The 109,118-nt window shown below is 38.4% G+C and overlaps 4 protein-coding genes and 2 long non-coding RNA genes across 9 annotated transcripts in view; 1 reads left to right on the plus strand and 5 right to left on the minus strand.

The window, feature by feature from the left end:
• The window catches only part of LOC148156316 (uncharacterized), an 11,897-nt gene extending 9,029 nt beyond the window's left edge, over positions 1-2,868 (minus strand). Inside the window, exon 1 of the mRNA XM_088010667.1 lies at positions 2,800-2,868. Coding sequence (XP_087866793.1) covers positions 2,800-2,868 — 69 coding nt within the window. The remainder of the gene's footprint in view (positions 1-2,799) is intronic.
• Positions 2,869-8,925: 6,057 nt separating this feature from the next.
• On the minus strand, positions 8,926-18,102 carry LOC148156317 (uncharacterized). Of its 2 annotated transcripts, XR_015764945.1 has the most exons (3): positions 13,723-18,102; positions 13,265-13,377; positions 8,926-12,628 (listed from the first exon to the last, which is right to left on the minus strand). It is a non-coding gene; the product is annotated as an uncharacterized LOC148156317 (long non-coding RNA). The 2 variants fall into 2 exon arrangements; XR_015764944.1 differs by lacking the exon at positions 13,723-18,102 and having other exon boundaries at positions 13,265-13,712.
• A 4,880-nt stretch (positions 18,103-22,982) lies between these two features.
• Positions 22,983-48,816, minus strand: auh (AU RNA binding methylglutaconyl-CoA hydratase). 2 transcript variants are annotated; one of them, XM_088011306.1, is made up of 10 exons: positions 48,545-48,813; positions 45,650-45,717; positions 44,910-44,997; positions 44,640-44,726; positions 35,846-35,938; positions 35,683-35,739; positions 35,352-35,539; positions 35,201-35,251; positions 26,596-26,643; positions 22,983-23,991 (listed from the first exon to the last, which is right to left on the minus strand). In XM_088011306.1, exons 1-10 carry the CDS (start codon positions 48,735-48,737, stop codon positions 23,914-23,916), a joined length of 951 nt encoding a protein of 316 aa, XP_087867432.1. In that variant the 5' UTR covers positions 48,738-48,813; the 3' UTR covers positions 22,983-23,913. The 2 variants fall into 2 exon arrangements, with proteins under 2 accessions (XP_087867432.1, XP_087867434.1); XM_088011308.1 differs by lacking the exon at positions 22,983-23,991 and adding an exon at positions 24,066-25,546 and having other exon boundaries at positions 48,545-48,816.
• A 3,530-nt stretch (positions 48,817-52,346) lies between these two features.
• On the minus strand, positions 52,347-60,118 carry nfil3 (nuclear factor, interleukin 3 regulated). 2 transcript variants are annotated; one of them, XM_088011309.1, is made up of 2 exons: positions 59,970-60,118; positions 52,347-53,965 (listed from the first exon to the last, which is right to left on the minus strand). In XM_088011309.1, the coding sequence occupies exon 2, from the start codon at positions 53,888-53,890 to the stop codon at positions 52,730-52,732; it is 1,161 nt and encodes a 386-aa protein (XP_087867435.1). In that variant the 5' UTR covers positions 53,891-53,965; positions 59,970-60,118; the 3' UTR covers positions 52,347-52,729. The 2 variants fall into 2 exon arrangements, with proteins under 2 accessions (XP_087867435.1, XP_014833234.1); XM_014977748.2 differs by having other exon boundaries at positions 59,961-60,115.
• Positions 60,119-71,500: 11,382 nt separating this feature from the next.
• On the minus strand, positions 71,501-98,671 carry sptlc1 (serine palmitoyltransferase, long chain base subunit 1). Its single transcript, XM_088011311.1, has 15 exons — positions 98,562-98,671; positions 96,678-96,785; positions 96,497-96,591; positions 95,803-95,896; positions 95,659-95,731; positions 94,328-94,460; positions 94,091-94,220; positions 93,831-93,920; positions 82,680-82,787; positions 82,014-82,109; positions 80,878-80,974; positions 80,651-80,705; positions 78,649-78,766; positions 75,526-75,599; positions 71,501-73,739 (listed from the first exon to the last, which is right to left on the minus strand). The coding sequence occupies exons 1-15, from the start codon at positions 98,613-98,615 to the stop codon at positions 73,646-73,648; spliced, it is 1,419 nt and encodes a 472-aa protein (XP_087867437.1). The 5' UTR covers positions 98,616-98,671; the 3' UTR covers positions 71,501-73,645.
• Positions 87,931-89,203, plus strand: LOC148156318 (uncharacterized). The gene is made up of 2 exons (XR_015764946.1): positions 87,931-88,270; positions 88,907-89,203. It is a non-coding gene; the product is annotated as an uncharacterized LOC148156318 (long non-coding RNA).
• Positions 98,672-109,118: the final 10,447 nt, after the last annotated feature.

Raw genomic sequence — 109,118 nt, forward strand, 5'->3', positions numbered from 1 at the left:
CTGCTTTGCAAGGGCATTTTAGCAGCTGCTCTCTTAATCCGATGAATTTGTACAACAGAAACCTTCCTCATTGTGCCTTTATCTGCATAAACCCATCTTTGTTCTGAATCAGCCACAAATCTCTTCACAGTACGATAACATTTCAGTTTTTATTAAATATCTAATGTTTTCATACCTTGTCATATGGCACTACACTACCTGATGATTTTTGTCAGCAGAGAGATCCTTTCCCTTTCAAAGATTCCTTGAAACCTGTAGCCTGCTTAATATGGAACATCCTTCTTAAATAGATTTCCTTTAATTGAGCTCACCAGACAAACTAATCAACCCAGGTCTCTGAAATTAATTATAGTGATTCAAAGAGCCCTGACACACAATACCGTCTATAAATTTAATAGCACAACAAAAAATTGAATCTTTATGACACTTAAATCCAAATTGCATAATAATTTGGAACACTGTATAGACACATTACCTTATGTGTCTGTATACCTTCTCAATAAATTTAGTCATCTGACAGTTTTTGTCAATATTTTCTCAGCAGCATTTCGAATGATCAAATAGATCTGAAATATTTAAATTACTGTCATTATAATACAGTTTGCAGGGAAAGAGCTATGTAGCATTTGACAGCACTGCATCTTTGTGGGTACACAAAGATACCCACAGTTGTGACAGAAATTATTTTTTAGGTTTTGGCTGATTTAAAATGAGGGACTTAGTTCTAAATTGTTGTGACAACATTAGCAGAAAGTACACATATGTGCCTGAAAACAGGCAGTTGAGGCCCTGGCCAGCTGCCGTTCACACGTCTGCACTGTGGCTTCATGCTGCTGTTGCAGAAAGCTTAACATGAGAATCTTTATCCCCACTGTGGCTGGCCTCTTTCCGGCAGATGTCCCATTTCTAAGCCGGGGGGAATCCGACCACAAGTAAAAGTTGCGTAAAGATTGACAGGTTTCCCATTGCTGGAGGCCTGGACCCCAGTCGTTTCTCATGGGAAATGTATCAAGTGTAACCTTAATCGCATCCTTCACTTAAAAAAAAGTATCTATATATGTTAACTAGGAACGGTTTGTCACCGCAAAACTGTCTTCCTCTCTTAACATGCACAAGAGCTGTTTGTGTTTCAGACAATTCTCAACAGGCAGTTAAGGACCTCAGAGGTGGAAAACTGATTTCACTGTGCTTTAAACAACCTTTTAATGTTCAACTAAGGCAGAATACATAACAATGGTAATAAATTGGAATTGGAAATTACCTTTGATTAGGGAACAATATTTTTTTCATATATACTTTAGTTCATAAAACCAAACACCCTTGCTACCCCTGAATAACACAGTGGTGTTCTTTTTGTTATTAAACAAATATGAAGCCATAATGAAAATGGAGAAAAGCTAAGTACAGTACACCCCCAACACACCATATGTATGAAATAGTAAAACCCTAGAATTTTGTGGTAAAAGAATTTCAATAAAAATATCTCTGATAGACCCAATGTGGCTGCCGCACTCCTCCTGCCTGTCTCATGCCACTATGTCTGACACTACTTGTATCTCATCAAATAGTGCAAAAGGAGACAAGAAACCAGAGCCTGGAAAGGGAGAAAAACGGAGAAGATACAAGTGTTTTCTCAAGAGCATTTCAAATGATCAAATGGATCTGAAATATTAAAATTACTGGGTCATTATAATACAGTTTGAAGGGAAAGAGTTATGTAGCAATTCATAGCATTCCAGCATCTTTGTGGGTACATATAACAATCGTGAGTGAAATTATTTTTTTAGGTTTTGGCTGATTTAAAATGAGGCACTTAGTACTAAATTGTTATGACAACATTAACAGAAAGTACACATATGTTCTCTCAAGTTTTGAATTACACTTGTCTTGACATCTATCATTTGGAAAGATGTTTTACTTTTAGCAGTCCAATCAGTTTACAAATAGTGTACAAATGATGTTTAATGAAACTTTAATTTCATCAAAGGGATAGAGGATCCCTAAAAAGACATCTTCATATCTAACCCAGACAGTTTTTTTCTGCTCAATGTGGAATTCAAAATACTAACCAAAAATATTATCTTGGCTTCTTTAAAAGGTATTAACAGCTATCATACATGTTAATTAAGCAGGCATTATGAAGAATAGATCTTCTGGTAAAATGAAAAATAGAATTAATTTAATGTGGATAGCAAAATCTGAACACCAATACCTTGATGCCGAGAAAGCCTTTTGTATTTGGTCCTGTTTTCACGGAATGGGTAAAGATACTATATAAAAGCAGCAGTAGTGACCAACTGGGTTATATCACCCATTCTTTTGTCCTTTGGGTTCCTCTATTCCTCTATTCTAGGAATCATGGGTTCCATGATTCCTAGAATAGAGGAATCATTGCATTACAAAGTTGGAGTTAGGAGCCCAAGATGTTATTATTTGCAGACAAATATTGTTGCTATGTATTGCTATTGTAACAGACCATGAGACATCACTGCCACACTTAATTAAAAAAATGTATCCCAGTTGTAACTGGAATAAATTGCATAAATTGCAACAAATCTGAATGACATCAATGTGTCATGCCTCCATTGTTTGAAAATGTTTAATTTGAGTGGGTCCCTAAAAGCATGAAGTATTGATATTGAGTCTAAACTTTGCTATGTATCTATGATGTTACCAATTATTGTCATATCCACTATATTTTTTTTTTGAAAAAAAGTTTTATCAGCTCTAGTGGCCTTCATTTGACAAGAAAGTAGGCAATGAGAGAAGGGGAAGACTTCCCCTTCTCTCATTGCCTACTTTCTTGGCAAATGTTGCCAGGCCGGGAATCGAACCTGTGACGGCCACGTCCAGGACCGAGGCCTCCATATGTGGACTGTGCTTATCCCCTGTGCCACCACAGCACACCCTTACCCACTATTTTTAAAGATATGACGATTTGATAAACAGGCAAGAATCTGCTTCTCTAAGGAAGGAGGAGGACTCATATTACACCTAAGGCTATGTAGATTGAAATAATACTGGAAATAATCAGATAAAAGACGAGATTGGATAGATATTGAGAGTGAGCTGTGTTTACCATTAAGTCCAAGGGAAACCTCTGTCTAAAATTACTTGAAACTACAACAAAGGGAGTGTACAGCTTTGTATTAATGGTATAAACTAGGACAAAGCACGATTGTGGAATTATGGCCTTGTTTAAGAAATACTTTTCATTAACAAAAAGAAAAGCATTTTTTTTAACCAATTCTTTTTTTCTTATACCCATTTCATTAATTCTGTGTGCTAGTGTCATTGCTGAGTGGTATCGATTTCAGCACCTGCGTGGGGTTGAGGGAAAAGGTATAAACCCATAATCAAGGTATTCAATCGAGTACTGACAGCATTTCGTCTGGTTCTGAGCAGTTTTCGAGTACGCCTCTTGCTAGTCTCGCAAAAACAACTGAAAATGCCGCGCAAAAGTAGGACAAATGTATCACTTTTGCGCAGGCCACATATAGTTACTAACAATATAACAGAATTAACAACAGGCTTTTCAGTTCATGGAGTTTGCTTTGACATTGCTTTGTGCTGTTTTAGATTAATAAATCTATTTTGTGTTCCATGATTTGTGCTTTCGCATTGTATTTTATTCAATGTATCAAAGATTGTAACTGAGGTTAAGACTTTAAATTTCACAACACAAATTCATAGAGCCACAAAGAAAAGTCGCAGTGGTCAGCTAATATCGGCCCAGTGTTGCCCCGTCAAGGTCCGTTGATGTAATCCACTTGTCAGGGCGTACATTTCTGGTTTTATAATATGTCATGGTCTATTTTTGTTTTGTGTTCATATGCTTTGGAAATGCAGCACCACAGTCATATCAAAAAAGCATCTTGTGCTGAAGTGTTTTAATGTGCGCCTGGATGCTTGAAAGCTCAAGGGAAGTCTGAAAACAGAATATCACTCTTGGAAAAGAGGTTTTTAATCTCAATTAGTTATTTTTCCCTGGTTAAATAAAGGATACATACATGGAAATATTTAACCACTGTAATAACAATTTGCTCACCTTGTATCCTTGATAAATTTTAACCAATTTAAGAGAATCATTTTTTCAAGGGTAATACCACTAAAGAGAGAAATTTTATGAATGATACTCTGATGTCCCGCTTTCCTGAAGGCCGCACAGAGCTGCGCTACAGCTGAGAGAAACAGAAAACAACGGTCAATATAGCTACAATTCCTTGTCAGTTTTAATGTTTCAGACCACAGTTTTTTTTGCAAATTGTTCAAAGTTTAAACTGGTATTATTTTGGATCTTTGGTGTAAACTTTACCTTCAAGCAAGCACCCCCCAAAAGAATGTCTCAGCGCCCCTATTTGTAAATATTGCCGCCAGCGCTCCACATCATCCTCTCAACGTCCCTTGGGGGGCGGTGCAGCCCCCGTTGAGAAATGCCGGACTAGCTGAATCGCAGCAGAGGGAATTGCCTTATCGTTCTAGAATTTAATTTTATTACATTTAAATGTGTATTTTTCAATAAAATTATTTTGCTCAGTATACACCTAGTCGTATCAAAACACATTTGAACAGTCAAATATACGGTGGCCCTGAGGTGCAAAACACTACAAAATTAACGAAGCACGATTACAAATACAAAAACACTTCAACATTACGGAAAACACAACAACATTTAGGAAAACACAACACATTAAGAAAACGGAAAAGGTAGGTCCCAGTGGGAGACATATGAGTTCGCTGATTGGACTACGGCTCGTTTTACTTTTGAACCGGAAGTTATTCTGGCGTGCTCAGTTTGAGTGAGAAGCAAAGCGGGAATACCGTATCATATGTCTCCCACTGGGACCTACCTTTTCCGTTTTCTTAATGTGTTGTGTTTTTCTTAATGTGTTGTGTTTTCCTAAATGTTGTTGTGTTTTCCGTAATGTTGAAGTGTTTTTGTATTTGTAATTGTGCTTCGTTAATGTTGTAGTGTTTTGCACCTCAGGGCCACCGTACAAATATCTTCTGCAATGACAATGGACAGCAAAATACCGAAACTGACGTTAGGTATTTAAAAATGTATAGCTTGTCGTATTAGCAGTATAAATGCCAGAATAACGATAGTCCCACCATTTTGAATTTTGCCATTATGATGCAGAGCCGCAAGTTGATGAAGAAACCCGTACTGTTCCAATCGTCACCTGCACATCCGAACCCTTATGTGAATTTTGACTGAGTACACACTTCATACAGGGATGTAGGGTGTATTATTGAGCCTGGGCCAAAGCCTTAGTATTGTCAATGTTCAGAGGGTGGGGCAGTGAACCACAAGATAAGGCTTCTGCATGTTGGTGTTCCCACTAAAGCCTGAATAAACCCAGTTTGGGTTGTCTTGGCCCTGTGGGGTTTTCCCTGACTGGCTTGTAATGTGGGACTCACCTACCAGTCTGGGATAAACACATTCTTCTGTCTCTTCTCTGGGCCTTTCCCCCTTTGCAAAGAAACTTTCCAAAGACATCTGATCCATTTCTTACTCATTTTGCTGCTTGTGGGCTCAGTGTTGGCGTGCAAGTAACCGAGAGAATCCAGTTAAAGGATTTTCAAAATAAAAGATGCTCCAGACTCAAATAATACATAAAACGGAAATATTTAATTATTTCTTGCGCGGCCCGGTACCAATTGGTCCATGGACCGGTACCGATCCGCGGCTCGGGGGTTGGGGACCACTGCTCTAGAGGTCTAAAAATCAACATTTGTATTACTGAGTAAGAGCAAGTACATATGGCACACAGTGCAAAAACTAAAATTAATAAATTCTAATGTAATACATTATGTAATGTGTTTTTTCCTTAAAAGCATGCACTGGAAACCCAGAAGCTCTAGCAATCCACAATACAGGTTCTGACCACTTACTGGACCAAATTTCATTCCAAAAAAATGAAGCACAGACATTTTGGAAAGGTATTAGTTGACAAAATTCCAGGCAAACATTCCAAATGTGCCACTTTTGGAGATTTTGGCACCATGTGTGCGATAATAAATTTCTCTCTTTTTTTGTTTTTTTTTTGTTTTTTTTACCCCAACTTATGTCTTCCTATAAATATTCTTTACCATTAATAACAATGGTTTTGAAACTATGTAAGAGTGAAGTGCTACTAAAATGCACAGTCCAGGGCGCTCTGGTTATTCTCATTGAGCATTGAGTTGGAAAGCCAAACCTACAGGGCAGATTTTCTGCAGCCCATTGGTTGATTTGGGTGAATGACACATCTAATAGTCAATAGAATCAGGGGAGATGACAAAATCCGAAAGCATCATCATTCACCAATCACAACAAGCAAAAATGCATTTGCGTAAATGGAAAGCTGCTGCTGCCACAGTTGCGCGCTAAAGTGAAGGAAGTCTTTATAGGCGGTATCCATGGAGACAGAAAAGTTGAAAATAGTGAGGAATCACATCAGTGTGACACAAGGACAATGGATTACAAGACCTGGGTGGAAATATTTACTCTACCATGGATTATGAAGATGACACAGCAAAAGTAGAACTGAATTTATGTTTTTAGCTTTGTGAAATTAGCTGTGTTTTTTTTTTATTTTATTTTTTTATCTTCTTTGGCTGCTGGTTCAGTGAGTTTTGCACATAGCATGTTGATTCTGGTATTGTTGGAAACAGCAGAGCTTGGGCTTCAATCTGATTGGTAGTTTGTGTGGGTAGGATAGTGTTGAGATAAGATCTGGCAGCTTATCCTGCTCTCTCTCATCCTTACTGATAACTTTGCCTGTGAGTTATTGTTAAAGTCACAGTTTTTATAGTTATATTTACATTATTGACATCATAACTGGATTACTTCAAACCTAAGGACTGGGGGATTTTCTTATGTTTATTTTAACCTTTCTTTTGTTCACCTCCAAGTTGAACCAAGGCAAAATGCCTCTGTCCGACCCCACGGACATTAGCAGTATTATACAACGACTTCAGTCTATAGAAATGAAGATTCAACGGCTGGAGGTGAACTTTGAGATCAACACTACCTGTGGGGAAATGAAACAGCTCTTCCTCAAATCAACGGAGAGTTTCGTACGCCCCACACCAAGCAGCTCATATTGGAACGCTCAGGGTGCCAAGCCGAAACATGTTAGTCCCATGAGACGACTAACAGGGAGAACCCCTCACCTGGATGAGTCACCGTGGCCGGCTCTGATCCAAAACCCACCTTCAACTTCAACACCGACCCTGCTCTCAAGAACAAAGCGACCAGCCCAAGCCTCAAAACATTCTGACTCCGTGGGAATCCCACTGAAAAACAGATTTTCTGCACTTCAGCCTCTGAGTGAAACCTCGCCATCAAATATCAACAATGAGGCTAGACAAACACATCCACCCCCCAAAGCTCCAAAGGACAAAGCGACCACCAGGAAAACGAAAGGTATGCCAAAAGTGCTTATTGTTGGAGATGAGGCAGTAAATGGAATCAGTCACGTTTGTAATCCCAAGAAAACAAGTGGTTTCTTTTCTTGGTGACACTGTATCTGATTTACTCTCTCTAACCACTGATCAGCCAAATATTGAGACTTTAGTCGTGTATGTTGGAACCAACAATCTGGCAAAGCAAAAATCTGAGATTCTGAAAAAGGACTTTAATAATCTTCTGAACACTATGGGAACATTAAAAATTAAGTTATTTTTTAGTGGTCCAATTCCATCACCTCAATGGGGAGACGAAAAGCACTCCAGGCTGGATATGAAACAAATGGCTGATTAAAGCCTGCTCTGCCAGCTCAGGGACCTTCATCAAAAACTTCTGGATCTATTGGCAGTGCTTTCACCTCTTTGGAAGAGGTGAATGCAATCCTAATAAACATGGGATAAAGCTACTCGTTGCAAACCTTTTTCATTTTACCAACAAGGACAACAATGTGATCATCGCTTCAGAAGAACAGGCTCAAGAATGTCTGAGTAGGATGGAACCCTCCGTGTTGATACACGGAGGGTTCCATCCTACTCAGACAGAGCAAACTATTCCAAAACAAGCTGATAAAACATCGACTGGAGACAGAGCAACTGGTTCCCCTCCGCCTCCCCCCCTCCCTCTCTGCTCCTCCACTCATTCACTGCATTCACAAGATATCTATGAAGAAATGTCTTCTGGACCAGAGTTTCTCAAATTTACAGATGGAATGGATCAACAGGTTCGTCTCGGCACTTCTCTCCTCAGTGCTCACATAGCAAACCTCACTTCATTTAAGCCACCTGCCTCTGACTTCCCAGAGGCAAGCTATGGAGCTAAAACTGTCTCATAATTCACAAATGCACAGACTAAGATCCACAAATGCACAGGACGAGATTCACACTTACGAGCTCCTTCTTGCCTGTGTGAATTTTGAGACTCCCCTGTCGTCTCAAAATTCAGTGTTTTTTTTTTTTTTAATAAATGATCTATCTGATTGGGTGATCAGGAACCAACAAGATAGCTTCCTTATTTCAGCCTATCATATGAATGGATCCCCACGCTGGGGTAAACTATTTTTCAGCCAATCACATTAACCCATTCCAGCAGCGCTGTAGCCATGACGAAGCACCAGTTTAGACCTCAGCCTGGCTTCTGGCACTTACAGAGGAGCGGTAAGTGAAATATCTATCTAATGCAAGGGTCTCAAACTCTAATTACCCGGGGGCGCTGGGGGCACAGTCTGGGTGAGGCTGGGCCGCATAAAGTATTCCACAAAAAACATTTTAAAAATATCCTCAAATGTCATCAACATTTAATTATTTCTCCAATACATGAACTGTATGGAGGACCAAAACCGACATAATAAGAAATAAAAGCATAAATATATATTTAGTTTTTCATTTTCCTTACACATAAGTTTCCGTCAAGTAATGTATATATTTTATGATTATATATTTTTTTATTTTGCTTCGTCTTTTTTTGCTTCTCCCTTTTCTGGGTATGCACCTCTTCTAATCAGCTTTCGTGTGCCAACCTGTTATTTCCGACTAATACTGCTGTTGTTGACTGCCTTTTTGTCTTCATTTAGAATGCTGTGGAATTCGGTAATCCAGGAGGTGTCTGAGTGAGTACCTGAACATCTTACGAAAGAAAAAATGTCTTCCAACGTATGGGAGCACTAGGGGTTGAACCAATTAGTCGACTAGTCGACTAGTCGACTCTAGGACGTCTCGCGAGTTTTTACATTTCATGTCGACTAGTCGCAGTCATGTGATTGCCGGTGGTGACAGCCTGTGCTGATCTGACAGCACAGTATACGTCACAAGACACAAGAAAAATAAGTTAATACATTAGTTTAAATGATATGTAGATGGATGCATATTTGTGGTTTTACAGTGTTTTTAAAAGGAGATGGAGTTGCAGCTGCAGTCGACTACAAAACACGAGCCGTCTAAAACTCGCCCCCTTCCCGCTAAGGATGTCACTTAGCCGTCTCGCGAGTGTCTTTGTCACGACATCTAACTAATACATTATGATGTTATGTTGCTGATCAAATAAAGATCTGTGGTAATGACAGCTGCTGATTAAATAAAAGCCTGTAGTTGGTAATGACAGTGTATACTTGTCTGACATATATATAGCCGTGAGTTCGTGCTAAGAATGACACTTTGTGCTTAGAAGTGTCATCAGATCAGCTGTCAGAAGTGTATGACACTGACAGCAGATCTGACAGAACAGTGACTACAAAATGGCGTCTTCAAAACAGATCGAGGACAAGCCCGCATCTTGTCAAACAGGTAGAAATTCGTCAACAGTGTGGAAATATTTCACTAAAGATGACTCTTCTGGTTTAACTACCGTAACATGCAAAATTTGCAAAGCTGTGCTGAAGTACAACAAAAGTACGACTGCGATGCACAGTCATTTGAAAAGGCATCCGATCCGTAATGCTAGCTCCTGAACAACCGGCTCGATCCAGTCAGTTGTCAGTAACTTCATTCATGAAACGCCCAGCTGTGACAGGACACCGGCGGCAGCAAATCACAAATTTGCTTGTGAATTTCATTGTCAAAGACATGAGACCACTAGCTGCTGTCCACGGAGAAGGATTTAGAGATTTGCTACAGTTTTTCGAACCTAGCTATGACGTTCCGTCTTACAACACTCTGTGGAGCGCTATTAAACACCAGTATGACAACCTCCGTGAAAGAATCAATAAAGAAATGAAAGATCAGAGTGTGTCACTGACAACAGATCTGTGGACATCTTCCACTATGGAGCCGTATATTACAACAACAGCTCATTACATCACTGAGTCATGGGAGCTGAAAGCCCCATGACTCAGTGATGTCAGTGATGTCATACTCCAGACTCCATGTCTGGAGTATGTCTTTCTCCTATGCCCGAAAGACATACCGCTTCCAACAACGCCGATCGTCTGTCTAGCATAATCCATGAATGGGGAATAAATGTGTTTTGCACTGTCCATGATAATGCAAGCAACATGAATCTAGCCATGGAGCTCTGCAAAATTTTTCCTAACGATCTGGGTTGGACTGGCACACTCTCCAGCTGGCAATAAAAGCTGGATTAATTTTACCTGATGTTGTGAAAGCTGTAGATGCGGCACGGAGAGTTGTCAGCCACTTTCGTCATTTATCAGTAGCAGCCTGCGCTCTGAAGAAACGGCAGGAACAACTCGGAATTAAATTCAACAAACTCCAGACTGACTGTCCAGTTCGTTGGAATTCCACTGTCGTCATGCTCCAGCGGCTGTTCGAGCAGAGGATTGCGGTGCAGTCTGTACTTGGTGATGAAAACGTCACCAAGCCAAATGTCCAGAAGTCACTTGCAATGAGAGCATCACAGTGGGAGGTAATAGAACAGCTGATCCCGGTACTTCAACCACTGGCAAAGGCTACTGAAGTGATGTGCGGAGAGTTACATGTTGGGCTCTCCTTCATCTACCCGGTGATTTTCAACATGATCAGCACCACTCTGCGAGTTGAAGCATCTGATCTGGGAGTTTTGCGCTCATTTAAAAACACCGTCCGCAAACAGCTGGAAACACGCTTTCAGCTGCATTCCGACAATCTGACGGAGTCTATCCCTCTCATTGCCTGCATGTTAGATCCTCGCTTTAAACATCTACACTACATCTCGCAGAGCCAGAGAGAGGCCGCACAGAGTCACCTGAGCAGCCTGCTGCGCGACTTGGGAGAGTCGTCTGGAGCAACAGGTGGGTCCAATGGATTTTAATGTATTGTAAACGGTTCAGCATTTAGGTTGAACCCAGATAGCACAGAATCATTGAAACAACATTGAATCAATGTCAGCCAGAAACATTGAATCAACGTTGAACGCTGACATTGAAACAACATTGAAAGTGGTCGGTGACTTGTATGTTGAATCAACGTTAGGGTTTCAACCATAACTGACATTATATCAATGTTGATTCAACCATCATCTGTATGTCAACTTGTATGCATATTTGTGTTGATAGTACATTGAATCAGTTATGAATCAATGTTGATTCTACATTATATCAATGTTGAGTCAACCATCATCTGAACGTGGATCTGCATCCGGATTTCGGTTGATTCTACATTGAATCAATGTTGATTCAACACTCATTTGACTGTGGATCTGCATGCAGATTTGTGTTGATTCTACATTGAATCAATGTTGATTCAACACTCATTTGACTGTGGATCTGCATGCAGATTTGTGTTGATTCTACATTGAATAAGTTAGGAATCAATGGTGATTCAACCATCATCTGAACGTGGATCTGCATGCAGATTTGTGTTGATTCTACCTTGAATCAATGTTGATTCAACACTCATTTGACTGTGGATCTGCATGCATATTTGTGTTGATTCTACATTGAATCAATGTTGATTCAACACTCATTTGACTGTGGATCTGCATGCAGATTTGTGTTGATTCTACATTGAATAAGTTAGGAATCAATGGTGATTCAACCATCATCTGAACGTGGATCTGCATGCATATTTGTGTTGATTCTACATTGAATCAATGTTGATTCAACACTCATTTGACTATGGATCTGCATGCATATCTGTGTTGATTCTACATTGAATCAGTTAGGAATCAACGTTCATTCAACCATCAGCTGAACGTGGATCTGCATGCAGATTTGTGTTAATTCTACATTGAATCAATGTTGATTCAACACTCATTTGACTGTGGATGTACATGCAGATTTGGGTTGTTTTTATATTGAATGAAAGCTAAGGATTTATGTACATTTTACGTCTGATAGGTCTACATCATAACATGCCACTAAAAGTTTCTTCACTGGTGTTAAACACTGTATTATTGGCAGATGATGCGTAAACTGTGTACAAAAGTTTATAAATGACAACATGGGTTTGATTTAACATTTTATTTAAGAAAAGAGGGACAGATCTTTAAACATATTTGATTCCTTTTTGACTGTCAAAACAACAGTATGTTGTCCACAGAAGAACAGAGTCCATGAAGTTAAGCTTTGTACTGTATGAAGTAGGGAAACAGTACAAGTTGTGGTAACCCCAGTTTGACTCTGGTTGGCGTCACTTTGATTCCTTGCGATGTCTTCCTCTCATTCTGGCGCATAATGAAGCCACTTCTTGACAATTTTGCTGCAGTCCTCAAGAGTCAGCTTTCGGTCAAACTGCAGAGCAACAGCTGAAAAAAATAAAAGTGAGGAAGGTGCCAGTTAGAAATATGATAAACATTTGAAAAGTTCTGAAACACAATGAAAGATTAAACAGTGTACTGGTTACAGGTCTGAGAACAAATACAAACCATATAGTTCCCCATGTACACTCACTGTTAAATTAATATCTTAATCTTTCATTAATATTTATCTTAATGTTTACATATACAACTGCATTTACCCATCAAGCTGCAGTATAGTGTAGGATTTATGATATTGATATTAAATCAATATTTAAAATAAAGGGCTGTTTATCAGAAAACCTAACAATAAAACTCAGGGAGGATCAGGTTTATTTAACACACCAGAGACAAATAAATCGAACAAAAGGTGATTTATAGTGTAGTTGGAAAAATGATAATTTATACAGAATAAACTTCGATCAAATAGCTGGTTCAATCTTCCAACTACAAATATTTCCAAATAAGTTGATTAAATTCCTTAAAAAGTGTCTATATGCTAATAAAGATCCCACACAAGTAACAATAGTCCAGTTCAATTTAACCAGGTACCAATCCAAGGATCAACAGACTGAATCAGTCATTAGCAGGTTTAGTTCAGTGTTTCACCTGCCTTACATGTTAAATGTTTCCCTTCTGCCTCACCTGGATTGAATCTGTGGATGATTAACAACCTTCTGCACTTCTTGATGGCTGCAGACGGTCATGTAATCATCCAACTCAGCTGTTCTGGTACAGAGGCTCATTTAAGCACGTCCCTAAGCACATCATAATAAAAAGTTAAAAACAAGTGATTACTATCACAACAATTTAAAGCCCACCTGGACCAGCCAGCCTTACACTTCCTTCTCCACCACATGTTCTCCCAGACCAAACAATAGGCCCCGCCCTATTTTAAAACTCAAATCCCACAAAATCTCGCAGGATTTCATACTTAGGCCTGGAGTGGTGGGTAGGATGAAAATAATACAAAAGGAGACATGACCTCAATTATTAAAAATATCCATTTTGCCCCAAAATAACCAGGATTACTATGGGCACAAAACAATGCCCTTATTTTTCAATAAACACATTTAAGATCAAAGTAATATTGAAAAACTTACCATAAAAGTGCTCAGCGGAGAATTCAATTCAGAAGCCGGTAGCAAACAAGCCAGCAGCAAAGTGGCTTTTTGGTTGGGACAAACCACAAGTGTAAAATTGGGGAGGTGGACTGTACAACTCCTAGTACAGACTTGTAGATGTTTTTGTGTCAACACATTATGCACAGTCAGTAATGCTATTTACAGACAAGTAAGAAAATGTACAGAAAGGAATCACAACCCACTGTTCTCAACATGTAGTGCTTAATTTGAAACATGATTAACCCCCACCTAGTAATAAAATGTTCTGACCCAGAGCTCAAGGAGGGGGAGGGAAGAAGGGATGAGAGGGGGTAAAGAGGAGAAGGTTGGGAGGAGCGGCTGGGTGGGGGAGGTTTGGGAGGGAGTAGGGGGAGATGAGGAGGTGATGAGGGATCCAACAAACTGCTCAGATTGCACACAATGGTAAATCAACATTGAATTATAGTCAGAATGGTTGATTTTTGGTTGAGGTCAACAACTGATGGTTGATCAACCATCAAACAACCATCCACCTCCAGCCAAGTAACCAATGTTGAAACTGTCATTGAGTCAATGTTGTTTTGTGGTTGAAATCTAATGAATGAAATGCTAATGTCTGATCAACGACTGACCAATGTTGAATCAATGTTGAATCAATGTCAGCTCTTTTGCCACACCCCTTCCCCTCCTCTCCTCCTCATCAGAGCTCTGGGTCAGAGCATTTTATTAGTGAGTGGGGGGTATTACTTTCTAAATTAACCTCTGTAAAGGATAGTGGGTGAAGATTCATTTCTGTACATTTTCTTTCTTTTTCATAAAAAAGTCCTACTGACCATTTGTGTGTGATATATTGACACAAAAACATCTACAACTTACTACAAGGAGTGGAGCGGTCCACCCCCGCCATTTACATGAGTGGGGGTGGCGGGTGGAGGGAAGGGGGTTGGGCGTTTGAATGGCAGGCGGTGGTGAGGGGTGCAAAAAACACCTGAACACTTTGATTACTAGTTTTTCCCCAAACCTTATCCTCAAGGCAAACTGACCTGCATGCTTTCAGTTCAGCAAAACCTTGTTAATCAAATGTTAATTAAAATCATGTGTGCTGAATTAGGGAAATGGCTAAAACTTGCAGGGCAGTGTGCCTGGTGCCAGTGCTGAAAAACACTGGATTCGATGTGGCATTTCAATCAATGAATGTTAATTGGCTAGAATTGAATGGTTGTTTGATGGTTGATCCAGCTTCTGTCGTTGACCTGAACCATACATGCAGCCTTTGTGATCATAATTCAACATTAAATTAACATCGTGTGCTATCTGGGTAGTTCTTCCCCAAACCTTGACGTCAATCAAACTGACCTGCGTTTTTTTAGTTCAGCAAAACCCCGTTAATCAGACTTCAATTAATATCATGTGTGTTGAATTAGGGAAATGCCTAAAACTTGTAGGGCCTGGAGGACCAGTGCTGAAACACACTGGATTCGACGTTGGCATTTCATTTATTTGATGTCAACCACAAAACAACATTGATTCAATGACACAGTTTCAACGTTAGTTAATTGGCTAGAATTGAATGGTTGTTTTATAGTTGATCCACCATCAGTTGTCGACCTCAACCAAACATGCAACCTTTGTGATGATAATTCAACATTGAATTAACATATTTTCCAACAAGCCAACAGCAAAGCAGCTGTGTGTTTGGGACATCCCACTCATGTAAACGGTGGGGGTGGACCCCTCCACTCCTTGTAGTAAGTTGTAGATGTTTTTGTGTCAATATATCACACACACACAGTCAGTGAGAATTGTTATGAACAAGTAAGAAAATGTACAGAAAGGAATCACCACCCACTATCCTCTGCAGTGGTTAATTTAAATGTGATAACCCCCGCTCAGTAATAAAATGCTCTGACCCAGAGCGCTGATGAGGAGGAGAGGAGGGGAAGGGGAGCGGCAATACATCTGACATTGATTCAATATTGATCAGATGTTGATCCGACATCAGCATTTCAGTCATTAGATTTCAACCACAAAACAACATTGATTCAATGACACAGTTTCAACATCGGTTACTTGGCTAGAGGTGGATGGTTGTTTGATGGTTGATCCACCGTCATTTGTCGTCTTCAACCAAAAATCAACCATTAATCAGACTTCGGCATTTCAGTGATCAGATTTCAACCACAAAACAACGTTGATTCAATGTCACAGTTTCAACGGTTTGATTGGATGGTTGTTTGATGGTTGATCCACCGTCATTTGTCGACTTCAACCAAAAATCAACGATTCTAACTATTTTTCAACGTTGATTTAACATCATGTGCTATCTGGGAACAGTTTACGATAACTTTAGTCTATAATGTCCAAATGAAGTCAAAATGTATGAACTTAGCGTTATTTATTTTATTTATAGGTGTAGGAGAGGAAGGGGAGGAGGTGGAGGACGTGCCCGATCAGAGCGAGCCGGTGACCGGGAAAAAAGTCAGACGTGAAGAAGATTTTTTGCAACTTTTTGGGCCACATTACCAGAGTTACAGGGGATCAGCAGCACACAGCACCACTGCTGCCGAAGAAATCCTTGATTTTTTTTCGCTACCGCAGATCCCCACCATGGCGAACCCGCTGCAGTGGTGGGCCAGCAACCAGAGTAGATTTCCCCGTCTGGCAAACCTCAGCAGAAAATATTTAGCTGTTCCGGCAACTAGCACTCCCAGCGAGAGGATTTTCTCTCGCTGGGAATACCATTACGAGAAAGCGGGCAAGCCTTCATCCGGCTCATGTTGATGCCCTTGTTTTCCTACATGTCAACCAAGAAAAAACCCCAACAACTCTTAGCGAAGAGAATATTGACAGCGAGTGAACTTTATTTACCCCTCCCCCCGCGCCACCTCTTTTTATTGTTTTTACATGCCATCTAAAAGATGTGCGTTTCCATTTGAATGTTGGTTTCCCAGCAACTTATTTATCATAAACTATCCCGATGTTTTGTTGTTTCACTTGTTGCTGTTCTGTGTAAATGCCGTATTTTTCCGTGAAAACGGGTAATAAAGCCTGTACGTTACTCCAAAGCTTTGCGTCTTGCGTTGCTATGACGTCACAACGACTCGACATCGACTCGACTTTTATCATGTTGACGTTGACTAGAAAATATCTTAAATCGTTCAATCTGCTGAGTCAGCAGAGCTTCCTGCCGCGCATCGGGCGGAGGAGAAGCAGGTGGTTTCGTTGAATTCAGCTGTAACCAAACGGGATCCGTTCATAACAAGTTTGGCTTGTGATGTTCCAAAAGCACCATGTAGTCAGTGTGATAATTTGACTCCTATAGTAACTATCCAGAGATCATCAGCATCAGCCGGTGTTTAGAAAAAAAAAGTCAGACCCGACTTTGTGCAACAAACTTTTTAACAGGTCTGTTAATTATTACATAATTAACAGACCTATTCTACCTCACATTCAGTGCTGACCTTACTAAACACCGGACTTTACAACAAATGCGTTGCGTGATAGATATCTAACTTATGGGTCCACTCACTGTACTTACAGCCGACGTAGCGAAATAACTTCTAATGTCTGTCCTTTTCTTTTTTTGGTGGCGACATGGTCTCAGAGACTCAGAAGGAGACGCGTGTGCCCAGCTAGCCGCCGCCTTTTGCAGCTAATCAAAGAACGTCCGACGATTCAACTGACTCCCCTCCCCCCACGCCCCCGACAGCACCGTTCCGACACGGTCTCGGAGGCTCATAATAAATGTCAAACTAAGAAGCTTCCGTTCCGCGCACCGCCTGTTGCTGCTAATCAAAGATCGTAGATCCACGTTCTTTGAGCCAATATGGCAAAAATTGGTCGGGACTTTTTCATATCCCGTGAATATTGGTCGGGACATGTCCCTACCGTCCCTACCCAAACCTACGCCCATGCTATGACGTCACCGCGACTAGTCGACATCGACTCGACTATTATCATGATGTAGTCGACCTTAAAAAATATGTAGTCGTTCAACCCCTAGGGAGCACATGCTACTAGTTCCATTAGCACCGAGAACGAGCTAGCGTCGGAGAACATAAATGGAAGGGTGTCAGTGTAAACTGAACGCTGGAGCAACCTTGAAGACGAAAGTTTCCCTCCTCTACCGCTTACCACTCGCCTGCTCAAAAAACTGATAGAAAGTCTGAAAAGTTAATGGTGAAATCATCATAGAAACCCTTTCCAAGCTTATCAACGAGAGAGCTGATGGTCTGGAATTGAAGTTGGGGTGTTACGTCAATCTGCGTTTCCCCATCAGATATGGTTCCCCCTGCGTCTTCTTGCTGCTCCGCCCCGCCCACGTTGCAAAATACGCGCGTGCTCGTTATGAGCACCGAGAAAGCACGCGCTTGTTCAGTGCGCTTGTCTGGGAAACTACGGATACAGTGAAAGCTTAAAAAACATGTTTCGGCAAAGTTGTCACTTTCTTCACGTTTTGAAACTAATAGTAATAATACTAATAATAATAATAATAATAAATACTTATATATGTCACATACATATTTTTTATATATATGTGTGTATGTTTATATATATATATATATATATATATATATATATATATATATATATATATATATATATATATATATATATATATATAAGAGTCTCAGGTATGAAAAACTGGACAGCACCAGGACCTGACATGATCCATGCCTACTGGCTAAAGAAACTCACTGCCCTCCATGAGCGACTGGCAGCTCAACTGAACCAGCTGCTACAAAATGGGACTCACCCTGAATGGTTAACTGAAGGGCGCACAATCCTGATCCAGAAGGATCCCTCAAAGGGTTCAGTCCCATCCAACTATCGGCCGATAACCTGTCTCTCTACAACATGGAAGCTCATATCAGGCATCGTAGCGGCTAAGATAAGCGGACACATGGATAAATACATGAGCACGGCACAGAAGGGCATCGGCATAAACAGCAGAGGAGCCAAACACCAACTCCTTGTAGACCACAGAGTTGCCCGAGACTGCAAAACCCGACACACCAACCTGTGCACCGCTTCGATTGATTACAAGAAAGCCTATGACTCAATGCCACACACTTGGATCATTGAATGCTTAGAGATGTACAACATCAATAGGATTCTAAGAGCCTTCATTGCAAACTCGATGGGGCTGTGGAAAACCACCCTTGAAGCCAACTGCAAACCAAGTGTCCATCAAATGTGGCATATACCAAGGAGATGCTCTGTCCCCACTGCTGTTCTGCATAGGCCTGAACCCCCTCAGCCAAATCATCAACAAGACTGGCTACAGACACCGACTCAAGAATGGGGGCACAATCAGTCACCTCCTCTACATGGATGACATCAAGCTGTACGCCAAGAGCGAGCGAGACATCGACTCACTGATCCACACCACCAGGATCTACAGCACTGACATTGGGATGTCATTCGGACTAGAGAAGTGTGGCCGGATGGTTACAAAGAGAGGGAAAGTCGTCCGCAAAGAAGGGGTCTCACTCCCAGAAGGAACAATAGCCATTGAGGACAGTTGCAAGTACCTGGGAATACCACAAGTAAATGGCAACCTCGATGAGGTCACAAGGAAAGGAGCCACAGCCAAATACCTCCAACGAATAAGGCAAGTCCTGAGAACCCAGCTCAATGGCAAGAACAAGATCCGTGCAATAAACAGCTATGCCTTACCAGTAATCAGATACCCTGCAGGAATAATTAGCTGGCCAATGGAAGAGATAAAGGCCACAGATGTTAAGACTCGGAATCTACTAACTATGCATGGAGGGTTCCACCCCAAATCCAGCACCCTGAGACTGTACACAAGCCGTAAGGAAGGAGGCAGAGGACTAGTGAGTGTGAGAGCCACTGTCCAGGATGAAACATCCAAGATCCATAAATACATCAAGGACAAAGCCTCAACGGACGATGTGCTCAGCAAATGTCTGAGACAATGGGGAACAGAGGATGAGGTGCTGGAGGTACCAGCATGGGAGGACTAGCCCCTACATGGGATGTACCACCGACAAATAACTGAAGTGGCTGATATCAGGAAATCCTACCAATGGCTGGAGAAAGCTGGACTCAAGGACAGCACAGATGCCCTCATCCTGGCTGCACAGGAACAGGCCCTAAACACCAGAGCAATAGAGGCTCAGATCTACCACACCAGACAAGACCCAAGGTATAGGTTGTGCAAGGAGGCCCCTGAGACATTCCAGCACATAACACAGGGTTTAAGATGCTGGCAGGGAAAGCATACATGGAACGACATAACCAAGTGGCAGGCATAGTGTACAGAAACATCTGTGCAGAATACGGACTGGAAGCCCCGAGATCAAAGTGGGGAACACCCCCAAAGGTGGTGGAGATGACCGAGCTAAGAACCTGTGGGACTTCCAGATCCAGACAGACAAGATGGTAATGGCGAACCAACCGGACATTGTGGTGGTGGATAAAGAACAGAGGAAAGTCGTTGTGGTGGATGTAGCAATACCAAGTGACCACAACATCAGGAAAAAGGAGGACGAGAAACTGGAGAAATACCAGGGCCTCAGAGAGGAACTGGAGAAGGCCTGGAAGGTGAAGACCACAGTGGTGCCTGTGGTCATCGGGGCCCTCAGGGCAGTCACCCCCAAACTGGAGCAGTGGCTAAAACAGATCCCAGGAACAACATCAGACATCTCAGTCCAGAAATGTGCAGTTCTAGGCACAGCCAGTATCTTTACTGGAGGAGAACCTCAAGCTACCAGGCCTCTGGTAGAGGACCCGAGCTCAGAGGATGAAAGAGACCACCCGCGGAGGGTGAGAAGGGAATTATATATATATATATATATATATATATATATATATATATATATATATACACATACACACACACATACACATACATACATACATACATATAGCTAAATATATATTTATAATTATAATATATGTGACATATATATGTATTTATTATTATTAGCATTATTATTATTATTATTATTAGTAGTAGTATTATTACTATTAGTTTCACGCAAAAACGTGAAGAAAGTGTGACAACTTTGCCGAAACATGTTGTTTGAGCTTTCACGGTGTCCGTAGTTCCCCAGACAAGTGCTCGCTTAAGTAAAAGTACAAATACACAGACAAACTCAAGAAAAAGTACCACATTAACATTTTACTTCAGTAAAAGTAAAATAGTAATGACTTTTTTTGTTCTTATTTTCTTCAATGTTACTATTACCATTATGAATACATTATTATCTTACCATCATTATTATCTTTGTCTTTACATTGACAAGGAGTTGGTAATTATTATGCCCCGTTATTTACAATTGTCATTATTACTATTATTATGAGACAGTAAATTTTTTGTAATGAGAGTTGGTTTATAATCATTTTATGTAATATAATTTATTTGCTGGTTCTTTAGTACAGTTTATTAAACATACCTATGAATACCATAACATGGTTTTAATTACAAATTTCTGATGGAGTCGGTAAGTAATATATTTTATTAAATTGAGATAAGGGGTAGGTTTAAGTAACGTAAGAGTCCACCTTTTCTTACTCCTTTTCAAACAGAAAAGTAGTAGTAATTATTTTGTTCTTGGTTATGCATGCACTTTCTCTCTTGTCCTGCTGATTGCTTGTTTTCAAAAAACGGTTTGAAATAAAAATATACAATAAAAATAAAAAACTCAACATTGATATTTGTATACATGTTCTTGTATACAAATATACAAGAACATGTATATGTAATGAATCTGTGGGACAATAAGATAATTCTAGAGCAATAATTTGGCACAGATTAAATGAAATATAGCAATATGATTTTGAAAAGACAAAAAGCTAAATTTCACCACTGTTTTCAACATGTTGGAGAATTTTATGTCCCAAAAACCTCTGACATTCTAGATTAGTTGGTGATTAAATTATAGAGATGTGCCGATCAGGTTTTTTCCTGCCGATACCGATCAACCATGAGGGCCGATCACCGATACCGATCAACGATACCGATCACATAATAATTATTATTATTTTTTCATCATAAACACTACCGGTTACATTATGTGGAAAAAGGAACCATGAATTCACCTTAATTTAGACAAAAACTTGTTTTTAATAACTTTTTCCAAGAAAACTAAACAAAACAGGCATTGTGCGAATTGTACTGCTATTGATAATACTATCTTTAACAGACTGATAACATATGGAGGCTCTGAAGAGGCTAAATAGTGCAAAGAGCCAAAATAAAACATTCAAAGGCAAAAACAGGTTCCATTAGAATAAACAATCCAGAGTTACTGAATGAAAACTTCCTGATAGCATGGCGGCTAGCTGATTACTGCTAGCTCTGATTGGCTGTTTCTGACTGAGCGGAGTAATTATGCAGAACAGGGAGGAGATCGATTATTTTTTTTAGAGATTATCTGTCTCATGTTAGGACAACTAAAGTTTTAATACGTATGTAAAATTTATTTAAGCTAGACGTTGCAGCTTTAAGCAGAGGTTCGGTGTGAGAGTCACTACCAGGTGGAGCAGAAGCGAAGCTCCATCTGTCAAATATTACTACCTGTAGCGTAGCAGCGGTTCAACAGGAGAGCAGAACCAGCGACTGACATCGCAGCTCGAAGGTTTAAATAATTTCGTGGGTTATTTGTTTAGCTTTCTGACCGTCATGCTAATCCGGGTGAGTGTTTGTAGCTGTGCGCTGCTTTACCTGCTATCTGATCCTCCGTATGTCTTTTTTACTGCAGTGAGCCTCGATATAGCCAAACTCCGTCAAGTATGGCAGTTTTTATGTCGTATTAGCTTCGTTGATGCATTTTGACTGCTTCAATTTTCCGCCGCAACACGCAAACTTCCCCATTCACTCAGTGCATTATAGTTCCACATCGCTTAGGATTTGTTGCTACGTGTTTGCGCAGAGTGAAGGAAAGAGGAGACCAGCTGCACAGGCAGGTTGGAAATGAGAAGCAGGTGATCGGTATCGGCAACAAGAGCCAATGATCGCCGATCATACACTTTTTCACGAAAATCGGCCCGATTATGATCGGTGACCGATCGATCGGCACACCTCTATTAAATTATATAAGCAATGTTAGGAACTTGGTAAGGAAATTCTGCAGTGATGGTCACCAAACGATGTCTTCCTAGACTATGAAGATTTTAATATTTCAGTGAAAAGTCTCGGATATAAACTACACAATAATCTCATCATAAGGAGACCACACATTTAAACGAATTGTTTCTTTGTAACAAAAAAGTGAAAGCAGCAAAAAGGATCAGGCATTTCTATTAGACTTTATTGCAGCTGCTATACATGGCCAGTCTTCACCTGGTATGTGACTCATTAATTCAAAAGTTTACCAAAAGCAGTTTGAAACTAAAACAACAAAAAACAATACCAAGGAATAATGGAAAAGAAAAACAAAAGTTCTAAATCACCTGGGTTGTTTCATGACAATCACCCACAACCTCTACTATTACATTAGGTGTTTTCAAAACACAATCTTGAAAATGTGGTTATTATATGGCATTATAGTTTTGGCACTAAATAGGAGAGACAGTTTAGTTATATTCAAATAATTTCCAGCAAACTGAAGCAACAGCTTTACTTGAAACACCCAACATGTACACACATATATGGTTCATACATAAAGAAAATAATGAAACCTTGTGAGCTGTAAAAACAACATAAGCCTCATGCATTAATACAGTCATGGAAAACGGAAGGTCCAGCATTTATCAGTTCCAGCATTACAATACATAAATAATCTGGTCTTTGCCAGGTTCTAAACAATTCATATCTAACCTAAAATGTACAAAACTGAACTCCAAATGGCAGCTTATCAGTTTTGTGAAAAACCATGTACTAAGTTTGCAATAAAAATTTACACATCAAAGACATGTACTTTCTATTTACCATTTCTGTAAGCCATGAGTTCCCAATTGTCTAAAAGTAGACGTGTAATTTGTTGAAGGAAAACACATATCAAATTCTATTTTTTTAATAACGTACTAGATGTTTCCAAGAAAATTAAATAAGGTACACACCTTTACTTGAAAGTACAATGGCATGTGTTGTGATTAAAAAAAAAGTCTTTACCGCACTCTTTCAAGTCAAAGTCTTTGCAGTGAAATAGTTTGGTTGTTCAAAGCTGTGGGAATACATTAACTTTTGGAGCAGAAATTCTTGAAATGAATCGCAAGACCTCACTCCCCCTTGAAACGAGGACGCCTCTTCTCCTTAAAAGCAGCCAAACCTTCCAATCGATCTTTTGTTGGGATCACCTATAAAATCATAAGTACAAGAAGCAATTTGCACTTCTGAGGTTTGTCTCACATCTGGTTTTACAGTGTAAATATTTGTATATGGTCAGTTGTATAGCTTAAAATACCTGTATTTGTTTTTGCCTGTGTATGAGCAAGGCCTAAGAAAACAAAAAGGGGTGGAAGCTAATAGCTAGTCATATGAATGCAGACTTCAGTTGTGTGCTGTTTTGTTTAGTCGAATAATGATCATGTCCTTATGTGAAGTTGCAATGATTGAGCACACTGACTGTATCAATCCACCAGATCCAACTCGTTAGTTGACTCTGCTAAGAATGGAGTAAACTTTTGAATTTCGTGCCAGTTGTAAAGTACCACTGAAGATGGTACACTATGTTGCCAAAAATGTTCGCTCACCTGCCTTGACTCACATACAAGCTTAAGTGACATCCCATTCCTAACCCACAGGGTTTAATTTGACGTCGATCCTCCTTTTGCAGCTAAAACAGTTTTAAATCTTCTGGAAAGGCTGTCCACAAGGTGGACAGTGTTTATGGGGATTTTTGACCATTCTTCCAGGAGCACATTTGTGAGGTCACATAGTGATGTTGGACAAGAAGGCCTGGCTCTATTGGGCTGAAGTCAGGACTCTGTGCAGGCCAGTCAAGTTCATCCACACCAGACTCTACTATCCATGCACATTGCAGTCAGACAAGTACCGTTGTCCTGGCAACCGCTGAACTCATCCGTCAGATTGCCAGACAGAGAAGCGTGATTCGTCACTGGAGAGAATGCGCCTCCACTGCTCTAGAGCAGTGTTTTTCAACCACTGTTCCGCGGCACACTAGTGTGCCGTGAGTGATCGTCAGGTGTGCCGTGGAAATTATTCAATTTCACCTAAGGTACCGTATTTTCCGGACTATAAGCTGCTACTTTTTTCCTAAACTTTGAACCATGCGGATTGTAGCCCGGTGCAGCTTTTCTGTGTATTTTTCTTCAACCACCAGGGGGCTCTCTAGCAGGAAGTGAATCATTAGAAGTCAAAATTGTAAATCAAAGAAGAACGCGTTAATTTTCAATTAGAACAACCACATGCTAGCAGCAGGCACGATGGAGAAATGTTTTCAAACTCATATGATGCAGCTTTTAAGTTGAGGACTGTCGATCTGGTACTACAGGAGGGAAATAAAGCCGCTGCACTTAAGCTCGGTGTGAACGAAACCATGGTTAGTAGTGACTAGCGGCGTAATCATGTAATTTTCTTACCACTAGATGGCAGTAGGTACAGAGCATTTTACATTAAAACAAGAGAATTAGTGATGCATGAATGTTACAGGTAGCGGTGAGAGCATCGTACCTAGACGACTGTGATGGAAAAGACGGTGAAGCTCAACAGTAGTTGGAAAGAACATGGGTCCATTTCCCACAACATGTCTGTGTGAAGTGAGCTTCTCAAGCCTGGATACTATAAAAACTGAAACCAGAGAGACTGAGAGCTGTTGAGGAAGAGCTTTGTCTTTCTTCAATTTCTGCCAGGAAATCAGCTGCTTTCATCCAAACATGCACAGGTTTCACACTAGATGGGTAAAATATACAGATATTGACATTTTGTACATGAAAATCTTCATATTGTAACAGTGAAATCTTTCCCAAATATTATTGCTTCTTTCAGAATAAGAATTATTTTCTATATTCCGGCTATAAGAATGCTTGTGGATTAGGTTGTAAAACACTTTGAAGTTTTCTACAACTTCTTTAAAGTTAACACCACAGTGTTTTGGTACTGTTCAGGTGTATTTTTTGAAGTGGACATGTAACGTGCAATTTGAAATAAATGTAAAATATGGTAAAAATACATTTTTGTGTTTATTTGATTCCCATTCAAGACACTTTGATAAGAATGACTATATATGTAATATAGGCGACTACAGAGTATCTTTGTTTACATTTTTGGTTGGTGGTGTGCCTCGAGATTTTTTCAATTAAAACGGTGTACCTAGGCTCAAAAAAGGTTGAAAAACACTGCTCTAGAGTCCAGTGTCGGCAGTTTTACAAAACAGCATCTGACGCTTTGCATTGCACTTGGTGATGTATGGCTTGGATGCAGCTGGTTACCATGGAAACCCATTCCATGAAGCTCCTCCCTTCACACTGTTCTTGAGCTAATCTGAAGGCCACATGAAGTTTGGAGGTCTGTAGTGATTGACTCTGCAGAAAGTCATACTATGCGCTTCAGCATCCACTGACCCCGCTTTCTCAGTTTACGTGGCCTACCACTTCATGGCTGAGTTGCTGTCAATCCCAAATACTTCTCGTTTTTTATAATATCGCCGACAGTTGACTGTGGAATATTTAAGAGCAAGGAAATCTCAAGACTGGATTGCGATTGCGATAATTTGGATGGATGGCCAAATACTTTGGCAATAGTGTATGCTCCTGTGCTCTGCAGGGCCTTGTTTCAGAAAGCAAGGTTAACAAGTAGAAGGCACTCTATTTGAATAAACCTACCTTGCCCCCCATCACCAGGTTTAGTAAGTTTTCTGGGGGAACCACTTTTCTAGAAAGCTCACAATATCACATACTACATTTAAGGGAACTACAGAAACTCAATTATCCAACACTCACCTGAGCATAGCATGCCTCTTCGATTGCCAAACCTGTAGATAAATCCACCTGAAAGTGAATAAGGCATTTGTCAGTGAAGTACACAAGAAACTTGAAACCATTTTGCTTCAAATGTTGTCCTGGGTTGATGTCAGGACAAATACTACAACGATGTACGGCAGAGTCTAAACAATCTCTTTGGACACACAATAACCTGATGTGACTCCTCTTAAGGAGTTCCTTGACCTAACAATCCCTTGACTATAAAATGATGAAAGGATATTCTATTTCAACTGATACCAATATATTGTTTAAATTTGACACCTGTTCTGGGTAAATTCAATACATTTTGTCAAATTTAACTCCCTATTAAAGTTCTAGATAAAAAAAATGATCAAAAAACATGTGGCGTGTTTCCTCTGTAGTATGAAGTTTGAATGACATATTTTGGGTTGTGTTCATTCTAATTAAGTTTAGTATGCATGCATCTTAGTCATTCATCTATCCAACCATCATCTGCTTATCCGGGGACGGGTTGCGGGGGTAGCAGCCTAAGAAGGGAGGCCCAGAATTCCTTCTCCCCAGCCATAACCATAGATGAGGTAGGAACATACATCGACTCGTAAATCAAGAACTTTGCTTTTTGACTCAGCTGTCTTCACCTCAACAGACTGGTACAGTGCCCGGTTGACTGCAGACGCTGCACCAATCCATCTGTTGAGCTCCCGCTCCCTTTTTCCCATCATTCGTGAATAAGATCCTGAGATTAATTTCTAACCCAACAAAGTTAAAACACACTACTTTATCATAACGATAAAGTTTGTAATAATCTTCACTTCTGCTTTGCATTGCGAACTGGTTGTTTGAATAAATGACAAGTCAAGAAGTCAAGACTTGTTCTTCCAATACCAGACCGTCTGAGACAAGACAGCATCTATAACGTCAACAAATATTTCAGGACATTACCTTTTGTGTTCTACAAAATGCAAAGATTAATCTAAAAACAGTTGATTACTCAATCAAAACTATTTCTTGCCATTACACTTAATGGTCGTAATAATCTAATATTTAAGTTATTAAATGCAGCCACAAATTGATGCACATTCTCTAAGCTGAATAAAAATCAACTTACATTGTTCAACAGTTATATGAGAAATTTAAGAAACAGAAATTAGACTAATAAAGATTTGTCATATTTAAAGAAAAATCTATTTTTGCATTATCATGTGAATAAAAGCAATTCAGTGTCAGATGAATTGCTGTTCCTAAAAACGCATATGCAGTGGTTCTCAATACCAGGGCTGAAAGTAAAAAAAAAATCCTGAGCCTGAAACTTATAGTTTTGATAGAAATTAACTATAGCGTTGCTATTCCCACAGTTTAATAAAAAGTGTCTTTGATTAGTGCAAACAATTGCTTCTAACAATACAATTAACAAGCTAAACACTCAAACTTAAATAAGACTTCAGTTCATTTCAACTCAAAACAAAATGTAAAATGTCTGTGCCCTAAAGGTTCGCTTTACAGGCAAAAATCCCTCAACATTAAATAAGAGTCCTTTCAGTCAATGTTTTTGCAAGTAATTTAGAACATGCAACATTACCAAATAAATCAGTTTCTCAACCTTTTTTGGGCCAGCGCCCCCTATCCCATATCCAGGTCTCTCACCGCCCCCCACCAAAGAATTTGTAGGCTACTTTGCACTGACCATTATTTTATCATTAATATTACTATCACTATTGTAGATGTTTTGATTTTTATGCTTGTTTCTGTATTTATCATCAAAAATAATTTCCCAGAGAACAAAAAAGCCATGGGAATAGAAATTATTTTCACAGGCGTCTACGAAAATTTTTATGAACAATCAACTTAAAATTTGTAGCCCTAACAGCAGCCAATCAGAGTGGAAAAAATATTCTTGTTCTCATTTTCTAGTTGTTAAATATTCCACAAAATGATCAGATAAAAGATGTTCAACATGCCAGTTTAAACTTTGATCTATTTGCAAAACAACTGAGCTCTGCAACATTAAAACATTGATAGATCTGTAACTACATTAATCATAACTCTTCTTCTCTTCAGTGTTTCTGTCGGTTTCTGGAGGTGCAGCTCTGTGCTGCCTTCAGGAGAATGGGACATCAGAGCATCATCCATAAAACTTCACCCACATGGCATTTAGTGTGCAAACCAGAGCTTTCAGTGGAAAAACAAAAGTTCCTTTTAATGACATACAAATATGAGACAGAAACATGGATCATATCTTTATATAGACCTCTCTATTGATTTATAGATTAATAGTTTTACTGGACAGAAATTACAAAGAACAAATCTGGTTCTTAATCAAATCCTAATGAGTCAAACTGAAAGGGTTATGGAGTCGTCAGCCTCATGACATTAACACTGACATGAAAAATAATATTGAAGAAATAAATATATCAACTCTAATTAAAAACATGAATAAGTGATAAGTTATTTACTGTTATGATCTGTAAGATATATTTATTCTCAGTACTAGATGTGGTCTCAACAAACCCATGACATTTCAACAATATTATTTTACCTTTTATCTGGAAATGGTGTCTGTTTATTCTTGCCATACTCTCCTCTGTATCAATTATTGCTCTAAAGGTCTTGCCATACCAGTTTATTCCTCTGTATTTACTTTAGTTTCTTAGTTTATTCTTGCATTTTGTTATTCATTCATTTCCATTTAGTTTCCTCTGATTAGTATTATCCTCTCTTGGTTTATTGCTATGTCCACTTTAGTTTCTTTCCTGATTTATTTTATCGTTTATTGACCATCATTAATCTTCACTCATCACCTGCTGCGCCGCCTAATCATCATATGTTTCACATCATGTGTTGATTTTTCCCTGTTCAGCGTCGGATTCTCTGTTTTTATGCCATAATTCACATCTAGTTCGTCGCTCCATTTTATGTCCCGCTTCTCCTGTTTCAGAGTTTTGCGCGATGTGCGCGTCGTTTTTTTCCCCCACCCCCTAAGGTGCAGGGCGTATCGATGGGGAAAAGGCAGACTGATATAAACCTTTTAAAACAACGGAAACAATTTCGGTATTCTGATTATTGAAATTTAAAAGTGCTGTGGTTCCGTTGTTCTATCACCCCCGTTTCATACCGGACCACTTACAGCACCGGTGTTAAAATGAACGCTCTCTATCGTGGTGTCACCATGGAAGGATTTCTTTATTTAAATGGGTTCATTTTTCAGAGGGACACACAGTGAGGGTATCGTGATTTTAGTAATTACATGTTTATAAGAGCGATTTTCTGTTGTCCTTCCATGGAAGCGGGCAGCTTTCAAACGGAAATAAAACACTTTTTAATATAAGTTGATGCTTTGACATGATCACAGAACTAATAATCCATCGATCCGAACAACAATATCCCTTAGTGCTGAAGCATTTTCTGCTGTTTTGGTTGAGCAAAGTAGGGGGTTCGACCGCTCCAAGATGGCCGCCGTATTTCCTGCGCCGGAGCAGCTAATGCGGGGTCTACTCTTATATTATGTCTATGGTGTACTTGGTCAGCGCTGCTGTTGCTCCTCCTACACTTTGGACTGACCCATTGTTCTAACAATGGTGGGGGGGGACCTAAAAAATAATTCTTATTTTTTTCTTAGATGAAAGGCATATTTATTTTGTTTTTTTTGTTTCTACTGCCTTTTTTATACTGATATTGTTTAAATACAAAGGTTTCTTTCATGATTTCTTTGTGGGGGACAATTCTAGAATTTTCAAAGATTGGGGGTGTCCGGACCCTCCCCATCCCCCCGAGATTGACGCCTATGTGTAAATTTTGAAGCCCTGCATTTTTGCTTTCCCTCTTCTTAAAATTCATGGAGGACATAAGAAAGAAAAACATAAACATATATTTAGCTCTTCCTTGTCCTTACACATGAGTTTCTGTCAAGAAATGTAAATATTTTCTTTTTCATTTCCCCTAAACATGCGTTTTTGTCAAGAAAAGTAAATATTTTGTTTTGTCTTGTCTGTATAGAAGCCCTCGTTCTTTTGTCATTGCCTCCTCTCCTGTTTTTACTTTTCCGTGTGCATCTTTATGTTAATGATGAGAGCTGCCTTCCATGTCCAGCTTCTCAACTATTGGCTAATAGAGCTTTTGAACCAACGTCACTACGTCAGACGTTGTGGGGCGTCTACGTCTCACGCAGTCACTCGGTGCTGTCTTTACAGGTCACAGTCCAAACCAAACTTTATCCCGGTGGTATTACTGACTGCCAGGGCGCAGTAAAGGGGTGAAAAGTGATGACGATTCTAGGGGCCCTCACCAGCAGAGGGCCCTCCACAATTTAATTATTTATATTTTGTTCAAAGACATAAAATAAAACATTTGAGGTCCTGTCAAATACAAAATTAATCATATTATATTTTCAAAGATTGTTTTTAGCAGTAAAAATTTAATGTTGCCCCTCCCAGACCAAAAAACACACATCCGTTTTTGCCCTGAATCCCCTATCAGCGTTAAATGGTTCGTTCCTGCTTGTAGCGCTTAACAGTGACGTATGCAGCTACAGTCAGTAGAAGCTGCAGCTGAATACAGCGGCGACGGTGGCAGTTACTATGCTGCTAAGAAAAGTTATAAAAACAGGTTTTCAAAAACAAAATAGAGAGGGAGAGAGAGAAAAAGGCAAGAGTGTTGATTTATAACCCAGATATTCTCCAAGAGAGGTGAGTAAACTGTGTGCGATTACAAACATTTAGCATAATTAGCTTAGTTACAGACTACTGTTTGCCTCATTTTCACTAGCATTTAATGAATTAAGGGAAAAAATTACCAACATATTCATATATTTAACTTGTTCCCTTTGCCTTTTACCACTTAAAAAGATGAGTGAGTGAGCAGAAGCTCTAATCCACGTCCCTCCTGACCTGTTCTCTCCTGAGTGAAATTAAAGCTGCAGTATGTCACTTTTATATAAATTTTTTTTTACATATTTTTTAAAACTGTCATTATGTTGTGACAGTATAGTATGAGACGTAATCTGTGAAAAATCTATTTCCTCTGCCTTCTCCCAGTGCTAGAAACAACCAGTCAGAGGCAGGAGAGTTTTAGTGCTGTCAATCACAATCATGTTGTGCTGCTCATCCTTCCTCCATGCTGCAGCTAGCATAGCACAGAGTTGTGCAGATTCAAACTGTGAATGCTCAGTTTAGTTAGCATAGCTACCAATGATAGCAGATAAACGGTTTCTTGTAAATAATAAGTTGTTTCTCCCCCATTAGCACATTTAGCAGTAAGTGAATGAAGTTCATTGACAGCGCTAAGAGCGTCCTACTAGTTCTGATTGGTTGTTTTGGTCTGAATGGTGCATTACTTTAACGAGTAATAGTAATTCAGGAAGGAGATTGATTTTTTTTCATAGATTATCTGTTTCATAAACTGCTACGACATCATGACAACTTTAACAAATATGGAGAAAACATATTTGTTTTATTACAGTTATGTACTGCAGCTTAAATAAAATGCAACTACATAGCATTTTTAGAAGTCTGGATTGCTTTATGTGTAGTTGCACGTTGCTTTTGACTGTTGCTCATGGGGAGAGACATTTCAGTATCTAAAACTAATAGAAAAAACTTAAGCAACCTACTTGCATACTGGATGTCGACTGTTGGATGTTAAATTCATGAGCAGTAAATATTGTGCTAATTATCAGTACTTGTGACCAACTGGCAAAGAAGTGGTAATTCATGCTTTTACGTGACACACACTACCCTCTATTAAAATGTCAAGTCATATTCAATATTTTAAGTAATTTTAATATTAAATAATATAATGTTTTCTTTAATAGCTTCCATATTGTGTGCAACATTGACTAGGAATCAGTGTGTAATTGTTGTACTAAACTGTATATATGAGTCACATGCATTTTTATTCTATTTTAACTAAATTCTTATTTTTGTTTAACTCATTTGTAAACAAAAATACACATGAGGTAAACATGGGTTTACCTCATGTAATGTTTACTGGTAGAACATTACCTCATGTTCTACCAGTCATCTGTACAGACTGGTAGAACAATTTCACACCGATTTTGACTCAATAGGTCACATGACTTAGAAGCTATTGAAGAGAAATGCTAAATTTAAACAAAAAAAAAAAAGGTAACAAAAATAATAATAAATTTCACCGAGCAACTGTGCGAGACGTAAACGCCCCACTACATCTGATGCACTGACGTTGGTTCCAAAGTTCTACTAGCCAATAGTAGAGGAGCTGGACATGGAAGGCAGCTCTCCTCATTAACATAATGATCCACACGGAGGCAATGACAAAAGAACGAGGGCTTGTATAAGGAAAAGACAAAACAAAATATTTACTTTTCTTGATAAAAACGCATGTTTAGGGGAAATGAAAAAAGAAAATATATAAATTTCTTGACGGAAACTCATGTGAAAGGACAAGGAAAAACTAAATATATATTTATGCTTTTATGTCTTATTATGTCAGGTTTGGTCCTCCATAAAAATTCTTCATGTTTTTATAAAGCAGGCTTCATTATTTTCTGCTGTCAGATTGCAGGGGAAAAGTTATGACAATTCTAAGGGCCCTTGACAACAGGAAGCCCTCCAGAAAAAAAAAAAATTACAGAAATTTAAAAAAAAATTAAAAATCGAGGCCTTGTTATTGTGTTTTTTAAAATTGTTTTTAGCAGTAAAAATTAAATGTTACCCCTCCCAGACCAAAAAGCACACATCTATATTTATACTGAACTCCCCCAGTATCTGCATGAAATGGTTCATTCCTGCTTGGCGCGCTTGACAGTGACATTTTCAGCAGCAGTCAGTATAAGACAAGAACAACTGTGGCAGTTACTATGCTGCCTAGAAAAATAATGAAGTCAAGTTTTCAAAAAACAAAAAAAAAACAACAAAAAAACAATAGAGAGATGAGACAGAAAAAGACAAGAGTTTGAATTTGTAACCCAGTGTTTCTCCAAGAGAGGTGAGTAGATTGTGTAAGATTATCAACCATTCAGCATAGTTAGTTTAGCTACAGACTACTGTTTGCCTCCATAGAATTTAATGAATTAAGGAAAAGAAAAACCAAGATATTCACATATTTAACGTGTCCCTGTACCTCTTACCACAATTAACAGATGAGTCAGTCAGCAGCAACTCTAACCCATGATATCAGCATAAACCCTATTCCTCCCCCCGTCCCAGTAAAAAACTGAGCAACACTGTGTCCAATGACAACCTAGTTAGCATCATTCTAGGGAATCCATAGGGATTTCTCTGTGTCTTTGCTCTTTTTACAATTACACAACAAAAACACTATATTTGTTGCTGACAGAAATTCAAACAATCTTTATAAAATGATTAAAAAAAAAAAAACAGCCTCCTGTCTGGACTGCAGCCAGTCCACACAGTTCTATCTTAGCTTGCGTTTAAATTACAGAGATCTGTTGCCACGTCCCTCCTGACCCGTCCTCTCCTAAGTGAAATTAAAGCTGCAGTATGTAACTTTTCTAAAAAATATTTTTTTACATATTTCTTGAAACTCTCATTATGTTGCGAGTATGGCATGAGAGATAATTTGTGAAAAAATTATTTCCTCTGCCTTCTCCCAGTGCTATCTAGAAACAACCAATCAGAGACAGGAGGTGGGTTTTAGCGCTATCAATCACAATCTCATGTGCCTGCTCATCCTCCCTCCCCCTCGCTCTGTGCTATGCTGCAGCTAGCATAGCACAGAGCTCAAACTGTGAATGCTCAGTTTAGTTAGCATAGCTACCAATGACGGCAGATAAACAGTTTTCCTGTAACAATAAGTTGTTTCTCCGCCATTTGCACATTTAGCAGTGAGTGAATGAGATTGATTGACAGCACTAAGACCGTCCTCCTGGTTCTGATTGGTTGTTTTTGGTCAGAACGGTGCATGACTTTAGCTAACAATAGTAGTTCAGGGAGGAGGTGGAGGAGATTGATTTTTTTCACAGATTATCTGTCTCATAGTAAACTGTCACAACATTGTGACAACTTTAACAAATATGGAGATAGACTCAAGAAACTGTAACAGTAGTTGCACAAGGGGGGGAGGGGGGCAATTTAATTTTTTGCCATGGGGCCCAAGATTCCTGGCGGCGCCCCTGCATGTGAACACACAGATGTGCCCTTTTAAATTTAAGGACCCAATGCCATCTGTAAACATTCCCATGCTACATGATTTTGCAATCATTAGCAAAAATAGCACTGTATTGTTTCTGAGACAGTGGGACGCAACTACACTGTGATTATTTATGTTTCTTTTAATTCACATTCATTTTGTTGTGTGTCTGCGGGTGAAGATAAACATTTTTGTAATTTTGACAAAAACTAGTCTCGAGCCAACCTCAACCCATTTTGTCCAATGAGACAAAGACCAAGACCAAGGCATAACAATCCAAGTCCATGAAAAAAAACACAGTCCTGAGCCCTCCATCCCCGATTGTGTTTGATCAGAAATGGAGATTAGTCTAATCTTAATTGTTTTACAGCTAATCTGACATCTAAATATTTTTCCCAATACAAACTTTGGCCATTAAGCATACATATTTATACTGGATTTTGATAAAGTTAGTACTTAAGCAATTACTATAACTCACCTCTATTCCTTGGTTGATTGCTAGTTTTGCCATCCTAACTGCAATTGGACCCTGTAAAGTCAAAAGATTTAAAATGACAACCCTTTCACTTAGTCATGCATCTGATTCTTTTCCAATTAAATATACAAGGCTTAACTCATTGCTTGAGTACCTGAGGGTTGATCTGACGAGCAAGTTCAAGAGCGTAGAGATAGGCAGCATCTCCGCTGTCATTCTGCTCTACGGAATGATTAACTAGTCCCAGACGACTTGCCTCTTTTCCATCCACTATTCTAGCAGTAAATATGAGTTCCTTGGCTAGAGACACACCAATAATCCTTGGGAGACGTTGTGTTCCACCTACAAAAAGTACATGTGAAAAATGGAGCCTGAATATTACACAATCAAAATGGCAGCTAACTTTTTTTTTTTTTTTAAGATTTCAAGTCCTCTTTACTTTTGGAAAAACAGAAAAAACTAATAAAGTAGAAATTCAACCTCACCTGCTCCAGGAATAATCGCAAGCTGTGTCTCAACTAATCCCATTTTTGCACTGCTGGCTACAGAAGTAAAGGAGAAGAAACCAATATGTATTTTGAAACATATATACATGTAAACCCTTTTTTTTGATTATGTGTCTTTGTAGCTTCAATGTAAAAGTCTTACAAGCAATTCTTATGTCACAAGCAAGGGCCATTTCCAAACCTCCTCCTAAGGCAGCCCCATCAATTGCAGCAATAGTAGGTACTGAAAGATTATCTGAAAGGTAAATAAAATAAATGAATAAACCCCCCAAAAAACTGATGTACAAATAACTCAGCATAAAAATTACATAGGTTAATTAACCATAACACCAATATTATTTTTAACAATACATTGTCCATTCAGGAAATGACACCACAGAAACTAACAAGGGATGCATAATGCATTAACCCTATCTGCCATTGTCCAGATGCATTTAGTTGGTTAATGTCTGGTTCGATTCTAGCCAATTGGTTCCAAACTCTTTCAAACCTACAAAGTGAAGTGCAAACTTATTTCATCCTATCTCCCCTACACCAACTTCACAGAAAAGAGAATCTCAAATTGAAACTGTTAGTTTGCGATCAAAGACCAGACTGAAACCAGCAGTTTTAGAGCTCTCAACTTTTTTTCTTTATCTCCAGCTTGTTTACAGCATGTCATGCAGTCAAACAAGAAGAGGGAGAATCTCATCTGAACCACCTGGCTTTTAAGGAATTGGCTCCCACCAAGGCTAATGAGAGGGGTGGAGACGTTTACATTTCCAGAAAGAAAGAATACATTTGTACTAAACTATATTCCTAAAAAAAATGTTTACACAGTTACAATTACTGTATTTTCCGCACTATAATGCACACCTAAAAACCTTCAATTTCCTCAAAAGCCGACAGTGCGCCTTATATATGGACCAATATTGAGCCACAACAGATCTAGCAACTACGGTAAGCAGCCGCCGACTTCATTTTTGCCTGTAGAAGAAGCGCGCAGTGCATGCTGGGATTAGTTGTCAGAACGCTGGTTTGTTTATAAAGTTTGACTGACCAGGTCGTCTGTAGGTCATTTAGCACCACGTTCTCCACAACATACTGTGCGCGAATGGAGAAGGGTGACCATCGTCCGGCCATGCCCCAGCGTGTTACCCAGAAAGCAGTTGGGCACAATATCGCAACACCAACACCGTGAGTGAAACAATGATGGGGCAGCCTACTATATAAAGTACTCGGGGCCATCTCTTTATTATTATACATCAAATCGCGACCCGTACGGGACGGGTGGAAACCCTAACTGTAGCGTTCATTCCAGTGTTGTGTTCAAGACCACCTAATCCGAGACAAGACAAGACCAAGACCAGAGTGTACCGAGACAAGACCAAGACTTTTAGGGTCCGAGACCAAGTCAAGACCAAGACCAGCTACAGCTACATGACACAAATAAAATGTAAAATATGATCAAAATTGCTTTTCAAAATAATCTGAAAGATCCATACTCCCATAAGAACACCTAGATATTAAATACTTAATACATTTTACCAATATTAAATATTCCATTTCTGTGCTACAATGCGTGATGGTCTCGTGCCATCCTAAAAACATAACACCCTGGGCATTTGCCCATATTGCTCATGTAAGAAACCACCACTGTCTGCACCATTAAACATAACAATTGAGGCAATGCACTGACGGTAAATAACGCTCAACTATGAACACTGACAAAGGAGCAACAAGCAAGAAGTAACCAAACAGAAGGCGCTCATCGTGACTGTTTTCACTCTCTATCCCAGTACATGAAGCCAGGTAGTCTGACACCATGGCAGACATTACAGCTGCCACTTTGAACAAAAACAATCAAAGAGCAATGTGCATGCTCTGCGTGCTCTTTCGTTCTTGTGTTTTAGTTATTTGTTCATTTAAATATCAACGTACATAATTAAATTAAAAAATTATGCAGTGTACACAGAGCATTACAAGAACAAAGAACGGGTGTTCTGTAAGGTCAGATCGTCGTACGCTTAACACGAACTCACGGTGTTCTGTCAGATCAGCATACGCTGTCAGATAGTCATACGCTTAGCTCAGACATGTATACGCTGTCATTACCATATGATTTTATTTAATCAGCAACATAGAATCATGACGTAGATCATCATACACTTGGTTATTAACAGTTGTATGGCATCCAGCTGCAGCCAGACCTGCTTTAAATACACTTTGAAACCATGACAACGCATGTATATCTATCTAGTTATCATATTATGTCATATTATAAACAATTTAATGACTTATTTTCGTCATAACTTGTTTGCGTATGCTGAACTGACAACTCCACTGACGGTCCGACCTCTTAAGGCGCATGCGCTGGCATGGTACTCACTGCATGTATGCTAGCAACATAGAATCATGACGTAGATCGTCATACACTTTGTTATTAACAGTTGTATGGCATCCTGACTTAGCGGTTAAGTGAGTTTTACACGGGCGTGTGTTGTAGCTGACTCTAGCTGCAGCCAGACCCTGCTTTAAATACACTTTGAAACCATGACAACATATGTATATCTATATAGTTATCATTGAAAACAATTTAATGACTTATTTTCGTCATAACTTGCTGCGTATGGTGAATTGACAACTCCTCTGACGGTCGGACTTCTTAATGCGCATGCGCGGGCATGGTACTCACTGCATGTATGCTATTCTGACAGCGTATGGTAATCTGATAGAACAACGGCTCTCAGTGAGTGACACTCCAGTCCTATCTAATAAGTAAAGAGCCGTGGAGAAGAATTGACTGTTTCTGAATGTCACCTCACTATATTGCAGACTTTTGGACATAGCGTTGTCCCATATGTGCGACAAGTCAGTCAACACCTCCGCACAATAATTCAGGCAGTGAGTGACAACTTTTTTTCATCACAAATTCTTATGTGTCTCTGTACAGCTAGCTTTGCTAACATCATGTCAACGAAGCTTACCTACTTTGAGCTATTTTTCTAAGTGACGAAAAAAGTTAGACGTTGTCCCCACCGTCTGTGAAAGCGAAGCGATGTTGAGTTAGCTGTGGCCATCGGATTTCTTACTATTTTTGCAGTGCTATTATATTACTGACAATTAGACAAACATTTTCTGCCGCTGAGAGAAAACCATGGCGCATGTCCTGGAGCGCCACGCGCGAGCGAAAAGTGGGGAGGGGTGAGGGATGGGGGAGTAACAGAAACAGTTGCTTGGATTTTAATTGGTACATTTTGCATCCACTGAAAGCAAAGATGTTAACAAATAAACTGGACAGTATCCTGTACGTTTAGTGATATTTTCACAGTTGCGGTCTCGACTGGTCTTGAAATAAAATGCAGAGTCCTCAGAGCCCGAGACCGAGACAAGACCGAGACCAAATGCGGTTGAGTCCGAGACGAGACCGAGACCATCAAAAAATGGTCTTAAGACCGGTCTCGAGACCAAGACCAACTTCGAGTACCACAACACTGGTTCATTCTAATAGCCTCATACATGAAAAAAGTTTTAAAATAGGCCATTCATTGAAGTTGCGCCTTATAGTGCGGAAAATACGTAAATCTGGATCCAAACAAAATTAAAAATACAACTCTCCTCCCTCTCTGACAATGGATTTTCCCAATGAGGCTGATTGAAAACAACAGATCCTTGTCATCACTGCTCATGGGCGCGCTTCCATGGCAGCACATGATCAGGTGACCTCAAAGAGAAGAGAAGATGACCAAAACAGGCAAACAAATCAAGCTACTTCCCCCAAACACAAAACACAGAGTACAGCACCTGTTAGGGAGGGGGTTAATCCCTCACAGAAACACATTAATGTGTATACACTGGGTTACCTACATGAATTCAGTTTATTTTCTATACTCCGCTGTCCAGTGGCCTCATGCGTAAAAGAGTGCACCGTTTTCACATTAAAACTTGGCGTACTGACAAATTTAGAAAGCTCCAGCGCATAAAAAAGTCAGATGTATAAAGCCGTGCACACGCACATGGCTGTGCACCTTTCCTTTATACATTCCAATTTGTGGGAAATAGAGCGCAGCTGCTGGTCCACCTGTCGCCACCCACAAATACATAAGTAAATTAGTATAAATACCCAGAAGTCTGCCACCACGTGAAGCAGTAACCATGGCAATGTCCTTGTTTATAGGAGTATAATAATAATTCTATATTTTCTGTAAAATGTGCTTTCAGGGCACAAGGTCACCTCACAAAAACAAAAATAATACATTTTAAAGAAAAAGAAAATAAAAAAATAAATAGAGACTGTGCAAATGCCTGTTTGAACAGTAGCGTTTTCAGCAGGTATTTAAAGACAGACACCGTGACAGAGAATCCTTTGAGTGGGAATGTGGACGTTTATTCTAAATCAGTGTTTCTCAACCTTTTTTGGGTCAGCGCCCCCCTATCCATTATCCAGGTTCCTTTACCGCCCCCATCAAAGATTTTGTAGGCTACTTTGCACTGAATATTATTTTAATATTAATATTACTATCTATTGGTGTTGGCTGCACAGTGGCACAGTTGGTAGAGCTGTTGCCTTGGAGCAAGAAGGTTCTGGGTTCAATTCCCAGCCTGGGGTCTTTCTGCATGGAGTTTGCATGTTCTCCCTGTGCATGGCGAGTTCTCTCCAGGTACTCCGGCTTCCTTCCATAGTCCAAAAATATGACTGTCAGGTTAATTGGCCTCTCCAAATTCTCCCTAGGTGTGAGTGTGTGTGCATGGTTGTTTGTCCTGTTTGTCTCTGTGTTGCCCTGCGACAGACTGGCGATCTGTCCAGGGTGTATCCCGCCTCTCACCCGGAACATTAGCTGGAGATAGGCTCCAGCGCCTCCCGACCCCACTAAGGGACAAAGGTGTACAGAAAATGGATGGATGTTTGATTTTTATGGTTGTTTCTGTATTTATCATCAAAAATAATTTCCCAGAGAACAAAAAAGCCATGGGAATAGAAATTATTTTCACAGGCGTCTAAGAAAAATGCAATGAAAGAACATTCAACTTAAAATCTGTAGGCCTAGCAGCAGCAAATCAGTGGAAAAAATATTCTTGTTCTGTGCCATTTTCTAGTTGTTAAATATTACACAAAATGACCAGATAAGAGATGTACAACAATGCCAGTTTAAATTTTGAACTGTTTGTAAAAAGACTGAGCTCTGTAACATTAAAACATGGATAGAACTCCAACTATGTCAACCATAACTCTTCTTCTCTCCAATGTTTCTGTGAGTTTCTGGTGGTGCAGCTCTGTGCTGCCTTCAGGAGCATGGGACATCAGAGTATCATTCATAAAATTTCACCCACATGGCATTTATTGTGCAAACCAGAGCTTTCATTGGAAAAACTACCAGATCCTTTTAATGCCATACAAATATGAGACAGGAACATAGATTATATCTTTTATAGACCTGTCTATTGATTTATAGATTAATAGTTCGTTGCTCCGTTCTATGTCACGGTTCTCCTGTTTCAGGGTTTTGCGCAACATGCGCATCGTCTTTTTTTTACCCCATAAGGAGCGGAGTTGTCGGGAAGCACGTATCAATGGAGAAAAGCAGACTAACGTAAACCTTTTAGTCATCAGTATTCTGATGACTAAAATTCAAAAGTGCTGTGGTGCTACTGTTTCATACTAGATCACGCTCTCTATCGAGGCATCACCCATGGAGGAATTTCTTTATTTAAATGGGTTCATTTTTCTAAGGCAGGGGTGTCCAAAGTCGGTCCTGGAGGGCCGGCATCCTGCATGTTTTAGTTCTCTCCCTGGTTTAACATACCTGCATCAAATGATGGCTCATTAGAAGGCCTAAGGAGAACACTGACTTGCTGAGAAGGTTGTTACTACCACCAGGGAGAGAAATAAAACATGCAGGATTCCGGCCCCCGAGGATCCACTTTGGGCACCCCTGGTCTAAGGGATACACAGTGAGGGTATCGTGACATGTTTATAAGAGCGATTTTCTGTTGTCCTTCCATGGAAGCGGGCAGCATCCAGACGAACATTAAAACACTAATATAAGTTGCTGCTTTGACATGATCATAGCACTGCCAAAACATATGCAAAAAAATCCTGAATAAAACATAAAATATTTGAAAATCAGACTCCAGACAAGCAACATCATCAGCCGGTGTAACGCTGAACTGATGCGGTGAAGCTACCAGTAGCAGGAGAGGAGCTGCGCCAAAAGCTAACAAATACTGAAGAGAAGAAGAGCTGCCATCGATACAGTTGCAGCCAAGCATGTTTTAATGTTACACAACACAGTTTTAACAAGTTGCTCAAAGTCTAAACTGGTATTGTTGTGCATTTAAGGTGTAAAGTTTACCTTCAAGCAAACGCCCCCCCTTTGTAAAAATTTCCGCCAGTGACCCCTGCCGTCCTCTGAACGCCCCTGTTGAGAAATGCTGCTCTAAATAGTAGAATCATGTGCAGAAGTTGGACATTTAAAGAATAAAGATGCTTTCTGTCCATAAAGAAGCATTCACAAAGTGAGAATGGCTTGACTGAAGGATGACTGCAGTCATCCGGTACCGCACGGCTCCTTCTTTAAGTTTTGCTCAGAGTTCCAGGATGATCAGTCTGGATTATGTAAACCCTAATAAACCATCACCAATATTTCCCAGCAGATCAATATGATTAATCGCTTCCTCTGAATCCTTCCATTGGCTATGTGCCACAATTACATTGTGCCGCGTAATTGTGGTTTTGCGCTGCTACTTATGTACGTTTGATTGCCTACACACCTTGTTTGGAGTTAATCTGCTGATCCAACCCTATTTTCTTTTTTTAGTGAGAATGAAATGACCCCATAGATGCATTTCATGTGCTTCAGCACACAGACCAATGTGTTACATCTTTATGAGACAAAAACTGAGGAAAAGTACTATTTACATTAGGGTGAAGTTTTCACATCCTTTTATTTTTATTTTCTTTATTTTGTGTGCATGTTAGGTTATTGTCTGAGGATAAATGCAGTTTAGTTTCATTTTTTACATTTAAACAATAAAATATTAAAACCATGAAAAAAACACCGGGTTTGATGCTTCTTGGACTAAATAACTAAATCCCCTCAAGATTTCAGTGTATTTTAAGTGAGTTTTGACGCTTTGTAGTTTGATATTGTCCACAGAAAAACTTGGAGTGGGTACCGCACATTTTCACACCAGCGAAAAAGTGTGCGTATATTTGCGCAAACTTTGACGCAAAGTTAATTTTTATACATGCCAACTTGTGAATAAAATATGGCGCCGCAGATACGCACGCTTTATGCATGAGGCCCTGACTTCACCACAGCCCCATTTTGACTGCTGTGCTCAGTGGATTAGCACTTCAAGCCCGGTCCCATCCACGCCCTAAAATACTCAGAGCTGTGGTTCCAATTGGGCCGGCCAGACAGAGTTGGTTTGAAGTCATTGACGCATCGACAGTGACGAGTCATCTTCCAGATCTCTCTGTCAGGAGTGTTACCCAACTTTCATGATGTCTGTCATTTTGACAGTCTGTGTCAAAAATTCCTGTGATAGTTCATTCTTACCTGTAAGTTTTAAATTATAATAATGTCATATTCAATTGCACTGTATTTCATTATGTCTAAAAAGTATTCAATGGAGAATCCACATCATGCCATCACACATCAAGCAGATAAATAAATGCAACCTTTTTCTCCACAATGAAAAAAACAACAAAACTGACTGTGGTCTCAATAACTACATATAAACAATAAAATTAAATGATTGCATTTAAATTATGAGCTACTCATCTATAGTGGCTTGAATTTATGTAATCTCACAACTTGTTTTTAATTAAATTTTAATTCATTATTGTGTCACCTCACACACTTTGCAGATAACATTCCTGGTCTGACTGTTTAAACCCAAACCACATTCAGATAATCAAAGTTTTTGCTCCCGTCTTTCTAACGAGCTCCTCTCTTGCACTCAGCCATGCTGCTTCCTGCTAGCTCTCCGCTCGCTCTATGGGTTGAAGGCAGTCGATTATGTCATCAACAAGCATTACCGCGGTTAGCTGGTAGAACACAGATCTCTATCATAGCCCAAATTTCTATAGTTTCTACTATATATATGGTATACAATAATTTGGTCAGATTCAACCATATTTAAACATTTCTCCAATTGAAGTGATCAGAAGTCGGCAGCGCTCTTGTTCCAGTGGGAGAATTCCCACAAGCCGCAGTGGTAGTTCAGCTGGACCAGACAGGAGTCCAGGTTGGAGACAAATGAGAATTTTGTGAACGATTTACTTAAAAGGTAAATCGTTCCTTTTAAGCCAATTTAATCATTTTCCTCAGTGGCTTCCTCTCTGACAAGCGAATACAAAAGGAGTTTGATGGGTCAATGAGTAACAAACATCTAGATTGATGGCCTTTGCAGCTTCAGCAGGAAATTCATTGATAAGACGGTTCTCACCCACTGTTGAGACAACATTCTACAAATACAACCTGGGCCAGTTATTATTTACACAAATGTATTTTCTGAACATTGGATTCTGCTTTTCTGTTCTATGTTTGAATTTATAAAATGCTGCTGCATTTGGTGGCACTCTAGGGAAAATAAAAGCTTTGCTTACAGCTGAAAGTAGTTTGTGTGTGCCATTACAAACTTAATTGGTTGTTGTTTTGTCTGTGAGCTGCTTCTCTTGGCTTCAATAAAGCATTATTAATGTAATTAAAAGAGTAACTCACAGGCAGAATAAAAAATTGCTCTTAAAAAACAACCATGGAATGGTTCAGCCTATCACTGATGGTCAATAAATTCATGCAGTCACCAAACTTTGTCCAATACAATTTCTTTTGGAAAATGTCTAGGTCGTCTAGTTCTACTATATTTATGATAGAACACTGGTTCTAGCAAGAAGAGGAAGAAAGAAGAGGAGCAAATAAACTACCTAATGAACCTAAGGATGTTCTTACCCAGCTCTGTGATGAGGGCTCTTGCTTTTGAAACAAACGGTCCCACCTCACTTTGATGCATCTTTGCCCTCTCTTTCAGATCTGCACCTATACACAGAAACAAAATCACAGCATCAACTTTGTGTCTTAGCCTCCTGTTGCAAGATGAACCATTAAGGGCCATCTGCTGTGGTTTCTGAACATAGCATTCTTAAGAACAAATAAGCACTTGGCACATTTACACAAAACTTTACATCTAAAGGTAAAACAGCATAGTTCCCAAGAGCATACCTGCACAGAAAATACCAGGAACCAAGCTGGATAAAATAACACTGCGCACTTTGTTATTCTTCTTAATATCCTCTACAGCCTCAAACATCTGGAAGAAAAAGACAAGACAATAAAACAAAAGCTGATATATTACAGAAGATGTGTTCCATTATCCAAGTCTGTAAACCTAATGTGACACAGGATGAAACAGAGGAAACTAGAATGGACTTTTCCAAAAACAGTCCATGTTACACATTAACAGTAACATTGCATGACTGTTAATGTTGCATCATTAACAGTCATGCAATGATGTAACGTCATTACATGAAATGACGTTACATCATTACGTGTTGTAACGTCATCATCATTAAATTTTTTGCACAGGATACAAATGCATATCCAAATCAGTAGATGAAACGTCTGCCTCATCGATTCAGGAAAATGAGTATCAAGAAATCTATTGTAATTTTAAATCCAACTTGCTTCTGTTTCTCAAGTGTTTTTGATTGTCTTTAGTCAATGGTTTACACTCAATTTAAACAAGGCATCAAACAAACATTATCAAGGAAAGACCAAATATCACTTTGTGAAAACCCCATCAATGGATACCTTCAGATTTCAAAAGTAGCCTTAAAGCACAAATCCACAAAAATATTAAACATTTAGAAGTTTATCAAAATAACTTAGAAATGATTTAATGAGAGTCAAGTAATTCTAAAATGATTTTTTAAAAACAGAAAGGTAAAAAAAAAAATACATACCATGTTGACAAGATTTTTGCTTATGGAGTTTTTGGCTTTTGGTCGATTTATCCCAACAACAACAATTCCTGAAACAGAGATGCAATATGATGATATAGTTCAGGATGGACCAATATATAAATTTCATTCTGAAATTGATGTTCGATATTCATATTATTGTAATGGAAGATAACTGTTAATTATATATTTCCCCTTCCCTTTCAACAACGCCACATGCATTGCTTCTCTGCTTCAGTAAAACAAAAACACAAACAAACAAAAAAACACAAAATACCTTGGTGCATCACTGTCTCTTAACCAAAACAATATCCCATGACAAACCCCCTAACCCTCCTGAAACACAAATGGCAACAAGATGGAAAGACAGTGGTTGTTAATATCAGCCCAGTTTAACTAATCAAGCTGATACCGAGATGTTCAAAATAGACCAACATCAGCCAATATTATTTTTAACATGCGACATACTCAACAAGATGATGAAGTTTTTTCCATGCTCAGGCAGGGTGTCATGTATGCAACACATCTCTAACACAAAATATATGACAATAAGGGGCAGTTTATGGAATAGGGGGCTCCTGGACATACAGTGCCTTGTGAAAGTATTCAGCCCCCTTAAACTTTTCAAACTTTTGCCACTTTTCAGACTTAAAACATAAAGATCTAAAACTTTTATTATTTTGTCAAGAATCAACAACAAGTGGGACACAATCATGAGGTGGAACGAAATGTATTGGATATTTAAAACTTTTTTAACAAATAAAAAAACCGCAAAGTGGGGCGTACAATATTATTGGGCCGCCTTGTGTTAATACTTTGTAGCGTCGCCTTTTGCTGCGATTACAGCTGCAAGTCACTTGGGGTTTGTCTGTCAGTTTTCCACATCAAGAGACTGAAATTCTTGCTCATTCTTCCTTGCAAACAGCTGGAGCTCAGTCAGGTTGGATGGGGAGCGCTTGTGAACAGCAGTTTTCAGCTCTTTCCACAGATTCTCGATTGGATTCAGGTCTGGACTTTGACTTGGCCATATCTTTCTAAGTAACTGTTCAATAAAATATCTGAAAATACAATTTAAATGATGCGATCATTACCTCCCAGAAAGTGGGCGTTACAAACTCTGGCATTGTTAATTTCTGTACCTCCTGCTGAATTGGCCCAAGGTATATGCAAACTAAGCAGTCGCTTGGGGCCCCATGGCCTCTAAGGGGCACCTGAGTGGAGCCAATTTTTTTTTTTTTTTTTTTTTTTTTTACGATTTCTGTCATTATAACAATACAAAATTTCATTATTAAGTGATTTCTGTTTTACAATAACACATATTTGATCATGTATGTAGAAATTATTATTTTTATGGACAAAAATAAAAAAATGAATTGTTCTTCGGGGCCCGCTGGTAGCCGTGTAGGTCATGCTTCACCGGTAATATGAGCTGCAATGTACAGTGCTCATCCAAACGTCCAAAGCTCCAGTAGAAGATGACTTAGCAAAAGAATGTTGCAAAAAACAGCTTATCCTTCAGGGAGAGAGAAAAGAAAGAAGAAGAATAGAAAACAGCCAAAATAAAGGTTTGTTTTCATGCGTCTTGGTAATGTAATATTTATCAAAAAGATTTGTGTTTGATAGCGCCCTTGAACAGTCCAGTTCAACAGCTAAATATTTATGCTAGCATCTTTGTGTTTGTGTGAAACTGGGTCTTAACTGTAAATGAGTTGATTCTCGTGGTTGGCCCTGGATGTTTCTGAGTTGTTTTTTTTGCTTCAAAACAGCGTGTTTGATAAAGTTTGATAAGAATAATTAAAACTTCTCAATGTTTGACATTGTCTAGCAAAATGTTTTTACGTCAGGCTACATAGCTGCTACATTAATAAATCAATGAGCTATTCTGAGTTATAGTTGGTAATATGTTGTTTGCTGCTGAGCATAATCATTTATCTTACATCAGCTTCTAAGATATGCAAAACTTTTGTTAAAATTATTTGGATGCTCAGAATCAGTCCAGTACCGGTCAACATTCTCAGGGGAGAAAGACTCGCCTGGTATAAATTAAATTTTTAGCTATTGGAATTACATTTTAGATAAATTAATTTAATCAAAGTATGTCATGAATATGTGTGTGTAAGTATTACAATTTAAGTTGGGCTGCACCAATTGCAGTTTTCTGGCCGATTGCCGAGCTTTAAAAAACCTGCCGATTTTGATTTTGGCTAACACCTTTTTTTTTTGTCTGAAATGTCACTAAACATAGCAAGAAAGTCACTGAGTTTGCCACAGTGGGGTGAATATTAACTCCAAATGTGCAGACATGACCCGGTGACCCGGTCCCCCAGTGAGTGATAAGCCAGTAGACGCCAGGCTTCACTTGCTGGCGGAATATCAAATACTTATATTCTCCAATTGACACAGGAGGTCAAAAGGGATCCAGGAAGTAAGGTGATGTAACTTTTTCCAAAGTTAGAAATGTTTTGTAGATATCTTAGGTTTAAAAAAAGGCATTTTTGTAATTAAATCACTTGCTCTTCCAGATATATATATATATATATATATATATATATATATATATATATATATATATATATATATATATATATATATATAAAACACACACACACAATCTTTTGAAAGTGCTTAATATTTAATGATGTGTGCTTATTTTTCCTCATGACTGACTGTTTTGGTCACAAAATATAAACTACTGCCTTTAAAATAGGAACATCCTGTCACAGGAGGTGTTGCTCTGGCGGAGAGTGATGAAATATGTTTTTAGTCTTCAGGATTCAGTCACCAGGCAGTTTTTCATTCGGTAAGGAAGGATCTATCGGATTGTACTTAACATTTTCGGTGTGTCAAAACAGAATAATGTGAGACATTCGATACTATTACCACCGGGGAACTACGTACCCGCATCTTCCCCATCCAGATACCGGACCTTCAGGTCATCCCTGGAGTCATAACTGTATTTCCGTGTTGCACCTATGGGGCGACTGAAACAGCAACCTCTCTGCTGTCGCCACCACATGTATGGAGCTCTGTTCCGATCCACGTTCACTCTGGAGGTTAACCACAGGGACAAACGTCCCACTGCAGCAGCCATGACCGTGAACTACAGAGGTCTTCTTCTTCTTCTTCTTCTTCTTCTTCTTCTTCTTCTTCTCGATTTTTATTTGCGGTTGGCAAAAAAAAAAAAAGTTAAGTAGCACTACTGTCACCTACTGGTATGGAGTATGGTTCATGAGGATAAAGAGAGCAGAGTTTCCAATCAATCATTTTCCATTCCCACATATTCCAACTTCTGGTTATGCAAGATAAAATTCGATTTTGTCCTTCCTAATACCAGGAGTGAAAGTAGTTTTAAATTCTTGGGGGTACTATATATATATATATATATATATATATATATATATATATATATATATATATATATATATATATATATATATATATATATATATATATATATATATATATATATAAAATCCAATAATATAAAAATTATGTCCTGAAAGAAAATAATAATAATAATAATAATAATAATAATAATAATAATAATAATAATAATAATAATAATAATAATAATAATAAATAAATTAAAAATACCACTTAGTTAAAATTGTAAAAGAAATTCATGTCTAAAGTTAACGATAATTAAGATAAATGATTAAATTTAAACTAAATATCTCTAAAATGTGTTAGAATTTTTTGTATATGTTTTGTAGGTATGTTCTTCATTGTTCACCTGTGCAAATAAAATTGAGTGAGTTATGAAAACTTAACCACCTGAGCAAGAAAAATGAAAATCAATTCAGCAGGTTTCTAACTAAAGAATGCAAACTTTGACATATGTTAGAAATAAGTAAAACACAAACTTGTCACAAGCTCTTAGAGAGCTCAGAGTTCTAGTACAAGAACTGCTGTAGGGAGGGTGAGATGGCAAAATATATCCATCTCTTGAGTGACGCGGGGGTTAGTGTAAACACAATAGAGTAGCGTATCAATTCTGTGCAGTCTGGTGTAATTCTGTAAAATCATTAAACAACTTGAAGCTCATCTTGTCACCCTATCGCACAAACAACGTACTGTTAATGTTTATATGGAGGACATTTGAACAACATTTCACTTTTTGTCACATAAACAGAACTTTCCTCATTCTATCTTAATGGGATTTTATGTGAAAGACCAAGACAAAATATACAGCACAAATATGAAGTTGAATTTATGGTTTTCAAATATTTTTATGAATGAAAATTTAAAGGATGTATGCATTTGTATTCAACTCACCCATTACAGGATGTAAAAGCCTCAGAAATTTATTAACAGACATTTGTGAACAAACAGCATCATAAAGAACAGAGCAGGCAGCTCAGGGACACTACTGAGAAGTTCTCAACAGTGACAGGTTTAGCAGTAATATACTAAACTGCAAACATACATTTGGTCAGTGTCAGGGATAACTCTGTTTTAAACTACATGACTTGGGTCAAACCTTTTGGGTTTCCTTCCACAAAGTTATCACATTAGTTTGCTGGAGTTCTGGCTCATTCCTCCTGACAGAACTGGTGAGCAGTCCATATTGTAGGTCGCTTGAAATTTTAAGGTCGTCCTACAACTTCTCCATTAGACTGAGATCAAGGCTTTGTTATGGCCACAGCCAAACATTGGCATTGTTGTCCTTAAGTCACTTTGAAACCAAAGTGACTTTAAGTTTAGGGTTATTGTCCATTTGAAAGACCAGTTTCACTGTGGATGATGACAATGCCTTACCAGTTTCTGCCAGCATTTACACTAGGTCTTTGGCTTTTGTTCCATTTTAAGGTCAGATCAAATAAGTTCGGTGATTACTGGCAGGCAAAATGTTCAAGAGCTTCACATGGATATTATTTTCATCCCAGTAAAGTTAGTTTATACTTCTATTAAACACTGGAAATTTTATACATTAATCATTTGCTTATATTAAAAAAAAAAAGTTCAAAATGGGTTGACCTGGTGAAATCAGAATTTTAGAGAACACAGTGGAATTTCAGAAGGTACCAAAGTTTCGACAGCTCATTGAAGGGAGACAGTTCAGTTTATTAAACTAGCATGCTATGTATTGTTATATGATGCAATACATCGGATATAACAATACAAGTTTTAGTTGATGAGGTCTTGTTGTTTTATTTGTAAATTGTAAGCCAATTCAGTAAAAGGTATTTGTTCATTACTAGCTTTTATGAAGTAGCAATATGAACTAATTATGAACTAGTTTATTACTAGTTCATAACTGGAACCTGATCAGGTTCAATCAGGAATCAGATTTGAACCTTTGAGAATTAAGTTTGATAACTACTTTTAAGCCGTTTTGCTTTCACCTCAAAATTATGCAGTTATTTGTGTCTATATATCCTCTACAGTTGTATTTATAGTCTGTTATACACTATATTGCCAAAAGTATTCGCTCACTTGCCTTGACTCACATATGAGCTTAAGTGACATCCCATTCTTAACTCACAGGGTTCAATTTGACATCGGTCTAAAACAGCTTTAAATCTTTTGGGAAGGCTGTCCATAAGGTTTAGGATTTAGGAGTGTTTATGGGGATTTTTGACCAATTCTTCCAGGAGCACATTAGGGTAGGTTGGTTGATGTTGGACAAGAAGGCCTGGCTCTATTGGATTGAAGTCAGGACTCTGTGCAGCCTAGTCAAGTTTATCCACTCCAGACTCTGCTATCCATGTCTGTAAGGTCCTTGCTTTGTGCACTGGTGCACAGTCATGTTGGAAGAGAAAAGGGCCAGCTGCAAACTGTCCCCAGAAAGCGTGGACCAAGGAATTGTCCAAAATGTCTTGGTATGCTGAAGCATTCAGAGTTCCTTTCACTGGAACTAAGAGGATAACCCCAGCTCCTAAAAAACAACCCCATACTATAATCCCCCCTCCAAAAATCTTTACCTTTGGCACAATGCAGTCAGACAAGTAACTGTTGTCCTGGTAACTGCCAAACCCAGACTCATCCATCAGATTTCCAAATGGAGAAGTGCGATTCATCACTCCAGAGAACGTGCCTCCACTGACCATAATTTTTAATCCAACCTGCTGTCAGTGAGCATTACTCAGTGAGTTGTTTTTTTACTCAGTGCATGGGTAGGGCATGTCCAGTGGGTAATCAGACAAAATTAATGTTATGGAACGTTATGTGAGGCAACAAATCACTGATCAATTAAATTGGTAAAGTGACTTAAAGGATTATTTAGTTGTTGTTTTTTTAGGGGAGGTTCTGTGAAGTTATGAGTAATAGTTCCCTTACTTGTATCAGAGAGATGTCAAATCACAGAAGATCACAGAAGATTTAAGGATTCAATTATTCCTTGGAGTGGAGTTGGAGTTCTACGATAACTATGTAATTATAGAACTATGTTATCATAGAACAAATAACATAATTTACAGTTTCACAATAGATCATTACGTCTTAAGCAATTTTGTTTACCCAATCTCTGTGTTTCTATGTGAAGTCATGTGGAGTGAGAAAGAGCTGTATCAGCCAACCACTCACTGTAACATGCTGGTCTTCTGTAGTTCTGCCAATAACCGAGTACATTTTAGATTTGCACCAGTTGAGCATCAGGAATGTCAGGCTCTTGTTTATGTCAAATAAATAAGAACAATACATGGCAAATAATCTAACTCTAAGTGTAGTATTGAATAAACCCCTGAAAGCTGAACAGATATCATCTCTTAGCATACTTTAATAAACTGTGTTTTCTAAAATAAATCACAAGTCTGGGAAAAAGTTAACATTTTGTTTTTTTAAATGTACTCAATATCAGTGTTAACAATGCCACAAGTACTACTTAAAATCCAAAGTACAACAAGATCATATGAACATTCCTTTCATTCATTGTGATATGAACATCAGCATCTCTTTGATAAAGTCTACACATTGATGCTTTTGGCTAACTTTGTTTCAGAATCTTTCACTGTTGTGGTTAATTTTGTCAAAGAAGTCAGTTTTGTTGACACGGTGCCAACACTTATGGATAAATATCCTCAGTATATGCGTGTTCATAGGAATTTACAATGGTTTTGAACTAGTATTGAGCTTAAGACTTGTTTATTCTGGCAGCCACTGTGTAGAAACACTGCTTTCAGACCCACGGCTCCAGCCTTGCATGTTGGACACCTGTACTGACAAAGGACAGTGAGAAGGCTGCATGTATGCTGAGGAGTTCTGGGTGGTCTGGAAACACACTCCTTCTAAAATGCTGGCAGAAGAATTCTTTGCAAAGGACTCATATTCAGGGTCAGTTGGCTCCATTTTAATTTGGATGGTTCTTGATTTGATTCGTAGTTTATGTGGCAAAGCTGAAGAACTGACATCTGGCACTTTGTGAGTAGAAACAATAACGCTTCTTTGGTCAGCTACAGAAGGCACCAATCCCTTAGGGACTTGCTGCTCATCCTCACCATCTGATGCTTTGCATAAAGAATTTTCATCTGAGTTCCTGGGTGAGTTACTGGATGACCTGGCAGTCTGCATGAATGATGCTGCTTGAGAGTAGACATCAGACAAATGGCTAACCTTGCAATTTTTGTAGAGTTTATATGGTGTACTAGTTTCCTGCCAGGTGGAATTTTCTTCTGGTTCTTCTTTAAAATCTGCTGTCTTATAGACAGTAAAACTTGCTTGACTTGCAGCCCATGTTTCAGGCATGAGAGGTAAGTGTTTGATAGCTGATGCACAGCTTTTGCTTAGCTCTACATGTACAAGATCTCTTTGGAATAAACTCTGGACAGCAGTGGGAGATATCAACTCTTCATGGGAGTTTATCGTGGGAAGACTAGATAAATTTTGAACTTCTTGGGTATATGCTGATGAACTAACTAAGCCAAACTTAATTTTTAAAGACAGCAGTTCTGCCTTGAGGGAGGCATTTTCCTCTCCAAGTGCCATCAGCTTGTTTTCAAGGACCATGTCATTAATGCGTCTCTTCTCTCTTGAGCGCTTGGCAGCTTCATTGTTTTTGCGTCGTCTTTCCCAGTAAATGGTGTCTTTCTTTTCCTCTGGGATGAACTCGCGTTTTCTGCGGCACGTAGATTTAGTCTTGAAAGGAAATGATGAAATTTTGTGAGGTACAAGATTTCTGTTAGATCTATGTAAAGCCACAGCAAGCACCAAGGCATCATCCCCACTGTATGACTCATTGGAGTCAATGTCTTGCTTGACTGATTGCATATTCTTAATGTCAGAGACAGTCAGTATTTTCAAAGGCATTAACTGTGAGCCATAATGATGTTCTGGAACAGCAGTGACCTCTACACCGAATCAGTCCACTTGAATAGAAGAAATCTGTGAACAGACAATTAAAAAAATATTATTTACCAATACAAAGCAAAAAACAAAAGAGAAGCTCAAAAACTGTCAGGTTTTGTAAAGTTTATATATTTGTGTAATGGAAGAAGTGTCTTCATATGTTAGGAATAAGGGTCAATATCTTAAAAAGGTGAATTTATGTTCTCCAGGACATCAATGCCATTTTACAACACAATCAAGTGAAATTGGGTTCTGTGTCTTTAATAAGTTCCTACCCATTCTGACACTCCCCCTTCAGAACATCATCACAACAGTGCTTCTGCATGATGCTGTTTGCAACTGTTCATAGGAGCACTGTAGCACACCTTGCATTTCCACCAGGTGTTTGCTAATTGCTGCTGCCAGAAGCTCAGCTGGGAACTGAAGGAGGAGCTATTGCGTTTCCTCACAATAAGTTTTGCGTTTCCTCACAATATGCTTACTTATGAGGAAATGTTTGTGCCATAATCCAAGAGCACGCATTTTCAGTCTGAATGCAGGCTTTCTTGTCTTTCATGTCTTTTGTTCTCAAAACCTTTAATACGTTTGCTTATTTTGAAAGCAGGACTTCATGTCTTTCTTCTCAAAACTTGTAATGATTGTACTCAAAACTTCTCCTCACGCTCACACTTAGTCTCTGCTTACTTTTGAAAATGCCTTTTGTCACAGTCACCTGGCAACTTCTCAGCCAATAGTATGAAAGTGTTGTACTGGGTGCATTTGTTTCCTCCTAGCGGACGTGTCTGTGTGGAAACTATTGATTGTAGCAGCCTGCGCCACCCACTGACTATGGGTGGCGTGCCATGACGGACTATCATGAGAATTAAGCTGTCAACATGCTGGCTCTGGTCTGACAACAACTTCAAAATCGTAAGCTTTGCTCCAACCATTAGCCTCCATGTTTACTTCCGCAAACACAGAGCATTTCTTCTTTTTATGGCGGTTGGGAGAACACTGAGAACGCTGACATTATTGCGCAACTCTTCTGCCCATGCGGGACACTTTTAGGTCGTTTGCCCGTTCAGACTGCAGAACACATACAGGTCAGGCACGTGCAGAGGGGGTGGCTGGGGGTGCTTGAGCACCTGCCCTTTTTGCTCCTTGCCCCAAAGTGCCCTTTTGGTCAATTTTTTTTTTGGTATTATTATTTTCAAAGCCCTCTTCTGACACATAATAACATGTACTAAAATAATTGTTTTGCTTTGTTTTTTTGTACAACATAATAAGCCTTCCGGTCACCTTGTTACCTTTGACCTTTTGCCCGTGACGCATGACGCAGTTGCCTCTCGCGCAGTGACATAAGGCGGCTAACTGGAGCTCAGCATAGCGAACGTTCCAGATTACAGAACAGTTTTTGGTGAATTATATATATAAAAAAAACACTTTTTTGGTGAATAAAGTGGGGTAGACTTGCTACTTGTCAGATGACGGAAAACGTTGAAGTATCGTTTCTGCTTCAGCACGGAGTAGCGGTTTAAGCAGAGAGGTAATGAAATGCAACAGACACTGACAGGCCTCTGCATCTGCCTTTCTCTGAAGAACTACTGAGTGGGAGGAGACAGCCAGGTGAGGAAAAACTGTTCTTATCTATCGATTCAGTATTTTTATCATACAGACGTTAGGCTGGTGTTGTTGTGCCATTAGCTAGCTGCTAGCTAACGACTTTGCTAGCAAAGCTAGATAACTGAAAAGCTTCTTCCCTGTGTACGAGGCACATTGCCCGTCCAAAACTTATCATCTCCATAATGAATATATGTCCGATCTTCTAATTTCCTTTGCTGCATAATGTACATTGCATTTATTCTGGCGTTAGGTAAAATGTGTCTTGAAAGAGAATAGCACTTAAATAAAAGTCCAACAAGGATATTCATTTAGAATTAAAAATAACTCACCCTGAAGTATGTCATTAATGAAAGGAAAAAAACTCAACCCAGACTTTAAGTTTAGGGTCTGGTTCGCAGAGTGTGAAGTTAAATTTGTTTCCCCAATTATTCAATGGGAAAAATAAACTAACCTCAGTTAAGTAAAATAAAATTGTATTCAAAACTTTTGGAATTGTAATGATTTCTTTTTTTAAAAATTCTTTTGTTTAAAAAACTTTTTTTTTAAATTAAATAACTAATTTTTTTCTTGTGAACTTAAAAAGTTATTTGTCAAACATAAACTTTTATTTGCACACATCAGAAATCTTTTGTTGTGATTTTGGGCCCCGCCCACGATGTCATGAGAATCACAAGCAAAACTTTGAGTCAAACAAAAACTTAGAATATCAAGAAAAGATTTCTGACATGCACAAATAAGTTTGTTTTGCAAAAAAAAAAATCACTTCATGAGACAAATGTGTGATTTCAATCTTTAAAAAAGTTTTAAGCAAAACTCAGTAGGCTTTTCCTATAGTGACATGCATTAACAATTCAATTTTTGCTTTTGTTTTTTTCTTTTTTTCTGCAGTTCCACCTTAAAGTTTGATGCAGCTCTGCTTTCCTGAATGGACCATCTTCATCTCCACTGCAGCAAACAGGTCCACTAAAATGTTGCATTGTGCCCTTGTTTATATTTTTAATAGTGTAATTCTGCAAAGACAAAATATGTAAATCAGAGCTAAACCACCAGCTCTGATTTAATATCTTGCTAAATTGCGGGTTTGAATACTTTCCTATAACAAAATAGACCTGCAGAAAGAAATTACTAATAAAATATCTTACATATGCATAGTTGTATGATCTATATAGAGATTTTCCTTAGCTTTGACTGTATATTTCACAATTTTGTAATTTATCATTGTTTATTAAACTCTGAAAGCTGTGTGGCTTTGTTCATATTCTGTCCTAGAATGCGGTTAGATGTGCCCTTTTTTTTTTAGCACCTGCCCCTTTAGTAGTCTCTGCACGGCCCTGATACAGGTTGCATTTATTTGGAAGTATGAATTGGCCATGCCAAAAAAAAAAATCCAATTTGACAAAAAAATCAGAATTGGGTCACTTCGAGGTGCAGTGTGAATGCAGCTTAAGTTTGAGCGAGAGGAGAAGTTTTGAGTACAAGCATTACAAGTTTTGAGAAGAAAGACATGAAATCCTGCTTTCAGACTGAAAACATGTGCTCTTGGATTATGGCAGGAAAATTCCCCCATACTTGCTGGTCCATTTTATAAATTGACTCACAAATGTCAATTTAAAATTTCAAATGTATACACGTTTAAAGAGCCTCAGTGAAAACATATTTATTATTAACTCTTTGGTGCAAAAAACTGATTGAAAATCGATTTATTCACTACATGTTTATGTCTGCTTGTTTAAGGCTGAGATGGAACTGCATAGGAAAACGTCTCTTTAAACCATTCAGACTACCAATACAAAAAAATCAAAACTGTCAGATGACTCATTATCCTGTGATGATAACTCAAAAATAGTCCAAATAGTTTGGATGTATTTTTTATTTCTTTCCTTTTTATGGAAAGTTTCTGTTTATTTCATAGGTTTGTGGTGCATTTCTATGCTAAAGAAAAATATATAAAACTTCAGATATTTCACAAGATATTAACGTACATGGAAAAACCTTACAAAAACCTTACAATATAGCAGAAAATACGATGGCAACCTTAGAAAGGCTTATAGCATTAAATTATGCTGCATGAACTGATCAGTACATTATTGCGAGAGAACGCAAAACCTATTGCGAGGTAATGCAATACTTTTGCAAAAGAAAAAATCGTACATGTCCCTTTGGGGACTCTGTAATAATGCAACTTTGTAAAATCAAACAAGTCGATTTTACATAGTCCTTTCCCACTGCCCTTTGCCTACTCAATTTTGTCTCTCAAAAGAGCCCTGCAAATTGTAAACACTTTGTTATTACAGTAAACAAATGACTGATTTCATGTTGGTGTTACCTAGAAATCAGTATTATTTGTACACTGAGAAATTTGCTGTTTTTATAGTCATCTGTTTAAATTAGGCATCCACAGGGGTCATTTTCTGGAGGACTGGTGTGGAGATGTCCCCACCAATATTATTTGCAGACAGTAACTCGGCAGCAGCTGCTCACTCTGTTCAAAGCATTAATAGCCAGTGCATGACTGCTTTTTAAAATTCCTTTGTAAAACATACCGTAAATGACAAGTTCGCTCAGTGATTAGTGGATTTGGACATCACCTGACTTACGTGCGTCACGGGCCATTTCTTTGCATTGAGTCAAGAATATTGGTTCTTGGGAAAATGATACAATCAAGCAAAGAATCTGAAAAGGGGACACAAAGTTTTGCTATTTGTCTATGACAGCAAGATAACAAGGTCCATGGGAATAACATTTCACAGGTCAGTAAAAGGTTTTAAGTAAAAAAAAATATTAATAATGTAGGTACATATTAAGGTTGACTTGACAACCTTAATATGTACCTGTGCTGCACAGTTTGGTGTGTTTTGGTTCAGTTAACACAAAATAAGGCGACCCACATATTTTCTGACAGATAATTAAGTTTTTAAATTAACTAATCAACCACTGCTAACATCAGGTTCTTAATGATCGCAAAGTTAACATTAAGTCTGGAAAATCAAAAAACATAAAACTGTAAGGGTCTGAATGTTTTGTTTGGGTGTTTTTACATATTTGATTGTGTGGGAAATGCTGCTCTGTGGAGCTGTTGTTTATTGGTTGCTATGGTAACATGACTGAGGAAAAAAAGAATACAACCACCAGTTTTTCTATGTTTTTTTTCCTCCCCTGGACTAATTATATAATTTGTTCATAGATCCTGGCTGTATTCAGAGCATTGAAATATTTCATAAAGCATGGGAGCCAAAGTTTATTTGTAAACCATTGTTCCTAGAGCAGCAATTAGGTAAAATTAAATTATTGGCTAATATAAAAGAGAAATTTGCTTAGTCCTCTAAGCAAATTTCTGGTGAACTTCAGATCAGTTTAGAGAATCTTGGACAAAATAGAGAAGGCAATAGGCAAGTACAGTAAAGCTACTACTGTACGTTTCATCTGTAACTTCTATAAAATTGTGTGATATTACTAAGAGGCCCAGTTAGAGTCAGTTCTCCAGCTTGTTGTGAAACTCGCTTCATGCCAGAACAGTTATATTTCACGTTTGTCACCCATTAAAACATTTGAGGAAATGCTTACATCAGCGCAGCTCAGTGTAAGTGGCCACAGTAGCCCTTTATGTTTCCTAAAGGATACTAATACTCAACTTACTCATTGTCTTAATATGGCAATAACGTAGCAACATAAGTTTAATATGCCAATGTTTCAACTAGAGTCGCAGATGAGGGTTTCCTGCTGTATTTTCTTCCAGCAATTTTAGCCATAGGCCGTCAGCTCCACCTTATTGCTCCAAATTCCTTCATTATTCGCCTGTATTACAGAATAATCCACGCCCTTGCTTCGGCCTCCTGTTAGCGATTTCTCTTGTAGTCATGCGGTTTTTATTCAGTGTCAATAACTATAAAAACCTGTGTTAGTTTTGCTACTGGAGTGCCGGCGTATTGATTTAATGACCCGAAACGAGTCACATGCAGCAGAAAGACAAAACTAAGATTTCACTCGGTTGTATGAAATCATAACCTTTTTCTCATGACCTGGTCCACATACGCCCTTAAACGTAACAGCACAAAAAAATCACTCATCCCAACAGAGTAACCAGGACTTGCAACCATCTGACTCATCATGCTTCTATATCGTTATTCTTTTTACCTCTGCCATACCAAATTCTATAATAACAACGTACCTACATTTGTGACAATTAACATCAAGCCTACGAAACACGAATCCACAGAATTGCAATGGATTTTTAAAAAAAGTCACGAAATGATTCAATTGCCGACATTCTCGACTTAAGGAGGCGTTTCCTCAGCTCTCCTGTTTAGTTTACCAAAGGGCAAGTGAAAGGTAAGCTAACGTATGTGCTGTTGGAACTCTTTCAAGTTCGCAAATATCATCAGACAGCGTTTTCAGACTTAAAATCAACATCGAACAATAAGATGTCTACCTTTTATACCTCGATGAGTTTGGTCTTAGTTCCTTTCACATAGTTCAAGATATGAGCGAGGCTTAGGATCTTGATGGAATTCCTACAAGTGACTGTCTTCCTTGGTACCTTGGTTATATTCTTAATATGGCCAGTGTCTAGATCTGTGTTAGTAGGTCAGTTGGGAAACGTATTTGCAGCGTAAGCTGAATGACAGCTAAATTAGCCAACCAGAACTGTTTCCCTCCGCCATTTCACTGCCCCTTCGGCACTCACACAGGAAGTTGTTTCTCTTCTTCTTGCTTTATTACTATTTTTACATTTACAAATAACAATCACAGGAAAGAGACAAACAATGACGATATAATACAAAACAGTTGATAAAGTATATCAGGGGTGGCGAACCTGCGGCTTTCGAGCCGCATGCGGCTCTTTGACGGATCCTGCTCTTTGATAGTGAAATTTCCCACACCCCTTGAAGGCAACACTGACAAAAGCGTTGCCTTTAATTAAAATTTATTTTTTAATTAAACATTTTGAACAATTGTATAGAATCAGGTGGCATGTATATACAAGAAGATATCAAATCTTACAGGTTTAAATATGAGATGAAAGAAAAATGTGACATTAAACAGAGAAAGAAAGAAAAACAAACATAGGGGCACTATTTCTCATCAAATAAATTCAGCTCATTATAGGCATCAACTAGCTGTTTTGTATACTTTTTTCATCAATTTTAAGACTCTTGAGGGGTTGTCCATCAGAAGGCTTTTAAAGGTTGAAAAGTCTGGTTTTCTATTTCCCCATTTACAGGAGTGGATGAAACATTTGGCAAGGATCAGCAGGTAGTAATTTCTTTTGTCTCCGAGGGTGGTTCCAAATATTACATCCTCTCTGTTTAAGGGAAGAGGTAGGAAAAGCTTTTTGATGAGATCCAGTCCTGAAAGTTTCCCCAAAATGTTCCAGTGTGCACAGAAAAAGAGATGATCTGTTGTTTCAATATCCTTGTCGCAAAAGGTACAACTGTTAGTGTCAAAGTTGAATCTTTATCGTAATAGTTCCCTGGATGGACAAATGTTATTGAGAATTTAAAAATTTATTTCTTTAGTTTTCAAGGGTTTTTAAGGTAAGCAGTTCTCCACTTATTAATCTCTGAATCAGAAAACAAATGTAAAAAATTGAGTTTCTATTGGTCCTACAGGAAATATAAAATTAGTTAGATGCTGACACATCTGTTATAGTTTTGTGCATTTTTTACACAATGTTTCACTGTTGGCATAAGTATTATTTGATAACCGTAATACATGTCCAATGCATTGTTGAACATTCAGGCAGAATGTTAAAAAACATTCATTGCCCAGTATAATACCAAAAGACATAATAATTTCCTCTAAATTATTTTGCTATTTCACATTACATAAGTGAAACATTGCTGTTGCTGCATTTTCAATATTTACTCACAAAAATAATTTTCAACCAAATATATTCTGTAGAAGATGTAGCACACATTTTTCAATGCTGATATGTTATAAATTATGAACAATATATTACAAATCAGGCTATTATGTTAAACACAAAACTTTCTCATACCCAGGATTACAAACAGTTGACTCAAGTGCAAATATTGTAAATATTTTCATATCATATTACACTGTCAGATCACCATACACTTAGCACAAACTGATGACTGTATCTGTCAGACAAGTAAATGCTGTCATTGCCACATGCTTTTATTTAATCAGCAACATAACATCATGATGTAGAAGTTAGATCGTCATACACTTTGCTATTAACAGCTGTATGACATCCCGACTTAGCAGTTAACCATTTAGACCAGGGGTATCAAACTCAATTTCACCGAGGGCCACTTCAGCATATTGGCCACCCTAACGGGCCACATTGACGGTACAAATCAGGAGTGCATCCCTGCTAAATATTGCATTTGAGTTTCCATGGATGTAAAATTACTGCTCAGTTTAAAAATTACGATATTTAAATCAGTGTTTAAATGTAAGCAAACAAATAATAAAAACAAGTCACATGGGCAGACATTATAGACTTTACGCAAAGATTTAGTCTCAGAGGCAACTAAAATCAATTAATTAAAAAAATCCTTTCTGAATATCATCTGAACTAAATGCCTCTTTCTGACCGGGAGCTGACAGAGTGTTGAAGAGTTCTGGACCGGACGCTTTGGAGCGTCTGGTTAGGAAGCGCATTACAAACCTTTGGTTGAAATGGCGCGTTAAATTCAAGTCTCCATTACAGAGAAAAAACTAAAGAGAATGCAACGTTGAGGATCCATTTGAGGAGCCGGCAGTTTATCTTGAGGAAATAAATGACGATGCAAAAGTTAATTAGACTGTAACATGCGCAGTGCGCTGCTCAACCACTGCGGACTGCGAAGAATTAGAAACCGCTGGAAGTAACTCATCCAGCAGCGGATTTAAAAATGGAGCCTTCTTGGTTCACGTTACCCAGGAGAGCGGCGTTCTGGAGGAGCTGCAGACGTAACATCTGTCCGTTTCCGAGAAGCGAAACCACGCAAAAAAAAAAAGAAAAAAAATCCTGGTAAAAGCTCACACCAGACCGCGCAGGGTAAAACAAATGAATATTAACTAAACCACATAAAATGCGACTAAATAGCCGATGTTAATATGATTGTAATTTCACGGATAAAAATATGACCAATTTTATTTATTTATTTATTTTTTATGTTGTCGGTCAAGATAACGTCTAGCGTGACCTGCCACCCCTGACACCAACTCACACACATCTTCATTCACAGTCTTGTAAATCAATTTTTCTTTTCTTGGACGTTTTGATGTTAGCTTGTCGATGTCTCAGTTTTATTCGATGGGAAAAGCAGCTTGAGGTGACTCTGCTGCTCTCTAGTGGCGAGAAGCCGTAATGTTTGGCTGGTAACAATCGGAATGCATTATGGGATATGTAGTTTGTAGTCAATTCGTGCTCAAAACCTATTTTAAGTCAATCAACGGCATATGAAATGCTGGGGCGGGCCACATAAAATGACATGGCGGGCCACATGTGGCCCGCGGGCCTTGAGTTTGACACATGTGATTTAGACCATCATCAAGAAACAGAGAGGCGAGTTTTAGACAGGGGATGTTTTGTAGTTGAACTGACAGCTCCTCTAAATGCTGCAGACCTCTTAATGCACATGCATACTCACTGCATGTATGCTATTATGACTGCATATGATGATCTGACATTGCTAACTTTCTTACCATAGCACAGCTAGATAGCTATGTCTACTTGTCAGTGTTACCTGTCTAAAACTGCTACCGTCATGTTTACAAACCAAAAACTATAACTGGTTGTTATTGTTAAAAATCATCAATGGATAGCATTCATTGAGTGACGGGACTGAAATGGAAGCTTAGGAGTTATGCTTAGCATAGTATTGGAACAATTTATATTCACGACCAAACCACAAGAATTTCACTTCCTTCATCAAAATATCCTACCCGTTTAAAATGAAAAGCTATCGCAGATGTATGCACTAATCCTTGTATTAGAATATCCTACCTTTAAAAAATACAGTAGTTGATGTTGATGTTAGTAGTTGTGCTAAAATCCTTAGTCGGCATGTCCTACACAAGTAGGACATGTGCTATCCCGTATACAAATACGGGATAGCACATTCTGTTGAATCAAATCCCTTCATCTACCTTTAGAAAATATAGTGGGAGCATTTGTTGATGTACTTAATCTTTTCATCACAATGCCCAACTTTAACAAAATATTAGATATTTTGTGCTACCTAAATAAATATTTAGGTAGCACATTTTGTTGCTCCAATTCCCTTTATTTGATTTTCCTACATTTCGTGAAATACAGAGGTATATATTGATTAACTAAATTCCTACATCAGAATATACCTTTTAAAAATATTTAAAATACAGAGGTGTTTGTAAGAATATATACTGAATCAAAAAGTATCAGACAGGGGAAACAAGTTTTATTTAAATTAACTTTAACACAGACCTGAAAAATAAGGATACTCCCTTATGTCAAAATTTAATTAATCGAGTTTGATGGATTAAAAAGCCACACCCAAATAAAAAATCAATGCTAACGCCTCAGCCATTTGTTGAATCTGCATCATATAATGCTTATCGTATAAAACATCTGTTTTAATAAGGTTTTATATGGCCTTATCTGATTAATAAAACTATATAAAAATTCTTATCGTATGAAACATGTTTTGATTGTTTAATTTGAGCCTTATCATTGTATTAAATCCTTATCGTGAATTTCCAGATTTAAATGAAGTATGGAGTTAATTTCTTTCACAATTATTCAATAAAAAAATCATGTCAAACAAAAAAAGTAGTATTCAATCAAAAATAAAATTCAAACAAAAAAAATCTTAAAAATATTTTAATCATAAAAATATTTTTTTACGAAACAAAATTTTTTTTAAAGAGTTTCTTTTTATTGAAATCACTCATTTTTGTTTGAAACTTTTGTTTTTTGGTTGAGTCTAATTTTTTATTTGAAGCTCCTGTTTTTTTGGTTGAACTCTACGGAGCCCTCCAGGGGACATGGGATTTTTTTTCTTTTGCGTTCCTCTACTGATCAGTTTATGCGGCATAATTGATACTGGAAGCCTTTCTTACGGTGGCCACCGTACTTTATGCTTTAATAAAAACTTATAAGGTTTTTCCATGGAATATTTCTGAGTTATTATCGCGGGGTAATCAGTCATCTGATTGTGTCTCTATTGTGTTCGCGTCTGAATGGTTTAAAGTGCTGCTTTCTGTGCCGTTCCATCTGAGCCTTAACAGACATAAACATGCAGTAAATAAATCGATTTTCAATCAGTTTTTTGCACAAAAGAGTTAATAATAATAATAATATTTGTAATATTTGTTAATAATAACAAACAGGGTCAGGGCCGTGCAGAGACAACTAAAGGGGCAGGTGCTCAAAAAAAAAAAAAAGGGTACCTCTAACCGCATTCTAGGACAGAATATTAACAAAGCCACACAGCTTTCAGAGTTTAATAAACAATGATACATTACTAAATTGTGAGATATACAGTCAAAGCTAAGGAAAATCTCTATACAGAGCATACAACTATGCATATGTAAGATATTTTATTAGTAATTTCTTTCTGCAGGTCTATTTTGTTATAGGAAAGTATTCAAACCCGCAATTTAGCAAGATATTAAATCAGAGCTAGACCACCAGACATATTTTGTCTTCACAGAATTACACTATTAAAAATATAAACAAGGACACAATGCAACATTTTAGTGGACTGTAATCTATAAAAAAGAGCTGTTTGTTTGCTACACTTGCAGTGGAGATGAAGATGGTCCAATCAGGAAAGCAGAGCTGCATCAAACTTTAACATGGAACTGCAGGAAAAAAAAAACAAAAGCAAAATTTGAATTGTTAATGCATGTCACCATGAGAAAAGCCTACTGAGTTTGGCTTAAAAAACTTTTTTTAAAAATTAAAATCAAATTTTTGTCTCATGAAGTGAAAAAATTATTTGCAAAACAAACTTATTTGCGCATGTCATAAATCTTTTCTTGCTATTCTAAGTTTTTGTTTGACTCAAAGTTTTGCTTGTGATTTTCATGACATCGTGGGCGGGGCCCAAAATCACAACAAAAGATTTCTGATGTGTGCAAATAAAAGTTTATGTTTGACAAATAACTTTTTACGTTCATGAGAAAAAAATGAGTTATTTAATTTAAAAAAAGTTTTTTGAACAAAACTTTTTGTTTTAAAAAAAGGAATCATTACAATTCCAAAAGTTTTTATTACATTTTTATTTAACTGAGGTTAGTTTTTTTTTTTTCATTGAATAATTGGGGGGGGGGAATTTTACTCCATACTCTGCGAACCAGACCCTAAACTTACTTAAAGTCTGGATTGAGTTTTTCCCCTTCATTAATGACACACTTTTATTACATACATTATATCTATCATCTGCGACAGACTGGCGACCTGTCCAGGTTGTATCCCGCCTCTCACCCGGAACGTTAGCTGGAGATTGGCACCAGCAACCCCCCCGACCCCACTAAGGGACAAGGGTGTAAAGACAATGAATGGATGGATGGATATATCTTTCATGGTAATTCAGGGTGAGTTATTTTTAAGTCTAAATGAATATCTTTGTTGGACTTTTATTTAAGTGCTATTCTCCTTCAAGATACATTTACCTAACGCTAGAATAAATGCAATGTACTTTATGCGGCAAAGGAAATTAGAAGACATATATCCATTATGGAGATGACAGGTTTTAGAAGGGCGATGTGCCCCTATTGCATAAGTAATACTGAAGATTGACTGCTATCATTAACGATAAAGGGAAGAAGCTTTTTAGTTATCTAGCTTTGCTAGCAAAGTCGTTAGCTAGCAGCTAGCTAATAGCACAACAACACCAGCCTAACGTCTGTATGATAAAAATACTGAATCGATAGATAAGAACAGTTTTTCCTCACCTGGCTGTCTCCTCCCGCTCAGTAGTTCTTCAGAGAAAGGCAGATGCAGAGGCCTGTCAGTGTCTGTTGTATTTCGATACCTCTCTGCTTAAACCGCTACTCCGTGCTGAAGCAAAAACGATACTTCAATGTTTTCCGTCATCTGACAAGTAGCAAGTCTACCCCACTTTATTCACCAAACGCGTTTTTTTTAATTCACCAAAAACTGTTCTATAATCTGGAATGTTTGCTACGTTGAGCTCCAGTTAGCCGCCTTATGTCACTGCGCGAGAGGCAACTGCGTCATGCATCATAGGCAAAAGGTCAAAGGTAACAAGGTGACCGGAGTGCTTATTATGTTGTACAAAAAAAAATATAAAAAAATTTAAAAAATTAAAAAAATAATTTTAGTACATGTTATGTGTCATAAGAGGGCTTAGGAAATAATAATACCAAAAAATAAAATATAAAAAATTGACCAAAAGGACACTTGGGGGCAAGGAGCAAAAGCGGCAGGTGCTCAAGCCCCCCCCAGCCCTCCCCCCCCTCCCCTCCTCCGTGGAAAAACCTTATAAGCTTGTATTAAAGCATAAAGTACGGCGGCCACCGAAAGAAAGGCTTACAGTATTCAGTTATGCCGCATGAACTGATCAGTAGATTATTACGAGGGAACGCAAAAGTTTTGCGAGGGAACGCAGAAGAAAATAAATTCACCAAATCCCCTGGAGGGCTCCGTAAAATGCAACAAGTAGAAAGAGAGGACCTCCGAAAATATTTAAAGCAGAAAAACAGAAATCCCGCCCCTTTATCTCTGTTGGTTCATTCAAACATAAGCTAAAAAGTGGAATGGGCATCTGCAAGGGAGCAGGAAGATAAGAGCAGTTGGGGTGGAGTCTATCCGTGTGAGGAGGAGGTTGCATCAGGGATTTTCTAGAACTTTCCATGGGGAGGGGAAAACATTCCCTGTCTGATTAAGATAAGAGTTTGATTTAACAGAAGGTTCCAGAATCCTGTCTGTTTTATTTCGATAAGAGCTTAATTTAAATCTGGAAATTCACGATAAGGATTTAATACAATTATAAGGCTCAAAATATACAATTAAAACACATGTTTGATGTGATAAGGGTTTTATATAGTCTTATTAAACAGATAAGGCCATATAAAACCTTATAAAAACAGATGTTTGATACGATAAGCATTATATGATGCAGATTCAACAGATGGCCGAGGCGATAGCATCAACTTTTTATTTGGGTGTGGCTTTTTAATCCATCAAACTCGATTAATTAAATTTTGACATAAGGGAGTATCCTTATTTATGACCTCTACAAATACAGATCCACACAAACTCTTTGTTGCACATTAATAAGTTGTATAGTCTTTATCAAATGTACCACTGTCAAAATGTGTCCACCGGACTGCATAGGTCACTGTGCACCTGAAAAGATAGGATATGCTTAATATACACTAATGTCATTATATTGCAAAACAGGATTTGATTAAGCCATTATGAGGATGGAAAAGGCAACGCCATAGATTTTGATGTTATGCATGGGATGTTAAAAATAAAGTGGCTTAAACTATGTTTGCAAAATCTAAATTCCATTTGGCTTGTTATTCCAAATTTGGCCTTTAAAAATTTAGGTGGACTTGATTTCCTGTTAAGATGTGATTTCGATCTTAGGAGATTACCAGTAAAACTCTCAGATTTTCTTCAACAGACTCTTTTGTATTGGAAGCTCATCTTCAAACACAACTTCACGCCACATAACACACCAATATAGAACAATAGATATATATTAGGGATGTGCCGATCAGGTTTTTTCCTGCCGATACCGATACCGATCACCCATGAGGGCCGATACACCGATACCGATCACCGATACCGATCACATAATTATTATTTATTTATTTTTTATCATAAACACTACCGGTTACATTATGTGGAAAAAGGAACCATGAATTCACCTTAATTTAGACAAAAACTTGTTTTTAATAACTTTTTCCAAGAAGAAAACTAAACAAAACAGGCATAAATTGTACTGCTATTGATAATACTATCTTTAACAGACTGATAACATATGAAGGCTCTGAAGAGGCTAAATAATACAAAGAGCCAAAATAAAACCTCTCAACATTGCCAAAAAGTTCAAGTATAAAACTTAACATTCAAAGACAAAAACAGGTTCCATTACAATGAACAATCCAGAGTTACTGAATGAAAACTTCCTGTTAGCATGGCGGCTAGCTGATTACTGCTAGCTCTGATTGGCTGTTTCTGACTGAGCGGAGTAATTATGCAGAACAGGGAGGAGATCGATTATTTTTTTAGAGATTATTTGTCTCATGTTAGGACAGCGGAAGTTTTAATACTATGTAAAATGTATTTTTTAAGTTAGATGCTGCAGCTTTAATCAGAGGTTCGGTGTGAGAGTCACCACCAGGTGGAGCAGAAGCGAAGCTCCATCTGTCAAATATTACTACCTGTAGCGTAGCAGCGGTTCAACAGGAGAGCAGAACCAGCGTCTTACATCGCAGCACGAAGACTTCAATAATTTTGCGGGTTATTTGTTTAGCTTTCTGACCGTCATGCTAATCCGGGTGAGTGTTTGTAGCTGTGCGCTGCTTTACCTGCTGTCTGATCCTCCGTATGTCTTTTTTACTGCAGTGAGCCTCGATATAGCCAAACTCCGTCAAGTATGGCAGTTTTTATGTCGTATTAGCTTCGTTGTGTTGATGCATTTTGACTGCTTCAATTTTCCCCACAACACGCAAACTTCCCCATTCACTCAGTGCATCATAGTTCCACATCGCTTAGGATTTGTTGTTGCGCGTTTGCGCAGTGTGAAGGAAAGAGGAGACCAGCTGCACAAGCAGGCTGCGAAATGAGATGATCGGTATCGGTAAAAGAGCCAATGATCGCCGATCACCGATCATGCACTTTTTCACGAAAATCGGCCCGATTATGATCGGTGACCGATCGATCGGCACACCTCTAATATATATTGATCAAAAGAAAATCAATTTTTATTGAGGATTGGGAAAGGTATGTGGGCTGTTTCTCACTTTTGGGATGTATTTGGAAACATATTGCAGCACTCTGAGTTTTATGATAAATTTCAAATATATTGTACCCAGCCAAAATATAAAAAAATTATTAAGGCCTTCCCACGTCAGTTTGCATTAATGGTTAGGCAGGATTTAATATATTCCAAAGTTTTTCCTCATTTACACTTTGTATTGAACATGTTGATTTTCGTGATGTCAAATGCAGTAAGTTTATAAGAAGCTGCTATGACAAACGTCACATACACAAATGACACTACTTTAAAACCATTCCTTATTTTATACAGTGGAAGAATGAGTTAAATTTGTTTTATAAGTCTTTATGTTTGGTGATGTCAAAAAATGCTTTTAAGTTGACCTCTTTTTTGAAACCTTTCTCACTTTAATGTACTGCCCTGCTTTTTTAAAAAATGTTTTTTTTTAATGTTGTATATTTAAGCTGCCCCGCTAAAGTCCTGATGCATTTCAAGTTATCTGTGTTGTTTTTACTGGTTGTATAGTTCTGTTGGCATCTTGTTCTGTAAATTCATAATGCATATATTATGCTACCTTTATGGAGTTGATTGTAGTGATGGGTAGATGAGGCGTCATGTATCATTTCGACACATAGCAAAACTGTGTTGATTCTGTGTCACTGTGTCACTGAATACTGACACCTGCTGGACAATAAAAATTCCCACAGGCAACGTAGTGATTTGATGACCTAGTCTATACAAATATGATTTAAGTCTTCGTATTTTATTGAATATTATATATTGTATTATGTCATATCTTAACTCCCGTTATGTTCGTTTCTGAGGTACAGGAATAATGTTCCTGGGCCAGTTTGACCCAGGGAGTGTTTTATCATGCAACAGTGTCAGAAACCAAAAGATTCCTCCAAAACATTTTTGTATCTGATTATTAACTCCAATACTTACCATTTCAATCAATATTTGTGCAATGATGTTTTTTTATTTCTTAGAAATTAAGGATTAATGACGACAACTTACTCAATTATTCATTTGGACATAAAAAATGGAATTTATATTTTTTATGTCCACTGAAAATAATCTAGACACACTCAAAAAAACTATAATTTCCTTGAAATTGATCTTTAGTAAAAAATTTTATATTACATTTTATTTTTTTCAATGGGTGATCTTTATAATTGAACTTGAGACACACATACTGTTCCAGGTCAAATTGACCCGTCAATTAAAATCAAGATAAATGAGTCATGCAGAGAGTATTTGTTTTCCTCCACTTCTACTGAGTGTCCACTCAGTGTGGGTGGAGTTTGCCCACGGGAATGGAAAAGGTTCCTGTCAAAAGTTGTATGAACACCTGCTTTCTCGCAGTTCGTAGTGAAGTAAAGAGAATACTGAGAAAAAAAGTGGGCTTGTGTGTATCTGCGTGTGTATGTGTGTTGTGTTGTGTTTGTGTGTCTGTGGTGAAATGTGGTTCATAGCTGCAAGGAAACATATAGAATTGGACATTTTTTAATCTTTTTTTGCACTTTGACTGGCGGATCAAATTGACCCGAACAGTATCGATGTAACAAGTAGACACAGGGGGGCTACAAATCTGTAAAATGAATAAATTTTCAATTTATATGTAGAGTGCACCTATTAAGACAAATAGAAAAAGTTTCATGCAAAAAAAAAAGATACTTCCAACTATTTAAAAAAAAAAATTAAAACTTTAAAACAGGTCAATTTGACCCGCAACATAACAGGAGGGTTAAGTTAAATTTAAAATATATTTGATACACAATCAATAAAAAATGTGAACATGTACCATAAGTGAAAATTTAAGTGAATGTTTTTGGAATGAGGATACTTGTGGACTTTTTTTCCCCAGATTTTTATTTTAAAAAAAAAAAAAAAAAAAAAAAAAAAGAAGTTTTGACAACATTTTGAAATTTAACCTGTTATGCTTTTTTGACAAAACTTCTCCTGCTGTAGAAAAAAAATGAAGTAAATATTACATTTATAGCGAACCCTTGTTTTTTTTTAGGGGTTGCGTTCCGAAAATAACCCGTGATAGGCGAAATCCGTGAAGTAGTTACCTTTATTTTTTACAGTTATTACACAGCATAGATAAATACTCTACATTGAAACCAAATAACAAAACCTGTTTTCAGATCAGCGGATGTGCGTGTGGATCAATCGGCCTTAATGTGATCCGGAGTCGTGTCATTAAAGCGTCTCCTCCAAGCTGCTTTGCGACATTCACAGCCGTATCTCGGGCAGAGCGATGGATCTCGTCAAGCCTCCGGTCGGGTTTTGCGCTGCCTCTGGCCAGTTTCTTTTCCAGCAGGCATTGAAAGTTTCAGTTTCCATCTCCTGAATGGCCAATCTCTAAATACTGTAACTTTATTGGGACTCGGGTAGAGAAGACACATGGAGACTGTTTTTAGTTTTTCAATCAGGACGCAGAACACTGTGGGAAAAACAACTGCACAAAAAAATCTGCGAAGCAGCGATACAGTGAAAGGTTATAGCGAGGGTTCACTGTATATGAAATAATTTATAAAAAGCAACTGAGAAATTTGTAGAATGGATGTTATCTGAGTTTATCTAGGTCTTTATTTTCAAGCCTGGCCTCATAATGCCTCAACATTGAAAATGTGGATTTATTTAAATAAGACAGTTTAGTCAAACATATGCGACACTTAACTTGCAGAACATAATATGAAAGTAAACCAAGAGTAAATTTCAGCTGAATTTGGATTCAGATGGATCAAATAGAAACTGACAAGAACCGGATGAAACAACAAAATGAAAACAAATGTATTTTCCAATATAAGTTCAAAATGGTTCCACACTGCGGAGACCTTTCGTTTGAGGCTGCTCCCTAGTTTATGCTCTACCGTAAAATATCAAGAATTCGTTTGGCAAATGCTTTTGACAGATTTGCTTCCTTATTAACAGTTTGGCGCGTTAATGTCATTTCGAAACAGTTCCTGTATCGGTCACGTGACTTGCTGAAACCAATATGCGGACCAACACAGGTGGGCTTGACACTCGCTGTCACTGTCACTTACCCTGCAGACGTGGAGTCACAAAACCAATGTCTGGGATCATGAGCGCCCCCTGCCACGAGGCAAGAAAACTACCTGCCTCACCTCGAATCTGTTCTCAGCTGTTAATGATCACTCCTTAGCGTAAGAAACACGTTACACACACAGTTGGTGACAAAAACAATGTACATATAAGCTGAATTATGGAAAATCAGTTCATATTTTAAATGTTTTAAACCATTTTATTGGCGACATACAGAACATACTCTCAGAATAGCAGCCAGCGCAGTTAGCGAGAGGTTGCGCAATCCAAGGTGCGGCTCAGCTCGCTGCTGCCTCACCAGCTGCGCTTCTGAGCATTTGTATGGGAAATTGCAAAAAAATCAGCTATTTTGAGGAGAAAAAAAAATCAAAATTGGTTAAGCTAAATGAAAAGTAAATACTTTATAGTACAAACCACAGGGTGAATATAGCAATATAAATTATATTATTTTTCCATGATGACAAGTGAGGCTCTGCCTCACCTTCTCTCCTGACCACATGTTGCTGATTATATATGTGTGTGTGTGTGTGAAAAAGGCAAGATAAGTCAAGAGATGATACATTTTACATTATATATTTTTCATAAAAATCACAGATGCAGTAACCTCTCACAAAATACATGTATCAAAAGTGAAGATCAGAGTATGTGATTCCAAAGGAACAATCATGTATTTCTAGTTAATCTTAGTGGCATACAAACTCAGTCAGATCACATGTTTATGTTCTAGTCACCTGCTGACAGGTTAAACAAAAAGCACAAGGTGTCCTTCTGGTCATTAGATAAAGTACATCATCCATTTGTGATAAGGATTGGACAGACTGAAACAACTTTGTTTTAAATGCTGGGGGCCCTCATTTTCTTATAGCAAAAAGGCCAGAAAAGTTCCATGTTGATATTCATGACAACAGACAACATTTTTTGCATTATATATAAATTAATCTCTTGCGATGACATGGCTTTAAGACATGAAGTAACAATCACAGAGACCTTACTGTTACACTGTGTGGAGATTTTAGAGTTTGAGTTGGAGCTTCCAGTGTTTCTCAGTGTTCCCCCAGATCTGCTTCTCAGTAAACCAGTAATGGCTTCCACAAGCCATTACTGGTTTGTGAAAGCCATTAAGGTTTTGCTGCTATTTGAGGAGAACTGAGGCTGCTTCTCTGATACAGGACACAGCCTTCTGAATGTCGTCATCCTTCTGTTTGACGGTGACCACTACCCTGATGCTGGAGATAAACAAGACAAGGTGATGGGTAATGTTAACACCTTTCACTTCACACAATTATAAACATTTTCTGAAAAGCTGATGGTAAGTTAACTTGTAAAACACTTTCCTCAAACCATCTTGACTACCACAATTTTGATGTGAAAGGCCTTCTCTTGGTAATGGAGCACCTCACCTCATTTTCAAGCATAATGGCAGCTATCCTATGGAAGAAGCTCATTTCAGCCATGAGCTGGACATTTCAGTCATTCTCCCCAAGCACTTTCGTCTTTACAACTGTACCCTGAGGTCTTGATCAGGGTCAGGGTCAGATGGCAATGTCCATCTCACATTTGGAATAATGTGAGTTCTTCTAAAATCATGGACACACCTTTTGCTTTGGAGCTGAGATAGTGTTCAAAAGCATCTCCAGCACTCCTGGACATGGTCATAAGCTTTCTCCAGATGCAAAAAAACACACCTAGACCAAAGCACTGAAATCCTATGACCGTCTCAGGAGATTCACCAGGGAAAGATCTGATCCACTGTTTCATACGTAAATGAAAGTTACAGTTCAACTATAGCAAGAGTCCTTTAAATCACCCAGTTGCTAAAAGGTCTTTTCTAGCTACAAAGTGCACCTCTGCCATCTCAGTGGACTCATTTTCCCAAGTCCTAAGACTGCCCCTGTAGCAGAAAGCATGGAGATCTTGGGTCTCCTTTACAAAACATTGCACAAGGTCTATACTAAAATTGTATGTATGTGCAAAGTCAAAAATGACATGCCAAAAAATCCATGCACGAACACACATGGAGGATCACATCAAGAGCCAGCACCTGATGGGGCAGCTACTGCCCCCTTCAGGCTACAACGGAAAAGTGCATCAGTACATCAGGCCCCAACAGTTCAAATTTCCTTCTTGATTTTTTCATTTGCAAGGTCTTCCAGCAGTGTTGATGCATCATGCATTCATTATGCATGAGTGTCACTACAGTTTATACATGCTGACAGTAATCAGTTTGATTACTTCACATTTTGTCACATTTTGTGTTTACTTGAAGTTTACAATCACCCTGGTGATCTTCCAGGAAAAGGAAGGTGATGTTGAGAAAACTAATGAAATGTGCAGACTTTGATTCAAGATTTAAGGCTTATAGTCCTTTTTTATTCAAAAGTTCCTTATGTATAGTTATGGCTGACTAGCTGAAGCCTAAAGAGTACTGCTGGTTTGAATGCTTATGATAAAGTGTATGATAAAAATTAAATGTCTGAGTAATCATGATTCTCCACCTCAACATGTGTCACGAGTTTCCCTTGTCTCTAAAACCAACATACGGTCAAAGTTTGCATGAGGAACTGCACATTCTCCCATCAAGTTTTTTTTTTTTATAGATCACAACCATTGTATAGAAGATGATGTGTGCAAGCTTCAGGCCCTGTTCCATATATATGGCATTTTTATAAACAACCATGAATGAATCTTATTCCAACATGCCCAGGAGAGTGCCACGACACATAAACTGACCCCTAGGTGCGAGCCAGCTGCCTGCCTTGGCCTAGCTCCAATAGAGTGACCTCTTCCATCAATTCTGGGTAAGCTTTCATGTTTGTCTTTGAATCTTAGTCCATAACAGGTGCCAAAGTCCCAGATAACCTTTGCTTAGGTTCAGGGGATACCAAACCCTTCTACCACATTAAGGTGAAGATTCTATTTTATTGTCATTTTGTAATCACTGTCTTATTCCTATTGCACCTAGGCGCAACATACAAATTAGAGCTACACTAAATACTGTAATAGTTTCCTTACCTGGGAGGGGTAAGGAATCGCTCTTCTTTTTCCAGATACTGAGCAAGAGTCAAAGCAACCTTTCGTTCCAAACACTAAAAGAGAGAGAAACTCGGTGACAAACTACAGTTTGCATGCAAATATTGATTAACTGGTTGTTTCAGTCTTAAATAATATGGCTAAAAAGAACTACCATAAACACAGAATTCAAAGCAATAATGAAGCTTGCAAAGTCGAAGTGTTACATTTTTTTACTTCTTTTATAGCTTTTTTTTTTTCTTATGTAAGCATCAGGCTACAGGTGGAAACTCCAATGCATTTTTAAGCAGCTCCTGGGATTAAATCATAAAAATCAAAGAGGTAACAGGCCCTCATGGCACCTGTTTTCAATGCTATATGGTAGAGGTGTGCCGATCGATCAGCCACTGATCATAATCGGCCGATTTCCATGAAAAAGTGTATGATCGGTGATGGCCGATCACGGTCTCTTGTTGCCGATCACCTGCATCTCATTTCCAGCCTGTCTGTGCAGCTGGTCTCCTCTTTCCTTCACTCTGCCCAAACGTGCAGCAACAAATCCTAAGCGATGTGGATCTATAACCACTGAGTGAATGGGGAAGTTTGCGTGTTGCGGCGGAAAATTGAAGCAGGTCAAAATGCATCAACACGATGAATCTAATATGGCATAAAAACAATGCCATACTGAACGGAGTTTGGCTACATCGAGGCTCACTGCAGTAAGAAAGACATACGGAGGATCAGACAGCAGGTAAAGCAGCGCACAGCTACAAACACTCACCAGATTAGCATGACGGTCAGAAAGCTAAACAAATAACCCGCAAAATTATTTAAGTCTTCGAGCTGCGATGTAAGACGCTGGTTCTGCTCTCCTGTTGAACCGCTGCTACGCTACAGGTAGTAATATTTGACAGACGGAGCTTCGCTTCTGCTCCACCTGGTAGTGACTCTCACACCGAACCTCTGCTTAAAGCTGCAGCATCTAACTTAAAAATATAAATTTTACATACGTATTAAAACTTTGCTGTCCTAACATGAGACAAATAATCGATCTCCTCCCTGTTCTGCATAATTACTCCACTCAGTCAGAAACAGCCAATCAGAACTAGCAGTAATCAGCTATTAAAAACAAGTTTTTGTCTAAATTAAGGTGAATTCATAGTTCCTTTTTCCACATAATGTAGCCGGTAGTGCTTATGATTAAAAAAATAATTATGTGATCGGTATCGGTGATCGGCCCTCATGGGTGATCGGAACCGGCAGGAAAAAACCTGTTCAGCACATCTCTACTATATGGCCATTATTTAGTCCACATGACCCCAAAGCTCTTCACACATTCAGTCAATCACCCATTCACACCCAGATGGTGGTAAGCTCCTATATAGCTAGGGAATACGGAGAAGCTAGGCTGCCATTTAACCACACCTCTGGACGCTCTGAACACCACCACCTGACAAGGCAGGTGAAGTGTCTTGCCAGGGCCGTGCAGAGACCTTTGGAGGGGCTCAAAGTTAAAAAGGGGCACATTGAACAAGATCTTAAAACACCATACAACAACATAGCAACAACCCATATTAATCAAGACTCTAATATTTAATCGGATCATACTATATCATTGTCATCATGTTGGGGCAATGCAAAGCAAATGTAGTCTATATTTTTCTCAACAGGTATAATGTTGCCGTTTCTGCTACTGACAGTGCTGGAGGTCTTGTGTCGATCTGAGACTGTAACTGTTAAACAGACCATCGGAGAGAAGGTGAATGGTTATGAAGTATGTTATTAAATAAGCAAATTTGCTGCTATTTTAATAAATAAGCTTACTGCATCTACTTCTACTTCTGCTTAACCTCTACAACAACTTGGCTGCAAAGTGCTTCAAAGATAAAACAAAACTCAGAGGGGTTAACTCTACATAATTTTTCAATGTAAGCTCCTCTGAGATTTAGAATTGGAAGATAGATATATCAAGGCAAAGAAAACTCAGTACCTGCTGGTAGGGACCTCCAGACATTCAGGGGCCAATAGTAATGGTTGAATTGTAACTCAAACCATAGATCTAAACCTGTAGCATTTATTTACGGAGAATGACAATGTTATAAAATTTTATTTAAAGCATTCAACAAAGAAATTTTTTAAAAATTAAATAGTACATTTAAGATTTAATTAGGAAGTTTACTTGGTTATGGTGCGTTCACACCAAAAGTGTTTTCAGCGTTAGGGCATCTGGTTTACAATCCTAAATCATGATTCTGTCTAAGGCCCCATATTACCTCGGCCCGGCCCTACATGAAGAGCAAGTCGCTGCACAGCATCTCTGCTGGAATCCCCCGGTAGCCCTTATGCCAGTCTGCCCATGCTTTTGGGACATTTTGATTTACTTGATTGTGGAACCGGATTGAGCTTTATGCTGTGGTCCAAATTATTGGTACATTATTTTCGCTGATGTTTATGTGAAATTTTGTGAACTCCAAATGCTATGGGCCCAATCTTCCTTTAACAGTTGAGGTTCTGCAGTAATTTCTATTCACAGACACTCACCTCCAGCCCAGATCCCGTCAGCAGCGGTCCGAACCGCCTAGTAGTAACGTTAGGTTAAAGTGAAGCAGAGAGCGAACAGTGAGCAGGAGGTACCGGACTTTGAGGTGCGTTGTGGTACCGTTTCTTTATATCAGGACTTCTGATATGAAGACTGACGTACCTTATATCTGTCAGTGGGAGCAACTCAGGCTGTTAGTCCAGCACTGGGGCAGCCTGATAAAGTTAATGTCAGAAGTTTTATTTGCAGCTGAAGCATTTCCGTGTTTAGAGACGAGGAGGCTTTTTCCACAATTACGAAAAATAAACAGAAACAGCTTTTCTAATTTCTACATCAGACCTAGGTTTTTTTTCACAAACGAGTGTCGCAAACGTGTCTTGCCAAGGACGACTGAGACAGACAAAGCGGGTCTTGAACTTAAGAGTTCAACCAGAAACCAACTCCTACCTCCTGAGCCACCTTCACCCCTTAATGTGTTTCAATTCAATATTAGTGACAATCATTTCTGTAATATTGCTACTTACTGTGTGTGTCCCAAATATGATCCAGTGCACCACAAATGATTATAGCTAAAACACAAGACTTACATAATCTACAATGGAGCGGAGCAGCTGCATGTCAGAGCTTCTGGAGCCAGAACTTTTTTCGAGTTGTAGATGAAGAGCTGGGGCAAATGGTTCTCCTACCAACTTCAGACCTGGAATTCTGTTAAACATTAACCAAAAAGAGCATTAAATACAATAGTTGAACTGTAGAAACTAAGGCATATTACAGTTTTCAGTCTCTGTTTTTACCATGTCTACCTCTCTGGGAGACAAGTAGAAGAATAACCCCATAGCTTAATGCATTTTGCAATTTTTAACATTGCACTAAAACTACTGCATAGGAAAGTAACAGCAATAAACTTGTGTTTTACTGTCAAATGACATAATTACATAATGAGGTTTTTATTAAGGAAATCTCATTGATAAGCCACCTATTACTGTCTGCTTTCCATTTAAAAGGATGTAATTGCCTTAGAGGCATGCTCAAATATAACATGTGGAGAATGTGGTATAACCTTTGTGTGTTCTATAACCAAAATTGAACATTACTCCTGCTTAATTCCTAATGAAGTTATCTGCAAAATGAGTATTTTTGTTTCTAAATTTAATACTGAATGTAGCTACTAGCACAACTACCTGTGAGAATTTTTATATAAATATCTTAAACCTGAGTGAAGTTGCCCCCAAATTTTTGTTTGTGCTGCTATCATTTTAAAGATAAAAAATGTTTCTAGAGATCATCAAAGTTCAATGAACATGAGTTATTTTCTAAACAGTTTGTGCTAGTTTATACTAGTTTGTGCACTGTTTTGAAGTCGTGAAAGTAAGTGTTGATGTTCTCGGTACCGAGAACAAAAAGGAAGCTCAGAGGGGACAGGGCTTTCTCTGTTATGGGCCCCAAATTATGGAATGACTTACCTTTGCAGGTCAGACAGGCCCCTTCTCTGTCCACTTTTAAAGCTCGTCTTAAAACCCATCTATTTTACTTGGCTTTCAACACCAGTGGGATCTAGTTTTAAATTGTATGTTTTTGTTTTTAAACTGTTTTTAATTACTTTTTTATTATGTTGTGTTTTTAAATTGTACAGCACTTTGTATCAACTGTGGTTGTTTTAAAGTGCTTTATAAATAAAGTTGGTATGGTATGGTATGATGACTGTCGATCATGAAATTGAGATGGAAACAGCAGACTAGTTAGCACATGTTTTGCTCTAGTCCTACTTTTCGTATTTCAACAGTACATTTTGTCTAATAGCGCCCTCTGGTGATCAGAAACTAAAATACAGGTCACTGAGTGTGTTTTGGGAGGTATTTGTACCAGTCCATTCTAAATAAGACCTAGTTCCAAGTGAATTTCATCAAGATTAAAATTAAATTATTCATGTTCATAGGTTAGCACTTAACAATTTCAAATGAAATTCACAGATTAAGCATGAACCTGATGTTCACTGACCTTTGATGACCTCTAGAAACATTTTTCTTCATATCTTTAGAATGATAGCAGCACAAAGGAAAATGTTTGCTGCACAGACCAGCAGAGACATAGCTGAGTTGATTGACACCTATTTTGTTTGGTTTTATGAAAGGGGGGGTGGAGCTGGTTGACCTTTTGACCTTTAAACTTTAATTAATATCTTCAAAGCCAAAGCTGCACAAACAAAATTTCTGCTGCACAAACCAGCATAAGTCGAGATGATTGACACCCATTTTGTTTGATTTGAAGAAGGTGGGGGGGCTGGTTGACCTTTGATGACCTCTAGAAACGTCTTTACATCTTTAAAATGATAGCAGCACAAATGAAAATGTTTGCTGCATAAACCAGCACAAACATTTGACACCAATTTTGTCTGATTTGAAGAAGGTAGGGGGGGCAACTTCACTCAGGTAATCATCTAGATGTTTATTCTTACCAGTGATCTATTGATGCTGGAAATATTTGGCATTCAGAACATAGACATTTTTGAGTTAAAGGTATTCCTTTAAAAATTGGTGCCACTCAAAAACAAAACAAGGAAAAAAACTAATATAGAATAGAGAAACTTACCCTTGTAAAGCTTTATAAACATGTTTGCATTTTTCTCTTAGAACAATGAAAATACCTACAAAACAAGACAAAGAAGAAAAGCTTAAAACATAACATCTGAATTTTTTTTAATTAACAGGAAGCACAAATGCAGAGCACTTTATTGGAATCATATTTCTCATGAACCTCTATTCCTGGGATCAATAAATGGTGCACTGAGAGAAAAGTAGCTAAATGAAATCTTCTACCTGGATCCTCCTCCATGATGTTCAGAGCCTCGATGGCAGCTGCAGCCAGCATTGGAGGCAGGGAGGCAGAAAAACAATAGCCCTGTCCCGACAGACGCTAAAAGAAAAAACAAAATCAAGGTAGAAGGCTAAATATGAGGTGGTAACACCAACACTCTAAGACTGCCTACAGAGGAAGTTCGCAAACTTGCTTGTGAATTATTTTCTGCTCTCTCTAAAAGCAAAAAGGTACCATTGCCTGGCAATGTTTCAGCCAAAATAATGAAAGTGTTATATTGCGCAGTGGGAGTTAATCCGTGCAGAGAAGTTTTGCAAGCAAGGAGAAAATCTGAGCCTATGCACAAAGATTTGAGAGAGCACAGCAAAAACTTGAAAGAGGGCAGAAATTTCGACTCCAACCATTACAAGTTGAGAACAAAGAAATAAAATCCTGTTTGCAAACTAAAAATGTGTGCTCTCAACTTCTGGCAGTCAAATTCCCTCATAAATATTTATGAGGGATATATATATATATATATATATATATATATATTTTTTTTTTTTTTTAAGTTTTTAAATTCTATCTATTATTTTGTCAACTAACTTGACAGTAGGTTAATCGACTAAAATGTTGTTATAGTCAACTAAAACTACAGAAAAACAATTCTAAGGACAAAATTATGCCTAAAACTAAATGACACTTTAGTCAAAAGACTAAAACTAACTAAAAATTTGATGTCAAAATTAACATTAACAATTAAAATGTCTGGATGGAGGTTGTCTGCAGAAACTTGTAGTGCTCTCTGTGTGACTGTTTTGTTAAAACAAATGAAGCGATGCAGGTAGGGAGTAGCTACATCTAAGAATGAATGGATATTTCAAGTTTAATAAATTTGAGACTTTAATGTATCCATTTGTCATTCTACCTTGCAAAGCAGACCAGGGTAGATCATAAGGATTATTTGCACATTGATAAGATTAAAGCAAAAATTATCATGAATACTTGTTTTGACTCAAATTTTAAATCACATCGCCGCACCAAAAATCAGAATCAAATTGTGAGATAGGACTCGATTTCTACCCTTGTTGTCCAGGTAAATATACCACTTCATCCTACGTGACCCACAGGCACCTCAATAAACATGTATTCCACTTACTTGATGATCAATGACAAAGGAACGGCCACAGCAGAAGCCTCCAATGGAGGCCACAGCATTTTCCATGTTAGCGCTGATCAGATCGATGTCATCAATCTGTGCAGAGGAAAAATGGTCAGATTATTATTCTACTTCAGAATCTGTTTTATTTACCAAGTTTGTACATACAAACAAGGAATTTTACCTCGGATCATCTTTGCTCTCAAAAACATTTGAAATATAAATATATAAAAAGAAACAAAATTTGAAAAATATGTTTTTTGTCTTCTTATAGGCTGGCAAACAGATCAAAAGAGGAAGAGAAAGTTGAATTAAAACATTGCATTGATCTGGGCCCTGACAGTTCAATGTTCAAATAAAAGTTTTAACACTTTGTGTCCAGGTTGTGTGGGGTCTGCAAAGATTTTGGCTGCCATTTTCCTCGCCTCTACTTTGGTAAATAAAAAAAAATAAAAAAAACCTTGGAAAATTTAGGATTATGACCAAGACAACTGACTACTACTTCTCATAAGAAGAATACAATTTGGATTGCTGTGGATGAGAAAATGTAAGAAGCACTTTAATTTGGTGTAATTGAAAAGGTAACATTGACAAAATAAAAAAAAAATAAGATTACAATACAAGTTTTTTAAGCTATTTTGTTTTCTTTGTTACGGATATACTCACATTCACCCCAAAGTGCTCTGTGACACCTTTGCCGTGTTCACCCAACACACCAAAAGACATGCTCTCCTCCAAAAAGATCCGCACCTTGTATCTATACTTGAGCTTGACCTGGGAAATTAGACAGATAGTAGAGATCATAAAAATAAACATTCTGAGACTGTTAGATCTAACTCAGACATATCTGGAACTAGGACAGGTGAAGATCACCATGTGATGTCTCTTTTTGTGGATGTCCTTTTATACCTGAAAAACCCAAATAAATCAGTCCCAGCTGTACTTAGTTCCATAGATAAATTTGGTGCTCTTTCAGGTTTTGAGATTCTGTCATGACTGTTTAAGACTCTGCAAGTCTGTCACTTTTCCTCTCAATATCCCTCTCTCCCTTTTATCAAAAATTTAGATCAATTGGATTCATTGAAGAAAAACATGGTAGTTTACAGTACTTTGTTAGCGTGGCAAGACATAAGGAAATACTTGAATATTCCTCACTTTATCTCAATTCGATCTCCCCCGACTTTAAACACGGACTTACCAACTTCTATTAGAAGTATTGGTCTATTGAACTGGTCCTCTTCTGGTCTGACTGATTTCTCTGATCTGTTGATTTCTGGCTCTATTAAATAATTTAATCAAATAAGGGACAATAACATCATTCAAAAAGATTTTTATAAATACCTTCAAATTCGGCACTTTATTTAGTCATTGTTTAGGTCCAATGCATTCTGTAAGGAACTGACGGATTTAGAAAATATTCTGGTTTCAACCAAATCTCCCAAAGATGTGATTTCAAAGTTCTATGCATCTTTACTCAGCTCTGAACCATCAAGCTTTGACTCTGTCAAGCAGTTGTGGGAACGTGATCTGGAGGTGAAATTCAGTCCTTTAGGTTGGCTTAAGATTTACAATGGATCCTTTCCTCAATACACTTCTATTTCTATACATGAACAAAATTTCAAACTCTTCTATTGATCCTACTATACCCGTTTATCTCCAGAGCATGTTCCCCAACCATTCCAATCTGTGCTGCAAATGTTTGAGGCATAGAGGTACATTTTTCCATCTATTCTGGTCATGTGAATTATTACAGACCTTTTGAAAAGACATTCATTCTGTGACTGAAAAGTTTTTGGATGTTCGCTTTTCCTTGTCCCCTATGTTTTATCTTCTAAATCAGAGGTCTCATTCTCGCAGCCCGCAGGCCAATTGCGGCCTGCACAACTTTGTCTCGTGGCCCCCACCGTGATATGAAAGTATAATATTAGTGCGGCCCACAGGGTGAGCGGACCTCTGAAGGAAGTCTGGCCCACCATTCCTCGTCATGGCCGACATTCAGTGCTAGACTAAGCTACACTGACTTCATGCACACTACGCTTGTAACAATAGTGTTGCGGATGATAGAAAAGTCCGGTACCAGTTGCCCTTCCCTGCAGTCGCCATTCCGGTACTTTCTATCATAAACAAATGCCACAATCAAACGCAGAGAAAGGCGACTGCTAGGCTGCTCGTCATCCGCTGCGCTGTTTTGACAAATAGAAGCGGTAATGACGTGACGCTGCCTAAAGACTTCTATAAAACGTAGACGCGACGCCAAGTGGAATAAATTTAGGGTGTGTTCACACTGCAGCCTAAAGTGACCAAATTCAGATATTTTTTTATGACGTAATGCAACCTGTACCTGATCTTTTCATGACAGTCTGAACAGCACAGGTCGGATTCTTTTCGAATGTGACCCATATCCGATACGTATCCGATTCATATGCGACCTAACGTCCAGGCCACATTTATCCGAACTGAACGTCACTGATACTCAACAAATTCTGCGTCTAGATACACGCAAGTGGGAAGAAAAACAACTATGACGGACTATAATGAGGATTAAGTTGTTAATATGCTGCTCCGGTTGGACAACAACTTCAAATGTGTAAGCTAAGCTCCACCGTTAGCCTCCATGTTTACTTCCGCAAACACTGATCACTTCTTCTTTTCATGGCGGTTGGCAGAACACTGAGAACGCTGACACTATTGCGCCCTCTACTGCGCATGCAGGACACTTTCAGGTCATTTGCCCGTTCAGACTGCATTACACATACAGGTCACATATGTGTGGCAGTGTGAACGGCCCGGCAAAAAAAATCCGATTTGACAAAAAATCGGAATTGGGTCACTTAAGGCTGCAGTGTGAATGCACCCTAAATTTTGTCACACCCTCATCATGTCTTTGTCAAAGCCAAAGCCTGCAGTTCATGTATTGGAGAAATAATTAAATGTTGATGACATTTGAGGATATTTTTAAAATGATTTTTGTGGAATCCTTTATGCAGCCCAGCCTCACCCAGACTCTGCCTCCAGCGGCCCCTGAGTAATTTGAGTTTGAGACCCCTGGTCTAAATCCATCAGGAAGTCGGCCGTTTTGGATGAAAGCCGCCATTTTGTCTCTGTTACACATGTTGTATGTGAATTAACTCCTCCTACAGCTTTTGAGATCCAGGCTTCAAAATCAGTCAGCAAAGTCTTGAGGCATGGAAGGTTGATAGTTATCAAAATCTTTTTAGTACATCAAAGCACGTGGGCTTGGCCAAGCCTGAAATCTGACCATATGCTATGAAACATCAAGATGGAATAACTTCCCCACATAAGCTCCCAGCTTCATCAAACTTTCTTTGACTCATCACAGACCAGAGTTCATCACATTCACATTGTCAAAAGGTGACATCACCTTACTCCCTTCCCCCTTTCCACAAGAAGTCACCCGTTTTCCTGCTGTTTTTCTTCTTTTCACCCTATGGTTCATTAAGAGCCCAGATAGCACATGATGTTAAATCAACGTTGAAAAATAGTTAGAATCGTTGATTTTTGGTTGAAGTCGACAAATGACGGTGGATCAACCATCAAACAACCATCCAATCAAACCGTTGAAACTGTGACATTGAATCAACGTTGTTTTGTGGTTGAAATCTGATCACTGAAATGCCGAAGTCTGATTAATGGTTGATTTTTGGTTGAAGATGACAAATGACGGTGGATCAACCATCAAACAACCATCCACCTCTAGCCAAGTAACCAATGTTGAAACTGTGTCATTGAATCAATGTTGTTTTGTGGTTGAAATCTAATGACTGAAATGCTGATGTCGGATCAACATCTGATCAATATTGAATCAATGTCAGATGTATTGCCGCACCCCTTCCCCTCCTCTCCTCCTCATCAGTGCTCTGGGTCAGAGCATTTTATTACTGAGCGGGGGTTATCACATTTAAATTAACCACTGTAGAGGATAGTCGGTGGTGATTCCTTTCTGTACATTTTCTTACTTGTTCATAACAATTCTCACTGACTGTGTGTGTGATATATTGACACAAAAACATCTACAACTTACTACAAGGAGTGGAGGGGTCCACCCCCACCGTTTACATGAGTGGGATGTCCCAAACACACAGCTGCTTTGCTGTTGGCTTGTTGGAAAATATGTTAATTCAATGTTGAATTATCATCACAAAGGTTGCATGTTTGGTTGAGGTCGACAACTGATGGTGGATCAACTATAAAACAACCATTCAATTCTAGCCAATTAACTAATGTTGAAACTGTGTCATTGAATCAATGTTGTTTTGTGGTTGACATCAAATAAATGAAATGCCAACGTCGAATCCAGTGTGTTTCAGCACTGGTCCTCCAGGCCCTACAAGTTTTAGGCATTTCCCTAATTCAACACACATGATATTAATTGACGTCTGATTAACGGGGTTTTGCTGAACTGAAAAAACGCAGGTCAGTTTGATTGACGTCAAGGTTTGGGGAAGAACTACCCAGATAGCACACGATGTTAATTTAATGTTGAATTATGATCACAAAGGCTGCATGTATGGTTCAGGTCAACGACAGAAGCTGGATCAACCATCAAACAACCATTCAATTCTAGCCAATTAACATTCATTGATTGAAATGCCACATCGAATCCAGTGTTTTTCAGCACTGGCACCAGGCACACTGCCCTGCAAGTTTTAGCCATTTCCCTAATTCAGCACACATGATTTTAATTAACATTTGATTAACAAGGTTTTGCTGAACTGAAAGCATGCAGGTCAGTTTGCCTTGAGGATAAGGTTTGGGGAAAAACTAGTAATTAAAGTGTTCAGGTGTTTTTTGCACCCCTCACCACCGCCTGCCATTCAAACGCCCAACCCCCTTCCCTCCACCCGCCACCCCCACTCATGTAAATGGCGGGGGTGGACCGCTCCACTCCTTACTCCTTGTAGTAAGTTGTAGATGTTTTTGTGTCAATATATCACACACAAATGGTCAGTAGGACTTTTTTATGAAAAAGAAAGAAAATGTACAGAAATGAATCTTCACCCACTATCCTTTACAGAGGTTAATTTAGAATGTAATACCCCCCACTCACTAATAAAATGCTCTGACCCAGAGCTCTGATGAGGAGGAGAGGAGGGGAAGGGGTGTGGCAAAAGAGCTGACATTGATTCAACATTGATTCAACATTGGTCAGTCGTTGATCAGACATTAGCATTTCATTCATTAGATTTCAACCACAAAACAACATTGACTCAATGACAGTTTCAACATTGGTTACTTGGCTGGAGGTGGATGGTTGTTTGATGGTTGATCAACCATCAGTTGTTGACCTCAACCAAAAATCAACCATTCTGACTATAATTCAACGTTTATTTACCGTTGTGTGCAATCTGGGCAGTTTGTTGCAGCCCTCATCACCTCCTCATCTCCCCCTACTCCCTCCCAAGCCTCCCCCCACCCAGCTGCTCCTCCCAACCTTCTCCTCTTTACCCCCTCTCATCCCTTCTTCCCTCCCCCTCCTTGAGCTCTGGATCAGAACATTTTATTACTAGGTGGGGGTTAATCATGTTTCAAATTAAGCACTACATGTTGAGAACAGTGGGTTGTGATTCCTTTCTGTACATTTTCTTACTTGTCTGTAAATATTATTACTGACTGTGCATAATGTGTTGACACAAAAACATCTACAAGTCTGTACTAGGAGTTGTACAGTCCACCTCCCCAATTTTACACTTGTGGTTTGTCCCAACCAAAAAGCCACTTTGCTGCTGGCTTGTTTGCTACCGGCTTCTGAATTGAATTCTCCGCTGAGCACTTTTATGGTAAGTTTTTCAATATTACTTTGATCTTAAATGTGTTTATTGAAAAATAAGGGCATTGTTTTGTGCCCATAGTAATCCTGGTTATTTTGGGGCAAAACGGATATTTTTAATAATTGAGATCATGTCTCCTTTTGTATTATTTTCATCCTACCCACCACTCCAGGCCTAAGTATGAAATCCTGCGAGATTTTGTGGGATTTGAGTTTTTAAAATAGGGCGGGGCCTATTGTTTGGTCTGGGAGAACATGTGTTGGACAAGGAAGTGTAAGGCTGGCTGGTCCAGGTGGGCTTTAAATTGTTGTGATAGTAATCACTTGTTTTTAACTTTTTATTATGATGTGCTTAGGGACGTGCTTAAATGAGCCTCTGTACCAGAACAGCTGAGTTGGATGATTACATGACCGTCTGCAGCCATCAAGAAGTGCAGAAGGTTGTTAATCATCCACAGATTCAATCCAGGTGAGGCAGAAGGGAAACACTTAACATGTAAGGCAGGTGAAACACTGAACTAAACCTGCTAATGACTGATTCAGTCTGTTGATCCTTGGATTGGTAACTGGTTAAATTGAACTGGACTATTGTTACTTGTGTGGGATCTTTATTAGCATATAGACACTTTTTAAGGAATTTAATCAACTTATTTGGAAATATTTGTAGTTGGAAGATTGAACCAGCTATTTGATGGAAGTTTATTCTGTATAAATTATAATTTTTCCAACTACACTATAAATCACCTTTTGTTCGATTTATTTGTCTCTGGTGTGTTAAATAAACCTGATCCTCCCTGAGTTTTATTGTTAGGTTTTCTGATAAACAGCCCTTTATTTTAAATATTGATTTAATATCAATATCATAAATCCTACACTATACTGCAGCTTGATGGGTAAATGCAGTTGTATATGTAAACATTAAGATAAATATTAATGAAAGATTAAGATATTAATTTAACAGTGAGTGTACATGGGGAACTATATGGTTTGTATTTGTTCTCAGACCTGTAACCAGTACAGTGTTTAATCTTTCATTGTGTTTCAGAACTTTTCAAATGTTTATCATATTTCTAACTGGCACCTTCCTCACTTTTATTTTTTTCAGCTGTTGCTCTGCAGTTTGACCGAAAGCTGACTCTTGAGGACTGCAGCGAAACTGTCGAAGTGGCTTCATTATGCGCCAGAATGAGAGGAAGACATCACAAGGAATCAAAGTGACGCCAACCAGAGTCAAACTGGGGTTACCACAACTTGTACTGTTTCCCTACTTCATACAGTACAAAGCTTAACTTCATGGACTCTGTTCTTCTGTGGACAACATACTGTTGTTTTGACAGTCAAAAAGGAATCAAATATGTTTAAAGATCTGTCCCTCTTTTCTTAAATAAAATGTTAAATCAAACCCATGTTGTCATTTATAAACTTTTGTACACAGTTTACGCATCATCTGCCAATAATACAGTGTTTAACACCAGTGAAGAAACTTTTAGTGGCATGTTATGATGTAGACCTATCAGACGTAAAATGTACATAAATCCTTAGCTTTCATTCAATATAAAAACAACCCAAATCTGCATGTACATCCACAGTCAAATGATGGTTGAATCAACATTGATTCAATGTAGAATTAACACAAATCTGCATGCAGATCCACGTTCAGCTGATGGTTGAATGAACGTTGATTCCTAACTGATTCAATGTAGAATCAACACAGATATGCATGCAGATCCATAGTCAAATGAGTGTTGAATCAACATTGATTCAATGTAGAATCAACACAAATCTGCATGCAGATCCACGTTCAGATGATGGTTGAATCACCATTGATTCCTAACTTATTCAATGTAGAATCAACACAAATCTGCATGCAGATCCACAGTCAAATGAGTGTTGAATCAACATTGATTCAAGGTAGAATCAACACAAATCTGCATGCAGATCCACAGTCAAATGAGTGTTGAATCAACATTGATTCAATGTAGAATCAACCGAAATCCGGATGCAGATCCACGTTCAGATGATGGTTGACTCAACATTGATATAATGTAGAATCAACATTGATTCATAACTGATTCAATGTACTATCAACACAAATATGCATACAAGTTGACATACAGATGATGGTTGAATCAACATTGATATAATGTCAGTTATGGTTGAAACCCTAACGTTGATTCAACATACAAGTCACCGACCACTTTCAATGTTGTTTCAATGTCAGCGTTCAACGTTGATTCAATGTTTCTGGCTGACATTGATTCAATGTTGTTTCAATCATTCTGTGCTATCTGGGAGTTCAACCTGTGTTTAATGAAATACAACAACATGATGGTAAATCATGGCAAATTCTAATCCCTTGACATTTGCATACGATAGTCTCTAAATCATACATGCAGGTCAATCATAAGCACCAAACTTATGATTGAGCTTTGTTAACCTCTAAAGAGCCCAATAGCATTAAATTGTAATTTGACTCCACTGCACCCCTAGATTATCCCACTAGCTATATCTCCTTAATACATCAACCAATCTGCACCAGATTTTTTTGTGCATCGTCAAAGCACTGCTGAACACGTAAATGTGCATCATGTGTTTCGCCTCCTGGACAGGTGCAGGAACTGTGTGAGAGCGTTAACGGTGGCGAGCGGGTGGCGTTGCTGGACATCTCGTGGTTGCCATAAGGCCAGAGCAGGGCTGAGCTGTGAGAGCCTCCAACGCTGCTTTCAGCTTTAATTCATTTTATTTTGAGAGAATGTTTATAAATGATGGATGAAGACTCCTTATCCTGAAGCTGAATCGTTAAATGGTGTAGTTAAACTTATGGTTCAAATGCTTTGTGTAACTCCTCTTTTCCAGTGCTTTCTGTTTCTACTTATATCACCAAACAGCTAAGAGAGATGGTAAAGCATTCATCAGTGTTGTGTTCAAGACCACCTAACCTGAGACCAAGACAAGACCAAGACCAGAGCGTATCGAGACCGAGACAAGACCAAGACTTTTAGGGTCCGAGACCAAGTCAAGACCAAGACCGAGGGAAGTCGAGACCGAGTCAAGACCAAGACCAGCGCCCCATGATACTATAGAATGTGAAATATGATCAAAATTACTTCTCAAATTGATCTGAAAGATCCATATTCACATAAAAACACCTAGATATTAAATACTTAATAAAATTAATCAATATTAATTTTGCTTCCATCTCTGTGCTACAATCCGCGGTGGTCTCGTGCCATCCTTAAAAAGATAACGCCCTGGGTGTTTGTCCATGTTGCTCATGTCAGAAACCACCACTGTTGCACCATTAAACATAGCAATTGAGGCAATGCCCTGACGGTAAATAACGCTCAACTATGAACACTGACCAAGGAGCAACAAGCAAGAAGTAACCAATCACAAGACGCTCACTGTGACTGTTCTCACCCTCTCTCCCACTACATGAAACCAGAAAGTCTGACACCATGGCAGACTACCACTACAGCTGCCACTTTGACCGAAAACAATCAAAGAGCAATGTGCATGCTCTGCGTGCTCTTTCGTTCTTGTTTTATTTATTAGTTAATTAACAAATATCAATGTACATAATTAAATAAAATAATGATAGCTGCTGCAGTGTACGCAGGGGATTACAAGAACAAAGAAGAGTGTTCTGTCAGGTCAGCATATGCTGTCAGATCGTCATACGCTTAGCACAAACTCACGGCTATATCTGTCAGACACGTCTTTACTATATAATTTTATTTAATTAGCAACATAGAATCATGACGTAGATCATTATACACTTTATTAACAGTTGTATGGCATCTTGACTTAGCGGTTAAGTAGGTTAATGAGTTTTACACGGGCGTGTGTTGTAGCTGACTCCAGCTGCAGCCAGACCCTGCTTTAAATACAATTTGAAAAAACAATGCATGTATATCTATATAGTTATCATGGAAAACAATTTAATGACTTATTTTCATCATAACTTGTTGTGTATGGTGAGCTGACAACTCCTCTGACTGTCGGACTTCTTAATGCGCAGGCATGGTACTCACTGCATGTATGCTATTCTGACAGCGTATGGTAATCTAATGGGCTCTTTGCACCTACGGCGTTGACGTTACATCTCCAGGAGCTAATGCGGCTCATTTGTTTCCGCTTTGAGTTACCATGACTGGTAGAAAAGACTAAGTCGTATTTCAGATGCAAAAAACGCAATACTATGAACGTTGTTGTCTTCCTAATATAATGAGCTTTTAAGTTTTCATTAATTTCCAAGCGATCCTGAATTAAGAAGATGGTGGCTTGTAAATATTTGTCACTACCAGTTAAAGCTAACGCTGCACAACACAAAGTTTGCAGCCTTCACTTCACTCCGGATCAGCCTAAAAATACCAGGGATACGGATGATAAATAAAGGAGCCTCCCTGAGTTATTTCCATGGAATCACTTCTGTATTCTGTATATAACGACAATAAACACACAGTAAAAATATTGTCCGTTAGAATGTTTAGATACTTAAATAGCACATTTTTACAAGAACAATGTCCGAGAATATTGCCTACTAGCATAAGCTAAGGTTAATGTTAGCAACAAAGTTTAAGTAAAACTCACCTTTGTATCACTAAATGTATAATGAGGCATACATCTTAAAACCTTTCTCCAGCTTACTTGTTGGGGCTTCGGATCGATGTACACACCTTGGCCAAGCCCTGAAAGCACCTATTGTAAAAGGCCATTTTCAATAGATCGGAAACAATCGAGCCGTTTTTCCCCAAACGCGGAAGCTGAGGTGCAAAGAGTCCATAGAACAACTCTCAGTGACACTCCAGTCCTATCTAATAAGTAAAGAGACGAGCAGATGAATCGTACTGTTCCTGAATGTCACCTCACTATATTGCAGACTTTTGGACACAGCGTTGTCCCATATATGCGACAAGTCAGTCAACACCTCCGCACAATAATTCAGCGCAGTGAGTGACTTTTTTTTCATCACAATGCTAATGTGTCTCTATACAGCTAGCTTTGCTAACATCACGTCAACGGAGCTTACCTTTCTTTGAGCTACTTTTCTAAGTGACGAAAAAAGTAAGACGTTGTCCCCACCGTCTGTGAAACTGCCTGGATGTTGAGTTAGCTGTGGCCATCGGATTTCTTATGATTTATGCAGCGCTATTATGTTACTGACGATTAAACATCTTATGCCGCTGAGAGGAAACCACTGCGCCTGTCTCAGAGCGCCGCGTGCGAGTGAAAGGTGGGGAGGGGGAGGGGAGAGAAACAGAAACACGTATTTGGCAAGTCACATTATTGGTTGGATTTTAATCGGTGCGTTTTGCATCCACTGAAAACAAAGATGTTAACAAATAAACTAGATAGTGTGCTGTATGTTTAGTGATATTTTAACAGTTGCGGTCTCGACTGGTCTTGAAATAAAATGCCGAGTCCTCAGCGTCCGAGACCGAGACAAGACCGAGACCAAATGCGGTCGAGTCCGAGACGAGACCATCAATAAATGGTCTCGAGACCGGTATCGAGACCAAGACCGTTCTCGAGTACTACAACACTGGCATTCATAAACCCCACAGGTTGTTAAAACTGTGTTTACAAATCAAACTGATATTAGAAGATGGTCCTTCACACAGCTTTGTTTTTATATTTTTTCTGTTTTAGTTAGCCAATCCAACTGAAATTGGTCATATTGTCAGACAGTGCAAAAAGTAATGTCAATGCTAAGTAAATGTTTGTCAGGAGTCAGATTAAGAAGTGTTTCTAAACCCTGCCTCTATACCAAACACACAACACTGTTTTTATAGATGCACTATTGGCCTATAGGTCCAATAGTGCATTCTGTTTTTTGAGCAACAAGACCTAGTTTTGTTCTCAGAATAATTTCCATTTTACAAACCGATAGCAATAGTTCTCAAACCAAGACTGAAAAAATGTTGTGGAATCTGCCAAAGGACCTTTCCCCATAATTCTGAAGCAGTGTTTCATTTAGGGGTTTATTTAGTTTATATTACTTGAAATTTATTACTTGTGAACTTTACCAGCTCAGGGAGAGGACAAATATCTGCTGTGTTGATGTACATTCCCTCAACCACAATGAACTTCCGCGTCACTCGAGCTTTACGAGGATTCTGTAAGAAAAACATTACAATTTTAAAAATATGAAGGCAAAAAACTACAGAATAAAAAAATTAACTTAAACAGGTTGTATTTTCATTCTGCAGCTATAAAATTATTTGACAGTTGACAGCATAATATGACACTTAAAAGTTAGAATGAAACTACCTAAACTGGTACTAACCTTCTGGTCCTCCAGCTCTTGTTCTTTTAGCAATCTCTCCAGATCCTCCATGTCATTGTGTTTGAAGTATTTGATGAAGCTGCGGGATGCCTGAAGGCCTTTCTGGATGGAGAAACAGGCAGCTTCATCCCTGGACACCAAAAAAAAACCCAACAATATGAGAGTTTAAATCGAAATAATAAGGAACCCACATTCACATTTTAAATGTCTCTTGGAATTAAGTAAAACATGACTCACACAAAGATCATGTCCCCTCTTTTGGAGTAGGCCGGAATCGCACTAGCCATCGTTGCAAAGCCATATGAATAGATAATGGCCTCCTCTGTTTTCATGAATTTGGCAAGGCGATTCTCCAGTTCTAAATGGACATCTGGGGAAAAGGGTAGTATGGAACAGGAAGAACAAGGGAAGCAGTGAAAGGAAAAGCACTGAGTAGATAAGATCAGGAAAACTGCTAAGTAGATCTATACATGTATGAAAGAGACAAAATAAATAGGATTGGTCAATAATGCCAGCCTAACCATAAGACAGTGTACCCATTGTAAATCAAGATATTCTAACACTAATCTGAAAATGAGCTGTGTTGTTCGTATACAGAAATGTCTATGTAAAATACAGCTGAACCTAGTTTTGGATCAGAAATTGAAAATGTTTCAATTTTGTTCAGAAGGAATAAAAAATGCCCCATCAATACAGATAATACAATGCTTAATTATGGAATAGAAGTTGTGAAGTTCTCAGATATGGGCCTTGAAGATATTTTATGAATTTGCTCAATTGCTCTCTCAATCTTGTAGACTAACTAACCAAGGTATTTTCTGTACTAGTGGTGAAGGTCCTTCAGGTCCTTTTCAGGAAAATTATATCTAGTGCAGATTTTTGTCTAATCATTAAAAAATAATGGCAGCAATGGAAGTAAACAGTTTCATGAAATATATTATTCATAATTCAGCCATGGTGCTAGCACTCATCTATCATCCATCAGAGGAGACGTCAGCATCTTATGTTGGAGCAACAAGCTCCAGTTGATGATTTTACAGAAGAACGATGGATTCAGCACGTTCCAATGATGGACAATGTTTTATGAACTGTGTGATGCTGTGAGAGCTCTGGTGGAGCCAGTTTCACATTGTCGGAAAAAAACAAAAACAAACTATGAAGAAGACTACTTCATGTTGTCTTCTTCATGGCTTTCGCTAACATCTGGCTGTTGGTCCCATGACTTGTGCACTTTCAATTGCATTGTAAGCATTTTGAATTGCTTTGTTGCTGAAATTGTGCTATATAAATAAAATTACCTTATCTTACCTTGTGTGATGCAAAAAAGTGCATCACACAAGTAATGCAATATCTATTTCGCAGTATCTATTTTGATATGACTGAAAAATCATTTCATCCCAGCGCAACAACTTTTTAATCAAAAAACTCTTTTGATTAAAAAGCGTATTTAATGCTTCATGTCTATTAAGCATTAAACATGCTTAATAAATATTAAGCATATTTATTTTTGTAGTTTCAATTTGTGTAGTTACTTCTCCAGAAGACAACAAGCAGCACTATTCACTTACCAAATGTTCCATAAAAGCCTCTTGGACCACATGTGCCAACACCATATTTTTTTAGTGACATCAAAGCCTTTTCCTGTTATTAGCAAACAAAACAATTAAAAATGAAATCACAGTTAATTAATTTTTATAAAATATTTTAATTACCTTCACACGCTCATTGTCAAGGAGTCCCAAAAAGTTAAAGGAGGCAAAATTAATGCACTCTTTTCCATTGACTATGATTTTATGGCTGGGTGGTCTAAAAATGAAAAACAAGTCATATATGTAAGACACAGGCAATTTGAAGTACAAGCACACAGTACAAGAGTTTTTCAGACCTGAAAATGTGGGATTCTCTTCTCCTTTATTTTAGGCTCTATATGCCTGAAGCATGTAGAGCTACTGCTCTACATGCAGTAGCTCTACATGTTAGAAAGGGCCTTCTATTAATATAGAAGGCCCTTTCAGAAGGATCACTGATAACCATTTGGTTATCAATCAACCACCACCACCATCCCTATCACTGTAATTCACATCCTACAGGTTGGGAATATTCTAGGCTTGTGTGTACCTTCAGGACATTCAGTGGAAAGTGGAAGCTCAAAGGACATGACTGTTATGGTCTTGCGCCTGCACTCTCTGCTGCCAGTTCTACAGTCATTGTAGAACTGATGTAAGTGTACACATTAGTAAGTCTAGGTTCTGCAGAAATATTTACAGTACTTCCAAATCAGAAACTGCCAAAAATGTTAAATTTAATGTGCAACATAATCTAGCTTGACTGATACATATTAGAATTTTTTCTTGTCTAATTATGTGAAATTACAGAAGAAAGAAAAAGGATAAAACATTGTTTTACCCTGAAACAATGTTGTATTTAAGGGAAGGATGGTCTTTTGAAATTAGAGGGACAAGAAGATCTGGCTGCCATTCTTCTATCAGGTCCTCTTTTTCCTGTAACAGAAATCCAGGTAATAACTGTTTGGTGGTGTACAATTTCAGAAACTTTAGTAATCTGGCATTTACTGAGCTATGCTCACCCTTTCTGTCAGTTTGTAAGTCTCGTGAAGTTTGTAGGTCTTGGAGAATAAAAGTCTGATAATCCATAATATCAAGATGCCCTCCAGAATTAGGTGATATGCAGGAGCCTGGGGAAGACCAGCACAAAGATTAATTTAAGGCTGATGATCAGTTCAAAGACTTAAAGTTTAAAAATCAGTGGATTCAGAAAACACAATATATAGTCAAAGAATCCTGAACAATGGAGCAAGAGCTACCATATTTTTTAAAAGTGCATGTTTAATAGTTAGTCTCTGGTTTTTTTTTAATTTAATTTCAAATGTACAACACACAGCAGATTCCACCATGTAAAACACAATAAAACCAAAATGGAAAAGCTATGCCTGGGAAAACCGAGTCTGTCCTTTCTGCTTTCCAAGCAATGTAGCAGCCAGAAGCTGATCATCTTAATTTAAATATTTTCCTGACATATTTTATTCACCACAAAGCAAACCCAAATGAGCTGGGGGATATAAAAGAAACATTTACTTAAGATTTTGAGGAGTTTAGACACAGTCATGCATTTTGAAAATATCTGTCTTTTCTCACTTTTGTAGAAACAGTCAAGAATGGTTTAAGTACCCTTTGAATTTGTTTTGTTCACAAGTAAATATATTTTAAGAAGGAAAGCAGCAGATCACATTAAATTCTGAGTTTTATGTAATTATTTAACTCCCCTGCGCCTCTCGGTGACACGAATACAAAAACACTTCACCAAGAATAGCTACATCGGAAAAGATAAGTAGAGATTAAAGCTGCAAGCAGCATTGGCAGCCCTCGCAGCTCAGCTCCGTTCCAGCCTCATGACTTCCGCCGACCGTGAGAGCACCAGCAACGCCACCCACTCGCTGTCGTCACTGATCTTACGCAGTTCCCGCACCGGTCCATTACGCCAGGGGCGCAACTACATATTATTCAGGTGGATGCGAAAACATAAATCGGCGCCCCCCGCATCCCCCCAAAGGAAGGTACGTAAGGGTGATGGAGCGTAGAAAACATACAGACGCTCTATCCGTATGAGCGATCGTATGTTTACCCCCCATACCCCCAGGCGAAGACACGTGAAAGGTGAAGGAACGTAAGGGCGCAGTAAATAATGTGAGAGTTTAAAACAACTATTTTTCACAGATAGTGTGTACTTATATTAATATTTAACCCTCAAATAGCCAGGATCACACTGGTCACAGATTATGTGATCCTGGCTATTTGAGGGTTACATTTTATTTTAAGTGTTTTATGAAGAGTGTGTAATGAAGAGGTGGCAGAAACCGCGTTAAAAACTACCAGAGCACTTAGAATAATTTCTTAATCACTTAATGACTTATTAAACGGCCACAGTTGGTTTACATATTTTAATGACAGCACATAGGCAATCAGGGCAATGGTCCGTCAGTTTTCAGAGTAAAATACAAAGTAATACTTTATATTTTCTCCGTCAATGTGATGGTGAAAAAGGAGCCGTGAAGTTTACAATCCCAGATGTATCAGTATTTACGCAGTTTACGTAAATACTCTTCCCGCTGATATTCAAGACGTACCTGCGTTCTATCGCTCCCTGCGATCACAGAACATGATGGGTCACAGATTTAGCTGTATTACCTGTTTGTGCCCCCCGCTATCACGTTAGTTGCTCTTCCAGGTCTTACGGCAAGGTATACAATTCCCTCCCCCCGCTCTTACGGTAGTCCCCCGGTCCTATTGCGTTGCTCTATGTTTTCCGGGGTACGAAGATTCAGGCCGACTCAGTTAACAAATTAGAAAGCTCCAAAATATTTTAAACTGGAAGATGTGAATTAAATATCATGAATCTGTATGTACATGCCATAAATTATACCCTATAGACTGGTTAAAAAGACTAACATTACCTCATAAAAAGCTTGTACCATTTCTACCAACACCCATTGCTGCCCGGAAGCCATATTCCGCTTCTGCTAATGTTTCTTCTTCTTTGGCAATTGGCATCATTGAGTTTCATTACTGCCACCCTCTGGTTCAACTTTATATTACAAACTCACTGACAGACAATAATGATTTTGGCAAACCTGTAGTGTAGTCTCTTAGACTCCAGTTGTTGTTTTTAATTATTATTATTAATTATGATACGTTATATAATAATTGAAACACTTAAATAATTCTTAAATAATTCTAAAATACAAACTGGGATGTCCAAGTTGATCTCCAACTTCTTGAATGTTTTTCTTTCATTTTCCAATTTCCTGACCTGAATGAACAGTAAATATACTTCTGTCTATTCAGCTTTACAGCAATAGACCCTTTTCACTGTGACGTCAGACAATGGCCGCCATAACTCAAACCTGGGTATCTTTACTTCCGGTGTGATTTTGCCTTGGGAACCAAGCTGAAAAATTCCCGCATTCTCATAATCTTAAGGATATAATAAAAGGTAAGTTTAATAAGAATAGCATTTAAGTGTTAGATAGCTGTTATTAATCATTGTAAAATCACCATTCTCTAACTGTGTATAAAATAAACAGCCTCCGATCGGAGAGTAAACCACCTAGCAGCAGCTTTAGCCACATTTAGGAAAAAATATACTCTCTGTCAGCGCTGTAACGTTTAGAGGTTCACTTTCTGTATTTTATAAAACAGTGTTTACGTGTTAGATAACCGTTATTAGTCATTGTCAATTTACCATTCTCCAACCAGCCTCCGATCATGAGTAAACCAGCTAGCAGCAGCTTTAGCCACAGTTAGGAAACATATACACCGCCGCCTGTCAGTGATGTAACGTTTAGAGGTTCATTTTCTGTAGTAATGGAAAATAAAGGACATAAAAATAACTTTAATCTGATTACTGGATTTGAAATACGAGCTCGTTAGATTATTCGTTACCGGAAAAAGTGGTCCGATTAGAGGAAGGCATTACAAAGCAGCGGCGGCACCGGACATCTCTGCTTATAACAAACAAACCCCTATTTTATGGGATGAGTGGCAACTCCAGTCTATAATTTAAGAATCTGATCAAGATTAGAGCCTAAAACGTTATAGTTTAAAAACAGTAAAAAGTTCTGGTTAAGGAACAGTTATGTCACGTAGTTAGCTAGCTAACAAAATTCACTAATGCTAAGCTAACGGTTACGCAAAACAAAAATACCTACCTTCATAGTCAAACAGGTATTGTTTGGTGAAGAATTTGTAGCCTTTGTCTAATTTAGATTTTGTTGTCAGAGAAAATTGGTTTGCAAATCGTGATATATCTTCAAATCTTATTTTAGGCAAATGTTTTAGAGACTGTGTAAACTCTATGCTCCGGTGTTCTGTCTGATCAACATATGCTGTCAGATATATACATATATATATATATATAAATATCTAAATCTCTCTTTCTATATATATGTCTCTATATAGTTATATATAGATATATATGAAATAGACAACTTTATCGTTACTTACTATGTACACCGGAACTAAGGATACACAGCTTCGAGCCAAAACGGAGGTTGTGTGACGTCATGTGAAAAGGGTCTATTAGATTAGACTAATCTTTATGCTTTGCCACAACAAAAAAGAAAATAGAAATAAAATAAAAATAAAAAATCTGACACTTTCTTAGAACACATCTTTCAGGTATTGATTTTTTTGCTGTTCTTGAATACTTTTGGATAAAAATTTCTAAATTTGGATGAATAAAAATATATGGAACAATATCTGAAAATGAGACAGCTAAGCAGAACTACCTGCAAACCTGTACATTCAGCTCCTATATTTCCCAGACAAACATGAGAAGTAGTGTTAGAGATTTTCAACTGTTTTTGCTGGATGAGACTGATTGTGTTCTTGTACAGAGGAATGCTGCCATGACAACAATTAAATTGGGCCCCGACTGTGCAGGTGCTGTTACAATTTCTTGAATATATCTGACCCATCAAAAGCATTACAATTTTATAGGCTTGCAACTGCCTTGCTTTCTTTGGTCCAACACAGTACAAAATATTTACTGCTCGTGAATTTCAGATGTAGCAGTCTGCATGCTGTATGCAAATAGGTTGCTTTCGTTTTTATTGTTAGTTTTAGCTTACTGAAAGCAACAGCCAACAGTCAACAGCAATGTGCAAAATACACATAAGGTAATGCAGACTTCTCAAAAAATGCTATGTAGTTGCATTTTGTTCAAGCTGCATTATATAAATTTAATAAATATATATATATTTTTTTCCATATCTGTTAAAGCCTTCACCATGTTGTGACAGTTCATGAGTCAGATTATCTGTGAAAAAATCAATGTCCTCCATCCCTGAGCTGCTACTGCTGTCTAAAGTAATGTACTGTTCCAACTGAAAACAACCAATCAGAACCAGGAGGAGGGTCTTAGCACTGTCAATCAACCTCATTCACTCACTGATAAATGTGCTAATGGGGGAGAAGCAACTTATTGTTACAGGGAAACCTTTTATCTTCCATCATTGAAGCTATGCTAACTAGAGCATTCACAACATGCTATACAAGCTGCAGCATAGCACAGAGCGAGGAGTGAAGGAGAAGGAGGATGAGCAGCCACATGAGATTCTGACTGACAGTGTTAAGACCCATGTCCTGCTTCTGACTGGTTGTTTCTAGCAGTGGGAGAAGGCAGAGGAATTAAAACAATCTGTCATATCAAACTGTCATGACATACTGACAGTTTGACAAATATGGAAGAAAATATTTGATAACACTTTATTTGAAGGGGTGTGAATAAGACTGTCATGACACTGTCATAAATATGACATAACACCTGTCATGAACATGAATAAGTCTTCATGAATATGTATGACTGTTGTCATAAAGTGTCATTTGGTAAATAATGACACTTTTAATACAAAGTTGACATTATTCAAAATGTCTTTGCTATGACAACTTGCCATCTGCCCTAATGTGTCCTTTCCTCTTTTCCTTTGGTTTGTTATTTTGTTTGTATTTTACGGTGGCCGACAGGTGCAAATGCGCACCAAAAGAGAAAACATGCAAACAAAAGAAAAGACACACCCCCGAATCACATGCAGCAAACAAAAAAGAAAACACCCCCGAATTAGAAAACACCCCCGAATTAGAAAACACCCCCGAATTAAATGCAGCAAACAAAAAAGAAAACACCCCCGAATTAGAAAACACCCCCGAATGAAATGCAGCAAACAAAAAAGAAAACACCCCCGAATTAGAAAACACCCCCGAATTAGAAAACACCCCCGAATGAAATGCAGCAAACAAAAAGTGTTGAAAACGGAAGTGCTCCAGACCACTATGCGGAGTCTAACAAAAAATAGCTGTGTCCGAATTCAGGCTCTGCATCCTTTCAAGGGCCCTGAGAAACTGATCCTTCGAAGCATAGACATAATAAAAGAGTACACCCTCCCCCCCACGATTGGCTGCTCCGGCGCAAATACACTTTGCTTTGCTCAACCAAAACAGCAGAAGATGCCTTCAGCACTGCGGAATATTGTTGATCGGATCGACGGACTACTGACGTGAGGGCTCGACAGACTTTTCGCAAGTAAGATGGACATATTACTGTGTATTTTTGTGATTAGAATATTACTATACTGTATTTATGTCCACTGGCGAAATACCAGCTAATGCTAGCTATAGTGCTTGGTGTTCAGCCCCCGCTCTGACAGCTAACCGAGATTCCGTAAATCTTAAAATGTTTCAGTCATTCTCCAACATTTAGATTATCTGATACAAGAGCCTACTATAGAAATGAAACAATATTATAAAAATCATAACATTCACCAGCAAAGTTTACACAGATGACAATGGCTATTATTTAATTATTTAACTCAGTCAACGTAAGATAACTCGAAAATGTCCCGTTTTTGTTTTGAAGGTTTCCTACGACCTGAGGAAGAAGGGAGAGACAGATTCACTGCACAGCACGGATGAATCTCGTATCGGATTTTGGACCCAATCTCAGCTGCTGAATCACTCTTAAACCAGAACTTGTAGGCTGGAAAACATTATATATATATATACATATACATATATATATATATATATATATATATATATATATATATATATATATATATATATATATATATATATATATATATATATATATATATATATATGTGTGTGTGTGTGTGTGTGCGTGCATAATCATGCATAGCCTAATGTATATTATTCAGTATTAATGATTATTTATTTATGTTTGTATACTTATATAAGTATGTATTGATAACACGAGAGCGGTCCATTAGGCGTCTGTCCTTTTATTATGTCTATGTGAGAAACGGCCCGATCTACAGAAGACGGGTCCTTCGAAGGCCACGAATATGGACGACCAGAAGAGAGAAGCTGTAGCCTCCGGCTAGCTGCCTAGCCTCCATCTCGGCGTTATGTTGCTTAGCAACCGTGACAACGTGAAGCACAGAGCAACGAAGTAAAAAAAACGGACTCAGTTGTTTTTTACTCTTTATTTCTGTATTATTCTTCACCTTTTGTAATAAAAGTTGTTCCATAGTAAAAAGAAAATCTGTCTGATTCTGAAATGTTTAATGTATACAAGGGATATTATTCATTTTCAAATACTCTCCAGATCTCAGGTAGTAAGACATTACAGTTAAATAAACTATGTTTGAAGGCTTAACTTTAATCAGTCAAACCCATTTGCTCAGGAATAAATTAAATACTTTATTAATATCTACATGGAGCGCCCGGCCAGCTGACAGCTTGCGAGTGAAGCTGGCTGTTAATGCAGCGGGAGAAGACATCTCCGAAAACGTCGGAGCAATATTGGAAGTAGGTGATTTATTAATGAACCGAGCAGATATTTCAGATCTACACATCTACATTCTCGCCTAAAAACATTGTAAAAAATAAATTTGTGTAATTTTAAGTGTAATACAGCAAAAATTATTTTGTCGCCATTGCTGCTTCGGGGGTGTTTTCTAATTCGGGGGTGTTTTCTAATTCGGGGGTGTTTTCTAATTCGGGGGTGTTTTCTTTTTTGTTTGCTGCATTTAATTCGGGGGTGTTTTCTAATTCGGGGGTGTTTTCTAATTCGGGGGTGTTTTCTTTTTTGTTTGCTGCATTTAATTCGGGGGTGTTTTCTAATTCGGGGGTGTTTTCTAATTCGGGGGTGTTTTCTAATTCGGGGGTGTTTTCTTTTTTGTTTGCTGCATTTGATTCGGGGGGTGTCTTTTCTTTTGTTTGCATGTTTTCTCTTTTGCTGCGCATTTGCACCTGTCGGCCACCGTAGTATTTCCTTTTAACTCACGTAAAGCACTTTGAATTGCCTTGTTGCTGAAAATGTGCTATATAAATAAAATTACCATACCTTGTCATTAACCTAGACAAAATTATCTTTATGACAACTTGACATTGACCAAGAATCATATGTCATAAATATGTCATAATAATAGTCATGATGATTTGTTATTACACTATCAAAAGCTTTAACAAAAACTTAATATTCCCACTACCTGAAATAAAGTGAAACAAGTAGGACCACAATAAAGATTTCATTAAGCTTTATAACACTGTCAAATGATTTAATAACGGAGTCAATAATGATTTATTTTACATTCAGTAAAGTGGAACAAGTAGCACCAGTTATGAATATGTAATGAAATGTTATTACAGTGTCATTAATATTATCTCTTACCTCAAGTGAAGTGAAACAAGTAGCAAGTTATGAAAATATCATTAAGTGTTATTACAGTGTCAAATGCAATGCTAACAGAGTCACTGATATTAAGTCTTACCTCAAATGAAGTGAAACACACTGAACTACTTATAACTACCATCATAACTGTAGAACAAACCCTTTGAATATTGGAATAAAACAAAAGATAACTTGTTCTTCAAACAGAAGGTTTAACTTCTGGTCAGTATGTTGTTACTCTGAAAGAATGATTGAAAAACTAAAACAGAATTACTTAGATAGATAGGAATGGGATATTCTGATATTGATGTATGATGAGCACATTACAAAGCACACAGCCGTTCATAATTTATTTAATCAATTATTTACTAATATCAATACATATTTATATAACTATACAAACACAAATAAATAATGATTAATACTGAATACTATATATATAGATATATGTATATGTTTTTCAGCCGACGAGTTCTAGCTTCAGAGATTCAGCAGCTGAGATTGAGTCCAAAATCTGATGCGAGATTCATCCGTGCTGCAGTGAATCCGTCTCTCTTTAAATATATTTCCCACTTCTTCCTCACGTCGTGTCTTTAGGAAACCTTCAAAAGAAAAACTGTTGTCGCCTTCTGTCACCGTACTGCCACTAGCTCGCCACCAGGGGGTTCCCTCAGTCCTCTCCTGACACTCCACCTTGCGGGTGTGTCTGCACACACCTGCAGATCATCTGATCAATTCCAGGACTATAAGAGGAGCCTCCAGCCAACACTTCGATGCCAGAGTGTTGACCCTTGTGGTTTGATCGAGCCCTGGACCCGGGCTAATTCCGGAACCAGTCGAGCCCGCTAACAGGGATCTGGATCTCCTCGCCCTGGAAGGCCCTACGCTGCGAGCAGCACCGAGTCGACTCCCCTCTCCCTCGCTTCCCCTGAGCAGGCATTCTTTGGACCCAAACCCAGCCCCGGCGTTTCTGACCTGGCAGCTATTTATAGTTACTCCAGCTCAAATCACATTTTTTTGTTTTTGAATAAAACCCTTAACCTTCAGTTTTCTCCTGAGTGTCTGCTGCATGTGGGTTCGGAACATTCCAAAAACCATGACAAAAACAGAAGATTGGGGATGTGTCTTACTTTTGACAGAGTGAAAGAATTACACAGGTGGTAAATAGTCTTTACCACCTGTGTAAACTTTTCTAAATGTTACAACACATAATATAGTTTTATAATATGTTACATTGTTTTATTTCTAATATAGGCCCTTGTGTCAGATAATCTAAGTCAATGTTAGAGAATAATTAATTTTTTTAGATTTACAGAATCTCAGTTAGCCTTCATAGCGGGGCTGAACCCGTATTACACCAAGCACTGTAGCTAATATTAGCTGGTATCTCGCCGGTGGACATAAATACAGTAAAGTCATATTCTAATCACAAAATATACACAATAATATGTCCATCTTACTTGTGAAATGTTGTCTGTGGAGCCCTCACATCAATAATCCACAGATCAGAACAACAATATCCCTCAGTGCTGAGGCATCTTCTGCTGTTTTGATTGAGCAAAGTAAGGAGGGTATACCGCTCCAAGATGGCCGCCATATTTCTTTCGCCGGAGCGGCCAATGCGGGGTCTACTCCTGTATTATGTCTATGAACACAAGCCTCGAAGCGGGGCTTCATGAGCCACGCCCCCTTTTTACTCGGTACAAGCCTCGAAGCCTGGATTCAGATAGCCCATCACTATGAGGAGGACCGAGGAGCGAACTGACTGCCAGCTGAGAATCCAGGAATGGTTTATGTTTCATCTGCAGAGGCGAAGAAGGGACTCGAACAACCAGTGGGTAACAATTCACGGCGTCACGAAGGGAAGAATCCAGAAAGCCAGGGACTCGAGCTTCACAGGGGATTTCCAAGGTGTCACAAGGAAACACTTCAGAGAGAGGCAACAAGAATATATTACTAGAAGCATCTTAAGAGAAAACACAGGGAGCTAGCTCGGAGGGACGCAGAGTACCATTTACTGGCAGGTGTGAGTGTGTGTGTGTGTGTGTGTGTGTGTGTTTGTGTATGGTTGTTTGTCCTGTCTGTCTGTGTGTTGCCCTGCGATGGACTCGCGACCCGAAACGTTCGCTGGAGATAGGCACCAGCACCCATCCCTACCCCACTCCCTAGTGGGGTAGGGATACAGATGGGTATACATGGGTATACAAGGGTATACAGATGGATGGATTGTAGCCGGGGCATCTTGTCCTGGAAGTATGGTGCTGTGCACTCTTCCTCATGCCCATATATGGAAGACGCTGTGACAGAGCGCACCTGGTTTCTTAGGGAGACAGATAATCAGCATTTACATTTAAAAGCGGATAGATCGCTGCGGAGATCAGATCCCAGGCTGATGACTCGTGCAGAGGTATGTTAACACTTATCGTGAGGTGAGTTTAGAATTTATTTCTGACTCCTCCATTGATTGTTGTAGAGAATATTTAGAGAGAGTGACGTTAAGAGCGCCTTTAACCGGTTTCACTTTAGCAAAGGTAAGGGTCTTTTCTTATGATTATCTGGCTGCTTAATGTGCTTGTTTAACTTGATCTCTTTTGTGTGTAGGCTGGGCTGCTAATGTTTCAGTTTTTTATTTTTCAATTTCAGTTTTGTTTTAGTTTAGAATTTCTTTTTTTGTATAGCTATTGTTGATCAAAAGTAATGTGTTTTGTTTAGGGAAGGGGAGTTTCTATTGTCTAGGCTTGTTTTAAACAGGGACATATGCTGTCCCTGGGTCCCAAGCTGTTTTATTTAGATTGAGGAGACTAGTGGAAGGGGAGTTTTTTTTCCTTTTCTTTGCTGTATTCACCAGGGATTTTTGAGTGTTTTTGTTGGGGAACACTTTGGTGTATTTATTTATATTTGTTTTTTCCCTTATTATTCCTCCCCAAAGCAGTCTAATTTTATTTAATTGAGTTGTAACTATTTTTCAGCTCCAAGGTTCCCAGGGCCAGCATATATTCCCACTTTTAATGTGGTCATTTCTGCACAATAAAATAAATTGTGACTACATTTGAACTCAAAAGGCCTCTAATTTGCAGCAGTGCCTCTGTTAATTTTTACAAACTTATCTGTACAATCAGGTAAAATACAGGATCTGAGGTTCTCCACATAACAAAAGCTGTACACTGAAAAAAGTAAGCTATAGAATTTACCTAATAAATCTGAGGTAACAATTTGCATCGACTCTTTTGTGGTAAATTTAGTACCATATATTGAGTATAAAATAACTGAACAAAAAATACAGGTGCTGGTCATAAAATTAGAATATTGTGATAAAGTTCATTATTTTCCATAATGTCATGATAAAAATTTAATTGTCATATATTTTAGATTCATTGCACACCAACTGAAATATTTCAGGTCTTTTATTGTTTTAATTTTGATGATTTTGGCAAACAGCTCATGAAAACCCAAAATCCCTGTCTCAAAAAATTAGAATATTATGAAACGGTTCTCTGAACGAGCAATAAAAATAATCATCTGAATCAACAAAGTAACTCTAAACACCTGAAAAAGATTCCTGAGGCCTTTAAAAACTCCCAGCCTGGTTCGTTACTCAAAACCGCAGTCATGGGTCAGATTGCTGACCTGACTGCTGTCCAGAAGGCCATCACTGACATCCTCAAGCAAGAGGGTGAGAAACAGAAATTTCTGAACGAATCGGCTGTTTGCAGAGTGTTATATCAAGGCACCTCAGTGGGAAGTCAGTAGGAAGGAAAAAGTGTGGCAGAAAACGCTGCACAACGAGAAGAGGTGACCGGACTCTGAGGAAGATTGTGGAGAAGGGCCGATTCCAGACCAAATTAAATTTTCATCTCCATAAAACTTTTCAGCAGATGGAAGCATGAAGTGCTCCAAAATCTTCTGATAGCTGCTGCATTGATCCTGCCCTTGATAAAACCCAGTGGACCAACACCAGCAGCTGACATGGCACCCAGACCATCACTGACTGTGGGTACTTGACACTGGACTTCTGGCATTTTGGCATTTCCTTCTCCCCAGTCTTCCTCCAGAGTCTGGCACTTTGATTTCCGAATGACATGCAAAGTTTGCTTTCATCCGAAAAAAGTACTTTGGACCACTGAACAACAGTGGTCCAAAGTGCTGCTTCTCTGTAGCCCAGGTCAGGCGCTTCTGCCGCTGTTTCTGGTTCAAAAGTGGCTTGACCTTTGACCTGGGGAATGCGGCACCTGTAGCCCATTTCCTGCACACGCCTGTGCACAGTGGCTCTGGATGTTTCTACTCCAGACTCAGTCCACTGCTTCCCCCAAGGTCTGGAATCGGCCCTTCTCCACAATCTTCCTCAGAGTCCGGTCACCTCTTCTCGTTGTGCAGCGTTTTCTGCCACACTTTTTCCTTCCTACTGACTTCCCACTGAGGTGCCTTGATATAACACTCTGCAAACAGCCGATTCGTTCAGAAATTTCTTTCCGTTTCTCACCCTCTTGCTTGAGGATGTCAGTGATGGCCTTCTGGACAGCAGTCAGGTCAGCAGTCTGACCCATGATTGCGGTTTTGAGTAACGAACCAGGCTGGGAGTTTTTAAAGGCCTCAGGAATCTTTTTCAGGTGTTTAGAGTTACTTTGTTGATTCAGATGATTATTTTTATTGCTCGTTCAGAGAACCGTTTCATAATATTCTAATTTTTTGAGACAGGGATTTTGGGTTTTCATGAGCTGTTTGCCAAAATCATCAAAATTAAAACAATAAAAGACCTGAAATATTTCAGTTGGTGTGCAATGAATCTAAAATGTATGACAATTTAATTTTTATCATGACA

This window comes from Poecilia mexicana, unplaced genomic scaffold, assembly GCF_051168715.1.
Source record: "Poecilia mexicana isolate PSO_F unplaced genomic scaffold, ASM5116871v1 scaffold_12, whole genome shotgun sequence".
Taxonomy (NCBI): Eukaryota; Metazoa; Chordata; class Actinopteri; order Cyprinodontiformes; family Poeciliidae; genus Poecilia; species Poecilia mexicana.

Bases quoted from the DNA above. Each gene is read 5' to 3' on its own strand.
- sptlc1 (XM_088011311.1), bottom strand. From the start codon at position 98,615: ATGGCTTCCGGGCAGCAATGGGTGTTGGTAGAAATGGTACAAGCTTTT. The intron at 96,592-96,677 runs GTGAGCATAGCT...TTTCTGTTACAG, and splicing joins CTTACAAACTGACAGAAAGG to GAAAAAGAGGACCTGATAGA. The intron at 82,788-93,830 runs GTAAAGTTCACA...CTAATTTCCCAG, and splicing joins TTTGTCCTCTCCCTGAGCTG to GTCAAGCTCAAGTATAGATA.
- auh (XM_088011306.1), bottom strand. From the start codon at position 48,737: ATGGCTGCTGCAGTGGGACGTTTGTCCCTGTGGTTAACCTCCAGAGTG. The intron at 44,727-44,909 runs GTATGCTCTTGG...TTCTGTGTATAG, and splicing joins TCCTGGTATTTTCTGTGCAG to GTGCAGATCTGAAAGAGAGG. The intron at 35,939-44,639 runs GTAAGAACATCC...TTTACCTTTCAG, and splicing joins AGCCCTCATCACAGAGCTGG to ATAATCTTTCAGTACCTACT.
- nfil3 (XM_088011309.1), bottom strand. From the start codon at position 53,890: ATGCCTTTGAAAATACTGACTGTCTCTGACATTAAGAATATGCAATCA.